At 38.6% G+C, this 144,179-nt stretch overlaps 2 protein-coding genes across 4 annotated transcripts in view; both read right to left on the reverse strand.

Annotated features, from left to right (window-relative positions):
- Positions 1-7,259, reverse strand: part of GRIA2 (glutamate ionotropic receptor AMPA type subunit 2) — a gene marked incomplete at both ends in the record, with an annotated part of 148,541 nt that extends 141,282 nt beyond the window's left edge. For both annotated transcript variants that reach the window (XM_082632123.1, XM_082632124.1), the window contains 2 exons: positions 6,474-6,614; positions 7,172-7,259. In XM_082632123.1, coding sequence (XP_082488249.1) covers positions 6,474-6,614; positions 7,172-7,259 — 229 coding nt within the window. The remainder of the gene's footprint in view (positions 1-6,473; positions 6,615-7,171) is intronic.
- A 32,240-nt stretch (positions 7,260-39,499) lies between these two features.
- Positions 39,500-115,095, reverse strand: GLRB (glycine receptor beta). Of its 2 annotated transcripts, XM_082608842.1 has the most exons (10): positions 115,009-115,095; positions 112,758-112,908; positions 85,045-85,151; positions 83,256-83,323; positions 68,975-69,204; positions 68,785-68,867; positions 67,062-67,202; positions 61,996-62,148; positions 52,326-52,618; positions 39,500-41,957 (listed from the first exon to the last, which is right to left on the reverse strand). In XM_082608842.1, the coding sequence occupies exons 2-10, from the start codon at positions 112,877-112,879 to the stop codon at positions 41,661-41,663; spliced, it is 1,494 nt and encodes a 497-aa protein (XP_082464968.1). In that variant the 5' UTR covers positions 112,880-112,908; positions 115,009-115,095; the 3' UTR covers positions 39,500-41,660. The 2 variants fall into 2 exon arrangements, with proteins under 2 accessions (XP_082464968.1, XP_082464969.1); XM_082608843.1 differs by lacking the exons at positions 39,500-41,957; positions 52,326-52,618 and adding an exon at positions 59,911-60,292.
- Positions 115,096-144,179: the final 29,084 nt, after the last annotated feature.

Genomic DNA, 144,179 nt, shown 5'->3' on the forward strand with positions numbered 1-144,179 from the left:
ATAGATAAAAAATCGTGAAGGACACAAAGCCAGCAGTGGCATGACCCTGCCATTAAGAAAGGCATGTTTTCATTCTCCATGTTAATTTTTAAATGCTTTCATTCTATAAATTAACATTATCAAAAATGACAAAATACTTTAAACTGAATAGTAACCAAAAATAATAGGTATTAGACTACTAATGGACACCTCTGTAAGAATCACATTCATTTTTCTCCCAAATTAGTGAAACCTGCTTTGAGAAACCTTTTAGCTTGGGGAAATTTTTAAATCGTGGGTGATTCTGAGATTCGAAAAAAAATCGTGGGTAACCTTGAATTCAACAACTAATTTTCCTATTGTATTGATGAGGCATAGTTACTTAAGACGTTTGGCAATGAGTTATTCAGAACATTAGAGAAAACCTCAGAAAATTTGAATGAAAATTGCCGGAATAAAAGAGCTAGGATTTTAATCATGTCTGGGGAATCTTCAGTGGAATTCAGTTAAAGAAGAAAAATATAATTTACTCAGTGGCCACTAACATCCCAATAAAATGTTTAAATCTAATACAAGATTTTAGCTCTGTGGAGTATATCCTCTGCTTACCTAAAAAAAAAAAAATCTATTTCAATTTAAGTTTATTTCCTGTAATAGCATCTGCTCTGCAGATTAAGCACTTTCAGTAACTTTTTTTAAAAGGGAGGAGAACAGAGGAAGAGGAGGTAAAACACCCCACGCTCTTTGAAAAGTCAACCATACGGCAACACCTGATGGAATAACCAGGAAACAACTGGTCCTCTACAGCCTTCCTTAACATTGTCAGTGCTCCAGAACGTCTGAAAGTGTGAGTGTTTTTGAAAGAGATTCCGAGAGAATCTGGGCTCTGGCATGAATCATCATTTTATGGTCCTAATGTCAAGGTGCAATGACCCCATCACTTTAAAGGCTTGACATGAAAGGGAAACCTCTTGAGTCAGCAGGTTGAAGTCTGCAAGACCTCAAAAAGGAATAGCACAGAAATAAATTCCTGTTACTATGAAGCTTCTATAGTTTCATACAGTAATTTTTATTTAAATACTCAGTTTCTCACATCCTAAATAGAATATTTCAACCTAAGCCATTCTTTGATTTCTGTTTGATATAATGTCTTTTCTTGAAATTCTCTTGTGATATACATGGAGTATGAAAGCTTAACTACAAAAAAATCTAATGATAAATTATTATTCTCACATATTAAGAGCTACTTCATTCTTTGTAATTTCCAATTGCTTATAATCGAAGACTTACATCCCAGGTTGTAAGGTAGTGTGTTCTGGTACATTTGTCCCCAGTTTTCTTCACACCACAAATTCTCATAATTGCTTAAGAGCATCCAAGTTGAGTCTGTTTTTATGAAATTTTTGCATACATTAAAGTGGGTAACTCCAGGCTCTCGTAGTTACCTCGACAAAATGACAAAACATGATAGCCCAGCCAATCTATAATTGCTCACAATCTATAATTATAATATAACTATACAAACACACACACACAAATTCATGCAAAGTGTAATAAAGGTTTAGCAAGCACCAATTTATGTGATGAACACAGATACAAAATCTCAATAATTCATGACTAAAATTCAGTGATAAGAAATATACCTTAAAGTAATATCTGAAGGACCTACTGGATAGTACAGGGAACTCAACTCAATATTTTGTAGTAATCAATAAAGGAAAATTATATATATATATATATATATATATATATATATATATATATATATATCTGAATCGCTTTGCTGTACACCTGAAACTAACACCACATTGTAAATCAACTCTATTCTCATAAAATAAGTAAATAAATAAGATCTGAAGAGTCAAGGTTAAAAAGCCTTGATTCTTTCTTCAAGGAAAAAGTATACTTTTAGAATTCTCTCTTGTCCAAGAGCATTTATAATCAATGATGTTCCTGAATTTCTTTCCAAATCAAATTCACAAGAAGATTGAAGATAATCTATTTTAAAAATAAAATCGAAGGCACTCTTTTTAAAAGGAATTCGGAGTTATTTTTCAAACACATCATTTTAAGTGAGTTTTTCCAAAATAGATGCCATTTACACATATTTCTTCCATCTCTGTAAATGAATGGATTTACGTTGCTTCAAAAGGCAGTGTGCACAGCAGTTTTACAAAAGAACAGTATTTCTCCAATATCTCCATCTGCTGGCTTAGAGGAAAAGTAGATTTTTTCTGCTGTTTCTTGAAATTTAATATTTTTTATAATTTATTGTTATGAAATTGAAATATGAAACTATTAAATTATTTTTAAATAGCTTAATAGCTATTTGTCAAAGTCTTCCAGTAAAAAATAGGAAAGATTTTGAAGAGGACATTTACTATTTAATATTTTTAATTCCAAAGCCCTATATGATCAAATACTCATGTTCATAGCCCTTTTAGACAGTTTTATTTTGTTTAAAATAAAACAAATTTACTAAAACAAAGTTTTAGTAAATAGTACATTAAACTTTATTAAAACTTTTTAGAATGTAAACATATGTAGTATTCGCCTAAAACCTGCTGTTGATTTTGTTAACCTATACACAATATGTGGTGTATACACATGTACCAATATCACATTTATTATTTTCACAGAAATGTTGAGTTACTGTAATAAATTGCTTTTGTAGAAAAACTACTAGAATATCTCCACATCCTCAGACTAAACTTCTTAGACAAGACCCAGCAGACAGTGCACAGGAAAGGCCTCCAGGCCAATAAGTATTTGAAAACTATTTGAAAGAGCATTGAGGGGAAAGGTTAGGAAAAAATGAATTACTATAGCATTCATTTATTCTCTGACATCTAGAAGACACTCAGCAAATACTGAAGCGGGCGGGGCAGGGAAAGGAAGGAAGGAAAGAATTCTTGAGGCCCATTACTGATTCAACTGTTGAATGTCAGATGCTAATTTATTTATTTTTCTGATTTCATGGATTTTCTCATATTGAAGTCTTATGTTTGAGCAACCTTCAGGGAAAAAAAAAAACTCACCTTAGTAGGCTCTCTAGCTAATCAGAAAGAAGGAGGAAAGGAAGTGGGGAGGGAGGGGAAAATAAAAGGAGAAAGTAAGAAATTGGAAATCTGTCTTTATTTCCTCAGGTACCCATGGAAACAAATGGGAACAAGTAGGTCCTTCCATTATTCCCACTGTGACTGTGAAAGAGGGAGTGGGAGGGAGTTCAGAGCCTGCACAGTCACTTACCCAGTTCAGAATATAATGACTTCATTTCATTTGCATAACTTTAACCCATTCCATGGATCCTGATGGACCCTGAAAGCCCCATAGGCCTCAGCAGTTCCAAAGAAGTCCCTCCATCTCAGGAATACAACTAAGTGAGCAGACTAATATCTTTTCTATTTTGAAATTATATTATTAAGGTTTACAACTCTGCTTTCTTAATATATTAAATTTATATGTTACATTTAGGGTTAAATTTACCCTATGGGATTTTTATGGTTTAATTCTGAGGAAGGACAAGCTACTTTATGAACACTGATTGATGATACACATTTTAATAGTGGAGTTAAGAAGCAGAGAATTCCTTAGATATCTGGACGAAATGGAAGAAAGTCGGTTGGGTTTCTATCAACATATTTGACACTGCTGCTTCCACTTCATATAGGAAAGAATCATGGATTCCCCCGACTGAGAAGACAAGGAAACAAAGGCTAAGGAGAAAAAGCCTTGAGCATGATTTAAGGGATCAAGACTCATCTTAATAAATTTGATATTAGAGATCTCCATTCATTTCTTGACTGCTAACTTTGTGAGTGTAGTTTATACAAGCATCTCTCTCTCTCTCTCTCTGAAAAGAGGTAAACTAATTTTACATTTTCTATTGCTCTTGGGAAAAAACAAAGGATACAAACACTCCATTTCATTTTGCAAACTCTAGATTGTAAAATTGCCAAAGGAATGAAGAAATTGAGTGCCTGGTCGATGAGTTAATGTCAACTCCAGAAAATTCTATTCAATGAGTCTCTCTTCTGTACCAGGGCCTCAGCTAGTTCTGCTCAGCAATCAGTAAGACTACTTATAACACGGGAGTTGCAGAGACCATGGCTCTGAATTCCCGTGTCGGAAACTTGAAAATGCATTCAGTTCCTCACCATCATTTGTTTTAGTGTCCTAGAATAATCCATGGAGGAGAAAATTGGGGACATGGAGACATGTAACTTTTTATTTCAGTTCCATTTTATAAGGAAAAAAATCTGTGCAAAATGAAGATCTGATTTTCCCATTTTCTCAGAATTATGGTAAAGCAAATTAAATTGTGTTTTTTTAAATGAAATCTATCTCTTATTTCATGGATGTACTCATTCTGTGGAAATGTATGGATTTATATATGTGTTTAATATATGTACAGTTTCTGCCTGCATATCTTATTTCAATAAAATTTATATTAAATAAATCTATCCAAAAATATTGAGACTGAGGACCTAAACTAGTCACCTAACCTTACCTAACCATTACTTTTTAGTCTTTACAAAGGCCCAGCACAGTCATTCAGCATTTGGAATGAAGACATATTCATTGCTTTCAGGGGACCTATCTCCTGTGCTCTCAGCCAGACCCTGGCATGATTTTCACCAATGAGTGAACTTCTCTGTCATTGACCATATTCAAATTCTTTTCACCTTGTTTTAAAAATCTAGATCCTTCCAATAATCATAGTCTTGCCTTAGGTTCATTACTTTCCACAGCATTTTCACACTAGTATACAATTACATACAGTCAGATACTTAGAACAATTGTGTGTCAAACTCACAATTCAGGAAAAAAAAAACGGAAATCTGATATCAAATAAAATGAATAATCAAAATCTGATAGGTAAACAGGTCAAGCATAAAAGCCTTCAAAACTTAAACTACAGCCGGTTTCTTTGTATACATACATATATATATATATATTTTTTCCAAGATATATATTATTATATTCTTCTATGGAGTTTTTCTTTTAACTGCAAATCCACTTAAGCCTCTCTCTCTCTCTTTCCCTCTCTCCCTCTTTCTCTCTCTCTCTCTCTCTCTCTCTCCTCTCCACCATGCCCAGTTCCTTTTCTCACTTAGAACCAACATGTGAAGAAAACACACAACACTGAAATCTTCTTAAACAGCTTTTCATAAACAGTTGACTTCTAAGCATCTAACAGGACCATGATGACGACCCCTGCTCTGTGGTCAAAGACAGTGGTTTCGTTCCTTCATTCATTCGGTGGACGGGAGCTTCAAACCGAGTGGATGCTCTTTCTGACACTACAGTCAAGCTAACCAAACCCATGGGCTCTATGATTAAGGCTTATCACGGAGCAGCGGGACGGCCACCAGCTGCCTGTCTACCACGGGGACTCCGCGGTCAGGCTTCCTCTGCGGTCATGTTCCGCTGGCTCCTTTGCAAGTAGCCAGAGTGGGAGAGAAGCCATCTGCAAGTCCCCCCGCGAGACTGTCAACTGTGCAATAAACACTGAGAACGTCAAGTCCGAAAAGAGTCCCCGCAACCCAGCCGGCAGGAAAGGATGCCAGCCGCTGGCAGAGGGCAGGGAGTCCGGGGGCGGCCGCGTCTGGACGCGGGCCCGCCGGCCTTCCCACGGAACCGCGCGGGGACTTAATTGCTTGGGTCCCAGCACTCTGAGGCCTGGATGGAGCTCCGCGGCCAGTCCCCGGGCACCGCGCGCCGCGCCGGGACTAGCGGGAAGGCTGCGAAGACTAAAATGGCTGGTCGGCGGCTTCTCCAGCTTCCGAACTCGGCGCATCCCGCCGCTTTTGGGTCCTTCTCCTCCCGCTGCCTCGGCGGGAGCCCCGCGACCTGCGAACCAGCGCCCCGGCCGGCGAGGGCCCGCGGCGCCCCGGGCACGCTCGCCGCTGCGCTCGGGCCGCAGCTACCGGGGCCGCGATCCCCGGCCTGCGTCAGCCGCGCCGCGCCCCTCGTGGGGCCTCGGGTGCCGAGCGCACTGCGGGACCGCTGTGACAACGTGTCCCGTCTCGGGGGAGCATACAGGTCACGGGGTCCGCACGGGGACCCCGAGGGAGGCCTGCGGATTTCAACCCGGGGCCGTGGAGTCTACCCAGCAGCCCGACGGCGCGCCCCGGGGCACCGCGTGCTCGCGGGGCGCAGGGGTGAAGGGCTCGCCTTGAAGACTCCAGCTACACCGGGAGCCCCGCACCCAAGGGCGCCCCCTCACCTCCGACACCCATCCCACCCGAGCCCCAGGGCGTACACTCTCCGCCGCCTTTCGCTGGCTCTTCACCGCCCCCAGGCCCCAGCCAGCGGGCGTCCCCGCGATCGCCGACACCTTCCCCCGACGCTGCCACACGCACGCGCGCGTGCAGTCACTGCGCCCCGACACTGACACGCAGGAACACACACACACACACACACACACACACACACTCCAGCCCGCTCTCCGCGTGCGGCCCCCCGAAAGGGCATAAATATTCCTTACTCACAAGCATTGGTGACTGCGAAGCTGTTGGCTACCTCCAAATTGTCGATGTGGGGTGTCAGTCTGAACTCCGAAGTGGAGAACTGAACCATCCCTACCCGAAATGCACTGTATTCCTGATCGGCGCCCCTGGGAAACAGTCCCCCTGCAAAGAACAAACACCAAGCGGGAGGACAGTGTCAGCGCCCGGCGAAAAGCAGGGGAGCCCGCTAGCGCCCGACTGCCCCGGAGCCCCTCGTTCACACTAGCAGGCCGAATAAACACATCCACGGACCCGGGAGCCGGTGTGTGTGTGCGTGTGCGTGTGCGGGAGGGGGCGGCAGCATCCTAGGCCGAGGGTCAAGGCACAGGGGGGCCCCGAGGGCAGGTGGGTGGCCAGAAATGTCCTCCCTTCCTAGTGATCACAAGCTGTGCATTCAGAACCCCTAGAGAACCTGAACAAACCGGAAGATGCTGTGACGGCAGAAGGAATAAAAATCTGGGGGTCATTAATGCGAAGCCCTTTCCCTCTCTTGTATCAGAGGCATAGTCTTCTGCCTTTGCCTCATCTTAAGAAAAACATATATATTCCAGGCAGTTTAAATCTGGAATGCAGTCAAGGTATGACATAAGTCTACATGACATGAATTAATTTGTCCACCGTGAACAAAGATTACCACCAAATTATGCACAATTCAAAAGCAGAGCACAAAGGGTACCTACCTATCTGTATGCTGTTAGAAGAGACACCAAAAATCAGTCCCCACAAAACAGGAGAAAGGAGGACAGATATATGCATAATCTTTTGCATTTCCAAGAAAAGTAGAGCATCCACAAAATACCCTTCTTTTTTTTCCCCCTTTTCCTCCTCTTCCTTCTTCGGCCGCTCTCCTCGGCAAATTAGATCCTCTGCATTTTGAGACAGCAATGTAGCACCGAGCTGCTAGAAACCCGACGTGGTGGCAGAGGAATCCCTATTTCCCAGGTCCTGCGGGTGGCTGCCGCCCTGCGCCCGGTCCCCCTCGCGAAGTCCGGAGACTGGCTGGATGCAGCTTCCAGCAGGCTGCCGCTGTGGTCCCAGCGACTCGGCACACTCAGCACCCTCCCATGCACTCACACACTCACCCTCGCGCGCTTCTCCCTCTCCCCGCTCTCACACGCGCGCGCGCGCACACACACACGCACACACGCGCGCACACACACACACACACGCACGCACACGAGTCCCAGAGACGGGCCCGGCGCGCGTGCGCGAGTCGCGGCGGGCGGGCGGCCGGGGCGCCCCTCCCCCCGCGCGCCCCGCGCGCCCCGGCGTCGCGCGCGCGGAGCTGGGAGCGCGGCTCGGAGCCGGGGCGCCGCGGACCCCGGGAGAGACCTCGGGTCTCGCGAGCTGTCGCGCCCACCGGCGCTCGCCTTTCAGCACCGCGGACAGCGCCCCCGTTCCCGCCTGCGCGGCGCGGCGCTACCTTTGTGCCGCCGCGGCAGCTGCGGCGCCGGGAGCTGCTTCAGCCCGGACCGGACGCAGGAAAGCCCGTTTCCGGCTGCCGTGCGAAGCCGAGTGGCTCCGTGCTGCTGGCGGTGAAGCGTTCTCTCACCAGGCCCTGCTGCCGTACGATACAAGCAATTCTAATTTTTATCTTCCAGAGCCGGTAAAACCCACCTAGCAATAGAGAAACGCTGCCCACCACCGCACCTGATCCACCAGGAAAGCAAGCGAGCAAACAAAACACCCATGAGGAGGGGTTCCAAAACTGTCAACTTTAGCTAAATGGGAGGTAGCCAGGATCCAAGGAAAATCCCGAGGTCTATCTTTAAAGGCCAAAGCCGCACAGGAGAAGATCAAGACTGAACCTTTGAAATACTTTGCATGGAAATCCCATCTTTACACTGTGCCCAGCCTGCTGCGTGCGGGTCCCTCTCGCAGCTTTCACTGCAGACTTCACCCCCGCTTCCCCCCGCCCCCCCCCCCGTCGTAGAGGCATGTGTAGTCTCGGCTCCGTAGAAGTCTGTCTTTACACAGCTTGAAAGCAGAAGACTCCGTTTCAAGGAAAGCTTCGTAGGATAAAGAAATTAAAAGATGAAGCAAGTCTTGAAAGGCCGCTGAGCTGCACACCCTTTCCCAGAGACTGAGTTAGAAACCGGCTGCTCCATCGCGTTTTGGTCGTGAGTTTTGAAAATATCACCGCCCAAAGAACGTAAACTAAGCTCTCACCCCTTTGAACCCGCGAACTCGAGACCACTGGAGAAGAAGGATGAGGCTAGGGATTAGAAGTTCGTGGGGAGGAGGATGGTGGGCAGGATGGAAGCCTGGACTTCCCCGTGGGAACTTACGGGCCTCACACTGCCTGCCAAACTGATGCCTGGGACCTGCTGTGGCAGAAATTCCTCACTCCATCTATGGCTTTTGCGGTTTAAACAAAGAAATCAAGGACGACTGAGTACAAGTGACTGTTTCCAGAAGGCAGGAGATCGGAGCCCACTATACGGAAGGCGTAGCCTGGTAATATGTCAGAACGCCAAGAGTTAGTCTATCGTGCTGCTTTCCTGGGCACTCGTCCCATTAGTATCATTCGTACAGCCTCCTTGTTGACTGTAGGGTCTCATACTTGACCCTTAACCACTTTGGGCCTCAATTTTTTTTAAAAAAATGAGAAAGATGAGCAAAGCGGCCTCTATGTCTCTCTAATCCTGTAATCCTGATTTCAAATCATGGTCTTTCCCTGTTTTTGATTTTCGGCATGTTTTCCTAAGCCAGGAGGTAAAAATATCCATAATCAGTTACTAAGTTTTTTATACTACAGGTAAAAATACCTCCCAGTTTTATCACCAAGAATTTATTTTAGTCCATTAATAAACACTTCTCTGCATATAACAGGTATTGTGAGTCAAAAATGCATTTAGCCTTTTAAAAAATTAAAAAAGAATAAAAATGGTAAGGAAGACAAATAAATATATATCCAAGTTTACAATATAAACAATAATGAAATACATCTTATCTATTCAACCACCAGTTGTGATGTAAGGCACCAAAATGATTTGAATTATTCTCTAAAAGATTTTTAATGCATAAAAGAATGAATAACAGCTCAGGGCAAAATAAAAAATACTTTTTTCAGCCATATTTTTTCTTCATTCAATTTTTTTCCACAAGAAAAACTTCAACTTCATGCCAAGTAACTAGGAATGAAAGAAGAGAGAGAGAGAGAGAGAAAGTTAAATGTGGAGAATTGGTCATGGTTGAAGTATGGGTCAATGTAAATTAATTTTTTTTAGTTGAAGTATGGGTCAATGTAAATTAATTTTTTTTAAAGAGGGCTTTTTAAAAACTATTTTCATCTTAATCTATTTTAAAGTGAGGGAAAAAGATGGACTCAAAATTGACTGAATTACATTCTATAAAAACAATATAAAATAAGAATTTGCTGAATCATAGAAGCACCTTTCCTAGTAAATAATATGTAATAACTCAAGGCAAGTATTACTGTTTAATGACCAATTATAATTCATGTATAAAATGGAAATAATTTTAGTAGGCATGACTTGTAATTCAACTGTTTTTCTGTAAATGTGTCTTTCACAAGGCATGTACCTTTTGCATCATATATAGATACATCTCCTGCAGTATTAGCATCACTGTACTTATATTATCATTCATGGAACTTTTTCAAATTTACTATAACATTTATTACATAACATATTTCAGGCATAGAATACTGTCAATATCAATGTGATAAATTTAAATTGGCTGAAAGAAGTGGTTATGCAAATAAATGAAAAATACTGCAGTTTATTTTTAATACTTAGAAACTCTGTTTCAAGAAAATACCTCAAATTGATCAGTAATAAAATCAAATTTGAAAATTTCAAAACTACCAGGACTGCAATTGAATAGAAAAGTGTGCTTAAAGAAACAGTTTGCTATCTTCTGCCCTCTGCTGTTCAATTTTGGTAATTATCTAAAATGTAAGCGTTTCTGAAGCAAGGGTAAAATTACAGTAAAAATGAAAGGAACAGGGCTTCTCTGGTGGCGCAGTGGTTAAGAGTCCGCCTGCCGATGCAGAAGACACAGGTTCATTCCCCGGTCCGCGAGGATCCCACATGCTGTGGAGCGGCTGGGCCCGTGAGCCATGGCCGCTGAACCTGCGCGTCCGGAGCCTGTACTCTCCAACGGGAGAGTCCACAGCAGTGAAAGACCCGCGTACCGCACAAAAAAAAGAAAAAAAAAAAAAATCCTGCTTTCATTTCATACTGATAAACATACAATCTTTCCTCTTATTTGAAGAGGGACCAGGCCGTTACCTTGAACACGGCCCTACTGAATAGTTTCCCGTTTCAGTCTCTTTAAAGTGGGACAAGAATTTAAGAATATCTGTGGAGAAATCTTAACACTAAATCTCTTTCCATTTTTAGGGTTTTTCTAATATTATATGATAGTCTCACTCACGCCTAACCAGAATAAAATTTTGTACCTATTTGCATGACTGACCCTTTCCAGAACATTCAACAGAGTTTTCAACAATTCTCCTTTCACGTGTTATCAATTTAGAAGGCATTTTAACTAAATTATGTAATCACAATATCAAATTCAACTGTCATAAAATGTTTTCTTTTTTTTTTTAATACATTTGGCTTTCCAGTCAATGGATGACAGCAGAAATTAGAAGGGCAAGCTGCTAGCCAAAAGCATTCAGCAGGCCTCTCCTGTGGTTCTCATATCATGTAAGAGGGGACAAAAAGGAGAAGAAAAGAAACAAATAAATAGCTTAAACCATAGCCACAACCATTTTCCAATCTGCAGATGGTTACAAGATTTAAATATGTAATCGCAGTCACCTTCTTCAAGCCCTGGCTCCATTTCCACATTATTTTGTCAGCACTTCAGCTAGACGGAAGGCTTTCCTTGGTGTATGGGATCCAAACCTTCATTCCTGCAGGATCTGAGTCCCTTGTGGTCTTTTCTTTCGGGGATTTCTAGAGTTGTCTCTTGCATGAATACCGGACAAGAGAATACAAGAAGCACTGCAGTGGGTTGTTAATCACTTCTCCTCCATTGCATGTCCATTTCCTCTCCCCGGGCTCGGGTCACACCATTTCTACTTCACAATGGTATGTTGCTGTGCATGTACAATCTCGTGGTTCAGTGGATCACATAATGTCACTTCTTTAGGATGGGAATAGTGGGTTGTAGAATCATGTCAAATCCTCTGGACAGAAGCCCAGGCCCAGTGCCCAGTGGAAAGTCAGAAGCTACTTTTGAAATGGAAAGTAGTTGCCAGCAGCAGGGAGCAAGGTTTTACTTCAAACCCTAGGCATCTGTGCTGTGATTCCCTTATTAGAGTTTGCCACAGTCTATGTCAGCAGCCGTCTGCCCCAGACACTTCAAATACCACTGGGTCTATTAGGTCTCAAGACTCAAGTGTCAGCCTGCTCTTCAGCCTGAAACTGCTGTTGTAGTTTATGTCTTTGGGTCCAACTGGCAGCCTCATATGTGAGTACCAATAAATGTGACAGGGCAGCAAGCCCAAAGGTGGTGCACATTGCCTGCAGAATGCAAACAGATCTACCAGACTTTGTTTCTTTCTGTGTGATAGGTGCTGAAAGGTACAGCCAGCCTCAGATCAATGATGCTTAAAAAACTTTACCTGTGAGGCAGACCCTCTTACTTCTGAGGGGTTTATCTCTCACACTCAGTCACACATATTTTTGCAAGGCATCTAAATGACTTACTATTGATACTTCTGGCTCATCAGTTCCAATTTACATGGTGTCATCAATATAATGTACCCAGTTTAGTGTGTTCTGCTATAGAGGTCATCACATCCAGAGTAGTTTCAGCACCTCTTTTGAGGATATGGTGGGATAAAACTCTTACTATTGGCCTAAAGACAATGAGAGATGTTGGCGTGAGAAAGCATTGGCTTCATCTTGGGAAGCAACTGTTCCATGCATGGACATTAAAATACATGTATATATTGTCATATATATTTATATATTAGATATTTTATATGAATATACATTTTAATATATACTTATATGTTAAATATGTATTTAAAATATATATATTTGCACATAGGGGATGGCTCCCTTGCAGAGTTAAAAGGTTTGCTTCTGCTTGGGGAGAAATGGGAATTCTGGGCAGTTTGGAATTTCTAGGCTTCCAGCCTCAACCAAGTCTGTACAAATGTCATTACTGGATGCATCTGTATTCCCCACTTTGTCTGCCAGTACCACTATATAAGGGACCTATGCTAGAGCATTCAATGTGCAGTGCACACTGTTTACTTAGGTTTCCCCAAGCCATAAATTCCCCACTGCTACATGAGAGGAGGAACTCATTCAAACATCAAGGAGTCTTTCTGGTTCTCCACACATACTCTTAATTGTACACTCATAGATTTTAATTTCTCAAGTCCTCTGTGTTTGTCCTCTGAGTCCTGAAAAAGAAGCTGAAATGCTCCAATATTTCAAGCCACTACTATTGTCCTAGCCACAAAATGCCACAGCTACCCAATTTCCCTCCAGGTCCCCTTCGTCCCTGGCCACCATCAGTGACAATGCTGGGAATCACGATGTCACCATCGGCCAGAAGTTACCCAAGTCCCGCCATCCCCCACTTTGTAAAGAGCACATCCCCTGCTCCACAAATGTCTGAGCAACTTAATCCTCGAATTCCATTGTGATGTTCTGTTCCCTAGGGCTCTCTGCAACACAGATTACTCTCTATCTGGGTCCCAGCATAAAACAGATGACTTCTGCTAACAGAATGTCCCAAGGGTGTTTTACTTACAAAGTGTGTCTAAGTGAAGGAAACCACAAAATTTAGTAAATAATACAGGGTAGTAGCCGCAGAGCTGTTGACATCTTTCAGCAGAGGGAGATGAAGGAGGAAACAGGTAACCTGAACCCCAAAGGACAGTCATGAGGAGAAGGCCATCTTGAAAGATGCAGTGATCTTTGGCTGAAGGACACAAATCACCTAAGGTGACCTATCAGAAGGAAGCCAAAAGAAGAAGTATCTTAAGCTTACTCTGCTTTATTCCTCTAGTCACGTGACCAAGCTCCCTGTTGGCTGAGGTCAACAGAAAGTCAGAGTGAAGAAAGCCATTAATGCAGGATGAAGAAGGAAAGAGAGTGAATTTGAAGAAGAAATGGAAATATATCCAGCACACATGAACCATTATTTCTTAAACTTAATCAAGATTCAGATGAGTGATAGAAAATGAGATAAGCTGCGAGGCAGACACACCAAGAGTCGAGCTTCGTAATAGCTCTCTATGCGGAGGACGTTGTTTCCCATTTTCAGTGGGTGGCGAGTAGGCGGCTTGGTTGTTTATTCAGTTTTCCAGAGTCCCTAGAGGAAAGGCAGGGAAGGGACAGACAGTATAATGCCTGCCTGACGTGGGTTCAGATACACTTAGAGAGAGAAGAAGGTGATGAAGGAAACGATTCCACAAGAGTGTCTAGGAGCCAGTGTCTCACCTTAGCGCCATTTTGTATTAGCCCTTCCCTGGGTCTGCTTGGATCGTGATATGACTATGTCAGAAGGAAGAGCCAGGGAGTTCTATGCAAGTTTGGCAGCTTGAGGTCTTTGTCACCGTAGGAACACCTCATAAAACACATGGATGTTCTCACTTAGGGCACTAACATCAGAGGTGGGGAGGGTACTTCATAAAGTGGCTTCGTACGCAGGAGGGATTGATGAGAGGCCAGAGCCGGAGACCCTGGTAGGACTTTGTGAGCACACGTGAGGCAGCTCCAGAGACTTCCTCGGTTGGGGGAGGAATTTCTTGGGGCTAACTACTGCATTTTGCAGAAGACAAGAGCCAGTGAAATTCTGAACATTATGTTACAACTACCCAATTCACAGCCTGAGGAGACCTGGGGAAATACAGTTTACACTGCTGAGAACAGTTTTTAAAGGGTTGTTTCCCTTGCTACCTTTCCAATGTGACCAAACTAGAAATTAGTCTGATCTTCTGAAATTAATTTCTTAGATGTAACTTTATTAATAGGTGTACAATCCTAGCTGAGTATTTAGACATGAATTTGCTATTATTTTCAACACTGACTAATAAGAAGTGTAAAAACAAATACCTTCTGGTAGCTTTTCTTTTTTCTGGAATATAACATACATAATCTATGCAAAGCTTTTTAAATGGGGCAGTTATCCTAAGGAGTTCTAATTCAAATAATATTAAAGAATGAATAGTCTAAATTTAGAAAACTATCACATAGAGAGTAATAAGAGGATATAGTACCTGGATGGGATTGTGCAAATGCCCATGTATGATTATCAGGTTGACTTAAATTCTTTATATATTCAAAGTTTTATTTTTATTGTTCAGTTAGCTTTTAATACATTCAACAAATATTTATTGGTCATGTAAATGCTGAGTACTAGAGAAATTGAGGGTTTTTAAAAAATTTTATTTATTTATTTATTTATCTTTGGCTGCGTTGGGTCTTTGTTTCTGTGTGCGGGCTTTCTCTAGTTGCGGCGAGCGGCAGCTACTCTTCGTTGCAGTGTACGGGCTTCTCATTGCAATGGCTTCTCTTGTTGCAGAGCACGGGTTCTAGGCATGTGAGCTTCAGTAGTTTAGATACGTGGGCTCAGTAGTTGTGGCTCACGGGCTCTAGAGCACAGGCTCAGTAGTTGTAGCTCATGGGTTTATTTGCTCCACGGCACGTGGGACTTTCCTGGACCAGGGCTCAAACCCGTGTCCCCTGCATTGGCAGGCGGATTCTTAACCACTGCGCCACCAGGGAAGTCCCAAGAAATTGAGGTTAATGTGATAGTTTTTGCCTTCAGAAAGCACACATTCTAGTGAGAGAGAGAGACTCCTGCATTGAGGAGATAAGGTATTATGGAAAAAAGGGGAGGCAGGATTCTCATGACAGATTTTTAGATTCCTCATATAAGTGACATCTCTCTGTTTTTCCACAGAGACCAGTGAAAGTGGATCTACAGCTAAGGAAAGGCAGAGACAGCTAGATTACACTTATTTTTTTTTTAAAGGAGGAGAATTGAATTTCCAGAAGACACCCAATATAAGTGGCCCGGAAAACAGACGCGAAGAAACACAGCACAGCAGGAATCAGGATCCTACAAAGGAAATGGTCAGAAATTCATGGGAAAAAGGACATAAAATACTTACTAAAAAATGAAGATCTAATATTCCAAGTTAGCTTGTCTTGCTAGGCTCTAACCCTCTTCCTTACCCTAACATTCCATGCAACCTTGCTGTGGGGAAAAGTTCCACTTCTGCATCAGCAGAGAGCAGAGCAAAGTTACTGCAAGGATTTTGGATATTCAGAGGAATATCTACAGCCCTGTCACATATTTTAGAAAAAAATATTTTTTCAAAGGGGAAAAAATTTAAATAACTATTGGAGACTGAAGGCTACAGAAAATTTTAATCAATTTTAATATGGCAGTACTTAAGTTCTTATTATACCTGAATAGGGTGGGAGGGAATAAAAGTTTCCTTTTCTAAAAAGAGTAATTTGGTTGCTAACTACATGAAGTTTTATGCAAATATCAACAACAAAAATTCGGTTCCAACTGCCTTAAAAATAAGCTAAATATATGAATTCATAGAACTATAATCCCAGAGTTACAGTAGGATTTGATTGACCCAATCACTCTGATTTTCTTTCAATCAGTTTTAGTCTAAGATTAAGATGAAGTCTCCTCTCTCTCTCTCTCTTTTGTTTTTTAGATTCCTCATATAAGTGACATCATATAATATTTGTCTTTCTCATTCTGAATTACTTCACTTTGTTTAATAATCTCTAAATCCACCCATGTTGCTGCAAATGACATTATTTCATTATTTTTTATGGCTCAGTAATATTCCATTTTATGTATGTACCATATCTTCTTTATCAACTGATCTGTTGATGGACATTTTAGTTGCTTCCATGTCTTAGTTATTATAAATAGTGCTTCTATGAACATTGGGGTGCATGTACATTTTCCAATTAGAGTTTTCTCCAGATATATTCCCCGGAGTGGAATTGCAGGATCATATGGGAATTCTATTTTTAGTTTTCTGAGGAAAATCCATACTGTTCTCCATAGTGGCTGTATCAATTTACATTCCCACCAACAGGACAAGAGGGTTCCCTTTTCTCCACACCCTCTCCAGCATTTACTGTTTGTAGATTTTTTGATGATGGCTATTCTGACCAGAGTGTGAACTTATTTACAAAACAGAAATAGATCCATCAACATAGAAAACAAACTTATGATTACCAAAGGGGAAAGGCGGGGCGGGGCTTGGGGGAGGGATAAATAAGGAGCTTGGGATTAACATACACACACTACTATACATAAAATAGACAACCAACAAGGACCTACTGTATAGCACAGAGAAGTATACTCAATATTTTGTAATAAGCTATAAGGGAAGATAATCTGAAAAATAACCATATATATATATATATATATAGGCTTCCCTGGTGGCGCAGTGGTTGAGAGTCCGCCTGCCGATGCAGGGGACAAGGGTTCATGCCCCGGTCCGGGAAGATCCCACATGCCGCGGAGCGGCTGGGCCCGTGAGCCATGGCCGCTGGGCCTGCGCGACCGGAGCTTGTGCTCCGCAACGGGAGAGTCCACAACAGTGAGAGGCCCGCGTATTGCAAAAAAAAAAAAAGACTCTTTCAGTAATTGAAATTCACTCAAAAAAAAACTTTGATATATATATATATATATATATATATATATATATATATATATATATATATATATGTCACTTTCCTTTACACCAGAAACTAACACAACATTGTATATCAACTATACTTCAGTTAAGAAAAAAAAAATGAATTATTCTCATGGAGATAGCAACTGGTGTTTCCAGCTGGAAAGAAAGCAGTTTCCTTGCCGCTTTCCAACAAGACATACTAAGATTTGAGGTTTATCCTAACCAGCCTGCCGAGGTCACATTCCAGCTTTAACCCAATGTCTGTGTCTGGAAGGAAGAAATAACGGAGGTTGGATTTGGGACCCACCATTACAACCAGGAGTTAGTGGATCTGTGGGTGCCATTACCAGTGAGAAGGAGGGAGAAAGGAGAGCTGAACACAGAGACCAGCCTGTCCACCAGAGAGCATAAATATGGGAGAATAAGGGTAATTCTAATCAAGGAGAAATTTTATGACTTTATACAGAAACATGCTTTCTCTCATCTTAGAAACATTTACACTGATTCAATCACTTAAGTAGAATGTGCTATGACTATAGCCTTCTGTTCACTTCAAAGGCTATTCCTTCAACATTGTATAAATTCCAGTAACACTATAAACTCCTTTGAAACAGCATCATTTGCTACCACATGTACAGCTTGAGAAAAGTTCAAGGCCGTGAAAGTGCTTTGAGGCACAAATTAACCCTCAACTGCCCTGAATGCCCTCTCTGTTCCCAGCAGTTTTATAACATCATAAATATTTATGTGTCTGATACCACCACTGAGTTCCATAAAAGAATTTCTAGCCCACAAATATACTAGTTCAGACTCCTTTTGGCAACACTAATTAGGTATTTTATGTGACTGTGCTAAAACACATCGTAATTGGATAGCTATGTTTAAAAATTAAAATACAAAATTTTATACTGTCATAACAGAAAGACAGAGTTTTGTTTTTGTTGTCGGTTGTTTTTTGTTTGTTTGCTTGCTTCCCCTCACCCGGCATTAAAACAGAGCCATGTCTAACTGGTTTAGTACCAATGATAGATTTTTGCTGCTCTATATCATGTATGGATGAACACATTAAATTTGCAACCAAAAAATGTTTTTCAGATGGTGACATTAAACCAAAAATTCCAGTTTGAGTACACTTCATTTCACCTATGGATCAAAGCTACTCACTGAAATAAGGAAACCAACCACCTGAAGTTTTGAAAGTTAATTGTAAATTTGCACAATCTGTCTAGTTCATTATTAATTTTGGAAAAGTACTTCTGCCAGGTTAGACACAAAAGCCTCATTCAGATGTGCCATTAACCTTCCTTTTCACTGGAAGGCATCGCAGAGCGGATGCTAATGACAAGAAGTCTTTTGTTCTCATCTTAAAAAAGAATCCTAAAGAATGAGAACTATTTTCTTTCTCTCACCGCTAACCCCCTTTGAAATATGTTGCTCGGCTTTGAGTCCTAGAGGCAGATGGACGCCCTTACCCTAGGGTCAGGTTTAATGGGTTTTGGATTAAATTGTTATACACTGAAGGGTGGAAAATTAAGGATGAAAATGTCTAAACCGCTAGACAATTTCTCTGACATGAAGGATAGAGATGGGTGTTTTGTTTGCTTTGGACTTGATTATTTTTCATGAGAGTTGTGGGGAATGCGGTTCTTCAGAAGACATGGAAAAATATGGAAGAACTTGAGAGCTGATAGAAGCCCAAACGGGGTGGCATGTGGACACTTGGAGAGATGAAGAACCCTAAGCACCACCGCCTTGGTGTTGAGCAAACATTCTGCGCTGAGGCTTGTGCAGAAAGATAGAGCTGCTCACACAATGTGAAAGATCCCAGGACTCAGAAAATGGCTTGATGCCCTGGAGACTGGAATTCTTTCTTCCATTTTCCAGACATTGCTAAGTTCTCCAGTTTATTATGTGAAAGGGAAGGTCCCTCAAAATATGACAAAATTGAATTTCTTACCAGCTGGCGAAGCTAGGGCATAGACTCAGTTTTAATTTAATTTATCATAATAAGGGTACCGTGGACCTTCCTTATACTGTCCTTACAACTGTGAATGGAAGTCTTACCTTCTGTCTGTTGTTCTAGCTTTGGTCAGTGCTACAGTCCAACTGACACAAACCATCAAAATTTTCCTTCAGTTGCCATTTCCAAATATTAAAAGAATTTCCACCATTTGACCCAGCAATCCCACTACTGGGCATATACCCTGAGAAAACCATAATTCAAAAAGAAGCATGTACCACAATGTTCACTGCAGCTCTACTCACAGTAGCCAGCACATGGAACCAACTTAAGTGTCCATCAACAGATGGACAGACAGGTAAAGAAGATGCGGCACATATATACGATTGACTATTACTCAGCCATAAAAAGAAACGAAATTGAGTTATTTATAGTGAGGTGGATGGACCTAGAGACTGCCATACAGAGTGAAGTAAAACAAATACCGTATGCTAACACATATATATGGAGTCTTAAAAAAAAAAAAAAAGGTTCTGAAGAACCTAGGGGCAGGACAGGAATAAAGACTCAAACGTAGAGAATGTACTTGAGGACATGGGTAGGGGGAAGGGTAAGCTGGGACGAAGTGAGGGAGTGGCATGGACATATATACCCTACCAAATGTAGAATAGATAGCTAATGGGAAGCAGCCGCATAGCACAGGGAGGTCAGCTCGGTGCTTTGTGACCACCTAGAGGGGTGGGATAGGGAGGGTGGGAGGGAGACGCAAGAGGGAGGAGATATAGGGATATATGTATATGTATAGCTGATTCACTTTGTTAGAAAGCAGAAACTAACACACCATTGTAAAGCAATTATATTCCAATAAAGATGTTAAAAAAAATTAAAGAATTTCCGTCTTCAAATCTTACACAGAGGACCTAGAAGGAATTGCTTAGCTGAAACGCTTCCATAAACATTAGAGCCCACTTTCTGCTCACGAAGCCACGTCAGTGTCCACAGCATCCTCTGAAGGAGTCTCAGCCATGATCTTTCCACATAAAGTCACATCAGAGCTGAAGGATGGACCCTAAAAAGGTCTGCAAGTATGATCTGCAATAGCACTTGTCAAATTCCTCAATAAATATGAGTGACCAGGAGATCAATACAGTAAGTCCCCTACATGCAAACGAGTTCAGTTCCAAGAACACCTTTGTTAAGTACAATTTGTTCCTAAGTCCAACCAAGTTAGCCTAGGTACCCAACTAATACAATCAGCTATATAGTACTGTACTGTAATAGGTTTATAATACTTTTCACACAACTACTACATAAAAAATAAACACAGAAAATGAAGGAAACATTTTTAGTCTTACAGTACAACACCTTGAAAAGTACAGTAGTACAGCACAACAGCTGGCCTCCAGGGGCTGACATCGAGGGAACAGGCAGGAAGAGTTACTGACTGGAGGAGGGAGAGGAGGTGGGGGATGTAGAGCTGAAGGATCGTCAGCTATAGGAGATGGAGGGCAAGCTGCAATTTCACTCATGCTTGACGCTGATGGAACTCACGTTCCCATCTTTGAAAGTTTGCAAGTTGAAGGTTCATATGTAGGGGACTTCTTGTATAGGACAAGGAAAAAGAGCTTGACAATGAATGAAGCTTCTGGACTAAGGTGCCAAGCACATGCCTCCCTGCCCAGAGCTCAAAGTCTTCCCCTTCGGGGTGGGGATGGTGCCCTCTAAGGCCCAAGGCTGAAAGTGGGAGGGTATAAAGACACTGAGCTAGGAAAACCAAGCTAAGGATGGAACTGCAGCCTGGAAACGGTGGCTGGGTGGATGAGCCTGTGGCCTCATTGCCTTTGAAGACATCATCACTGGGAGAGATGTTACATGTGAATGAGACACAGGGATGATTTTCATGAGGGTTGTAAATTAAATCTGCCTTTGGCCAAGTTTAAATTGGTCATGATGAATGGGAACTGTGGAATCCCCTGAGCTCTCCTCAGTAGTAAACGTTAAGCAAGATAAAAATCCAGAAGGGCAATGAAGGATCACTGCTCTGATTAAGGAACCAGTTAAAGGGTTATTCTGTTTGTCACAAATCCTGTCCAGCCAGTATGTCAGGCAGGAAAAAAAGGTGAACAGTAGCCGATTAAGGGTTAAATGTGGTGAATCCTCTGATTCATTCAGTTTACTTGATATGTAAAGCAAGATCATCCCTCTCATTCAGGACACCTGTTGGCTCCTAATCACAAGGTCAACAGAAAGAAATCTAAATTTTTTAGGGGGGAATTTTTTAAAAAAATTTTATTGAAATATAGTTGATTTACAACATCATGTAAGTTTAAGGTGTAGAGCACAGCAACTCAGTTTTATATATACATATATATATATATATATATATATATATATATATATATATATAGTCTTTTCAGATGATTTTCTCTTAAAGGTTATTACAAAATATTGAACATAGCTCCCCATGTTGTATAATAGGTCCTTGTTGGTTATCTGTTTTAAGGAAATCTGAATTTGAATTGGGCTCTGAGCTGAAAGGAACACTGAAGGGTTACAGAGTGCTGTCCCCCGCTGAGCCCTGAGGACTGAGCTGCTCACATTACCTTGGAATTATCTGCAGCCCAAACAGACACAGACTAGACCTTTTGGCAAAATGTGAATCAGGCTCCCTAGATGAGGCCTCTCAGGTTTTGGATCGGAGAACTTCCTAAAACTGCCGTTCATTCTCACCTGCTTGAAAGGAAAGTGTTGACTTGTTGCTGGATGTTAATCCAAACTCCCCCCACAGCAGACAGGGTTCAAAAATCTAAGGCCAGAAATATCGATGACCACCGAGGTGACGTCATAGAAGCATCCTCACAGGGAGAGAGGCACACAGCAAAGTCCTCTCATAAAATAGAAGTGGGATTAGCAGATGCACACTATTATATATAGAATGGATACTCAACAAGGTCCTACTGTAGAGCACAGGGAACTCTACTCAATATTTTGTAATAACCTATAAGGGAAAAGAATCTGAAAAAGAATGTGTGTATATATATATATATATATATATATATATATATATATATACATATATATATATATAAAACTGAATCACTTTGCTGTACAGCAGAAATTAACACAACATTGTGAATCAACTACACTTCAATAAAATTAACCTCTGCACACCAGTGGATTGCCTCAAGTTACATTTGTAAACTTTTACTTTTAAATACATTTTTATTTACAGAAGAGTAACAAGGGAAATACAGAGTTCCCTATACCTCCCCCCTAGCTTTCTCTCATGTTGACATAGAAAATAAACTCAGTATATGTATCAAAGCTAAAATAGCAACATTAGCACAGTATTGTAACTGAATTACAGACTTCATTCTCTTTCCCCAAATTTTTCATTAATGTCCTTTTCCTGTTCCAAGATCTCGCTCAGGATACCACACTGCCTTTAGTTCTCATGTCTTTCCAGTTCCCCCCAAACCATGAGAGTTTCCTTGTTTTTTCATGACTTTGACACTTTCGAAGAAGACTGTCAAGTCTGTGGAGGAATGTCCCTCAATCTGACTTTCTCTAATGTTTTATTATGATTAAGCCAGCGTTCAAGTTAGATTTTAAAATAACACATATGACATAGGCAATTCATAAGGGACATGCCTAAGGCAAAGCAACACCAAAAAGATGGAAAAAATCAACAAAGAGAAAGTTACATGACAATTAACATCAGGCAAAATAAAATGTAGAATTAAAGTAGAAAGGTGTGAAATGGGACTAACCAGCACCATTCATACAAACAAATGAAGTAATTCATCAGAAAGTGCCGGTCTTGCATTCAAATGTGTGCAAATTATATATATATATATGTGTGTGTGTATAATATATATAAAGAGAAATATTCATAAAGCCTCAAAATATAGAGAGCCAAATCTAATAGAATTATGAAAAGAAAAGGACAAATTTCAAGCATTTTTCTCATAGATTATGTTCAGAAATCACATCTAGTAAAATAAGATATCAGTAATAAAATAGTAGCCAAAAAAATAGCTATCCCTAATGACAGCCAAACATCCATGAATTTGGATTCTAGAAGTCACACTCTTAAATAGTTTCAGGTTACAGAATAAATTAAAAATAAACTTAAAAACATTTATAACTCTACTTCAATAAAAATGCATATAAAAATTTGTGGCATCCATCAGTACTTAAAGAGGAATTTATAGCTTTAAATGCATTTGGAGAATATGAATGGTTGGAAAAACATGGACTAAGCATTTGAATCAAGAAGTTTAGGAAAGAACACAAAAATAAATCCAAAGAAAATAGAAGAAAGGCAACACTGAAGAGGAGAAATGAATGAAGTAGAATGCACACATATTAAATCAGAGTTGATCAATAAAAAAATAAACTGATTCTTTGATAAGACTAACAAAATTGAAAACCTCTTTAAGTGTGATTAAGAAAAGGGAAATCTCAAGAGCAGCTAAGCCTATGCACCACAACTACTGAGCCTGCAAGCCACAACTACTGAAGCCCTCACATCTAGAGCCCGTGCTCTGCCGCAAGAGAAGCCTCCACAATGAGAAGCCAGCGCACCGCAATGAAGAGTAGCCCCTGCTCTGCGCAACTAGAGAAAGCCCGCACGCAGCAATGAAGACCCAACGCAGCCAAAAATTAATTAATTAATTAAAAAGAAAGTGGTATGGATTATAACAGAGAGTTTAGATGTCCCATGACATTATTTCATGGATAATTGTCAATAATTTAAAAACCATATACAATTGATAATTTCCTAGAGAGAAATAAGTTATCGAAATTCATCTAAGAAGGAAAAAGTCTGCATAGAACATTATGTACTTTTTTTTAATGTGCTCAGAATAATAAATGTCCCTAAATCTACCCTCAGTAACAGAAGGATGGATCTGTTTTATAGGAGTTTTAGAAAACTCAAAGAACCATTAACTCCAGGCTTACTTAATTTCTTCCAGAGTCCAGAAAGAAGTAGGAAGATACACAACTCATTTTATGAGACAAATGTAACCCTGATGCTAAACAGAATATGGATGACATAAGAACATGCTATTATTGGCCAATCTCACTTATAAATACAGATATAACAATTTACATAACTCAAAAAACTATACTAAAACTAAAAGGAATGTGCTAAAATTAATACATCACAGGCAAAATCAGTTTATCCCAGGAATTATTTCAAGTTAGAAAATCTTTTAACACAGTAACTATGTTACAGTTTATAGGAGAAAAACAATATCACATCAATAGCTGCAAATTGAGACAATGAGTTTCTTCAGAATTTTTGCTTGGCAAAATTTCTGCATGTTAAATTCTGATTACACCACTTGTTGAATGGAGGATGGGAAATGAGTTCTTTCTTACAATCTTGGCAGGAGTGTAAATTGATACTGTTACTGTAGAAAAATTTTGCATTATCAATTAATTTTTAATTGCACAGGGGTTCCATCTGTAGTTATCTACTATACAGAGTCAGTCTCTCATAAATACTAGAATATATACACAAGGACATTTATTTCAGCATTGCTTGAAATAATGAAAATTTTGAAACAATATAAATATTTTTATTAAATAAAATATGACACATGCATATGATGAAATAATGTGGATATCTATGTGAATAGCTCTCAAAAAACCTAATGTGAATGACACACATAGCATTAATGTAAATTTTAAAACACTAATATTTGTACACTTTTTTCTTTAAAATATTATTAATTTTTTTGGGAAAGTACAAACAAACTGATAATCATGGTTGCCTCAAGGTATAACTTCAGAGGACCAAGATAAAGACTTGGAGGTGATGACAATTTCCAGTTTATCTTTAAGGCTTAATTTTTTTTTTTTAAAGACAAAGTTATATATTACTTAATAGATAAAAAGAATAAAATTTCAATCAAATAATGAGAAAGTTAAAGTGATTTAATTCTCAGTGTTGGAATATAGGTAATTATTATATTTCCTTCACCATTTTTCTGGCTTTTATCGACTCCCGTCCCTGTCTCTTTCCTCTCTCTCTCTCTCTCAATCTGTCTCTCTCGTAGATACACACACACACACACACACACACACACACACACTTAAAAGCATAATATAGGAAGATAGCTCAAGCTCAGAAGAAAAGAGTTTTACATAGTACAATGTTGTGAATGTTTGTTACCCCCCAAATTCATATGTTGAAATGTTGACACCCTGATCCCAATGGGACGGTATTTGGAAATGGAGGTTTGGGGAGGTCATTAGATCATGAGGGTGGGGCCCTCCTGAATGGGATTTGTGCTTTTATACCCGAGAGTGAGCTGGCCAGCTCTTTTCCTGCCTGCGAGGATGCCACCAGAAGACCTCTCTCTGTAAACCAGGAAGAGGCCCTCACCAAGGACCCAACCACACTGGCACCCTGATCTTGGACAACCAGCCTCCAGAACTGTGAGCAATAAACGTCTGCCATTTAAGCCACCCAGTCTGTGGCAATTTGTTAAAGCAGCTCAGGCCAGCTAAGACACATAGGTAGAGAAATAATCTGGGAGCATAATTAGAGAGCAAGAAAAATGCTAATTCGAGTCCCACATCCCTAGAGGGTGAGGGAAAATAACCAGAGGCCAATTGAAACATACACGGTTTGAGATCTAGTTCACGGTTTGATATCAAAATTAAACAGTTCTCTGGAGCATTCTGATTATGCGCAGGTGAAGCAGGAAAAGGAATAAAACACATAAAGTTTCAGGATGCTAAGGTTTTGTTTATAAGGATGGAGACTCCAGAAGTCACAGAAGGAACGAGAGGATGGCCGCTCCTGGGGAAGGAAGAGTGACAAGACCAGAGTAGCTGAGGTGTAGGCTGTGATCAGGCCGGCAGTTCTCAGGTACTAAGATGGTACATCCCCACGAGATGGGGTATTCTGCACACGCCAGTGGGCCCTGGAGGACAGGTGTGACCTGGCGTGTGTGAAAGCTGTTAGATTCAGCCTAAACTACGTGTGAATCCAACAGAACGAGACCAAGTGAGCAGGGATGCACCTGGGTGTTTGTCCTTCCAGGACCATTTGGCAAGTAGAAAAGAGGAGCTGTTCTCCATGTCTAGAATGATGGAGTGGGAGAGGGGATGTGCGTTTTCTGAGGGGGGGCAGAACTGACCTGGCCTATATACAAGAATGGGAGTGGTTTTCAATGAATTGCTTATAAATAAATAAATGGAACAATCTGCTGAGGCTAAGATTTTTTCTGTGCGCCGTCTGGTTCATATGAATTAGCACACACTTATTTGACCCTTAAATAGGCATTCCCTCCAGAGCTCCTAGTGTAACCTTCCTGTGAAACTGTTCCAGATATACATAAAATAGGTTACCCTGCAGGACTTCCAAAAGGGCAAAAATGTAGTATGACTTAGTTGCAGATAAAACACCAATTAATGTTACATACTATATGTATCCATATATACATGTACATATATGTATATATGTATACAAATATGACCTGTATTTAACTAAACCTATTCACACACACATACATACACACATTCATATACATATACACACATATATATAAACATATATATATATACATATACATATATATGTACTTTTTAAAATCCAATATCTTCCCAGTATTCTACTTAGGTTTTAAGTGTTTAACCATGTTTCTTCAATAAATGGCTAATTATTGTTACTATAGTATAAAATATATTGCCTTAAGGACAGTTAAATATGGTTTTTCCTTTAATTAAAAAATTTTATTGGCATACAGTTGATTTAAAACGTTGTGTTAGATTCAGGTGTACAGCAAAGTGAATCAGTTATACATATACATATATCCAATCTTTTTTAGATTCTATTCCAATATAGGCCATTACAGGGTACTGAGTAGAGTTCCCTGTGCTATACAGTAGGTCTTTATTAGTTATTTTTTTTATTAGTATTTGCTTTATAACAAAGTGAATCAATTATACATATACATCTGTTCCCATATCCCTTTCCTCTTGTGTCTCCCTCCCTCCCACCCTCTCTATCCCACCCCTCCAGGTGGTCACAAAGCACCGAGCTGATCTCCCTGTGCAATGCAGCTGCTTCCCACTAGCTATCTACCTTATGTTTGGTAGTGTATATATGTCCATGACTCTCTCTTGCTTCATCACAGTTTACCCTTCCCCCTCCCCATATCCTCAAGTCCATTCTCAAGTAGGTCTGTGTCTTTATTCCTGTTTTACCCCTAGGTTCTTCATGACATTTGTTTTTTTAAATTCCATATATATGTGTTATACAGTATTTGTCTTTCTCTTTCTGACTTACTTCACTCTGTATGACAGACTCTAGGTCTATCCACCTCATTACAAATAGCTCAATTTCGTTTCTTTTAATGGCTGAGTAATATTCCATTGTATATATGTGCCACATCTTCTTTATCCATTCATCCGATGATGGACACTTAGGTTGTTTCCATCTCTGGGCTATTGTGAATAGAGCTGCAATGAACATTTTGGTACATGACTCTTTGAATTATGGTTTTCTCAGGGTATATGCCCAGTAGTGGGATTGCTGGGTCATATGGTAGTTCTATTTGTAGTTTTTTAAGGAACCTCCATACTGTTCTCCATAGTGGCTGTACCAATTCACATTCCCACCAGCAGTGCAAGAGTGTTCCCTTTTCTCCACACCCTCTCCAGCATTTATTGTTTCTAGATTTTTTGATGATGGCGATTCTGACTGGTGTGAGATGATATCTCATTGTAGTTTTGATTTGCATTTCTCTAATGATTAGTGATGTTGAGCATTCTTTCATGTGTTTGTTGGCAGTCTGTATGTCTTCTTTGGAAAAATGTCTATTTAGGTCTTCTGCCCATTTTTGGATTGGGTTGTTTGTTTTTTTGCTATTGAGCTGCATGAGCTGCTTATAAATTTTGGATATTAATCCTTGGTCAGTTGCTTCATTTGCAAATATTTTATCCCATTCAGAGGGTTTTTTTTGGTCTTGTTTATGGTTTCCTTTGCTGTGCAAAAGCTTTGAAGTTTCATTAGGTCCCATTTGTTTATTTTTGTTTTTATTTACATTTCTCTAGGAGGTGGGTCCAAAAGGATCTTGCTGTGATTTATGTCATAGAGTGTTCTGCCTATGATTTCCTCTAAGAGTTTGACAGTTTTTGGCCTTACATTTAGGTCTTTAATCAAGTTTGAGCTTATTTTTGTGTATGGTGTTAGGAAGTGATCTAATCTCATACTTTTACATGTCCCTGTCCAGTTTTCCAGCACCACTTATTGAAGAGGCTGTCCTTTCTCCACTGTACATTCCTGCCTCCTTTATCAAAGATAAGGTGACCATATGTGCGTGGTTTTATCTCTGGGCTTTCTATCCTGTTCCATTGATCTATTTTTCTGTTTTTGTGCCAGTACCATACTGTCTTGATTACTGTAGCTTTTTTTTTTTTTTTTTTTTTTAGTCTGAAGTCAGGGAGCCTGATTCCTCCAGCTCCGTTTTTCTTTCTCAAGATTGCTTTGGCTATTCGGGGTCTTTTGTGTTTCCATACAAATTGTGAAAATTTTTGTTCTAGCTCTGTAAAAAATGCCAGTGGTAGTTTGATAGGGATTGCATTGAATCTGTAGATTGCTTTGGGTAGTAGAGTCATTTTCACAATATTGATTCTTCCAATCCAGGAACATGGTATATCTCTCCATCTATTTGTATCATTTTTCATTTCTTTCATCAGTGTCTTATAATTTTCTGCATACAGGTCTTTTGCCTCCTTAGGTAGGTTTATTCCTAGATATTTTATTCTTTTTGTTGCAATGGTAAATGGGAGTGTTTCCTTGATTTCACTTTCAGATTTTTCATCATTAGTGTATAGGAATGCCAGAGATTTCTGTGCATTAATTTTGTATCCTGCTACTTTACCAAATTCATTGATTAGCTCTAGTAGTTTTCTGGTAGCATCTTTAGGATTCTCTATGTATAGTATCATGTCATCTGCAAACAGTGACAGCTTTACTTCTTCTTTTCCAATTTGGATTCCTTTTATTTCCTTTTCTTCTCTGATTGCTGTGGCTAAAACTTCCAAATCTATGTTGAATAAGAGTGGTGAGAGTGGGCAGCCTTTTCTTGTTCCTGATTTTAGTGGAAATGGTTTCAGTTTTTCACCATTGGGGACGATGTTTGCTGTGGCTTTGTCGTATATGGCCTTTATTATGTTGAGGAAAGTTCCCTCTATGCCTACTTTCTGAAGGGTTTTTAACATAAATGGGTGTTGAATTTTGTCTGAAGCTTTCTCTGCATCTATTGAGAAGATCATATGGTTTTTCTCCTTCAGTTTGTTAATATGGTGTATCACGTTGATTGATTTGCGTATATTGAAGAATCCCTGCATTCCTGGAATAAACCCCACTTGATCATGGTGTATGATCCTTTTAATGTGCTGTTGGATTCTGTTTGCTAGTATTTTGTTGAGGATTTTTGCATCTATGTTCATCAGTGATATTGGCCTGTAGTTTTCTTCCTTTGTGACATCCTTGCCTAGTTTTGGTATCAAGGTGATGGTGGTCTCGTAGAAAGAGTTTGGGAGTGCTCCTCCCTCTGCTATATTTTGGAAGAGTTTGAGAAGGATAGGTGTTAGCTCTTCTCTAAATGTTTGATAGAATTCTTCTGTGAAGCCATCTGGTCCTGGGCTTTTGTTTGTTGGAAGATTTTTAATCACAGTTTCAATTTCAGTGCTTGTAATTGGTTTATCCATATTTTCCATTTCTTCCTGATTCAGTCTTGGCAGGTTGTGCATTTCTAAGAATTTATCCATTTCTTCCAGGTTGTCCATTTTATTGGCATAGAGTTGCTTGTAGTCATCTCTGATGATATTTTGTATTTCTGAAGTGTCAGTTGTTACTTCTCCTTTTTCATTTCTAATTCTATTGATTTGAGTCTTCTCCCTTTTATTCTTAATGAGCCTGGCTAATGGTTTATCAATTTTGTTTATCTTCTCAAAGAACCAGCTTTTAGTTTTATTGATCTTTGTTATCGTTTCCTTCATTTCTTTTTCATTTATTTCTGATCAGATCTTTATGATTTCTTTCCTTCTGTTAACTTTGGGTTTTTTTTGTTCTTCTTTCTCTAATTGCTTTAGGTGCAGGGTCAGGTTGTTTACTCGAGATGTTTCCTGTTTCTTAAGGTGGGATTGTATTGCTATAAACGTCCCCCTTAGAACTGCTTTTGCTGCATCCCATAGGTTTTGGGTCGTCATGTCTCCATTGTCATTTGTTTCTAGGTATTTTTTAAATTCCTCTTTTATTTCTTCAGTGATCACTTTGTTACTAAGTAGTGTATTGTTAAGCCTCCATGTGTTTGTATTTTTTACAGATCTTTTCCTGTAATTGATATCTAGTCTCATAGCATTGTGGTCAGAAAAGATACTTGATACAATTTCAATTTTGTTAAATTTACCAAGGCTTGATTTGTGACCCAAGATATGATCTATCCTGGAGAATGTTCCATGAACACTTGAGAAAAATGTATATTCTGTTGTTTTTGGATGGAATGTCCTATAAATATCAATTAAGTCCATCTTGTTTAATGTATCACTTAAAGCTTGTGTTTCCTTATTCATTTTCATTTTGGATGACCTGTCCATTGGCGAAAGTGGGGTGTTGAAGTCCCCTACTATGAGTGTGTTACTGTCGATTTCCCCTTTTATGGCTGTTAGTATTTGCCTTATGTATTGAGGTGCTCCTGTGTTGGCTGCATAACTGTTTACAATTGTTATATGTTCTTCTTGGATCGGTCCCTTGATTATTATGTAGTGTCCTTCTTTGTCTCTTCTAATAGTCTTTATTTTAAAGTCTATTTTGTCTGATACGAGAATTGCTACTGCAGCTTTCTTTTGATTTCCATTTGCATGGAATATCTTTTTCCATCCCCATACTTTCAACCTTTATGTGTCTCTAGATCTGAAGTGGGTCTCTTGTAGACAACATATATATGGGTCTTGTTTTTGTATCCATTCTGCTAATCTGTGTCTTTTGGTGGGAGCATTTAGTCCATTTACAATTAAGGTAATTATTGATATGTATGTTCCTATTCCCATTTTCTTAATTGTTTTGGGTTTGTTATTGTAGGTCTTTTACTTCTGTTGTGTTTCTTGCCTAGAGAAGTTCCTTTAGCACTTGTTGTAAAGCTGGTTTGGTGGTGCTGAACTCTTTCAGCTTTTGCTTGTCTGTAAAGGTTTTAATTTCTCCATCAAATCTGAATGAGATCCTTGCTGGGTAGAGTAATCTTGGTTGCAGATTTTTCTCCTTCATCACTTTGAATATGTCCTGCCACTCCCTTCTGGCTTGTAGCGTTTCAGCTGAAAGATCAGCTGTTAACCTGATGGGGATTCCCTTGCGTGTTATTTGTTGTTTTTCCCTTGCTGCTTTTAATATGTTTTCTTTGTGTTTAATTTTTGACAGTTTGATTAATATGTGTCTTGGCGTATTTCTCCTTGGATTTATTCTGTAGGGGACTCTCTGTGCCTCCTGGACTTGATTAACTATTTCCTTTCCCATATTAGGGAAGTTTTCAACTATAATCTCTTCAAATATTTTCTCAGTCCCTTTCTTTTTCTCTTCTTCTTCTGGAAGCCCTATAATTCGAATGTTGGTGCATTTAATGTTGTCCCAGGGGTCTCTGAGACTGTCCTCAGTTCTTTTCATTCTTTTTTCTTTATTCTGCTCTGCAGCAGTTATTTCCACTATTTTATGTTCCACCTCACTTATCCATTCTTCTGCCTCAGTTATTCTGCTATTGATCCCATGTAGAGTATTTTTCATTTCATTTATTGTGTTTTGAATCATTGCTTGATTCATCTTTAGTTCTTCTAGGTCCTTGTTAACTGTTTCTTGCATTTTGTTTATTCTATTTCCAAGATTTTGGATCATCTTTACTATCATTATTCTGAATTCTTTTTCAGGTAGACTGCCTATTTCCTCTTCATTTGTTAGGTCTGGTGGGTTTTTATCTTGCTCCTTCACCTGCTGTGTGTTTTTCTGTCTTCTCATTTTGCTTATCTTACTGTGTTTGGGGTCTACTTTCTGCAGGCTGCAGGTTCGTAGTTCCCGTTGTTTTTGGTGTCTGTCCCCAGTGGCTAATGTTGTTTCAGTGGGTTGTGTAGGCTTCCTGTCGGAGTGGACTCGTGCCTGTGTTCTGGTGGATGAGGGTCGATCTTGTCTTTCTGGTGGACAGGTCCACGTCTGGTGGTGTGTTTTGGGGTGTCTGTGGCCTTATTATGTTTTTAGGCAGCCTCTCTGCTAATGGGTGGGGTTGTGTTCCTGTCTTGCTAGTTGTTTGGCATAGGGTGTCCAGCACTGTAGCTTGCTGGTCGTTGAGTGAAGCTGGGTGCTGGTGTTGAGATGGAGATCTCTGGGAGATTTTCGCCGTTTGATATTATGTGGAGCTGGGAGGTCTCTTGTGGACCAGTGTCCTGAAGTTGGCTCTCCCCCCTCAGAGGCACAGCACTGACTCCTGGTTGTAGCACCAAGAGCCTTTCAGCCACCTGGCTCAGAATAAAAGGGAGAAAAAGTAGAAAGAAAGAATTAGTAGAAGTAGAAAGAAAGAAAGTAAGAAAGAAAGAAAGAAAGAAAGAAAGAAAGAAGGAAAGAAACAAAGAAAGGAGGGGGGGAGGGAGGAAGGAGGGAAGATAGGAGAAAGAGAAAGAGAAGATAAGTAAAATAGAATAAAGTATGATAAAATATAATAGCGTTATTAAAATAAAAAAATAATAATTAAAAAAAAACCGGACGCATAGAACCCTGGGACAAATGGTGGAAGCAAAGCTATGCAGAAAAAATCTCACACAGAAGCATACATATACACATTCACAAAAAGAGGAAAAGGGGAAGAAATCGTAAATCTTGTTCTCAAAGTCTACCTCCTCAGAATAAAAGGGAGAAAAAGTAGAAAGAAAGAATTAGTAGAAGTAGAAAGAAAGAAAGTAAGAAAGAAAGAAAGAAAGAAAGAAAGAAAGAAAGAAGGAAAGAAACAAAGAAAGGAGGGGGGGATTCGTTGTCTATTCAGGTATTCCACAGATGCAGGATACATCAGGTTGACTGTGGAGCTTTAATCCACTGCTCCTGAGGCTGCTGGGAGAGATTTCCCTTTCTCTTCTTTATTCTCACAGCTCCCGGGTTTCAGCTTTGTCTTTGGCCCCGCCTCTGCGTGTAGGTCGCCAGAGGGCGTCTGTTCTTCGCTCAGACAGGACGGGTTTAAAGGAGCAGCTGATTCGGGGGCTCTGGCTCACTCAGGCCGGGGGGAGGGAGGGGTACGGATGCGGGGCGAGCCTGCGGCGGCAGAGGGCGGCGTGACATTGCACCAGCCCGAGGCGCGCCGTGGACTCTCCCGTGGAAGCTGTCCCTGGGTCCCGGGACCCCGGCAGTGACGGGCTGCACAGGCTCCCGGGAGGGGAGGTGTGGAGAGTGACCTGCGCTTGCACCCAGGCCTCTTGGCGCGGCAGCAACAGCCCCAGTGTCCCATGCCCGTCTCTGGAGTTCCTTTAAGCAGCGCTCTGAATCCCCTCTCCTCGCGCACCAGGAAACCAAGAGGGAAGAAAAAGTCTCTTGCCTCTTCAGCAGCTCCAGACTTTTCCCCGGACTCCCTCCCGGCCAGCCGTGGTGCACTAACCCCTTCAGGCTGTTTTCACTCCGCCAACCCCAGTCCTCTCCCTGCGCTCCGACTGAAACCTGATACCCGAGCCTCAGCTCCCAGACCCGCCCGCCCCGGCTGCCGAGCAGACAAGCCTCTCGGGCTGGTGAGTGTCGGTCGGCACCGATCCTCTGTGCAGGAATCTCTCCGCTTTGCTCTCCGCACCCCTGTTGCTGCGCTCTCCTCCGTGGCTCCGAAGCTTCCCCCCTCCGCCACCCGCAGACTCCTCCCGCGAAGGGGCTTCTAGTGTGTGGAAACCTTTCCTCCTTCACGGCTCCCTCCCACTGGTGCAGGTCCCGTCCCTATCCTTTTGTCTCTGTTTTTTCTTTTTTCTTTTGCCCTACCCAGGTACGTGGGGAGTTTCTTGCCTTTTGGGAGGTCTGAGGTCTTCTGCCAGCGTTCAGTAGGTTTCTGTAGGAGTTGTTCCACGTGTAGATGAATTTCTGGTGTATCTGTGGGGAGGAAGGTGATCTCCGCTTCTTACTCTTCTTCCGTCTTCCCCCAGGCTAAATATGGTTTTTATTACTTAGAGGTTGACTTCATACATTTTTAGTATGAATTCAGAATGCAATACATTTCCATTTATACAGAATTGGGTTAATTGGATATTTTGATTAATTGAGATTAACCTTTGTGTTCAAGTGGTTGGATTACCAATCTTCAGAGAATGAGAATACAACTATATATATATATATATATATATATATATATATATATATATATTTTTTTTTTTTTTTTTTTTTTTTTTTTTCGGTACACGGGCCTCTCACTGCTGTGGCCTCTCCCGTTGCGGAGCACAGGCTCCGGACGCGCAGGCCCAGTGACCATGGCTCACGGGCCCAGCCGCTACACGGCATGTGGGATCCTCCCGGACCAGGGCACGAACCCGTGTCCCCTGCATCGGCAGGCGGACTGTCAACCACTGCGCCACCAGGGAAGCCCCATTACCGTGTTTCATAATTGGAGAAACTGAGGCTCAGGATGTTAAAAATAATTTGCCAAGATTTACCGTAGTAAATGGGACTCTAGCCTAGACTATGTGTTTGAAAAACCTTGCTTGTAACGACTATAAAAGATAGATTTACATGTTGTAATCTGTAATTCTTAGATTATTTTTACTCCCTCTTCAGAAATAGGGTAATTAAGAAAAACGTTCTTTGACAAGGTTTGCAGGGTTGTGAAAAGCAAACCCAGAACTATAACTATAACCAATCTATAACTATAATGTATTCTTATTTCTTCCATCCCAAGTCTTTCTACCCTCTCCTGTTCTCTCTGTGTCTACATACTGGATTGGCTTCTGACTTAGCATAGCTCCTGGGATTATTTCTGTAGGATATGCCTTAGGAAATTTCACACTTTTATTTGGACATTTAAAATTTGAAAGCTTCCAAGATGTCAGTGGACTGATTGGAAACTCTAGAGATTTTTGAATGAAAGGGATTTTGAGTATACAAATGAATAAACCAGAGAAGGACAGTTGTGTTTAGAAAGAGGCTTTATAATAGTCCAAGGCAGAATTTATTAGGTATTCCCTCTAATGAGTTCCATAAAATATTCTCTCAGTTAATAAGTGAAAAATCATCTTTGTAGCTGAGAAGCCTGCAGATTCTGACTCAGATTTATTAAAAATGCTGAAGCTTGTTAGTATGTCAGCAGATATGATGCTATCGTGTGCCAAATTCTTGTCCTCTGCAGGTTTCTAAAAGCTTTATGGCACGAGGTCGTGGTCCTTGAAGAATAGCAGCCAGAGTGTTTACTATTGCTAAATGCTGTGTTCCTCCTGCTACGTTGCCAGCTCCAAGAAACACTTAAAAGAACATCCCTTGAGAACAGACAGTAAACTCATCTGAGCTTTTCAGAAGCTAAAATCCTTTGCCTCTTCATCTAGTTTACCATCTCACAAAATAGGGTTTCTCTTGTCAGCAGTGGCTTAGGGGCAAGGCAATGCTAATTGACTAATAAAATCCCTATTTGATGTGGTAATTGACTGCATTCTTGCTAAATCACGGAGCCCAGGAGGTGACTCCTGGTCATCTCACTGTGCATAATATTAATTGAACTGCCATTGCCTTGGGCTGCAAACTGAGATTTACTGAAAATTCTTTCAAGTTATAGGACCAAGTTCAGATGCGAGTTTTAGTTAAGAAACAAACACCAGGTAAGTGCCTTCCATCATCAGCTTTGGAAAATCTGCTTTCCTCTTCATTATTTCCTCAGCAATGTTAACTAGGAAATAAAATTCAAATAGCACTTTAACTTTTTTTATGGCAATGTTTCTCCACTTTACAATTCATAATTTTTCTTTTCATTAATGTCTAGCTTCAAAATTCTACGATCTATAGTAAAATTGCCTTTATTTAACTACAGTAAAGTATACTTTACTTAATTTTCTTTAAGACAAGTCTTTTCCTTTCAAATCACTGATTTTCTTCCTTCCCTTATGCTTTTTAATAACATGCATTATGTATTCTGATTTGCATTATAGAGATTTGTATAATTAGCATACTTTCCTTCTCACACTATTTAAGAGAGCTTCCACTCTTAAATGTTTTCTTCATCTTCACGGTTTTGGGCTAACACAAGACCCTCAAAATATCAAGTCCCCAATAAGCATTTACTGATTTACATTTTTGTTGTTGTTATTTAGTATTCTACTCTGAGAGGATTTAGAAAGACCTGTTTTGGGGGTGATACATGAGATTTGGAAACTGTAAAAATACTTATGAGAGTGAAAATGCACTTAATGTTTGGAGTACAGAAATTCCAACTGGAACAGAATTCACGAGTTTTCTAATTGTTCTTGCTGGTTAAGGACAAAATTTTATAATACATATGTAGGGCTTCCCTGGTATCGCAGTGGTTAAGAATCCTCCTGCCAATGCAGGGGACATGGGTTCGAGTCCTGGTCCGGGAAGATCCCACATGCCGCGGAGCAACTAAGCCTGTGCACCACAGCTACTGAGCCTGCACTCTAGAGCCCATGAGCCACACTACTGAGCCCACGAGCCACAACTACTGAAGCCCACACGCCTAGAGCCTGTGCTCCGCAACGAAGAGTAGCCCCTGCTCGCTGCAACTAGAGAAAGCCTGTGCACAGCAACAATGACCCAACACAGCCAAAAATAAATAAATTAAATAAATAAATTTTAAAAAAACTATGTATATGTGTGTGTATGTATGTGGAGAAAATGCAAAATGTATTAAAATACAAAATATCAAGTTTATGCATATGTGTATATAAACACCCTAAGATTATAACCACCCTTGAATATGGCATCCATATTACCCTTTCATATCAATCATAAGAAAGTCGGTAAAGCATATTTACTCCATTGATGTTTCCAACGCTTCAAAAGAACTGGACCCTAACCTCTTAAAAAGTTACGACCAGCTTCATAAAAAAAAGGTTGGGGGGAATTAGTGAATGCTAGATTATTGATAGGTTGTGTGAACATATGCACTTCATTTGAAAATATAATTGGAGTAAATCTGCTTTTCTAAAACAAGATAATAAAATTTTAACAAGAAATCCTTATTAAAGGTTATAAAAAAGATTTCAAACTATTTCTCATCTTAGGTATGGTACTTTAAATTTTTATATCCAGCTATTTATGTAAACTGAAATTTTCCATGATATGGATGATGATAAATTGAATGGTTTTTAAGGCAGCTTAATTTGAACACTGCATATGCAATGGGAAATATTTTTAATTGTATTATTCAGTAGAGATGAAACTGTATAACTGACACACGCTTAATGTTGAATAAAATCATATCAGTTAAAATGAGTATGGGAAGACAAACCATCCAAGACTGACCCACTTAAGAGAAATAATGAGACGTAAAATTAAATAAACACTAACCTAAAAGGAAAGGTACCTTGCTGAATTTAGCAATCCTGTCACTGCTAAGTGTGATAAGCAAAGGTTAGCTTCAGTTTGCTTGGAGTTTGAGATGTGAGCAATGTGAGAAACAGCTACAAGATAAGTTAAACTTGAACAAGGAGAATTTTATATGTCAGAGAGAGGATTGTTCTACTTAGTTCATTGGGCAATACAAAGCTCTAAATACATTTGAGCAGAATGCTGTGATCTCAGCTTTATTTTAAAGAAGTCAGTGTCATGACAAGTAAATAAAGAATGTGATACTGGATTACATCCTGAACCAAAACAAACAAACAAACAAAAAGGTGGGACAACTGGCAAATCTGAATAAGGTCTCTAGATTATAGTAATTTATCAATGTCAGTTTCTTGATGTGGGTACCTGGTACTACTGTGGTTATGAAAGGATGTTCCTTGTTTAGGAAACATACATTGAAGTGTGTAAATACAAAGGGTCATCATCATCTCTGCAACTGTATTTTAAATGTTTCAGAAAAAAAGTGTCTCAGTGGGAGAGGGAAAATAAACCTAGTGTGATGAAGTACTAACCTTTGGGGCACTGGCATGAATGGTGTACAGGAATTCTTTGTAATATTTTTGCATGTTTTTCTGGAAGTCTGAAACAAGGTCAAAAAATTTTTAAAAAAGAAAAGTAATACGTACACTACATACTACAGGTTAAGAGATGACCAGGCTGTGAGAGTCTGCACACAGCATCTTGACAATCTAAAGGTGTTTTGGAAGGACTTTTTTTTTTTTAATAGTGTTTATTTTTACTTGTTGACAGTTTGCTTTATTTATTTATTAATTTATGGCTGTGTTGGGTCTTTGTTTCTGTGCGAGGGCTTTCTCTAGTTGTGGCAAGCGGGGGCCACTCTTCATTGCGGTGTGCGGGCCTCTCACTATCGTGGCCTCTCTTGTTGTGGAGCACAGGCTCCAGACATGCAGGCTCAGTAATTGTGGCTCACGGGCCCAGTTGCTCTGCGGCATGTGGGATCTTCCCAGACCAGGGCTCGAACCCGTTTCCCCTGCATTGGCAGGCAGATTCTCAACCACTGCGTCACCAGGGAAGCCCTGGAAGGACTTTTGAAAGACATTACCAGAATTTAAAATGTAGACATCTTTCAACTCAGCGACTCCACGTCTGGCATCCACTTCATGGAAATATACGCATGTGTGCACAAAAATATTTAGTGCAATGCTATTTTGTATTAGAAAAGAAAAACAATCAAAATTCATGTTTAAAAAGAAGCTAAATTCAGGCACATTCATGCTATAGAATAATAGGAGTCAAAAGATTTATCAGCATCCAATATATCCTCACATAGAAAGAGCTCCAAAATATAGTAGATGAAAAATAAGTAAATTGAAAAACCATACATATGGTAAAATCCCATTTACGTTAAATCTCATTAAGTTATCTTTTATATTTAAAAGGTAGATAGAGGTTGTAGATGCTTAGAGGTCACTGTGGTGACCTCTGGGAAAAGAGAAAGGTTTGAAGATAGAAGGTTATGACAACGTTAAGGGCTTACTTATTTTAGACACACCTGTTTTTCTAATACGTCAATATATTCACGTATTACTTATGCCATTACAAAATAAACATCACAAAGTAAGTTTGTAGACTGCTGTAATTGTCTGATGCATGGGAAAGGGAAACTGAATTAGGTGGTGTCCGCAGAAATGGAGAAGCAGTGGTTGGTGTAAGGGGGGAAATTTTAGGACTTGGAACTTGACAGGTATACCATGTGACAAAGGAAGGCAGATGGCCCACGGGGGACTGGAATAGTGATGGCTTTACTGGAAACAGAAAATAAGAGAAGTGGCTGATTTGTAAGGAGAAGACCTTTTTTATTTTGGAAACATGGAATTTGCGATACTGACATCCAGGTAAATATACTGCAAGTTTCCTAGAAAGACATAATATTTAAAGTACACAGATCAGAACTTCCCTGGGGTTAAGTGACTAAATTCTCAAGATAACAATAGAAAGCAACTGTTAGTGGACACCGATTGTACTTCCTTATGATCATTGTGTAATGTTCCATTTGTAGTTATATATACACACTTAATCCTGCAATAGCTATTTATATATATTTGGGTATTAAAATGGATCTTAAGAGGCTACAATATTATATTACAGAAAGGAATTCATTCACATTATTTTCAAGAAATAAATTCTTATAGAATGAGAACTGTCTTCCATTTCATACATTTCCCACTTTAAACTCTATATCTAAATCAAACTCCCTAAAATGAATGAAATTTGCAAGAATGAAGAACAGAGATCACAAGCAAATATAATTATTATAACTACAAATTTAAATGGTCTAAGAATTATTCAAGACGCTTTTTCCTCTCAGAGTTTGAGATGTTATTATCCAGGTCCTAGAAGGATGTTGAAGTCCACCAATAGGGTGACTTGTGGCATTTTTAAAATGATTCAGATGACTATGCTTTTGCAACTAGAGGGTGCTGAAGGACCACAGAGGACTAGATATATCTCATCTTTTAAAGATTTAGTAATCAGTGATTCTTTTACAAATTAAAGTCTTCAATAAAATAACATTCAATTATAGATGGCAATTTGCATAAACAATATGTAAACACATTTTATTATTGAATTGACAATCCAAACCCTCAGCTGCTGCAAACTCTCCAAATAATGTAAATATACTTATTTGCTCTCATGTTTATGTTACATGGATCACTGATAGTCCTAGTATCAGCTATGGAGAAATAAAAAGGTACATTGGCTCTGATATTACTAGGAAATACAAGTCTTATAGACCAGAAAGTACCTATTTGCAAGTTGGAATAAGACCAAAGCAAGTAAATCCAAGTAGCCTGGACTTTTAGCAAGAAAGAAAATACAAATGGAGGTGAGACCTAACTAAATAATCATTGACTTAACCTTTAAATGTCTTGCAACAAAATCAAACACTATTCAAATAAGAAAAAAAGAAATTCAGGAAAATAATTTAATTTTACTTTAAAATATGTGAGCATTTTAATAAAATAAAGAAGTTAAAATCCTCTAATTATGTATTTTTCTTCCCAACTCAAGTTACTTCTAGTAACAAGGTATTTTCCTCTTGGTTTCTTACAAATAGTATGAAATCACATATTCATTACTATATTCCAATTTAAAATATTTATGACTCTTTTTAAGGCACAATGATTTTGTATACTCTGTATCAACAAAATAAAATCCATGAAAATATATCTAGGTTTTAAAGTGGACTAAATAGAATTTCTTTTATCAGAAATATTTAATCAATATATCTACTTTTATTTTTATTTTATGAGAAACCAGAATTCAGCACGAATTTAGTAAATCTAGATTTCCCTTTGTTTCAAAAATGCTTACTGGGTTTTATTATCTGGCATTTGACAACACAGGCACACTTTAAAATGAGCTGCTTTTACAAATTAGGAATTTGTTTGAACTTTATTTCTCCACAGAGCTCATGTAGTTAGAGTTGATATACTTCTACTTATAAAGTTATACCATATGTAATATACTTTTGCTTTATCTATGATAATACCATCTAAAATTGTACAAGAATAAGATGCCTTTCTCTGAAAGTTACAAGGAAAGGGATTTGAAACACTACATACATTGCGATGATGACATAACAGGGTGCAGAGTGCACCCCATTTTATTATCAGAATTATTGGAATATTTTGCAATTTACACTAACTGGAGAGAAATGTTCAGATTCTATTTTACATAGTATGCTTATCCTTCATTTATTCCTAAAGGAATTATGTTTGCTTTACATAAATACATCATGATTAGAGCACAGACGTAACAAGATCATGCTGCCATTCCACATGATGAAGGTGCCATATTTGTATTACACTCCAATGGCATCCAAAATGCAATATATTGCTATGAAAATGCAAAGAATGTTCACAGATTCGCATTAATGAACGAGGTTGTTCACAATGCAATGGGACTTGACTTTATACAAATGGAAAAGGTTTATCATAAATATATAGACCAGTAGATAACGTTGAAGAATAAGAAGCAGAAAGGAAACAACGCTCTTGCATAAAGATCGATCCTCTTCGCTGCCGTCGGAATAACGGGTTTGGCAGGAGGCGGCTTCTTGTTGTTCTTGGCCTGGGATTTCCCAAGTCCGTTGTTGACCTCAATGGGTTTTCCATAGCAGTCATAATTGGACAATTCAAAATCTCTCGGTAAGCTTCCCACGATGCTGAAGTCGTTAGATCTCAGATCAGACTTGGATGTACAAACCTTTTTGCATCTGGTCTCTCCAACCTGAGAATAAAAATTAAAGACAGGATATTTAGAATTTGTCTATTTATAAAACGTCTTCAAAAAGATATTTTAAAAATCTGATGGTTTATTCAGTTGACTATTATGTCTTTTTGTCAAACAGAAATAATAGTCAACTGATTAAACCACGGAATTACCTGAACATATAGGGCTCTAAAATGTTGCCTATATAACAAGGCTTATGTCATGGAATAAACTTTTGTTAGGTGATTTTATGTTAAGGGATCAAGGCGCAAATCATCATTTATCTTAGGTGCTCCCAGGCTTGTGAGAGTTATCAGTTGAAAGACTGACCAATAAATGAAAATCCAACATTTAACCATGACACAGATCATATTAGCAGAGCATACAGAATGCAAACGTCTTCTGGTACCTCTGACCTTTGATTTCCCCAGGGATCTTATTTCCAAATTGGGTTGTTTATAAAAGGCTGAGGCATTTATCCCTGCAATGAGACAGACTGTGTCTCCAAATCACACTCACAAGTAAGAACTAAAAATGGTCACAATGATCATGAACCAAAGATTGACCAACGAAAGGCATTCCTCACTGGTTGCCTGAAGATGAATTAGCCAGAGAACCCAAACTCAGAAAATCCAAAGAAACTGTGAATATTTCAGCCAGATCATATGCTGCAGAGACTCTTCAGTTGATCATCTCTGAATTATTAAATTTGACTCAATTCCCTACAATATACAAAATAATTATTTCACACTGAACTCTCTCTGGCCGTCAGAAAAGCTCTTGGAAAAGACAGGGGTATAGGGCTGACCAGTGGCTTAAGGAAAGGCCACAGAAGGGGGAGTCCATGATTTCACTGCTTAATCTTCCACTGTTCTTATTCCTGACCTTTGTGATTCACCTTGGAAATCTTCACTAAAATATTTACTGTTTTACCAAAAAAGTAAACCATGTCATTGTACACTATCAGTACACTCTAGTTTTTGCCTTAGTTAGGATAATACATTGACTAATTATGTGGATTCTATTCACATTTACTAGATTATGCCTGGGTAAAAATGATGCTTAATGTAAGATGTAATACAAATCATTCCCCAGCAGCCCTTCAGGTACCAGGACGGTATCCTTTACCCGAACAAACACTGAGGCATATTTTCTGGCAAAAGCCACATGGCAGTGCTCAGAGGTGGATAGCGAAGATAACCAATATACACTGAGTGAAAAAAACAAATGAAAATGTGTTACCACATCCTCTGGCTTTATACATTTAGGTTGTTTCCTTTTTTTTTTTTTTCAATTTTGAACAAGTGCTGGTAATGTTATTTTTTTAAGCTGATCTATGAATGTTGGCTTTATTATTATATCTTTATACCACATAGATACTTGTACAATCCTGGTGGGTAAGAACTTTTGAAAAAGATGTTTATGTAAATATAATTGTACAAAATTACACAAGAAAATGTTGATAAGTAGGAATGGGGATTGAGGCACTAGAATTTCATCCTTTCTGAATGTTTTATAGGTTAAAAAAATGTGAATCACCAACATATTAAAATATTTAGAAAGTGTCAATTTAGTTCCGTCCTGGTTTGATGGGACTTGGAGCTAAAGGAGGCCAGCCAGAAGAAAGAGGATTACCGTTCCCCATTTTTTAATGTACAATCCCAGCTTCCCCATGGTGAGAACCCAGTAGACCTTAAAGAGGAATTATATCCTGATGGAGCCACCATTGGTCCAGGCTCTGGTCCACATCAATTTAACACAGTGTCTAGGAAAATGTCTGGCAAAAAATAGGGACTGATCAATGGAATGAGACAGAACAAATCTAGCAATGGGAATCTAAGTTATTTAAATGTGACTTTGGGAAATCGTTCATGTATATATTATATATATGTATATATATATATCACAAATTATGAAAACGTATATTTAAAATTTACTTCCAGGCCTTTTATTTAAATTCCCCAATTTGAAATCTTAAAAGGCCACTTTCAGCAAGCAGTCTGTCACCTAAGCTCTGTCTCCACAGACACACACACACATGTTCACACTCACATACCCTCCTGGTAAGTGTCCCAGACAGAAGACCGCATTTGAAGCTCTGGTTTTCCAGGACTGTTTGACGAATGGGTAAGTCTCAGTGTGTGTCAGCGAACTTGTGTAAAGACTCAATCACAAACTTGATTGGAAGAGAAGTTGGGAATAGCCTCTCCATATCAAACCTTTGTACTATTCTCAGACTCTCAGAGCAGCCTGCAAACTCTGGGACTCTGTGGGTGTCCCAGGCTCTTTCTCACTTTAGAATCCTCTGCTCCAAGAGCACTAACTGTGCTTTAGAATCACGTATCAAAACAAAGGAGGACTCTGGCTTCTGACAGCAACTCAGGAAGCATGATTCCTACCAGTTCTTTTTACTTTTGCACAAAGAAGGTCATACATATTTACTACAGAAATACATTTACTCTGAACCGTATTTTATTCATGGCTTTAGGGGTAGTTTCAGTATCTATAAGTAACTGTACAAGTAGCCCAATTTATATGATATTATAATCTAAGTCATACATATTAACACTTCAAATTTTCTAGTGTTTTGTTTACATAAACAAATTCTTAGATTCTGCCAGGAACTTTAATCATTATAGAATTGTACCTACACAGCTCATTCAAAATGTAGACATAGAATGTTACATTTATTCCCAGAGATTGTTTAAATATAGGAAATACTTAAGGGAAGAATAATTACTTCAATGTTGAAGTGATAACAGGAAAAAGCACTCCAAAAACTTCAGTTTGGTTACACTAAATGCTTAATCATTTAGTTTATTGAACACTCTTCTATAAACGTATTTGCAGATTCTTATATCTGAAATGAGAGGTGTGTGTGTGTGTGTGTGTGTGTGTGTGTGTGTGTGTTGGTGAAGAGTACGTCTACAGCAGAAGTAATTTTTAATGACGTGTCAGAGCTGAATAAGCAATAAAATTAGGTTCCCTACTGAGAAGGCCTCTAGTTGCTTAAACAGCTCATAATTCATTACCTCATTTGCTGGTCTCTTCTTCTGCTCATCAGAGACTTTACACAAACACAACTTTCTTTAGCTAATACTCTCCACACATCATTATCAAATCAAACATGTACAAGAGAGTACAAAGAGTTTACAATATAAATACTATTTTAAACAATTATAATATCACAGGCAGAGGGATTAAATGAGCTACTTATAAGTAAGACAGTAACCCCACTCAACACATTCTTAAAAGTGATCTTGGTTCTACAAATCTCCAATTTGTACTTTCCTCATTTTTCCTCATATGAATATGTGTCTCATTTACTTTCATCATATAAACTTGTCACTTCTGAAAATTACTGGTAGCAAAAATGAGGTACTACCATAATGAGGCTGTCAAGGATAAAAAATGATGAAGATAAGAACTTCCAAAGGCTTCAAACTGTAGCCTCTCAGATTTTCTTTGTGGTCCTTTCCAGCGTGAATCTGCACACAGGTAAAAGCAAATCACCAGAGGTAATATTTCTGGGCCAGAAGACTTAGGTGTGATTTCACGGTGGTAAAGGTATCCTCTAAAGATGATAAAAATATGCTCAGAAGGGAATAATCTCTATATATTTTACCAAATTTAAATCAATCCTTATTTTAAAAAACATATTACCATAAAGAAACAACAATCTCATTCATGCTGCATGAACCGCAACTCTGGCTCACCTGTAAGATACTAAGTGTTGAAAATAGGGTGATATTAACAACAACGTAGGACCTCAACTGTTTTTATTGAATAAAAATAGAAATATATGAGTGAAGAAACAAATTAGTAAACAAAATATTAGCAATGTTGGAGGAAGTACCAGATTTGGAGAAGGGAGAAATCGAGAGAATTATGTATGTATGACGGCAAATTTATGTCTGCAGGCAGAATCATGAAAACCTCACACTCAAAGGTACATTAAATTACCCTTCAACTTTCTTACACTTTTTAAAATCTTTCCTTTTGTTAGCAGCACAACATAATTTTAAAATTCAGCATCAAAATTTTTCTACAATTCAAATTTCACTGTGCTTCCATTAATTATTATTGTTATTCTGTTTAAAAATAAGTGGCATATACCCTGATTGAAATTACCTAGTGAAAATCTGCATTTTGAAAAGCAAAATACACTGGAACTAGTGTATTTTGAAACCAAAACTATAAATATATTTTACATTAGCAAAATCAATAAATTAAATAGGGAACAATTTTTAAATTTTCTTTTTCATATTTTTTCATGCATAAATGTGTAACCTTCTGAATTTATCAACCTTACAAATTTGCTATAAGTTGGATGTGTCTATTAAAGCTGTTATTTTTGGACTCATTCTCATTTTGAAGCCTGTCTCAGGCTTTGCACTTTAGAAATTTCATTTTGTAAGAAATAAAAGTAACTTAAATTTATTTCTGGAGATGAAAATCTCTGGTCAACTTTTAAACTCTAAAACATTATTCTATGACATTTGTAGCAAAATGTCCTAGTAGTTTCAGAATCCAGGCATATATGCTTATGCTAAAAACATAGAGATTAAAAACATAGAATTTTTGAAATATGTTGAACTTTTATTCATTGGGTAATTATTTTAAAGCTTGAAAGCCAAATTTAAGATAATTCAGTCTAATATCCTGGATCCTACTTATCTTTTATATCTATGTTCATAAGTCATCCTGGTATGTTCCCTAGTACTCTGAAAATCTGAATCTGAAGAGTCTCCTTCCATCAGGACCCCTTTTCATGGAATTGAGAACTAAAATGTTGCTGCCATATATCAGTTAACAAAGGATGTTGCAGCCATTGAGCCATCACATTACAGCCACCCTGATGGTGAGCCCTGAGGGAACTCAGGAAGGGGAAGGAAACAAGGAATGTCCACCATCTAGCAGTCATCAGACTGCAGCCCCACCAATGATGCACCCCAAGGAGACTCAGGATGAGAAAGCACAGGACACAAGCCCAGGTAGCTGAGGTGCACATCAAAGGAATGATTTCAGTGAGCCCAGACTCTTGCATCTTCCCATACATAGAAAAACGCTAAACTCATTAACTTGAGATAGCTTTTTTTTTTAAGTAACAGTAATCTTTTATTCCAACTACCTGGTCTTTGTTGCAAAAATTCCTCTATATACTGGCTCCCCCCTCGCCTCATCAGAGCAGCTCTCTCATGGTTACCCGAGATGCTGCCTCCCGGGCTTGATGTCCTGAGAATGTCCCCCAAATAAAACATAATTCTCAACTTTTAGGTTGTGCATTTTTCCAGTCGACAGAATATATTAAGGTTCTGGGATCATGTGGTGTTCTATGTCCCTGGTGCTTTCTGTAGCTCGCCAGGCTCCAGGACACCCCAGATGATGGGGCTGATTGTGACACTACTAGAAATCAGGCACCTACTCTGCAGCACAGATTTGTTTTCAGTCTCCAGGTCTCTTAACCAGGGGGAAGGGGATCAGTGGGCTGGAAACACGAGTAAGGGGGGAAATGACGGAGAGATGTAAATGGAGGGGTTGACAGTTAGAGCCAAAAAGTCAAAGAGTGAACATCACCCTGGGATGTAAGTCTCAGGTATTTCTCCTTCCATTCCTGGCCTGGAGAAACAAGTGTATGTTTTAGAAGGAAAACCCAAGCTTCTCACAAAGATGTACCATTTCTTTGATATGCTGGGGCTTGCTTTTGATCAGTTCTTACCTCTTCCAGGTACTATTTGGTGGCTTTGATGGGAACAGAGAAGAAAATAAAATACTGGGAAAGAGGATCATGATCTTTTTAAAGGGTGTGTTCCTGGGGCAGGAGGGCAGTAAATCTGAACTGGCCCAACAGGTAGAATGGTTGCATCATTAACAGAAGTGTTAAGAGCAGTCCAATGATACGTCTCTACTTAATCATTACATGCAGGAGGCAGGGTGCACATACAAGGAGGATGCTGAGGGGCCTTGAAAGAACATGGGGCCCTTCTGCTCCCAGGAAGATAAACAAGGCACATCTTGGACTCAGAAAAAACAAGCACAAGGCTGTGCAAGGTGGAGAAAAGGAAGCAGGTCAGCTGAAGACCTTCAGGGCCGAGGAAGGGCACAGTGGTAAGTTCTTGCATTTCCTTCTGGCTTCAGATGTCCCAGCTTTGGAACTGAAAATGCCAAGGGGTGCAGACAAAAATAGCCCCAATAACAGCCCTCTTCTTCTAGACAAAGGACCAAGGAAGGGGTAACTTGGCAAGACAGAAACTTTCAGACAGAAATCTCTCTACTGCAGCCCAGCATCACAGGAACAACTGTGGCCACACCCCAGGCCAAGGACTGGGCAGGGAGCTGCATATCTGCCTTCCAGATGCTGTAACATGTGCCCAGCTATCCCTGAAGTTAACTGGAGGAGGCCAAACAGGGAGCTGGCCTTCCATCCCTGGGGACAAGTCACAAGGCCCCGCTCCCAGGGGAGCTGTGGGTGTTGGTAGGGACCGTGCAGGCAGGACTGCCACCCCATCCAGCAGCAAGCTCCAAGCTGCTCCCCATCTCCAGGCGTACTGAGGCACCCCATGTCAGGCAGGCCACATAGGGACCAAGGATGCCTGATGCCACCAGGCAGGAATGGGAGCTCCCACCTCACTGTGTGAGGGGCCTGGACTTCATGTCCACCTGGCAGCAAGGAAGGAGCAGCCTTCCTTCTCCTGGACAAACAGCCAGAGAAGGCAGCAAAAACAGAAAGTTTAGACAAGATGCAGTATGTCATCACGTAATATGAACTGTCTAGGTGGCAACAGAAAAATCACTCATGGTACAAAGAACTGGGGAAGATCTCAGAATACTATCAATAGAGACCAACACCAAGATGAAATGTGTTAGAATTATCCAAGAAAAGTTTTAAAGCAGCACGGCAAAATCAGCAATTATGAACATGCTTGGAGTAAATGAGAAATGGAAAGCCTGAGAAAAGGAGTACAAAATCCCAGCAGAGAGACAGAGAGAAGGAAGGACGGAAGGAAGGAAGGAAGGAAGGGAGGATGGGAAGAAGGGAGGGAGGGAGGGAAGGAGGAAGAAAGGAAGGAGGGAAGGAAGGAGAGAAGAAAGAAGAGAGGGAGGGAGGAAGGAAGGAAGGAAGGGAGGGAGGGAGGGAGGGAGGAAGGGAGGGAAAAAGGAAGGGAGGGAGGGAGGAAGGAAGGAAGGAAGGAAAGAAGGAAGGAGGGAAGGAAGGGAGAGAGGGAGGAAGAAAGGAAGGAAGGAAGGAGGGAAGGAAGGAGGGAAGGGAGGAAGGGAGGGAAAGAAAAAATAAAGTAAAAAAAGAGAAACCAAATGAAAATTTTATAACTGAAAAATGCATTTAATCAAAACATTAATCTCCATGGATAGGCTCAACAGGAAGAGGAGGGGTGAGGAAAGAAACCTGTGAACTAAAGGTGTAACAGGAGAAATTACCCGACCTGAACAACAGAGAACTTACTAGAAAAATGAGCAGAGCCTCGGTGGTGACGTGTGGGCCTGTAACAGAGAATCTAACATCTGTGTCATCACAGTCCTAGAAGGATGGAGGAAAGGTGCTCAAAGAAATAACAGCTGAAAACTTCTTCCATTTGGCAAGAAGCATAAGCCTGCATTTTTTTTTAACAACCTGAACAAATCCCAAACTGGATGAACCCTAAAAAATCCACTCCAAAATACATAATTAAACTTCTGAACATTAAAGGAAAAAAAAAAAAAAGAAAGAAAGAAAAATAAAATCTTGAAAGCAGCCAGAGAAAAATGACATTTTACCTAAAGGAGAAAAACAGTGTGAATGAAGCAGAGTTCTTCTCAGAAGCCACAGAGGCCAGAAGGAATGGGCACAATACTTTTTAGGTGCCAAAAGAAAAGAACTTTCAACCGAGGATCCTATTCCCAGTGAAAACATCCTTTGGGAATGAAGGGAAACCAAGACATTCCCAGGTGAAGGACAACCAGGAGGATCTGTTACCAGCAGAGCTACCCAAAATAATGGACAAAGGCAATTCTCTAAAAGGAAACAAACAATAAAAGATAGAACCTTGGAATATCAGAATGGAAGAAAGATCAAAGTAAACAAAAATAGGCACAAATACAATAAACTTTCCTTGTCTCGGAGTTTTCCAAATTATGTTTGACAGTGAAGCAAAAAATGTAACATTTTCTAATTAGGTTCTAAGAAGTATTTACAATAATTTTGTCATGTGAAGAGGAAAGCAAAAGGTGTTAAAGGCAGGTAGCATTTCTACACATCGCACAAAGTGGCAACAGAGTGACATCAGGAGACTGTGATAAAGTCGTGTGTATATAATGGGACACCTGGAGCAGCCTCCAAGCAAGAGAGTGACATTCTTACAAACAATACAGAAAACTCAAAATGTCATTCTAGAAGCTGTTCAAGCAGTCCACATGGAAGAAGGAGAAAGAAGAAAGAGATTAAAAATAGAACAAATAGGACACAAAATATACACCCTGAGAAAACCATAATTCAAAAAGACACATGCATCCAATGTTCATTGCAGCACTATTTACAATAGCCATGTCATGGAAGCAACCTAAGTGACCATCAACAGATGAATGGACAAAGAAGATGTGGCACATATATACAATGGAATTTTACTCAGCCATAAGAAGGAACGAAATTGGGTCATTTGTAGAGACGTGGATGGACCCAGAGTCTGTCATACAGAGTGAAGTAAGTCAGAAAGAGAAAAACAAATATTAATGCCTATATGTGGAATCTAGAAAAATGGTAGAGATGAACCTATTTGCAGGGCAGGAATAAAGATGCAGATGTAGAGGATGGGCATGTGGACATGGGGGGTGGGGGATGAATTGGGAGATTGAGATGGACATATACACACTACCACGTGTAAAACAGATAGCTAGTGGGAACCTGCTGTAGAGCACAGCAAGCTCAGCTCAGTGCTCTGTGATGACCTAGATGGGTGGGACAGGGGTGGAGAGGGGAGGCCCAAAAGGGAGGGGATATACATATACATACAGCTGATTCACTTCATTGTACAGCAGAAACTAACACAACATTGTAAATCAACTATACCCCAATAAAAAATAATAATAAAATTTAAAAAATAAATAAAAATAAAGTAGACTGAAGCCCTAAATATATCAATAAGTTCACTAAATTTAAATGATCTAAATATACAAATTAAAACATGAGAATGAGAGATAAGATTAAATTCCATCAACCAATGATATGTTGCCTACAAGAAACTCACTTCACATGGAATGATATAGACACGTTACATGGAAAAGGATGGAAAGAGATATGCCAAAGACATGATTTCTTTAAGGCCATGATAGCTTTGCATTAATGGATATTTTATACATATCCTTCATGAAGAGGATTAGTGTATAAAGAGCTCTAGGGCTGGAGGAACCTCCTTACAAGGTAGCAACAAAGTATTTGCAGGGAGTCTTGGCTGTGGGCTCAGAAAATGAGATGAATGACTCAAAAGAATAAAAAAACAAAGACCTGCAGATAGCACCACGTAAGAACAGTTTGCTTGCCTTTGTCTCTAAAAATGTGTCTAACGTTCTAGGAGTTGGTAGGAGTGGCAGTCAGCAAATGGACATGGTCTGGGGCCAGATGTAGGCAAGGTTTCCAAGGCTGTAAGATGATCTGGACCTGTTAGTCTCTTGTGGAACTTACCATGCTACGTTCAGTGGAAATGGTCCCCTGGCCTAGGGTCTTCTCAACTAGAAGTCATCAAGTACAGGCATGCTGGGGTGAGTGGACAACTGTCCTTAATCCATGACGTGGTCTGTGGCTCCAGGATTTATCAGTACCTGAATCTAGAGGCATGGTCCGCTATTCTTAGACCCATCACCAAGTGACAAGGCAAGGTTATGGGTTTTAACTGTTCAGTTCTTCTCTAGCTACTCACTCTGTGCTGGACAAATCCCAAACCATGGGCATAGTTTCCCTATGAGCCAGGCACCCAATAAAGAAGTAGCCTGCCTGACATGAGCATTGTGAAGCTCTCCAAATTGATGGGGAATGGGTGGGAGATTGAATCAAGAATGTGGGCCCCATAAGCCTTCAACCCCCCAGCCATTCATGATGGTTTGTCAAATGAGAAAGAGTAGGAAGGTCTGTCATTTGGTCAAGGCTTCCACATTCAATGGTGACCATCAAAGCAAAGGAACTGAAGCATCCTTAATTTCCACGGAAAGTTCTCCAGTAATTTAATAAAGTGTCGATTTTTTTCTCAGTTAGTATTGGACCTAAGTGTTTTCTATTCTTTTCCAAAAGCTAGGTTGTGCTTAGTCCCTTTGCATCTGTGAGAGAAAAACGAGTGAGAACCAATTCTACCAAACCTTTAAACCTGCAGAATGCACTTTGCTGGCCGACGTCATCCTTACCTGTAAAGTGCTGATGTGAACAGGTGTGCCCGTGCCATTCACAGTGTTTTTCTTAGCTGCACTCCCCCCCTTCCCATCTGCTTGCTCAGCCTTGGCAATCCTGGCTTTTTCTGCTTCAACTCTCTTGGGGTTGTTGAGCATCACCTGGACGACCGCGTACTCCACCAGGGACGCAAAGCCGAAGAGCAGACACGCGATGAGCCACACATCCAAAGCCTTCACGTAGGACACCTTGGGAAGTTCTGCAGCCAGGGTTGTGCACTCAGAGGCCAAGCTGAGCACTGAGAAGATTCCTGCAGGACAGAAACAGGAATTCAAGTTGCTTCTTACTCCCGTGAAATGTTCTACAATCACTGCTCTTTGATGAAATCCCCCTCCAATAACTTTCAATGCCCCTCAGGTCCCCTTAAAACCCAAAGAGTAGAAGAAATGCCACGTACTTGCTTCTTATGTAAGAATTATTGAATATGGGTGGTATGTGTGTAAACACTTAACATTTAAAAAAATAAATTTTTATTTTTTATTACCCTAATAATGAAAGATGTACTTGGTTCTCTTTGCTCTTGCGTTGGGAATACGGGAAACACTATATTAGTATCAATAATCATTTAAAACATTGAAAAATATATATTCCACCAGTTGCATCATTTCAGAGGCTCCTGAAAGGTGTGGAGTTTTGGGGATTTTTTTTTTTAATATTGAAGAACTAAGAGACTCTCTCCTAGAAAGAAAAGCTTTTAGTAAAATATAACTTCTGCAGACTGAAACAATATTACATATATATATATATATATATATATATATATATATATATATATATATATATATATATATATATTACTATTATATTGTAATTATCCTCTATCCTGAAGAAAACTAATTAACAGGACTATGTTTTAAAAGTTAATATAGGTTTTAACATTTTCTAACCTGGAAGTGAAAAGTAACATAAAAATCCAAGATCTTTTCAAACATTGCCCTAAACTCAGTTAATTATACCTATGGGCATTAATTTAGCAAATCATCTTCGCAAGTTATTTTTTTATTCTTATTCAAATGTTATGTCAACTTATCAATCAAAAACAAGCCTTGAAGTAGCATATATTGACACCATTCTCTGTGTTTCCATAGCATTTCATGCTCATCGATAACACAGAATGTATCAAATTGTAGTAAATTTAGTAGTATACCTGAATCTTTATCCTGATATATTAGCAGCTTTATGAATGAAATGGAGAATAGTGCCAGATTATAGAAGGCCTTCAAAGTCCTAGAGCAGATCTTTTATCATATTTGGTAGAGAAATGACATTATCAAGAGAATATTTCAATAACATCACTCTTCTAGGGATAAAAAAAATAAACTGAGAAAGAAAACTATAGGAGATGCAGAAACAAAGAATAAGAAAATGAAGGATAGGATGGATGTGAAAGGATTTTGGAGAAAACATTTTTTAAATCTTGATTACTGTTTAAAGGAAGAAGGAAAAGATTGAGACAAACTTCTAAACAGAATGACTGGGAAAATACCCATGAAATATAGGAAGAGGAGAATATAGAAAAGATGTGACTTTGGAAGGAAAACACCGAGTTAGGCCAGATAAAGGCCGAGAAACAAAGAACTGGTGACCACGACTCAGCACAGGGCACCCAGGAACTTCTTGAAGGACAGATTGGCCAGTATCGTTCAGGGGAGGTTGTGGTGGAAAGGGAGGGGACTCCGGAGAGGCTCAGGCATCAGAAAAAGAGGGTCAAAGGAGCAGAGAAAGATTCGGAATAATAGGATATTAATGGTCATTTGGGAGATATTTATAATCCCAGGCATTAAGTTAAAAACCATGGTGACCAATTCCAATAAGATCTGTATCATTTCGAAGATGTAAGAATGGAAACGGAGATCAGTTGAGAAGGAAGAGAATGTGGACCTCACTGTGTGACTTGTCTTCAGAAAATCATATTAAAATAGGAAACATCCACTTGCTTTTTTATCCTAAAATAAGAAATCTGAGCAAATATTTCTCTGGACAAATATTTCAGCCTTATCTTAACATGGCCTTCAGATGAGATTACTTCATTGTTTAAATAATTCATAGTGAAATGCTGCCTGAATTTTACTACATTATGAACCAATAAAAGAAATGTGAAACCCATCATTCATAAAAATGGGGATATTTATAATTTCAATATTGTGTATATTATCCCCATTTAATGGAACACCTCTCTAATAAATTCCAGGACTTCTTGGTATAATCTTTCTATAACGTGTTTAAAACATATAGTCCTTATTTGTCATTTGTTACTTTCTCTCCCTAATGCAAAAACAAACCAAGTCTAGATTTCAAATCAGGGCATATGTCATAAAATTGATATCAACTCTGATAAATAGGCGTGGGGTCTACATCTACTAAAAGTTATGGCTAACAAATAATATAAATCAAAGTACTAATAAATTAGCTACATAAAAATGTTAACCTGAATAAAAACTTCTATAAAGAATTCAGGGTGAAGATAAAGTTGTTCAGCTCATCAATATGCAGAAAGAACTTTATAGTGATAAAATCCTTATTTAAGAGACCACTGTTGATAGTGAACTCCCATTGACTATGGGATGTCCAGAGATTTATCTCAGAGGAAACATCTGAAAAATAATTCTTTAATAGCATACACTCTAGCAATCTATTGCCTAAAAGAGGAATACCAAAACCTAGAAGACTGAAAAAGGAAAGCAAGAAAAAGGGTGAAAAAAGAAAAGGAAAAGAAAGGGGAGGTAGAGATAGTATTTTTTTTTGTATTTATTTATTTATTTTTCTTTTTCTTTTGGCTGTGTTGGGTCTTCATTGCAGCACGCAGGTTTCTCTCTAGTTGTGGCATGCAGCTTTTCTCTTTCTAGTTGTCTCATGCAGGATCTAGAGCATGTAGGCTCTGTAGTTTGTGGCACGCAAGCTCAGTAGTTGTGGGGTGTGGGCTTAGTTGCCCCGCCACACATGGGATCTCAGTTCCCCAACTAGGGATCAAACCCACCTCCCCTGCATTGCAAGGCAGATTCTTTACCACTGGACCACCAGGGAAGTCCCGGTAGTACTTTTTATTAACAACAAATAGAACCAATAGAGCAAGTCAAGGAGAAATTGTGCACAACAGCTACTGTCTAAACCTGAAATCATCTTTATCCCATACTGAGACAAACTACACTATGCACCAAATTCTTATGTGGAGTTGTGATTAATAACATGAAAATTCATTTAGAAATACTGCTAAATTATTACATCAGCATGTTATTGTTGCACATCATTCTAATCAAAGGATACTAAAAGGAAAACTACAATTACTACAATGTGGGAATCCAGAAATAATCTCTGACATTTTTGAAAGAGATCCTTATAATTAAAAAGATCTTGAACCACTGTTCCAGATGATAAGAAAAGACTATAATAAGGAAGAAAGGTACTGTGTGTGACCTGCTAGAGGTCTGAATTGTGACCTGAATTATTCATCTTTTTACATTTATAATTAAAAAGTATTTGTTTAAAAAAAATCCTTTTCAGCAGCAACTAAAGCATTTCATGTACCAGGAAAAGAATGTGTTACAGTAAAGTTTATGTAGGGTAAAAAGTATAAGATGTTACCTCCACAGTTACTTTTATACTTAAAGAAAGAGCTGAAGACAAATTCTACCTAAAATCCACAGAGGAAGCTTTGATACTTGTTACCAATGGAGAAAGTAAATCAAAAAGAGATAGGAAGAAAAATAAAACTGGAACACAAGACTGATTTTTTTTTTAAAAAAGTAAAATGAGTCTAGAGTAAATGATATATGTTCTTCTCCTAAATTTTAGAAAATAAAAATTATGGGCCATAGAAGGAAAAGATTGGCAAATTGATTTCATAATCTTTTGGAACAATGTAGGGGGAAAAAAAGTAGAAAAAGGAAAGATACACTGGGTCAAAATAGCCATATTGACAGAATATCCTGATATTTAATCTGTCAGTAATATTATTTCTTTTTAGATAAAATTATATATATATATGTGTGGGTCTAATAACAGAGCTTCAAAATACCTGAAGCATAATTCCATAATTAGAGTTGGAGATTTTAACAACTTTCTCATCAATAACTATAATAACTAGACAAAAAACATAAAAGATTTTAACAGTACTATCAACCAACTTGACTCCACTCATATTTACAGAATTCTATACCCAAGAGTGACAAATATACAGTGCAAGTGACATGGGATGTTTGCCAGGAGACATATGCTGGGCTGGACCATTAACAAAGTCTCAATAAACATAAAAGGATTGAAATCATAGAGTATGTTCCCTGACAAAATTAAAAACAAATCATATTTGAGTACTTATGAAAACGCTAAATATTTGGAATCCAAACTACACATATCTAAAGAATCCATGGGCCAAAGAAGAAATCACAAGGGAAATTAGAGAATATTTTTTTAATGAAGGAAGATGAAAATACAGTATACCAAAATTTGTGCACTGCAGCTAAAGCAGGACTTACAAGGGAAATTTGTAACTTTAAATATCCATGTTAGAAAAGAAGAAAGGTCTAAATTCGGCTGAGTTTCCACTTCAATCATCAAAAAGAGATCAAATAAAATCCAAACTGAGTAAAAAGAAATAATAAAGATAAGAGCCAAAATCAATGAAAAAGAAAAATAAACATAGAAATGAATGAAATGAACGCTGATGTTTTGAAAATACCAAGAAAAGGGATAAGTCTTTATCTAGAGTGGTCAAAAAAAAAAAAAAAGAATTCACAATTTAACAATTTCAGGAGTACGTAGGAATGAGTACATCACTACAGCTAAACATTAAAAGGAAAAACTAATATTATGAACATGTTTGTGCTAATAATTTTACCTACTCATCTAATAGCTAGGAATCAATTGGTAAAATTTGCCAAAATAAAGGAAAAAAACCATATAAACCTTTAAATATACTCAGAGAAAGCATTTAAGCATTTGGCAAAAGTCAACAGTCATGGTAAAAACCATCTGCCAACTAGGAAGAGAAGGGAACCTCTTCAACCTGATTAAGAGATTTGTAATAACTAGAGTCACTATTACACTCAACAGTGAATACTTCAACTATTTCTACCCAGAATCAGGAATAAGCATCTCTCACAATTGTATTCAACATTGTACCAAGGTCCAAGGCACTATAAGAAGTAAAAAAAAAAAAAAAAAGTATTTGGGGAGTGTATGACACAGGAGTATGTGAATCAGCAAAATGGTATCATTATTTTGATAAACATTATGCTAATATTTTAGAAAAGTTAAACATACTTTTCCCATAAAATGCAGAAATCACATTTCTAGGTGTTTGCCCAAGAGTAATGAAAATGTATGCACACACAGAGCCTTGTATGCAATTATTCGTCACATCATGTATAATACCCTAAAACTGGAAACAACCCAATCCCCAACAACTGGTTAATGGGGAAACACATGGTGGTATATCCATACTATGAAACGCTACTCAGTAATAAGATAGAACCAAACATTAACACACACAACAACACATATAAATCTCAAAAACCTAACTATGTCCCTAGTTTTCTTTTAATGAGTCAACATGTTGACTGATCCCACTTTCAATTTACCATCACTGACCTCCAGAGGCCCGTGATCCTACCAGGCAATCAGGGTGTACCTCCCCAGTTCCTTCACCAGTCTCTCTCCCTTCAGAACCACAGCGCTTTTCCCTATCACCCTTGCAACTCATGACCTGGCTTCCCATTTCACTAAGAAAACAAAATCAGAGGCTAGCCCCCATGACCACATGACCGCATCTCACTGTGTGCCCATCAGCTCTACCTTCTCTCCTGACACTACAGACCAGCAGTCAGTCAACCTGATGCACCAGGCACATCTGACCCACCGCCTATTTTTATAAATCCAGTTTTACTGGGACATATCCACACCTATTCAACTATTATTGTCTAAGGCTCCTTTAGTGCTATGACAGAGGATTTCGGGGTTTCAACAGAAACCTCAAATGTTTGCTATTCAGTCTGTCGCTGAAGGAGTTTGCTGACCCTGCGGACAAATCCACTGTGTTCTAGCGAAGGCCAATCCCTCGTTTCCTACCTCCCATCCCCTCTCACTGCTCCTGCACTTCTACCATCTCTCATTTTTTCCTTCACTACTGGTTGTTTTCCACCAAAAATAAACGTGTGTGGATTGTGCCCTTTAGAAAAACAAAGCCAAGAAACCTCTCAGCTCCCACCCCCCTGGCTATTTCCCCACCCTCCCCTCCTGTGGGCAGCTAACGACCTCCAACAGGCCGTTTACATCGAGGGCTCTAGGTCCCCCTCTTGTGTTCTCCTGAGTCACTCCGACCAGGCTTCCCTCTTCTCCTCACTCCATGGAGACTGTCTCTGTTCTGGATCCCAGTGACCCCCTAGGCTGCTAAAGCCAAGGGCAATCTTTAGCCCTAAACTTGACCTACAAGCAGCTGGCTGGTCACTCTCCTCACCTGGACAAACCTTCTCCACTTGGCAGGATTCTAGGAAACCACATCACGTAGATTGTTCCTCATCTTCTCAATCCCAAGGCGTTAGCCCTGAGATTCTTCTACCTACACTCCACTCATCACCTTAAATACCATCTACACCCTGACAAACCTTAAATTCTGACCTCCGGTCCTGATTTCTCCAAGACACCCCAGACTTGTACATCCACCTGTCTACCTGCTATCTCCACCTAACAGACATCTCAAACTCAGTGCATCCGGAACCAACCTCCTGGTCCTCCAACCTTTTCAAACCTACCTGACCTGCAGCTCTGCTCAACTCCATTTATGCCAATTTCATCTCTTCAGTTTCTAAGCCAAAAACACCTTGAGGTCAGCCTTGATTCTGCTTTCTTAAATCCCACATGCAAGACATCTGCAAATCTTTCTCTACCACATCCTTCATCTAATATGTACAAGCACCTGCACTACTGCCCTGGCTCACACCATGCTTATTTCAGGACTCCTACCTGCTTTGCTTGCTTCTACCTTTGCCCCCTGACAGTCTATTCTAAACAAAACAGTAACGATAAGCACTGAATTCCTTAAGAAATATTCCATAACCCACCCCTCGCCCTTGTTATTTTTCTGATCTCACCCACTAATCTCCCTTTCTCTCACTGGACTCCTTAGTGTTCCCAGAATACCCCAGACACGCTTCTGTCTCAGGGGATGCTGCCCTGATGGCTCTCCAGGTACCCTTTCCTAACCTATCCTATCTTTCCCCGAATACCCCAGGCATGCTTCTGTCTCAGGGATGCTGCCCTGATGGCTTTCCAGGTACCCTTTCCTAACCTAATCTATCCTATCCTATCTTATCCACAGTGGTCCATTCCTTCCCCTCCTTCTTGCCTCTGTCCAACATCACTTTCTCATCAAGACAATTCCTGACAAGCAGCCTGCCTCCCTCAACTTCCCATCCCTCTATCACCATCTTATATATTATAGGTTGTACTTATTTGGTGTCTGTTTCTTCCCAAGAGAGTATAAACTCACTGAGGCCGAGTTTTGCTTATTTTTTAAATCTATTTTATTAACTATTTATTCGCTATTTACTTTTTAACCATATCCCCATCTTTTTGCATAGTGCCTAGCCCATAGTCAGCCCACAACAGATATTTGTTGAATGAATCCGAATGTGTCAAAGTGCTTTGAAAAGTGTAAAGCAATCTGTAAAGGAGGCATATGATGAACTCTTGAATGGGTGTTACGTTCATTTTTTTCAAGCCTCCAAAAACCCCTGGAGTACTTTTCCATCCATACTTTGACATGTCCACAGAGTATGTTCACAGAGGCTGGATGTGATGGGAAGTTGTCACAGCTGGTAGGCACAGAGCTGGAATTCAAACCTGGTTTGACTTTTAACCATTAACTGGTTTCCAAACAACAGGTCTGCTGGACGCTAAGTGACAGCTCATGGATTTTATATCAGAAGTCCTGCAAGAGACGGGGATTTACAGAGAATGTCCTTTGAGAATATGTCAGGGATAAGGTTGTCTCCAGAGCATCCTTGGAAGGCTGAAATTTCTATTTATATCAGTGCATGAGAATAAGATACCTGTAATAAACCAAAAAAAATTTAGCAATTTGAGGGAAATGCGTGATATTTTTGACAAGTGTAAAAATTTAAATCTAGTTTTGGGGGTGCTTTATTCCCAGTACAATACACTACATAGTTAATTTTTCTTCCCTAAAGGATTACTCTATGAACTATCATTGCTTCATTACAGATACACAACCTTTAGGATGAAATTTCTCACATTTTTTGCTTATTAAGATATAGATTTGGTCTTTGTGGTTTTAGTTTGATGTAAATCACCAAATTTCTTATTTGGATAAAACTGTCATCTTCATTGACACTTTCCTGGTTTCCTACTCTTTAAAATCTGTATTTTGTTTAATTCCCCCAGTAAGTCAGGAGGGAGATTTATGCAAGGCCTTTTTGACAACAGAAAAAATTAAATGCTGCAACTAATCAGTCACCAAGAGGTCAGGTATTTCACAGACTTACTGATACAAGTTCCAGGTGATATTAAGAAAACACACACACACACATTAATGACAAGTTTTAAAACACTCCAAGCAATCAAAATTTGTTGTTACAATGTCCTTATTCTGAAGTTTATTCACTTTACCCATAAGAAAGGCTCTCAAACTTCCCTGGTGGCGCAGTGGTTAAGAATCTGACTGACAATGCAGGGGACACGGGTTCGAGCCCTGGTCCGGGAAGATCCCACTTGCCGCGGAGCAACTAAGCCCGTGTGCCACAACTACTGAGCCTGCGCTCTAGAGCCCATGAGCCACAACTACTGAGCCCACGAGCCACAACTACTGAAGCGTGTGTGCCTAGAGCCCATGTTCTGCAACAAGAGAAGCCACTGCAATCAGAAACCCATGCACCGCAACGAAGAGTAGCCCCCGCTCGCCGTGACCAGAGAAAGCCCGTGCACAGCAACGAAGACCCAATGCAGCCATAAATAAATGAATTAATTTTTTAAAAAAGAAAGGCTCTTGATTATTTCCCCAACTCAAGACTATTTAAGCCCTATAGAGACATAATTTTCAAGTCTGGCTATTGGTGTTTCTATGTCACAGAGCATTAAACATCACAAACTGGAGATCATGGCCTAACCAACCCTTCCCCTCTCTAGCCTCTCTTGGTGGTACAGCACACAATAACTAGTGTTTAGGAAAATTATGCAAAGTCATGTTTAAAAAGGTAAATTCTATTACATATTCCCTGATGAACAGTATGAGACAGTATATGATTTAGAAAGACTTCTATCCAAATAGTCATTTGTTTTTAAGCTTGGCACCACTGGGGATTTTAGCCTTCCGTTATCCGTGAAAATCTCTTATTAATAATTATTTCACGAGACTCAAAGTAGGATGGATTAACTGCTTAAAATACCCCAAGGACACAAAAAGAGAAAACTCAGTCTAATTATAGAATGCATAAACATGGAGAAAATCTAGTTCAATGTCAAGGACTGAAGGAAGTCTGAAAAAAAAAAAAGTTGCCATCAATTCCAAAACTCACTGTCTCAAAATCATTTGGTATAATTTCAAAATTATGCAGTCATTTCTATAAAGATGCAGCACACTCCCGACCCCCCGAGAGAGAGGTTGGAACACCTTACCCAGGGGCACTCTGGCAGCACTGGCATCGGGGTTGATCCAGAAGGAAAGCCAGGACAGAACCACAATCAGCAGGGTTGGGGCATAGACGCCCATCATGTAGAAGCCCACCTGCCTCCTCAGGGTGAAGATGACCTCCACGCACGTGTAGTAACCTGCCAGCGACAGACACAGGCAAGAGTGATACTCCTGCCACATCCAACCGCAAAATCACATCGTGCCCGTAAATTACAGGTCGCTTCTGCTTGAGGCAATTTCACAAAGTGAACTCCATGTAAAGAGGACGGGGGCTGGTTCTGTAAATATATATCATTTATGTGATCTAAGAGGACGGCATGATGAGACCTGTTTCACCTAACCTCTTGCAACTTCATTATGAGATTGACAAAAAGACACCATGTGCTGCTCTGGGATGGCCAGTCTCGGCTTTTATGTTCCGAGATTTTGCAGTGACTTAAACTTCCCATTATCTTTGGGTACTCTGGGAGCAAAAGATCTAAAGAAGTCACTGGGAGCATCAAATCAAAGCAGAGCAAGTCTATAAAGAAACATTCCTGGATTACACGTTGTCAGTATAATTTTCAGCCATGTGGACCACTTCTTATCTGGAAGGGATGACCATCTACAAGAGATCATATGCACATTTACGCATGAAATGTGAAGACAGTCTTGAAGGTAAACACTAGCAAGGGTAAGAAGTGAGCTTTCCCAGTCTATGCAGGTAAAAGTTTGTAAAGGGCAAACATCTGACATCCCTCCCAAGTCTCCCCTGGTTCCACTCCAGGCCCTCAAATGTTCTGGAATCGAGGGAAAGGGCTTCACTTTCACAGGCTGAGACTAAAGCAGACATTGCCCTTACACATCATTCTAGGGCTGCCATGATATCAACTAGTCTCTCAAATTAATCACAAATTATGGGCAGCCTCATAATAGCCTTTGCTGACTGGAGAAAGAAAATAAGTGACACAAATATCCTCCCAGCACTGGCATACAAGAGACGTTTCCAGATGTTTGAGATGATTTTTTTAAATGTTCAATTTAGATAAAAATGTCATTTCCCATTCAACAAAAGGAAGGTTATGCATGAATTCCAAAACGTTAAAATATCTTCAGTTGTGTTCAGCTTAAACTGTACGTAATTATTTTAAAATGTTGAGACAAACGAATGGACAGTGCATAAATAAAATAATTATGGGGAAAAAGACAATATTACTTTTGTACTGTGTTTTAGTTTAAAAAGTTGTATTTATCTAGCTTTCCTAGTTGGGAAGAAGGTATATATTTCTGATGCTAGAATAATCTTCATATTTATTCATTAATAGTATCTAGAGCAGTAATTGCACACAAATAGGGTCTTTAAAAGAATGGCTATTCTCATCCCTTTATCAAATAGCTTAGATTAGAAATCTATCCTTTTCCCAATAATTTCCCAATAATCATCGATACCTCAGAGGGATTAGAAAGATGTTAGGGCTAATCTGTAACACAAATGAAGAGTTGATTTGAACTGAAGTAAATTCTAATTATGCCCAATGTTTCCATATTATATCAAAAAAAGACAAGCAATGCAGAGTGTTTGTCTTTTTTTAATTTTAAGTTCATTAAAACTAGGCAATTCACTTAAATGGTGCACAGGTTCTAAAATCATGTGAAAGGCAAAACGATGGAAAATCCCACTCCCTTTTCAGTGTCTACCTCTTATCTCAACTTCCTGCCTGGACAAATGAGAACATATGCTTCCAACTAACAACCATGCGCAAAACTTCCAAACTATAATCTTTCATAATCCCATTCGCTGCAATTAAGGAGGCCCACAGCGTTTCCTACACGCGGTTCTGCAGTACCTTGCTTTCTAAGAGCATCACTCCCTCAAGGTAACTTTACATTCACCTAGTGCCTGTGAAATGGGGAAGAACAAATAAGTGCTTATTATGTATATTTATGAGTCTAGGTTGTCACAGGATTATAACAATTTTCTATAAAGTTGCTCATTTTCCAATGCACTTGCGCATCCCATCCACCACATTTAGATGACAGCCTAGTAACCGAGTGCTTCATCTGAAGCCACCGCCCGGGGAGTTTCCCAAGACGTGGATGCATTTAGCAGTAAAATATATGCTTGGATATCATAGTGATTTGCTCCATAAACTTTTATGAGAAACATTTCTTGACCTTTTTTGATTTCCTGGTACTGTTACATTTATGAGGGGCAGGTGGGCAGCTAATGGATATAAATGCTCATTGGCAAATTCAATTTACTTTCTATTTCCTGTGAGCTTTTATTTGATTATTATTCACTCAGGCTTCCAATTTAAAGATTTTTCTATACATGTGTACCCATATATTTCTCCACCTGTGTAATTTCTACTATTATAAATAAAACCCTAACTTTTAATAAAGTTAAAGCCAAATCACCATTTTGGATAATTTTATACAAATTAAAGAAAATATTGGCCATCATTTTATATGTTGCTTTCTGTATCTTTTCCAGTATTCTACACCGTTAAGCATTCCATATATTTTGGATGTTCTATTTTCCTACATACATTTGTAAGTATTATCCAAACATTAAAATGTTTTTTTATATCCATATACTGATTCATATAAATACTGACAAAGCATGTTTACTGAAATATAGTGCCAATTATTATTATGTTAGCCATGAGTTTTTTGTTATTTTCTGTATCTAATGAGATATAAATGACTTATTTATGATAACTCAAAAAATACCACACACACACACAAATCTATGAAAGATTTACTTATGGTAAATCTTGAGTATATCCCCAAATACTCTCTACCACAGCACACCCTCTTATTTCCTTCTTAGGACTAAAATAATTATATTTACTTTATTTGCTTGCCATGTAAGAATATGGATCTGTAAAACAGCAGGGATCTGTCCTTTATTCACTGTTGAGTCCCCAAGTAGAGGCTTCTTTTTTGTTAAGATTGTTTTGATGTGGACCATTTTTAAAGTCTTTATTGAATTTGTTACAATATTGCTTCTGTTTTATGTTTTGTCCTTTTGGCCACAAGGCATGTGGGATCTTAGCTCCAAGACCAGGGATTGAACCTGCACCCCCTGCACTGGAAGGCGAAATCTTAACCACTGGACCTCCAGGGAAGTCCCAAGACATTTTAAGTTCAGGGCTTAAAGGTGAAAAACTGAATAACCCCATGATTTTCAATACTATTACATGATTTTATACTACATAAAATTAGAAATAAAATTACTGGTTTTATTTTTCATCTCTAGATGAAGTTTAAAACTTCAGTAAACTCTATTTCAAGTTTATCAAACAATTTAGAGACTATTCATTTTGAAATGTTAATCATATAATCTGGATGTGGGTAACTATTTTCCAAATATAATAGCACTCACTGAACTCATAGTATTGTTGTGAGGATTAAATGATAGAATTCCTGCAAAGTGCTTAAAGCAATGCCTGACAGATAGCAAGAACTCAAAAAGCCATCTATTAAGTGTTTCTATACATCAATCCTCCAAAAAACTTCTCTTGGCTTTCAAGTTTATTTTTCCATTACGAGGTGAGAAATCCCTCAAAACTGTAGTCAGTCTCAATTTGCATGAGTCATAGAGAGGAGAATGACTGTGCCCAGGTTACAGCTGACACTGATTTGCCCTTGACATTCAGGAAGTCATTGACCCTGCATCTCAGTTATTTTACGTGTTCAACAAAAGAGCTGGCTCAGCATTAGCCGAAAGATCACTTCCACATCTGAAAATCAAGGTATCTACGATTTCTTCACTGAATATTTTGATGGTCAAATTTTTAAGAGCTCTGTTTTTCCATTAAAAAATTTGATAATTCTTTCAGCAGTGTATTTGCTTATTTTGTCTCTTGTCCTAAAATACTATAATCTCTACAAGAAAAGGGACTATTTATATATAAATGTTATATAATCTGTTAATTTATTTGAAGGTCAATGACAACAGATGCTTAAACTAACGTTATCTCTAAGTTGGCCCGTGTTGTATTTATTATTACAACAATGTAGATATGCAACTATTCACTGTATCTTTTATTCTAATCAACAGGTATGTTTTAAATCATATTTTGTCCTTGATAATGTCACGATGCAACATTTTAGCTCAAACATCTCATCTCTGTAAATTTTCCACAATTACACTACACATTTTTATTTTTGCAAAGTCAATATAAATGTTGCAATAAAATTACACTTTAATTACATCTATTCCTGAATACCTTTGTCATGATGTACTTCCTGATACAGAATTAGAATTTTGTGGTAATTTATGTTAGACTGATTATTAGTATGAATGTATTGGTCAAAAGTCAATCACCTTTTTATTTATATTGCTGAGAAAAATAGCACTATATTTAATACCTAGAGCCTTCAATAACCTATAACCTCCAGAGGAGACTCAAAGGTTGAATACTAATCATATTATGAAAGTATTGATCAGTGAGTACTGTATTTCCATTTCTGTAAAGCTTGATGTGATTTAATGCATGAGGTTAATTTGTTGAGCTTTCATAATTGGCTGTTCCATAACCTAGATCAAGAATATTATATGGCTAATTTTTACTCATGTCCAATTATTTCATGTGTTTACTGTTTCTTGCACAGCATAAAGATTAAATTTTTTGAAAATTAAGAAAATGGGTCAACCAACATTGAAAAACTGCCCCAAAGACAGCAGACGAATATATATGGGTTACATTGTTTATATCCATAACGTTTGGCCCTAATATGAATCTTGTCAGAGCAGAATTTCTAGGCAACATCTAAGAAAACCACTGCCTGGAGAGTTCATATAAAATAAAATGTTGAAAACCTCTTGTTATCTGGAATTACATAAAGAAAAGCAAAACTATCTAGTGATAAAATAAATTTTAACTTTAGTGGATGTAATTTTATGAAAGATTTAAATATATCAACATACAGATATAATGTTTATAAATAAATACTGAATTCATTTTTAACTAGTTTTCTCTGTTCTGTCCCTAGCATATTTTAATATTGAAACAAATCTTTGAAATAAGACTTAGTTTTGTTTAATTTAAAGAATAGTACTTACCAGTGCCTTTATAATATTTTGTACAATTTCCATATTCAATATCTTCCTTTTTAATATCAAATTGAGGCAAGGCAATTTTTTCTAATTGAACAGGATCCCCTGACTGCCAGATAAATCTTAAGTCATCAGTTGTGTAACCAACTATAAACAAAAGTAAATAAAATATTAGTTTGAAATATAATTATTAACGCTTCTTTAACATTTTAACATCCAGATATTAAACAGAGAAATGGTAAAACAATAGGCCCTTTTATGAAACTTTTGTTAGAAATGTAAAGAGGTAAAATCTATGGCCACTAATAAAAATATTAGCACAAAAGTTACAGATAATTGGCTTAAAGAAAGAACAAGCTTAAATAATCAGCATGTGGCAGATGGTAAAAATCCTCGGGTGTCATGAACAGTAGTACATCTGTCCATGTCAGAATTCTGAACTGTCATCAATGAAAAAGTAGCAAATAAGTGATACTAGCTTTCTGAATGTATACAATTACAATCATGCAATATGCTACCTGGAGATTATTAAAGAAACTTAAGCACCAAAATGGGTTTTTTTGAAGAATTCACTACCAACTTCCTTAGAGGAGTTGCATGGTCACAGGAGAGCAATAAAACAGCCCCTCAAATGGGCATCACTCCATCACTAGAGCCTTCTGGAACCCACATTGTGGGTTTAGGTAACCTGGCTAAAATTCAAGGCCCCATGGGTTTACAGCATGTTGTAGCCTACCATTCAACTCTTATTTACATGCCTATATTTTTTAAAGCTATACTTTAGTGTATCTAGTAATAGAATAGAATGTATATACACATTTGGAATTATTTATAAAAATGCATATTGACACACAGGCACACGTATATACAATACACACACAGATGTGTACATACATACACTTACATCTGCAAAATCTCACATTACAGTTAGAAAGTCAAAACTACTGTTCAAATTTAGGATCCAGCTTCAGTAAATTAAACAACAACAACAAGTAACCACTAAGTAACTTTAAAGCATGTCATCAAGCAAGCACATACATTTTATAAGGTGATTCTTTGTAGGAATAGGTCACAGTATATGGGTATTCAGGCTGAAGCTTCCTTCTATTAGTGTTAATTTTTCAAGTTTTATTTCCTACTTTGATTTTCACATGACAAGCTTCATAGCAAATTAATTAATAAATATATTTTAGAGATAATCATTTCAATGACTACACCTGGTACCTCTTTTAGAAACTGAAAAATATATGATTCTAGAAACATAGAAAATCTAAAATCCAATTTTGTAAAAAATAAATTTTGTATAGATCCATAGAAAATGAATGCTTAGTAGGATTTAGATAATATTTTTCAATGTTTTCCAAATTTTCTGTTCTGAAAAATGTGGTTCTAACATTAGAAAAGCTATTAGGACATCATTTTCTCCTTTACCTTACCTATATTACTAACTCAAATGAAGGTGATGATTGGAATAAGTTAGAAGGGTGCACATCTACACCTACGACAACTCAACTGAAATCAACTGGTAACAAAAGAATTCATCTATCTTAGTATACAAATTAATATAGTAAAAGGAAAACTATAATTTCCCTAAATAACTTATTCTAACGTCTATTTGTAATCAAAAGCATTAGTTTCACCGTTATTATCTAAGATATTAGTAGCATGTATTGCCTAGAAATTTTAAGCATTTTTATCCCTATGGTGACTTAGGGTCTCATTTACATACAGCTCTCAAGTTGCATCTTGCAACGTTGTGTATCCATGGGAAACAAGGTCAAGTCCAAAGGGCACGAAAGAGTAATAGATAGCCTGAAAGCAGAAACAGACGTCTTAGAAGATGTTTAACACATGTTTCTGTGATATACTGATTTTTAAAGGAAAATATGAATCTACAAATATTAGAGAGAAAAGAGTACCTCATGCTGACGAGGACATCTCCATCCCGAAAAATAAAGAGGAGGATATTTTCCTGGGTTACATCATGAAAATTGGCACTTTTTTCATTTGCAAAAAATAAATCAGGTTTCCACAGACACTTGTACATCGTAGGGTCCACCGTCAGGGCATCAGAGCCCCGGAAATCACTAGGCAGCTTCAGTCTGGGGTCGTTCCACTTCTGTCTCAGGAAGATGTTGACTCTATAATCCTGGGAAAATTACGTGTGTGTGTGTGTGTTTACTGCCATTTTTAGGAATGCATTCAGCACCAGAATAAAAAGGGTTCAATCATTAGCAGCACAAATACGTTTGCTCTTCCAACATCAACAAGGATCACAACAGCTTGGTATAAAAAGCCCCTCGTGTGTTTCTAAGACTCTCTACAGACATCCTCTTAGCGCTTGCGAGTTCAAACGTCGTCATAGAACTTTACCAATAATTGCTTTACTGTAATACAAACACCAATTATACCAGGGGGTTAGTTGGTATTGTCAAAAAAGCACAGGAACTGCTAAATAGTGCCATTATTCTTCCCCCAAAAGTAGGATACATTTTGATTAAAAATAGATAAGAAGCCAAGAGAAAATATTTCACTTGTATTTTACTAAGTAGTAAAATACAAAAATAATTTATATGTATATAAAGCTACAAGGGAAGGATTGGGAGTTTGGGGTGAGCAGATGGAAGCTGTTTATCCATAGGATGGATAAACACCAAGGTCCTACTGTAGAGCACAGGGAACTACATTCAGTATCCTGTGATAAACCATCATGGAAAAGAATTTTAAAAAGAGTGTGTATATAAGTATAACTAAATCACTTTGCTGTACAGCAGAAACTAACACAACATTGTATATCAACTGTACATCAATAAAAATAAAATAAAAATAGAACTACATATATGTATAAAACACATACTTTATATATATACTTGAGGAAGAAAAGGAAAAAATTTTCTTTGCCTACTCATACATGTAAATGATTACACAGTGGTAGTCAAATAACATTTGGATTTTGCCAAACAGATGAGAGTACATGAAAAATTTGTAAATGTTATATTCAACTACAGTAGGAAAAGATTTTGAAATCCACTAAATAGCTGATTATTTTACTTCAGTTTTTTGCCTATCTCCAAAGTTTTAATTGTAAAACTTTGTAAAAGTTGGATTATATCAAGACATGTATATTCTAAGAATATATGAACCTAGAAACATTGTTTAATACCTTAATACATTTTATGTTTGCCAGTGAAATGAGATTCTGGCACACATTGGGTTACTGGGGTATATACAGTCAAAAGCAGCATTGTGGCATTATGCTCAGGTTTTTTAATTTTAATTTTATATACTGAACTCAGAATATGCACCAAAGTGCTCAAGGCATAAATGACATTGGGCTTCAGCATCCTTATTTTCAACCATTCAAAATTCACAAAATACTATCTAGCCATGGCCTTTTGACATGATCAAAATGAATCAGATCATAAACTTCAAATCAAAATCCAAATATTTAAACAGGAAGAGATGATAGATTATCTTTCTTTAAATAATAAGACCTAACATATTTATATGAAACATAAATGCACACATTTTATTTATGTATAAAATATAAAGCATAAGCAATGCGCAGTGACTCTAGGAAAATTTGAGGAATTCACTTTCTCTCTCCTATGATGTTCAGATTCTATAATAGTAATCAGAGGAGGGTAAGGCACATATTGATAATAAATATTTACTGAACTACAGACAATGAAGTAAGATTTAACCTACCTACATCTAACAGCTAAACTTGATGTATATAAAAACTGCAACACATATAACACAACATTGTAAATCAACTATACTTCAATTAAATACATGTTTAATAAATAAACTTCAACACATAATATAAATTGATTGTTAAAAATCATACACAGATTGTCTTGAAGTGCAAAAGTCAAATAAATTAAGAATTATGTAAGCTGACACTGAACATATCTGTACCACTGGCAGGGAAAACAAAAATAACATTTTCCTAATCAAATGAACATGGAATCAAGGAGGACGTGAAGGAGGCCTAGGACCCTGGAAGATGAAGACCTGCACTACATAGCTCCATTAACTTTTTGTCAAATATACACATATCTTACGATTCATAATGGGACTTAAGTGGTTACCTCATATCTGATTGTGACAGCTAAAGAAATTAGCTCAAGACATGTCCAGGACATAGGCCTATCAACTGGTAAGCCTTCCAGTAGCCACAATGCTGCTTCCTGACCAAAATTTTTCTCATCCCAGAAAAACATGCATGGCCCCCAACTTAAGAAGAAATGCACCATAGATCTGATCATTTTCAAATAAAATTCCTATTATGCTAGCTTTGCTAAAGCACATGGTTGATATACACTTGCCTTTACTTTGAGCACATAACAGTATCCAATTCCAAATTATTTGCTAAAAAGCTTTCCTGTCATGATCAGCCAAAATGACTGGTATTCTAAAAGTATATACAGTAAAAGCTATTTTATTAACCTCTTATTTTCTTATCCAGGTAAACCATCAAATACTACATCTTTAAGCTGTGGTATTTGAAATATGCATTCACGGTATTATGATAAAATACTGTGTCCTAAGGGTCAGATGAGGTTGCTGATGTATCTTTTATAAGCTTATTATTAAAGCTATGGTCCCTTATTTTGGTCAATAACCATGACATGAAAATACTGAAGATGAACTTTTCTTTAATTTTTCATTTGCTTATCCAAATATAACTATAATATCTTTGTATAGGTATTTACTACATGCTAGGCATATTTGGCCTAAGTGCCTTACAAAAATATGACTATTTTTGAAAGTTTATACTATGAAAATGGTCTCTTGATGCTCGTAAATTCTTCCTTTACTGGGAAGTACAAGGTAAGCTTATTGTCCTGTTTGCTTTCTGTCTGGAAGCTAGGAAACTGAAAGCTAAACCCTATAGCTAATTGAATTAATGTATAGCTCACATCCTGGTATGACTATCATTGTATGGCTCCTGCACATTTAGTACTATTTCAATTACTTCATTGTATTTCTGTTATTATTATATACTGTAAATCCTCTCCAGAAATAGGGGGCTGGATAAAAAAAAAATAAATAACAGTTGAGTTACTGCCATATACTGACAAGACTCTTTCAGTATTATTTGGGCACAACTCCCAAGCAACTTTACCAGTGTGGCTTCTAAAATCTGGATGCTTTGTTTTAGCCTAATATTAGGTTTTATTACTTTAAAGAGGGTGAGAAATATGTATAGAGATAGAAATATTAAGATCTCATTGGTATTCTTTATCTAGACCCAAGCAACTACATTTTGCTTCTTAGTAAATAATTTCTAAAGACATTATATCAGTATTTTTTTTAATATCAGAAAGATATCTGACAGGAATTAAAGCAACGCTAAACTTTAACTTCAGCATATTTTGCATAATTATAAAAGAAGCCATCTTACAATGTTTGGGATGGAACTTCAGGAAGTAAGCCGGCATTCTGTCGAGCTCCCCTCAAAATCTCCACACATGCACACATTCTTTTGGGAGCACTGTTCTACTTCCCACCTATTTCCAAAATGGAATGGTTAACTCATCTAAAACTGTATCACAAATTATTTTTCTTTTAAAATTTTTATAGCAATTGCAATAGTGTTTTTCCATGTGAAGTCCATTTTTCTAAATTCTTCTTGAAGTCTAATCAATGTTTCCACACCATCCCAGAATATATTCATGTCATTTATCATTTATTAAGTTCAAAGCATTTTAATCAGCTGAAAGCTGATGAAAGCCCTAGATAGTATCAGAGACCTTGACAAAATAAACTGTCTGTGGGAAAAATTACAAAATTACAAATGATACAAGAATGTTTTAATCTACAGTCAATCCTCTTTTTATTCTATATGTCTGAGACAGGCTGGGACCTGGGACCTGGGACCTTTGCTGCAGGGCTTGCACCTGGACACACGTTTCCTGCAGCCATAAAGAAATTATAAGGGACTAAAAATAACTGACAACAGCAAATGGAAATGAGGGTGTGGAGCAGTAGGAACTCTCACTGCTGCTGGGAATCAAAATATTACAGCTACTTTGGGAGACAGTTTGTCAGTTTCTTACAAAACTAAACGTACTCTTATCATATTGCACTCCTTGGTATGTACTCAAGAAAAGTAGAAAACTATGTCTACACAAAAACCTGCAAATGGGTATTTATTGTAGCTTTAGTTATAACTTTCAGAACTTGGAAGCAACCAAGATGTCCTCCAGTGGGTGATGGATTGGTAAACTGTGCTCCATCAGACAGTGGAATACTATTTGACACTAAAAAGAAATGAGCCATCAAGCCATGAAAAGACATAAAGGAACCTTAAATGCGTATGACTAAGTGAAAGAAGCCAATCTGAAAGGGCTGCTTTCTGTATGATTCCAACTATAATGGCATTCTGGAAAAGGCAAAACTAAGGAGACAGTAAAAAGATCAGTGGTTGCCAGGGATTAGGGGGAGAGAAGAATGAACAGGCAGAAGACAGTGGTTTTCCAGGGCAGTGAAATTCTTCTGTTTGATACCATAATGGTGGATACATGTCATCATATGTTTGTCAAAGCCCATCAAATGGACAATGTCAAGAGCAAACCCTAATCTAAACTCTGGATTTTAGGTGATGATGTGTCCATGTAGAGTCATTGATTGCAACCAAAGGACCACTTTGGTGGAGTAAATCCATAGTGGAGGAGACTCTGCACGTCCATGGGTAAGGGGTTTACAGGAACTCTCTACGCTTTCTACTCATTTTTGCTGCAAACCTAAAACTATCCTAAAAAATAAAGTCTACTTCAGAAAAGGAAATGCAAAAAATTCTGTAAACAAAAGGGAAGGGAATAAATAAAAAGTTAGCCAAAATTTGGAGACAGGCAAAAAGATGGCCCTTTCAATATCACACTAAATGCTATCTAACAAGCCCACCTAAGGGTTGTATGAGTCTCTAGGAAAATGTAACTTTGTTTGACTAGCCATTTTCTATGGATTAGGGCCTAGACTCTGTACAATGATGTGATTTCAAGAAGATTGCTAAATTACAAATGATTTCTGTCAGGTAGGAAAGACATTCTCAAAGGTATGCCTTTATTGCCCTGTGGAACATTAACAAGTATATCTAATTTAACAATCTAATTGCAGCATTCTTTCTCTCCAGTCTCCTGAATTCTCCACTGAATAAGCTTTACTATCTGTCTGGTTACCTCATTAATGAGTTAAATAAAACACTGCCATGTCCTTACAATATTCACGTTTTTAAATTTTAAAAAATTGTGCTTTGTTCTCAAAACATTAAATATAGAATTACCATATGATCCAGCAATTCCCCTCCTAGGTACATGTCCAAAAGAATTAAAAGCAAGAGACTACAACTGATATTTGTACAACCTTTTTTATAGCAGCATTATTCACAATAATCAAAAGGTGGAAACAATCCAAGTGCCCATCAACTGATGAATGGAGAGACAAGTGTGGTATATACATATACACACTGTGGAATATTATTCAGCCATAAAAAGGAATGACATTCTGGTACATATTACAACATGAATGAACCTTGAAAACACTACTCAAAAAAATCAAGACTAAGAAAGAGTTTGTCCAATATTACTACCTGGAGAAGGAATGCAGGGGAAAAAATAACCCTGGGGAGGGTAAGCATTTAAAGGGATGGCTTTCTCAGAAGTCTGAGAAACAGAAGAAAGCCCTGAGAATGTGCTTTCACCAAAGCAGAGTCAAAAGCTTTAAGATGGTCAACAGCAATAAATGCCATCAAAGGTCAAGTACAATCAAACTGAATACTTTCAGCAAATGAGGGAGACACTGATGATTTCAGCAAAACACTGTGGCATATAAAAGCAAGATGACAGAGAATTAGGACGTTAACAACGTTTCCTATCTATAAGATGAAGGTAATAATGATACACCCACAACACAGGGTTTTTGTCAGGAATAAATGAGAAAACATATGTAAAGTACACAAAGTTCAGCTGGCTATATTAAGCACTAAGCAAGTATCGATATTTTGCCTCATTATTGATAGTATATATCCTTAATGTTGTTATTCTTTTATAATGTTGGTAATAGTGGTGAATAGGCTTTTTGCCTCAAAAAAAAAAAAAAAACCAAGCCTATACCGTAATTCATTGGGTTTGCTCTGTACTGTGATCGACCTACAATTATTCTAAATGGTAATCCATTTCTAGGTCACAAATCTTGAAACTGCTTTGAGCATCTCCTGAAATGAACTCTTCTTGCTTTCAGCTGCACTGATATAAGCTCAGTATACCATATGCTTTGAGTCTCTACTGTAATCCTTTTTCAAATTTTACTTGTGAGTAGAACTCCAGAGTTGTATTACAATGAGCATCACTGAAAAACTGGAAATCAGTTAGTTCATTGTATCATTCTTGGTCAGTACGTCTTATTGTCTCATTAGGAATGTGCTTCCAAGATGCTTTTCTATTAGTTATGTAGCTACATAGTATTATATTCAATACAAGTTGCAGTACGCTGATGCATCTTTTAAGAGTGTTTAAAAATTTCACAATTTAAATTAATAGCTTTGGCTTAACATTCATTAAAAGATAAAAGATTATTAATTAGTATGCTTTGGTTCATGCTTTATGGACATTTCTAAATAATTGCTACTTATTGGCATTTCAAAGGCTCTGTATTTAGATCACTAACTTAGAAACCTATTTATTTTCATTTTCATTTATTCAATCACTATACTTATAGCTCTATCATTTATTTTGCAATAAACAACTTCCCATCAGAAACAGACCTCTTTTATCACTGGGAAATTACTTAATTGTTTTGAAAGAACTTTGTGACAAATACTATCATTATTCATTCCAAATAGCACACTAATAGTCATGATCTGGAAAATGGATGTTCTCCAAGATTTTCAGTACCAATTAACACCCAAATTACACTACTTATTCAAGGCAATAAAACATTTCACAAGAAGACATTAGAAATGGTTAGTTTCATTAATGATATTTTAATATTAAGAACTGTTCATCTATATTTTGTGTTGTTGTTAGGATACCTCTTCTGGTTACTTGTAATTTTTACCTAATTCTCACATACGTGATGTTTCCTCATTTGATTTCTTTACATTACGATAAAAAAAATGGTGTTCAAGGAAATAAAGAAAATCAACTGTCATAGCATCTGGCAGCATCATAATTAAAGTTCTGTCAACAGAGCTGTTATAAAGCCTGGTGTGAAAGGGATTTAAATTTAGTCATTAGTGAGGTTAGAAGTTTCATGTAAGAACTGCAAGCTAACAAAATGTCAGTAAAAATTCTTAGGTTATGTTTTATCTATTTTTCTCAATATGTCATTTTTAAGAGTTCTTAGTTAAATACTGTTTAATAACACCTTATGAATATTTAAATTTTTCTAGACCTATGTTAACATTCCACTTTTATTAGGGGTGCCTGCTAGGTGATACAATGCAACCACCCTAAACTATAAACTACATGAGTTGCAGTGTGCTGGACTGGATATTTAGCAAGTGCCCAATATATTTCTGTTAAATACAGAAGTGAAGAAATAATTTCTATGACACTTTGACAGGTTAGGATATTTGGCTAGCACCGTTTACACCATTAATTTAATTTTTCTGTACCAGCTGATAATGACAATTTTGGAAGGAGAAAATAAAACTGGGACATTTCTTATCCTTCCTTCTTGTCTAAGACAGTTGACCCTTGTACAGCGCAGGGTTAGTAGTGCTGACCCGCCATTCAGTCAAAAGTCCGTGTGTAACTTTATTGTGTGCCCTTCTGTATCTATGGATTCAACCAGCTGCTGTAGATCGTGTAATACTGTAGTACGTATATAGTACTATAGTGACAAAAATCTGTATAAAGTGGACCCATGCAGTTCAAAAACGTGTTGTTCAAGGGTCAGCTGTACAGTCCTCTTACTTATGATGTCTGATCACCAGTGCTTCTGAATAATATAGCTAGGAGAAATAGGATAGAGAGTAACTTAGTAAACTAAGACAAGTTGTAAGGAAAGAAATTTAAAGTTACATATAGAAGAAAATATATAAAATAAAATTGTTTTAAGACAACAAAGAGGGCCTCCCTGGTGGCGCAGTGGTTGAGAGTCCGCCTGCCGATGCAGGGGATACGGGTTCGTGCCCCGGTCTGGGAGGATCCCATATGCCGCGGAGCGGCTGGGCCCGTGAGCCATGGCCGCTGGGCCTGCGCATCCGGAGCCTGTGCTCCGCAACGGGAGAGGCCACAACAGTGAGAGGCCCGCATACCGCAAAAAGGAAAAAAAAAAAAAAAAAAAAAAAAAAAAAAAAAAAAAGACAACAAAGATAAGTAATTGCCAAGAACTAGAATTAAGCTCTTTTAGCTGATCCCAAATATGATTTTCTTCTTGAAAAAGTCATTCAGCACAAAAGCATAGAAAGCTTGGCAGGATCATGAATCGTAGTGCGACAGTAATTCAATATAATTACAAAGCATGTCTACACCAAAGAAAATGGATTGTATAATCAGGCTTTTATTTCCATGAAAGAGTTCTTATGTACTTCTGATGAGGTAAAATGTCTGTGTACAGATCGTTACAATAAACCTAACACCTAATTTTCCCCACAAGTGCAACAGTTCACATTTTCAATTCTAAAAACCAACTGATGTAAGTCAAAGGTAGGAACTGAATGGAAAAATCAACAAATATTTTCAGTATAACCATAGAGCAGATGTCACCTCACCTCTAACAAACCATTCTTCTGTTTTGAAGGTCTTATTTCAGTAGTCACCAGCAGTAGCGTATAAACTGATACAATAAGTGACTGCTGTACCAAATTCAAATGAGGATGATTACATTTATTTGATGATTTGGGTAATGCTGCTATTAAATCAGTAAATATAACTTACAGCATTAATAACGATGTCTTACAGAAATGGAAGGTAGCAGAATGCCAATGAACACACAGACATAAGAAATAGGAACCATAAAGCTAAAAAAAGAGATTATGAAACAAGCTGAAGGAGCATATAACCATGGAGGTTAGAAGGGCTTAAGGAGAATTAATATGGCTGTGACATTGTTTCTTCCACTACACAGTTATAGTTTGTGAACAAATGTGAGATTGATTTTAGTTTAGCGAGTTAGCCTCTGAATTATGTCCATGCCACTCTCTCACTTCGTCCCAGATTACCCTTATACACTACCAAATGTAAAACAGATAGCTAGTGGGAAGCAGCCACATAGCACAGGGAGATCAGCTCGGTGCTTTGTGACCATCTAGAGGGGTGGGATAGGGAGGGTGGGAGGGAGACGCAAGAGGGAGGAGATATGGGGATATATGTATATGTATAGCTGATTCACTTTGTTATACAGCAGAAACTAACACACCATTGTAAAGCAATTATACTCCAAGAAAGGTGTTAAAAAAATAGCCTCTGAATTAGAAGACAAATAAGCAGGAAGGAATGTTTTCCAAACAAAATTGGCTAAAATGTCCTTACAGCAGTGTTAATGTGCATCACCTTGATGGCTTCTTTGTTTGGTAATGAACTTTATACAATGGAGGAAACGGCTGCCCTCCTGCTTCAGAAGTTGCCCCACCTCTGTCTACAGTTCCTCCTGCTACGCCCCCCCCAAGCTCTGTGTTCTACATATGTTTTCTAGAGTAAGCAACTGCCAGTTAAAGTAGAAAGATCTGAGCTGCAGAGGAAAGCTCTGGGCAACACTGAAGCTTCCAAATTTTAGGACTTCCTTTATTTCAGCAGATCTTTATAGGTGAATTTTCCAGAGGGCCATTCATAAACAAAACCACAACTGTACAGTGAAGCTACTAACAAACATAAATGCTTCATTTTCTTTAGCATTTTCTTTAGGATGAGATTCTATCCTGATAGTACGTTAATTTGCAAATGCATGACAACCAAACAGTGAACCATTCCTAAGAGTTACTATGCCAGGCAAAATACTGTTGCTTTATTTCTGTAGTTTTTTCACTCTTTTTAGGGTGTAACACATCAAGTACACAACAGATTCCAGCACAAGCCTGTCTGATATCACAACTTACACACTATTCATCATACTGTTTCTATGAACATATATCTTATATTAAGACAAATCTAAGGCTCTCTGCTTTTCCAACCTCTTTTTCTGGAGGCATCTTTTTGTTTGCTTTCTTTTGTTTTTAAGAAATATGCTATCTGGCTATTATCAAAAAGCCAAGAGATCTAACACAACATTGTAAATCAACTATACTTCAATAAATTTTTTTAAAGACAAGAGATAAATTCTGGTTAGAATGTAGAGAAAGGGGAACAATTGTACACTATTAGTGGGAATGCAAACTGGTACATCTATTATGGAAAACAGTATGGAGAGTCCTCAGGAAATTAAAAATAAAACTACCATATGATCCAGCAATCCCACCTCTGGGCCTATACCCAAAGGAAATAAGATATCTAGAAGCAATGCTTGTATTTCCATGTTCACTGCAGCATTATTTACAATAGCCAAGGCATGGAAACAACCTAAGTGCCCATCAATGGATGAATGAATGAGGAAAATGTGGTATATAAATACATATATAGTGGAATATTATTAACCTTAAAAAAGAAGGAAATACTGTCATTTACAACAATATGGATGAACCTGGAGAGCATTATGCTATGTAAAATAAGCCAGACAGAGAAGGACAATTACTCCATGGTATCACTTATATGTCGAATCTTAAAAAAAAGTTGAATTCATAGAATCAGAGAGTAGGAGAGTGATTGCCAGGAATTTGGGGGTATGGGAAATAGGGAGAGGTTGATAAAACTTATAAACTTTAGGTTGTAAGATGAATAAGGTCTGAGGATCTAATGTGTAACATGGTGACTGTAGTTGATAACACAATTGTGTAATTGACATTTGCTAAGGGAATAGAACTGATATGTTCTCATCAAAAAAAAAAAAAGAGATAAACGTGGATATGCTAATTAACTTGATGGGCAAAATCCTTTCACAATTTAGAGGCATATCAAATCATCACATACACTTTAAATTTCTTACAGTTTCATCTGCCAATTATACCTCAATGAAGCTGAAAAAAATAAATAAGCCCACCCTGGGTGACTGGAAGGAAAAACAAAGAAATAACTGCTCTCCACACGTGGACCCCCTTAGTTACCTTGCTGAGTCATCACTATTATATCTGACTGGTGTCTGTAACAAGTAATGAAGAGCAAGCTTGTCTTAGATAACGTTTTTTTCCCTTAGAAGACATCTTAATGTTATCTCTATATCAGGAATAGCTTGTACCTTTCCTAACTATTAAGCAACAAGGTATTAGGGCATCTGTTTTTGGAAAGACTGAGCAAATCTATAAGTTATGACAGCCTTAAAATACACATCTATAAAACTCTGTCTTATAGGTATGCATGAAATAAACACTGCAAAAGCAAAAAATAATACTTATGATAAAATGGAACATTTATGTCTGTTTGATGAGTATGGTTCCAATTCTGAACCTTTAGGCTGTATCTTCACAACACAAAGGGAAAGGCAGGTTATTTCATCGAAAGAAACAGTAAATATAAATAATTTGGTTCCTCTGCATAAAGGTCTCTAAAACTGACAAAAATAACCCTCTACTATTATAACATTATTTGCTCATTATTTTTTTAACCCAATAAATGTTCAACATGAATCTGTTGTTTAAATTTGCTTGCCAACTTTTTTATGGCTACGTGGACACACTTTTTGCTAGGCAAATAGCAGAATGTATTTGTTCATTTATTTAACCAGTATTAGTTAATAATATGACATTATTTATGTGTTCACTAACTGAGGGCCTATTGTCTCCTCACTTTACAGGAAATGAAGAAGTTGAATACATTTTTCCTGACTTAAGGAGTTAATAGTCTATCAGAGAACAAAAGGAAAAGACACAAAAATAGCTGCATTACAGTCAAGAAGCGATCTGGTTTAACAAACAAACATGATAGAACTGAAAGACCTGGACGGAAAAGGGGGCACAGAGTGAGTGGGAGTAGCTCAGAGAAAGAGGTCCTGATTACAGACGAGAGATGGAGGTTCGAGGCAAGTAGCGGAGACAAAGACGCTGCTGAAAATTGGTGGGATCTGGTCCCAGCAACGGGTACTTTGGGCTCACTACTGTGAAGAGTGGGCAGGAGGACAAGAGATTATGTGAGAAATTATTCAGTACTTTGTTATAATCCTCAAATAACCTGTAAGAAAGTTCTTACTCCTTTTCTGTCCCTTTACCCCACGTGTTTTCAGCTTGATACAATTAAGTAACTACTGATGGGACCTAGAGAAGTGTAGCATCTGATATATGAGAGGCATTCAATGTTCATTAAAGAACAGATACATTAATGGTACTGCCTGAGTTGGGACACATATGTAGCCTTCATGCAAATGAGAAAAAAAAATCCCTGCATTAGTTGTCCTAAAATGCAAGACAGAGTTGGGAATGTTTCTCACAGGCTGAAACACCTCGGTGGTGGTGGTTCGGGATTAGCATAATGGTGCCATGAAAGATAAAACGGGGTACGGGGAACAGTATAGAGACCAAATAGATCCCCTGCAAGTTTCACCTTGAGAAAATGAAATTTTTCACTCTTGTTAAGTGAAGTGCTTAGATAAACTAGTCATATTTTCAAATGATGAGGGCTACCCTTGTCTCCTGAGTGATATACGGTTGTCTGTCCTTTATTTCAGAGCTGTCTTCTAGTGATTAGACATACAGCCATTTAGGTGAACTAAAGTCATTGCAAGTGAATTTTGGACTTGATTTCGAAATCTTAATTTTCCAAAATATCTACACACTCTCTAAAAAAAATCAAGTACTCAGGGCTAAAGACATGGTTCTATAAAAAATAAATAACATTCTCCTCACAATTAATATATTATATTATATTAATGAATATAAAAATAGGTGTCATAATTTAAATGCAATATACAATTGCTTTTGTAACACACTATGCTGCTCCTAGGAATAGAGGAAAACATATTTAAAATCATTCTTTCTCTGGTTTGAGATATTCCCTGAAAAAGTCTACTGTATTCTAACCATTGCTATTAGGCTTTTAATCCAAACCTTATATTATTCCTTAAGAAAAATATAAGTATCTCAAGAAAAAAGATACCAAAAAAAAAAAAAACTCATTAAGCTTTCTTTCTCCCACCTAAGTATCATTTCAGCATGTGGTTTTTCAAAAAGGGTACAAATCTAGGGCCTCCCTGGTGGCGCAGTGGTTGAGAGTCCGCCTGCCGATGCAGGGGATACGGGTTCGTGCCCCGGTCTGGGAGGATCCCATATGCCGCGGAGCGGCTGGGCCCGTGAGCCATGGCCGCTGGGCCTGCGCGTCCGGAGCCTGTGCTCCGCAACGGGAGAGGCCACAACAGTGAGAGGCCCGCATACCGCAAAAAAAAAAAAAAAAAAAAAAAAAAAAGGGTACAAATCTAATATGTTAAAACATTAATAAGCAAGTGGACTATACCGAATGTCTTCTAAAAGCTGAGGAGTAACTGCATCACACATGGCTCAGGGCATCTACTAATCACCCTCCACAGACATCTTTGTCCCTAATGCCCAACTCACCCTGGATGGCAGCCCCACCTCAAGCCTCCCTTCTCTGTTCCTTTCGCTCTTTTCTGTCCCTTCTTTCTCTTCCTGGCCCTCTCCTTGCCCTTTCTTTGTGTCGCATAATCTTTTCAGGGAGCTCCGCTGCTCTAGTTTAGGAAAATCAAATTTGCTTTTTACAATTCTCTGCTCCACACATCACAAAATTAGCACAAGAGAAAAAACAAAGATTCTTCTCAGGAAATTGGAAGGAAAAAAAAAAAAAACTATGAACACTTAAATACTTTTGAATGCTTCTACACATAAGCGTATTAGGAAAAAAATGTCGCTCCAGAATATTAATTGCATAAATCCTTTTCCCAGGTGGTATCCAATTAGTCGTTCAGAGTGAGTACTTTAATTCTCTCAGGTCTGTAAGTTTCAATGCAATATAAAGACTAAATTTGAATTGCAAAATTACAAAGCCATTGAAATTACTGATTCAACAAAACCCTGAAATTTGAATATTTTATACTAGGAGAGAGCTTGCATTTTTTTCCCTGAGAGTTACTCCTTATTCTTCAGTTATAATTTCTTCCACTATCCTCCAGTTAAAATCTTCTCAATTAAAAATATTAAATTGGTTGTAATCTTACCATTGTTGTCTCTTGAATAGATCCAAAACTGTTGATAAAAATGTTGACAACTACATCAACAGGAATGCCTGTCAATAAAAATTAAGGACATATTTAGTAGCTGTAAAAAACGTGGTCAGGATCTTCATTTTTTACGGTTTATGCATTTGATTTTTCTGTTTTTTCCAATCCGTATGGATGTGAAATTATAAACCTATGGTTTCAGGATACAATGTTCACAGTTGCTATTGACTTATTTTTCTAAATAGGGATCAACACACAAGTAAATAATGAGTTACATTGTACTTTATAGCGTTATTTATTCAGAAATATTTCTCTCTTAAATTGTAGAAATTCTGGGAAAATACATTTACCTTAATTTTTTTTAATTGGGCTGATGAGTTTACTTTAAGAGATTGTAAATTATTCTTTAAAAAACATCATTTTTAAAATATGTTTTTTGCATTTTATAATCATTTTAAATTGTTACATTAAATGGTAATGCAGAATTCAATTACAATTGCCATATTTTGATCTTTAATTCATGAAAATGAAAAGTTAATCAGACATATAACAGAATCATTATTAAGATTTTTGCCTGACCTGCTGGAAAATAATTTTAAAGTTCATGCAGTGAGAACTAAAGTATAATGTTGCCAATTTCTTTCTGTTTCTTTCTTTTTTTTTTTTTCTCATTGTGAACTGCTGCTTGGGCTAACAAAGGGAAAATGTGAATTAGGCCTTTTAGCCACATAACCTCTGACTGATGAAAAACAGGTGTTGAATCAATACAGGGTAGACATGTGACAACCCAGAGTACAGTGCTGCTGAAAGTAACTGCAAGTTCTGGTAATGAACAAAAACCCTGTTTTTATAATAGAGTCGTATAACTTCACTTGACTAGAAGCAGCTGCAAACTTTTCTTTCTTTCTTTCCTTCTTACTTTCCTTCTTTCTTTCTTTTTCTTTCCTTCCTTCCTTCCTTCCTTCTTTCTTTCTTTCTTTTTTCCATAAGGGAAAAATAATCAAGCCTTATAATGTTAATCCAATCTACATTAATACCTGTCCTTAACCAGCAACAAAGATGACAGTTTTCCAGATATATGTTCATATAACTTTTCCTAACTCATCAAGAGGAAGCAAGAAAGGAAGACAGAGAGGAAGAAAGAAAGGAAGGAAGGAAGGAAGGGAGGGAGGGAGGCAAGCTGTACCATCTTCCCACAACTTTTAGCTCAAGTACAGTTTTGGTTCTTGAAAGGAATGATAGGAGATAATGTTTTGTCGAAGAAAACATAGTCATTTTATTCCCAAAGTTAACATGCTTTTAAAAACCATATGACCATTTTTTTTCAGCTAAAGAGTAGAGGGATTTTTTTTGATTAATGTAAAAACCTAATAAAGAGTTAAAAAAATAATTTAAATGTCTATCAGAGTGTCCTCTATCCTCAAATGAGTATATGGCCATTGTCCTACAAAGTAGAACTTTGGTGTCTGAATGAAAGTCAGAGCCTAAATTTTACATTATTAAGGTTAAGAATACAAAGTACTTAGAAAACCAATCAGATCGGTTAGCCTATTAATTCACAACATATCTTTTTTTTTTAAACTGGGAACTATATAAGCTTATTAGAACTAATGCTTTGCTTTAAACATTTTTGGCATTAAATTGCTCTGACTTAAGCACATTACATGACAGTTAGATGTCAATTTAAAATATACTGTTTTGAATAAAACAAATAAATGATTTTATACAGCTAAAATTAGTTTTTAAACTGCAAAGAATGGAGATATTGGGGTGGAGGGGGACCAACCTTTGAAATTTGGTCTTATCCTGGGATCATAACTGACCAATAGCCTATTCAAGATATTGCTAGTGGAGTTGGCCGGTTCTCGGGCAAGGTCCTCGGCTGACTGCTGCCTATATGAGAAAAAGCAAAACAAAGCCCTGGTAAGTATTTAGAATAGCAAGCAACAGGAATGTGTGATGTTCATTGGAGAAAAGACTTCGCTTTTTGAGATAAATTTGTAGCATGGCTTTTCCAAATAGAGGTGAAAAGTAGTAGACTTATCAGAATCGCAAAAAGTATTTGTCATAAAAAATAAAAACAACCACAAAAGTATTTTAGCATTTAATTTTACCAAATGCATGAAACACTGCCTTAAATACTTCATGTTACTTTCTTTAAATAAAATTAAGTCGACCTCTCACTTGTCCTGAAGCAACATGCAATCAAAATCTAGACAAGCACAAAAGAATGGCAGACAAGGAAACAAGAGCAAAAAATAGTTTTTGAATAATATATATAATATTAACCTTCCACCTAAGCAAAGGAGTATGTGAATACAACAGGATGATATGGCCAGAGAGGGTCCAAGAATTCATAAAACAATCATGCTGACCCATAAAATGATATTGTCCAAGAAACACACAAGGAATGCTCTCCGTGGAGTAAAATACATCAGGGATTGGTAAAATCAGTTCCTCAAATATCAGACCAATTAAATAGGGAAAATATAGAGCTCTGAGATACAGCTGCCTTTTTCTTTTATATGTACATATTTGCTGTCAACTATCAAAAAGAGAAAAACTGCCATTTTTTCTATTTTATTCAACTTTGAACAATGAATCTTGACTAAATTGGTAGTTGTTTGGGAGCACATAAACACTTCCTTGGAAGCCAATGGAAACTGTTGTTCTTTACTGTTTGTTTGGATTCATTTACCACCAGTAAAGTCTTATCATATAATCATTTTCCCAGTCCAAAAATAATATCCATGAAAATCACAGGGAAGATTAAAACTACATTTGTTGCATCCAGCATTGTCTATTCTGTACTGATATGGTAAAAGTGTCAATTTCATAAATGACATTATAGGAAGCAAAAAATGTCATGTGCTTGGCTTTGTTTTAAAATCCCAGCTCTGACCTATCAGGTAATTCTTTTCTGTGTTAATTATCATACAATGTGCTGATAAGATACAACCACTACAGGTGAAATATGACATATTGAGAAGCGTATGAAAAAATCTAAAACTACTATGAGTTGATACAGACAACATTTTCAAGTAGCTCTCAGAAAGAATCCAAAACATTGGAGAAAAAAATGAAAACCAATTAGTTAAACCTCCCAAAGGTGCAGGAGATTAAGTAGATTTGTTTCCCACGACCATATCGGCTCCCATATCCTAGCTGCAGGATTTGGGGACCAGTAATGAGATTTTTCCATTTCATTCTCCAGGATTTGGGGACCAGTAATGAGATTTTCCCATTCATTCATTTTCCATTTCATTCTCAAGAGAATGAGGTTATGTGGAAAAATTAGATATTAAGATGTAAATTAATGTCCAAACCCATCTACAAGTTTTCTCATTCAAGGGAAGAAAACGGAATTGATGGATTACAAACTACACTTGAATTGGATCAATCAAGGACTGCTATTATTATGTCTCGATATAAAATCCTTCACAAGTACATTTCTTCTAAGCAATAGAATGAACCAGACAACACAGACAATTAAATTTTTTTTTTCTTTTTTGGCCACACCACAGGGCATGCAGGATCTTAATTCTCCAACCAGGGATGGAACCTGGGCCCTCTGCTGTGGAAGTGTAGACTCCTAACCAGTGGCCGCCAGGGAAGTTCCACAATAATTTTTGTGGTAGAGACATCTCCAGCCTGATTTTTTCTCCAGCTGTGAAGAGAGGCATAATTTGCCACCCCATAATATTTCTTCAGCATAAAAGTTATTTTGAGCTAAAGGCACTTGAAAAACAGCAGGTGCAGGGAGAGGATTTCTCTAAATTCTTCTTATCTGCATGAAGAGAGATCCTCCAGAAGGAAGTCACTTGTCTTAAGTCCCCAAAATTAATAAATGTGTATGCCTTTTATCCTGTTAGCATGACTGCTGTCGGACTATTTCATAGACCCAGCTATTGAGGATAGAGAGAGGAAAAAAAAAAACAAAACGGCAAACCTTTCCTCCCCTACATCTGTAAGCTGTGTCACCCAAACTCATTGGCTAGCCTAACTCACTACCAGATTTTATCCTTCCTACAGAATCAGTCAGCCCCCATTCATGGACTATCATAACTCCTCCGCATTGTATGAATCCAAAGACAACCTATCCTTTAATACTGCCCTTCTAAAATCCTGCCCCAATCATCCTGGCTTACTGTAAGAAACACAAACTGATAAATTTACTGTTTGGCAATTATTTTGTAGCTTTTTTTTCATATCTGTGTGTATATTACCAACCAGATGGAATGTACCGAGTGATTCCTGAGGGAATCGTGGCTTCTATGGTTTTGTAATTCCCTACACTTGTACAGCATTGAATACATGTTGCCCCAGGCAATCTCCCACGTGCCTGCTCTTCTAGGTTGGTTTCAGCCTCAGGATGCCCGTGGGAGCTATAGTGGTAGCAGCTTCACTCAACATTTCCAGATGAAGAGCATTTGCTCCTGAGATGTCTTCTTAGGAAAAAGGACTCATTTCCCTCAGAAGCTTTCCAGCATTAGCCATTCCTGAACCAACTGTTAGCAAAGAGGAAGAAGCCATCATGATTGTCTCAGATCAATAATCTGATAGAGAACAGGTACTGGATAATCAACCACCATGTCCATTACATGATTGCACCTCATCATCACAAAGACTCACTTGGTTACAGAGGAGAGACATGAACCACACAGAGAATGGTTTTTCAGCAGAGAAAGAGAAAAACCAGATGGGTAGAGTCAGCAGTAGGTGATTAAATGGAGCCATAGTGTACATGGTATATGGAAACCAGGTCACAGCAAGGTTCAGAGATTTTCTAAAGTGGTAGAGTCAAGAGTGAAACCTGGTAACCCCCATTCCTAGTCGTCATTTCAACAGCCTGCCATAATGGAAGTGAAATATTATTTATCTTCTTATTACCACCCATCCATGCATTGCTTTAGGTGATAAGATAGATAGGTAGATAGATATTACATTAGTCTTACCAATTTTTAAAATCACTAGTCCTGGAAAATCTGAAGTTGCCATTTCTACAACTTGCCAGGGTCACTCTTCCCTCTAGCCATCTCCAAATGCTTAGATTTCTCTCTACAATTAAATTTAAAAACTTATTTGCCAGTAACAGCAAAAGTGCAGTGTTGGTTGACAAAAATCTCTTGAAATTAAAACAAAGGAGTATATCAAATATGTTATAGCTCTTTTTCTTTATTCTCATTTGTGTCAATACATATTTTCATGTCTGTGCTGCAGGTAACCTGATATGAGTCTTTAATCAACACTTCACCTTTCTTTATATTAGAAATTCAAAGACATTTTAAATTTTAAGTGAAATCTTACATAATTTGTATTCACATGGATGAATTCAGGGATTTTTTCCTACCTAAATAAAAAGATAGAAATCATTCTTTTTCAGCTTGGTCAATCCTGAAATAACATTAAAGTCATCTCCACACATTAAAATATATTTGAAAAGCCTAGATAGCTACATTGCTTTCTTCAAGAGAGCTGAAACAATTTGCATATAGCACATTTTCCTGTGTTTGCACTTTACTATACATAACCTTATAATTTGGAAAGTGGCTAGTATTTATACAAAATAACCAGGAATAAGAAGAGTTAAATTATTTTAATTAGGTTCCATGCTCAATGTCTATTTCATTATTAGAGATTTCACATTCTGAATCTCAGTCCCATATTTTATCCATCTGATGAGGCCATTGTGTTTTCTTTCAATAAATCTATCAACGACTATGATATTATTACACAACAGGATTGATTTCATGGAAATATGATGTTAATTTAAGACAATAACTGAGTCCACTCAGGCAAAGTCATCAAATGACTAGAGAAAATAATGTATTTTATATCAAAAGCCTTTTTACAGCCTGCCCTCTTTTGTTCACTCACCTAAACTTGAACTGATGTCATGACTAATATGCTAAAGAATGGACCAGGCTGTATAGCTGGATGATGTAATGTTTTCCAGCACTAAAGGAAAAATCCAGAAATGTCTTTCCAAAGAGGGAAGCTCAGTTTTCCATTAACTGCAGAATGTACTTATTTTCCATGACCCTTTAGCGACCACACAGCACTGCTGCATTTCAAAGCTGGTGTGCGCGAGCATATTGGCTTCACATCCTCCCTTAACCCAGGAATCTGAGTCAAAGGACCGTTTTGTTTTTCCAGTTATAAATTCAGCAACCAAGGTCACAGGTCTTCTCAGACCTGAGTGTGGCAGGGCACTAGCCAGGTCATCTCAAGGAGGGCTCTGCAGAGCTTTCGGCTGGATGTGAACTAAAGCAAGCACCGGGGAGGAAGGAAAGAGCAAGGCGTGCAAGATGTGTACGTTGTATTATTTCTCCTCTTTACTCTAGGGCAGTGATTCTTTACCTCGTTTTTAGCATTACAGACAACGCTGAGAATATGATGAAAGGTATGTTCTTCCCTTAGAAAATGGCCGCAAAGTTTGCAATGCTGAGGGTTCCCGGATGTGCCCCACAGGTTAAAAAACCCTCCTTCGTGGAAACAAATGCTGTTATCCTCACCTAAAGTGAGATAAGGAAAGTTTTTTTTTTTTTTTAAAGCTGATGGGACTTTGTCAAAAAGACACAGGAGCAAACTGAAAGAGCTCCCTACGGCCAAATCTAGGATGACTTGAGCAATGAAATAAAATTGTACTGGCTTATAATCCAAAGTATAAAATAAAAATGCATGACTCCATAAAGATGTAAATAAAGTGGTTGATTGAGTAAATAACTAAATGGTAGAGCACAGACAAATCTACCATGCAGAATTCCAAATAACTGGCATAGATCCTCTGCTCTCAAATTGCTGGAGCATCACACCCCCCAGCTTGGTGTGAGCTGTGCACAGCGACACCTTTCCAAAGAGCATGGGATGGAAAGGGGGAAAAACAGGAAGTTCTCAGGGGGAGAAACCTGACAAATGCGACCTCACCCAGGTGATTAACCTAAACCTCTTAACCAGGTGATAAGTCATGTTGATTCTGTGTACCTTTAATATAATGTGATGGGACTGTCATTTCTAAACGAGTGTTCTTCCTCCCCAAAACACATCACTTCAATCTAGTCCTGACAAAAACATCAGACAAATCCCAGTGGAGGGACATTCTACACACTACCTGACCAGGATTCCTCAAAGATTCCATGGCCACAAAAAACAAAGTCTGAGAAACTGTCATAGCCAAAAGGAGCCTAAGGAGGTGTGAGGACTAGATGCAATTTGTATCCTGACTGGGGTCCTAGAGCAGAAAAAGGACATTAGGTAAACACTAAGCAATCTAAATATAGACTATAGTTAATAACAATATACCACTGGTGGTTCTTTTTTTAAACATCTTTATTGGAGTATAATTGTTTTACAATGGTGTGTTAGTTTCTGCTTTATAATAAAGTGCATCAGCTATACTTATACAAATGTCCCCATATCCCCTCCCTCTTGCGTCTCCCTCCAACCCTCCCTATTCCACCCCTCTAGGTGGTCACAAAGCACCAAGCTGATCTCCCTGTGCTATGTGGCTGCTTCCCACTAGCTATCTATTTTACGTTTGGTAGTGTATATATGTCCATGCCACTCTCTCACTTCGTCCCAGCTTACCCTTCCCCCTCCCCATGTCCTCAAGTCCATTCTCTACGTCTGCATCTTTATTCCTGTCCTGCCCCTAGGTTCTTCAGAACCTTTTTTTTTTTTTTTTTTTTTAGATTCCATATATATGTGTTAGCATACGGTATTTGTTTTTCTCTTTCTGACTTACTTCACTCTGTATGACAGACTAGGTCCATCCACCTCACTACAAACAACTCAATTTTGTTTCTTTTTATGGCTGAATCTTGAGTTGTAAAAAATGTGCTAAACTAATGTAAGATGTTAATAATAGGGGAAACTAGATGCAGGATATTGGGAACTCCATATTATTTTGACAATTTTTCTATAAATTTAAAACTGTTCTAATTTTTTAAAATTAATTAATTTATTTTTTGCTGTGTTGGGTCTTCGTTGCTGTGCGCGGGCTTTCTCTAGTTGCGGCAAGCTGGGGCTACTCTTCTCTGTGGTGCACGGGCTTCTCATTGTGGTGGCTTCTCTTGTTGTGGAGCATGGGATCTAGGTGTGTGGGCTCAGTAGCTGTGGCTCACGGGCTCTAGAGCGCAGGCTCAGTAGTTGTGGCGCACGGGATTAGTTGCTCCATGGCATGTGGGATCTTTCTGGACCAGGAATCAAACCCATGTCCCCTGCATTGACAGGTGGATTCTTAACCACTGTGCCATCAGGGAAGTCCCTATTCTAATTGTTTTAAAATTTTCATTTGAGGAACAAAAAAGAAGAGGGGAGAAAAATAATAATAATAATAAACACCTCACCAAAGATGAGCAAGATAGCAAATAACATATGAAAAGATGCTCCACATCATGTATCACCAAGGAACTACAAATTAAAACAACAGTGAGGTACCACTACACACCGATTAGAGTGGCCAAAATCCAGAACACTGACAACACCAAATGCTGAAAGGATGTGGAGCAACAGACGCTCGTATTCATTGCTGGTGAGAATGCAAAATGGTGCAGCCACTTTGGAAGACATTTTGGTGGGTTTTTATAAAATGAAACATACTCGTACTATATGATCCAGTAATAGCACTCCTTGGTATATACCCAAAGGTGATGAAAACTTATGTCCACACAAAAACCCGCACACAAGGCTTACAGCAGCTTTATTCATAACTGCCGAAACTGGAAGCTACCAACACGTCCTTCAGTAGGTGAATGGATAAATAAACTGGGGAACATCCAGACAGTGGAACGTTATTCAGTACTAAAAAGAAATGAACTGTCATGTCATGAAAATAAAAGGAGGAAACTGAAATGCATATTTCTAAGAAGCCAATCTGAAAAGGCTGTATAGTTCCAACTATATAACTTTCTGGAAAAGGCAAAACTAGAGACAGTACAAACACCAGCAGTTGCCCAGGGGTTGGAAGTTTGGAGGAGAGATGAGTGGGCAAAGCACAGAGGATTTTTAGGGCAGTGAAAATACTCAGTATGACACAATAATGATGGATACATGTCATTGTGCATTTGCCGAAATCCACAGAATGCTCACCACCAAGAGTGAATCCTCATGGAAACTACAGACCTTGAGTGATCACGATGTAGATTCACCAATGGTAACAAATGTACCATCTGGTGGGGATGTTGATAATGAGGGAGACTAGGCCATTGTAGGGGCAGAGGGTACATGGGAAATCTCTGTACCATACTCTCTATTGTGCTGTGAACCTAAAAATTCTCTGAAAAAGTAAAGTTAAGAGAAAGAACAAGAAAGAAGCTAAAAGATTCAAGAGAGGCAATCACACTTTCTTATTCCCAAATCCACAGCCATAACTGGAGGTAAACTCTCTATACAGTCAGGTAAAACTGACATTTTGATCATACGTGAAGGCTGGGGCTTATGAAAAACCACTGCTACAAGTCTGTACATATCCCCTTACTAAGAGGTTAGTTCCCACTTTTATCTACATGGAAGAATTTTTAATTAGACAATCAGATAGACATACAAAGACAGAAAAACACTTCCTAGATTCAGGTAATAAATTAGGTCAGTAGTTATTTAAGAATCCAGATAATTGTGGGGTTATTGTAGAGTACTTTTATTTGTTTTGTATTCGCCTTACTATAGTATAATTTATTATCACCTCTCTTAACAGCTTCGGTATTTATTTTCCATTCGGTTTTCCCAAATTGTGAACGGAAGGTTTATGAATACAGTGAGTGATACCGTTGACTGACTAGTTGACTTTAATTAGTTTTATATTATTTGAAAAGAATGTGTTTATGAGTGTATGTGTATATGTGCAGCAAAGTCTGTTGTGTTATAATTGTCCAAGAATTATAATTACAAACAGTGTTCCTCAACAACTGTTTTATTTATCACTCCAGTTGGGCTTAAGGAACTGTTAAATCCCATGGAAACATTTGACAAACTTGTCTGTCTTCAATTACACAATTACATTACTCATGGCTTATAGAAAAAATATATATATTTTTCATGAAGTAGAAACATCTATTTAGAGATGCTATATATTGGACACTAGCAATTTCCAAAACTCATCAAAGTCTGTGGTCCTTTTGATACAAGCCTCATGGCACAAGGAATTAAACTTAAACCTCAACCCAAACAAAATGTTTACTGGGCAATTATTTTCCATACTACACAGAAATGGTATTCCATGCAGCCCAGCAAATCAGAATCCATAGTATTGCAATCATACCTCTGACTCTGAGACAAATTACAACTGGAACAGGACTTAGGACTTGTCTTCCGTCAGTTTTCCACATGTGGCATAAGTGTAAAATACTTCCCTTCTGGCCTAAGAGACGTGGTAATAAGATAAGCTCCACAGCCACATAATAAAGTTAAGTACGGGTATCACTGAAGACACTCTTACCTTAAGAGTGGACACTGTTCTAGTGCCAGACAGACTGTGAGATTGCCACGTGACACTGGCAAATCACTTACCCTCTCTGAGCCTCCGTGTACTCACCTTTAAATGAAGGTCTAAATGAGGTGAACTCTCAGATCCGTGCAGGTGACAAACCAGATCCCCCTGTGATGGATCCTGGGGTGCTGCTTCCCCCCAGATCTCCCAGCACAACTGAGGCTGCCAGAAATGTGGCTGCTTAAGGCTCTGAGCTCAGTCTCTTTGGAAACAGCCTTCAGCTGAAGGCAACCCATGTCTGAAGACTCTCTGTGAGGACACCAAGCCCCAAGTCCCTCTCTACTAACTGAGGCCACTCTAAAGGACATCCCAGCCTCAAGCTCCTGGGGCATCAACTGAAGCCTCAGTTGCAACTTCCTCGTTCCTGTGTTTGAATCTGCCTTTCTCAGCCCCAAGAGGTCTTGTTCCCAAAACAATATCATTCTGCAGGTCAATCTCCATCTCAGAGTCTGTCCCTGAGAAAACTCAACTTAGGACATTAAACAATAAGATCCCTTAAAGAACAACAAAAGCTTCACCAGTCACGCAACGACAATATGCTGTATTTCTCTTCTACTTCAGTCATATAAGGTTTCATTTAAGAAAACTCTTGGCATTCACAACACGCCATGCACAGTGCATGTGCTAGTTAGGTATTCAAGAGTCAAACACACATATGGATGATCCTGACATAAAGGTGGTATTTAAAGCTGCAGGTTCTGATGAATGTGTCCAGTGATTCTCAGCTTCAATTGTGCACTGAGCCCTGTGGAGGAGCTCTGCAAACTACAGATGCGAAGTCGCACGCCCCACCTCCAGATTGAATTAGTGCGGGATGAGACCCAGGCATCAGGACTTAAAACCTCCTTGGATGATTTTAATAATTAGACAAATCACTAGTTAGAAAAAAAAAAGTTTACAGTGACAAAAGGACATGGAATTGAAACACCAGGAGCCCCAACATTTAATGAGCAGATGTAGGAAGATAAGCCGACAATTAAGGCAAAGGATAAGCTGCCCAAGAAGAAGGAGGTGTGGGCAAAGAACGTTGCCTCCATATCAGTAAACAAAGGATGCTGCAGCCATCAAGCCATCACATGACAGCCGCCCCTCGTGATGCCCCCTGAGGGGACTCAGGATGAGAAAACACAGGACGCTGGCCCCCGGCAGCGGCAGCTGAGGTGCACGTCAAAGGAAGGGTTTCAGGGAGCCCAGACTCTTGCATCTTCCCATACATAGAAAAGTGCTAAATTCATTAACTTGAGATGTCTGGCTTTCCTTAATTAATGGTAATCTTTTGATGTTCCGATTACTTGGTCTTTGTTGCAAAAACTCCTCTGTGTCCTGGCTCTCCCCTTACCTCTTTGGAACAGTCCCTCCAAGCTATTCTGAGAGGCTGCATCCTGGGCTTAAGTCCTCAGTTTTGTCTGCCAAGTAAAGCGTAATTCTCAACTTTTAGGTTGTGCATTTTTTTCTGTCAACAGAGAAAACCCACAAGTGTGGTGTCAACAGAACTCCAGGAAAAAAAAAAAATTTGATGGAAGGGTTGGTTCACAGGACGAAAGCTGCTGAGAGGTTAATAAGTTGGTTCACAAGACCAAAGCTGCTGAGAGGAATAATAAGACTCTTCACAGGATTGAACAAAAGGGAGAGCTGCTTTCCAGCTGAGGGAGAGACAGAAGCCACACTGGATGGAATGATAAGATGTAGGGTGGGAGATGGAATGAAGAATTTGATTGGAGGGACTTCAGGACATGGAACAGGAAATCCTGGACTCTCCTCCCACCGTGGATACATCATCTCAACAGCAAGGCACGGATCCATCCCCTCTGTGAGAAATCCAGAAACTAACTGACAGGCTTCTCCACCCAACCAGTCTCAATGACCCCAGTAGGAAAAGGGGAGACACTGTATCCCCACAATCCCCATCCCCCAGGCACCGCCCACCACAACACAAACCAGAGAGAACAGGGAAAGAGTGGAACCAGCATCCCAGCTCACTGGGGTGCCACCCCAGGGATGGGCTTCTAGCTCACCTGCGTCCAGACAGTGATGGGGCCTGTGGATACCAGTCCCGTGGGGACCACAGAGATCCAAGCCGGGGCTGGAACCAGGGGCACTGGCCATGGCTCCTCCCGCCACCTTAGTGCACAGTGTTGAGCTCTAAACCCCAGCACCGGGGTCTTCCCTGGTGGCGCAGTGGTTGAGAATCCGCCTGCCAATTCAAGGGACACGGGTTCGAGCCCTGGTCCAGGAAGATCCCACATGCTGCGGAGCAACTAAACCCATGCACCACAACTGCTGAGCCTGTGCTCTAGAGCCTGAAAGCCACAACTACTGAGCCCACATGCCACAACTACTGAAGCCCATGCACCTAGAGCCCATGCTCTGCAACAAGAGAAGCCACCGCAGTGAGAAGCCCACACACCCCAACAAAGAGTAGCCCTCACTCGCCGCAACTAGAGAAAGCCCACATGCAGCAACAAAGACCCAACACAGCCAATAAGAAATACATAAAAATAAATAAATTTATTAAAACAATAAAAAATAAAACTCTATCCCAGCTCGTTCCCACATCTGCAGCCCAGGGTCCCTGCCACACTCTGCACAATAGACACTGTGTGGAAACAACCTAATGTCTATTGACAGATGAATGGATTTTTAAAAGCAGTCCATGCATACACACAATGGAATATTACTCGGCCCTAAAAAAGGAAATCCTGCCATATGCAACAACACAGATGGGCCTGGAGGACAGGATGCTAAGTGAGGTAAGCCAGTTTCAGAAGCACAAATACTGCAGGATTCCACTTATATGAGGAACCTAAAATAGTCACACTCATAGAGACAAAGGAAAAAATGGGGGTTGGTGAGAGTGAGGAGGCAACTGGAGTTGGTCATCAACAGGTGTAAAATTTCACTTAAGTAAGATGAGTATGTTCTGGAAATCTACTGTACAACGTTGTACCTAAAGTCAACCACACTGTATTGGACACAAAATCTGTGAAAAGGAGTAGATCTCATGCTAAGTGTTCTCGCCACAATGAAAATATTTTAAATTAAAAAAAAAACCAACAACAATATCCAGTGACAACTCGCCCCCAAAGAAAATCCACACTGTATTTATACATAACAAAATATTGTGACTGAGTTATTACTCAATTTAAGATAGAAAAAAAATCAGTCACATTACTAGTTTGCTTTTGTTTTTTTTTAAACCAAATGGCTGATTATTTGAACTATTTCCCTAGGTAATATTTGAAAACCAAGTTTAACGTCCTGGTTTTCTTCTAAGGAAAATCTGGCCCATGAAGAGATAAAAAAGTGAATACTAGCAGGACAAAATATCACTGGGTGTAGTTCCTAAATACTTGGACTTCAAAAGTTAATAAAATAAAGCTACTCTTTGTTACCACCCCCAAAAGAAGAGTTGGACTATACTGACTCCAGAAAAGGAGAAAAACTGACTAGAAACAAGTGTGGGTTTCAGAAACTTGTGGGAATTTTTCTTTACATTAGTCTGTGTTGTAAAATCTGAGTATGTGATAAAAGATGCAGTTGAGTGGAAAAACTTGGAAATATTAATTCCCATTTCAGATTCCCTCCCCCCCCCAAAAAAAAACCCCAGAGTCAATGAAATCTAAGTCATGGGAGACATAATTAGTCCTGCATGGAGGTGGGGAGTGCCTTCTCTGAAAGGGGAAAGGTGGGGAATACAGGCAGGATCATATGCCTGGTGGGAAAACAGTCAGACAGATGTCCTGTCCTCCTTGAAAGTTTCACTCTAACAATCAAAAACACTCAGAGAAAAATTCTCTTGTTTACCTGCCAAGAATTAAGCTATCACAGAGCACCCAGAAGATAAAAAATGAAATATACTGAATTGCATTTTAAAACAATTCCGAACCTTAAAGGTAACCAAAAATACATCAATGTGACTGATTTTGAAACTTACGTTTTAAAGGTGTTATGATACAGTATCCAATACTGTTGCCAAATGATTCACTAATCATGACTAATATCAATTACGGCCTATCCTTGTCTATATTTGTTAACACCTTTGGGGGAAAATGTTCTGTGAGTGTAAATTTTTCAAGAGTTGAATCTATTTCTCCCTCACAGAACCCATACTTAAATAGAACTACCATTCTTCATATTCTGCACGGGTAGCATTCAACACATATTGAGTTAGCCAACTGCAGCCAGGCACCTTCCTCAGCCTCGGAAAAGTGCGCACAAAACAACATGCAAAAACACCTGCCCTCCTGGAGTTCAACCCTGGACTCGTGGAGTGATTGCCGCCGGACAGGAATCCAAAAGCCCCCAGTTCCCAGTCCTGAAAGAGCACTGTTCAGTGCTAAGGTTTGCATCTGATGCAGTTTCAAATACCCATGATCCAGCCACATTTAGGAAAGGGTGGTTATCACAACTTGATGATAAATATCTCCATTCCCAGTTCATTTGCTTTGCCTATTTTCCCACATACGTTGCTCTGTTTACCTTTTTATTTCACGTTCATCTAAAAATTAGAAACAAAATAGAGTCCATATCATGTTAGGGACCATCCCAAGCTTTTGTATCTACTTGTGTGAAGATGGATATGCTGATTCTAAACTTCACAGGGAAATGCTATGAGCCCAGGACGGCCAAGGTGACACAGAAGGAGAACCAAGCAGGAGATGTGAGGCTTTTCACTCCCTTGATGGGGGGTGTGTCACTGCACAAGGTGAGCAGTCCTGGACCAGAGGGACAGAAAAGAGAAGTGATAACAGACCTACAGTAAATGTTCACTTTCCAGTTAGCAAAGTAAGGAGAGCCTTTTGCATAAATGTGCTGACACCACTGGATGTGCCTGTCTCATCATACACAAACAATGAGCTGAAGTGGGCTACAGAGCTAAATGTGAAACATGAAACAGTGACAGCCTCTAGGAAAATAAGCAAAACAGACTACTTCGTGACCTGCATCAGAGAAAGATTTCTTAAATAAAACACAAAAGCATTAATAAAAATTAATAAATCAGACTTCATTAAAAATAAGCACTTTAAATTAGGAGTTTGGAATTAACAGATATATACTACTGTATACAAAACAGATAACCAACAAGGACCTACTGTATAGCAAAGGGAACTCTACTCAGTACTCTGTAATGATCTATATGGAAAAAGAATCTAACAGTGGATACATGTACATGTATAACTGAATCACTCTGGTGTACCCCTGAAAGTAATGCAACATTGTAAATCAACTATACTTCAAAAGAAAAGAATAAGCACTTCAGTTCATCAAGAGACACTGTTAAGACATGAAAATTTATAACAAAGATGGGAGAACTGACTGTAGTACAGTCATCCAGCCATATCTGCAACCAGGATTCAACCAACCTCAGGTGGAAAACCTGCGAGGAGAAAAAATTTCCAGAAAGTTCCAAAAAGCCAAACTTGAGTCTGCAGTGTGCTGGCAACTATTTACATAGCGTTTACATGGCATGAGGCACTGCAAGCACCCTAGAGATGATTCTTTGCACTGTACATCGTTGTTATATATACTTTTTCTGTATGGTTTATGATGATTTTGAGATTGTCACCATATCATTCTGAGCCTTCCTAAACCATATATTAAAGGCAAGATCCCCTTCTCATCTAAAAAAAAAGAAATATGTAGCCCTTGACATGAGAGGCACCATTAGTGACAGCATCCTGGCTCTGAAAGCCATGCCCCCTGAGTCTGAATTCTGCTTTACTAGCGGTGTGGTCCTGGACACCTAACCCCTCAATTAGCTGTCTTGTAAACCGTGCTGATAATCCTGGAAAATCACTCTTTTTCATAAAAGGCATGTTTTCAGAATCAAATTAGGTGATTTAAGTAAGAGCTTACAACACACCTAATACTTGGTGTTATACATCAATCAGTGCACGGTACCCTATCTTGAGTCATTGGCAAAGGAACAGAAACTGGTTACAATTAAGAAGACCCCGTAGGGCTTCCCTTGTGGTGCAGTGGGTAAGAATCCATCTGCCAATGCAGGGGACACGGGTTCGAGCCCTGGTCCGGGAAGATCCCACGTGCCGTGGAGCAACTAAGCCCGTGAGCCACAACTACTGAGCCTGCGTGCCACAACTACTGAAGCCCATGTGCCTAGAGCCGGAGCTCCGCAACAAGAGAAGCCACCACAGTGAGAAGCCCGCTCACCGCAACAAAGAGTAGACCCCCCTCGCTGCAACTAGAGAAAGCCCGCGCAGAGCAACAAAGACCCAATGCAGTCAAACATAAATACATAAAAATAAACAAAGTAAAAAAAAAAAAAAAAAAGACCCCTAGTCAGAAAAAAGCTGATCCAAATCTGTTGAAGTTTTCAGTATGTGATTTGATTCACAAATATGTAGAATATCCTGATTTCTTACACATACACATAACGTAAATTCATGTATCTTCTTTTCCAAATCAACACTCTAATCCTACCGCTCCCTCGAAATTTATAGCACCGAGCTAGTAAAAGGGAGTGTTTTCCTTGCTACTACAAACAAAACTCAAAAACAAGATATTCAGGTTTTCCCTGATGGCACAGTGGTTGAGAGTCCGCCTGCCGATGCATGGGATACGGGTTCGTGCCCCAGTCCGGGAGGATCCCACATGCCGCGGAGCGGCTGGGCCCATGAGCCATGGCCGCTGAGCCTGCGCTTCCGGAGCCTGTGCTCTGCAACGGGAGAGGCCACAACAGTGAGAGGCCCGTGTACCACAAAAAAAAAAAAAAAAAAAAAAAAAGATTAAATAGATAAATAAATAAATACATAAAAGATGTTAAAGATGGTGTTCCCATGTAATGTTCTTAAAGAAGCAGTACAAAATATTAAATTCATTAAATTTGCAATTTAAATCCATATTATTTTAATATTCTGCATGAAAAAAATGGGAAGTATCCAGACAGCACTTCTGCTGCACAGAAAACTAAACTATGACAATTGTTCCAAAGAACAGCACTTGGATGACTGTTTGACTTGCTAGTGAACAAGAGACTTTTCATGCAACACTGTTTTCATGGAAGACCATGGAAAACCTATGGTGATTCAGACTTGGATATTTGGCAAAAAAGTCTTCACAAGTGAAAGAAGAAAGCCCATAAGTTCAAGAAAAACTAATGGGAGTATTTGCTGCCAGTAATAAAATACGAGTTTTCAAACAACTGGAATTTTAGAAAACTTAATATTCACCACCATGAACTTGACAATTTCCTGATACTAACAGACTTTCCAGTGAGATCGAAAGCAATAGTAAATGGATGTGATTATTTGATACTGTATAATGAAACCTGTCAACATTTGGAAGATCTGAAAAACCCAGCAAACCAATATTTTCCAAATGATCAATGCGTGTTATAAATTCATGTTTGGGCAGAAAAAAAAAAGCCATTCAAAATGAAAGACCAGAAAATTTTAATACAGCAGAGATCAAAATGTTCACTGATCTGATTTCAGATTTTATATCACAACTAACTTTTAAGGAACTATCACTTGTCAAATTTTGGCATGGCATTAAAAAGGACTATTCATAATTACGGAAAGGCTATTGAAATACTCTTCCCTTTTTCAATTATATGTCAGCATGAGGTCATATTTTCTTCACCTACTTCAACCAAAACAATATATCACAACAAACGGAATCCAGAAGCAGATATGAGAATTCAGCTGTCTTCCATTTTGCCAGCCACTGAACAGATAGGAACATTGTAAGACAATGCCACTTTTCTCACTATTTTTTTTATTTTTGAAAATATAGTTAATTTTCATAAAACTAAGTTATTCATGTTAATCTGCAATGAGTATATTTTAGGTAATTTAATAAATATTTTTTTAAATTTCGGTTTCAATTTATAAAAAGGCAACATCAATAGATAACTCCCACATAAACTAAAGCTCACTGTGTCCTTAAACATGCTTCAGATTGTAAAGAGGTCCTAAGACCAAAGTTTGAGAGCCACTGTTATAGAGGATGAACTACAGAGGACAGGATGGAATTCAGGAGTCTGGGGTAGTCCCTGCAACAACAGATTCAAGGTGAAATGATTAGAACCCAACAAGGACCACACCCGTTGAGATGCGGAGAAATAGCCAGATGCAAGTGTCCTTTCTGAGCAAGAATCAACAGAATGAGTAACTGATGAGATGATCCAGGCGAGCGTCCAGGACAGAATTGAAGATGTTTCAGCTGTTTCTCATGAAAGGTTGGGTGTGGAGCTGAGGAAGGCTGATGGCAGAGCTGGTTTGATATATTAACTTTGAGGTCCAGTAGGAAGTTACAAATAATGACCTGGAACTCACAAGAGTAGTTACACCTGGAGATAAGGATATGTGTGTAACCACAGACACAGGTAGAAATTACTCAGGGGAAGAGCGATAAGTAAGAAGATAAAAGGACCAAGATGAACATCTAGCAACATCCAGGATATGAATATGTGGCAAAACCCACTATTTCTGGACAGACAAAAAAGAATAGCTGGGAAGGTGTCTAATCAGGGGTAGCAGGAGAGGCAGACGCAAAGCTGGAAGGCAAATCAGGGCAGAGGGGTTGGGGGTAAGAGATCACTTCAGGATGCAGAAGACAATCATTTGTCCTTGTCAAGTAATGTAAGGACTCCAAAGAAATTTTTCAGATTTGCTTAAAAGGAATAAAATAAATATCTTCATCAAAAAACAGAATGGTGGCAGGAGTCAATACTAATAGGAGAACTAAGTGGTTCTACTGTTTCCTTTGTTACAACAATAATGTCTGGCTTTTGCAATTCAAAGAAATCCAAGTAAAGAAAAGGAAAAAATTGTGAATTAGAGCTGAAATTGTGGGCTGTCAGTTTCAGAAATGTGACAATGAACACAGAGGAAAAAACAAAGTTGATGAAATAGGAATACAAAAACTATGCATTTGGGACTTCCCTGGTGGTCCAGCAATTAAGACTCCATGTTTCCAATGCTGGGGATGCGGGTTCAATCCCTGGTTGGGGAACTAAGATCCCACATGCCATGCAGTGCAGCCAAACAAACAAACAAACGAAAATCTATGCATTTTTTCAGGTTGGCGACACTTCAGCATAGTTTTAAGCCCTTAGAAAAAGGAGCCAAAGAAGAGAAGACGACGAAGCATGGGCAAGAAGAGTGATGATGGGGGGCGTCTCAGAAGGGGGTGGGGGATGGAATCCTGGACTGAGAAAAGGACATCCCTCTTCCTCCCGGTCAGGAGCCAAGGAGAAGAGAAAGGATGATGCCACAGGCAGCTCTGGAGGGAAGATGGAGTGGTGAGTGAGCTCGAGTCTAGCAACTTCTATTTTTTTTCTTTAAAGTAGAAGTTCGTATTGTAGGTGAAGACTGAAAGGGGTATTGATCAAGGACTGAAACCATTATTAGGGAAAGAGAAACATGGAGCCACTAAGGGCTAGTGAAGAATTGAGGCACCACAATGAAGACCCAGCCAAGGCTACATCAACACACAAAATAAACCAATGAAGATTCCAAACAACATTTGTAGAATGAAACTGAAAACATTATAGATATTCCGGTCAAATACATATGGAATTCCTGGGAGATATTAAAGGGTGTTGCAATACGACCTTTGGATTATCTCAGCAGCCACGTCCATGGTGTAACTGAGAGCTGAACACAGATGCAAAGAAGGCTATGAGTCCACTCACTAAATGTAGGTCTTTTCTATTAGGTTACTCTTGGGAGTGGAGTCCTAAACTCCCCCGAATCATCAAGAATTCCTCCTACTGTTTTCTCACAGGAGGACTAATAAAGATCAGATGTTTCACATTCTCCAAAAAAGTCTATTAGTGATTGAATCATTTTTTTCTGTTATTCCAATCAGAGCTCTTAGAAAGGTAATTTTCTATTTACATCATCTCTCAGAGGAGCTATTTGTATGTACATAAATTGGAATAATTTGCTTCTTGAATTCTAAGTGTAAATTTCCATGTTGAGGACAAAGGAACTCATTTATGACATGCTCTCTGCTCTCTGGAAGACCTCAGTGATGTGCTTTTTTCAGGTAGTAGCTCAAGAAGAATACAGGAGACTTCGGCAAAGATACTGTATCCTTTACTGCATTACAGAAATCATTCACCTCCAAAAGAAAACAAAAGACAAACACAGGACACCTTTTTGTAAGTCAAATTCCTCAGTTTGTGAAAAATTAAAGAGTTAAGAATGGGTACAATTCACCTTGCACACATGTGATTCTTCTACTTGGGAGGATGATTACATACCTACATTTTGATAAGTCAACTCTGCAATTAGACCCCTTAGTAATTAACTTGCTTAAGAAACAGAATTTTGTGTATTCTCTTTCCATTGGTTAGGCTTGTCTAGTTCTAAATCAGAAAATGAAAAATCTTGACAAAAACAGGAATAGTTAGCCCTGAATATAAAGGTAGCAAAACAATCATAAATAAAACTTGACTGCATCATAATAGAGTTGGAGTGAATGAATGAAATTAGGAAACTACTGAGATGAAACTTTTCACCATAAGAATGAGAAAATTGAGACCCAAATAAATTAAATGACTTATTGAAAGTTATGAAGCCCATCAGCAAGGTCCTAATTGAGATACAGCAGTGGGTTTTCTCCCAAATTACAAGGTTTTATCCATTTAGATTAAGCAGACATGCAAAGGGAATTTTAAACAATGCATGTTTCAAGGTGATCTCTAAACATGGTCCCAGTGAGCCACTGACCCATCAAAAGATTAATTTATGATTTTTCTATTTGATCAGTCACCCATTTGATTCCATTTGATTTAGTAAGTATAAACGTAGCTGAAATGCAAAGAACATTGAAGTAGGCAGAATATGAAACTATATATATATATGAAAGTGTGTATCTTTATGAAAGTGTGTGTGTTTATATATATTCTTCCTACTTCAAAATTCCTTGAACCAGACCTTAATTTATGCCTACTAAATGAAAGTGTATATACTGTAATGAAAGTGGAGAGTCAGAGCCATCTCATCTCAAGTATTTATAATTTGGCTGAAGAGTTAACACAATATATACATTTCAACTAAAAAATAAAAGATATCATAGGAAGAATATTACTACTAAATCTAATCAAGTGTCAAAACATACAGGATGCACAAAAAGGATTCTAAGAGGTCAAGAAGAGGGAGTTTAATTTTAGCTCTAATCATAAGCTCATGAAACCTTGGTGAAAAGAACTTTTAAATTTGGCAACTTCCCAGTTCATCACTCTGGTGACAAAGAACCTCCCAAGGAAATCCTTGGATAGTTATATCGTTGGATAGTTATATCCTACCCTTTCAAATGGAAATGTCTTCCTCTATGTTTCTCTCTTTGATCTTGGTTCTATAACTTGAGGTCTAAATATGAATTCTAGTTCATATTATATGAAAACTCCTCAAAATGGGGGATTACTCATCTACTCTTAAAGAAAATAACCCACGGTAAACCTATCAAACCACAGACTTTCATGTTCCTGCAAACGCTGATCATGATTCTCTGAACAAACTCCCACGTAAATCCAATCCTCACAAACGAATGCAACTAGAATTCAACACAATGTTCCAGGTATGATATACCCACCACGAAATTAACCTTTTTTTTCTCTGCAAACACTGTATTTCTATCAAGGTCCAAGACCTCAATGCATTAACAGCCATAGCATGCTAATAATTTGCACTAATCTTACTTTCAATGAACACTTCTAATTGTTTAAAAGGTTTCATCAGGCAAGGTAATGACTGAGATGAGCCCTGAAGGACTGCGTAGATTAGGTAGGAGGTTGTCGCTCTATAACCATAAGCATGTCTAAGCATAAGCAGTGGCAGGTTGGCACAAGGACAGATCAGCCTTTCTAAGATGAAAGAGTAGTTTCGCACAAAGTTCCACATGTAAATCAGAGAGACCTTTGAAAGTCAGAGTGAACAGTCTGCCCTGGATCCTTGAGGGAATAAGAAGACATTGTGGGTCTGGAACATAAGATTAACAAGATGAAAATGGAAACGGCATGTAAGATGAACAATAATGAGCGGGGAAGAAAATACGGCAAGTAATTAGGAAACTATTGTAACAGACTATGTTGAAAATGACAGTAAGAGGAGATGCAATGAACAGGACAGATACAGGAGATCGTTTTAAGAGAAAACAGGTTCCATTTAAGTTTCATGCCCGAATAACTAAAATAATGAGGATTCTGATTTAAAGACCTAGGAAATTATTTGGAAAGGGAAGATCATTAATTCAATTGACTGCAAAATAATATCATGCCATTAAATCAGAATTGTTCGTTAGGTAGTAAGAAATACATAACTGCCCATCAATGAAAAATTTGATCTACCTTTGTTATAGTAATAATAATACAGGCAGTTTTCAATTATACCATTGTACAGATTCTCCATATCCATTTCCAATCAGCCTTTCATTCTGGGGCCAATGTATTTATCTTGAACATTTCCATTAGGAAGTAAGAAAATGGAACTAAACTGAAATCAATCCATTCTATTAATGAATAACAGGTAATAAAATCAGAATAGGAAGAAAATGGCTAACATTATACTTAACCCAACCCTTCTTACTACACAGAACTGATGTCCACAAATACTACCATTAAATGGTATCTCTCTGAAGGAGACAAAAAAAACTCATATTGGTATCAAACACATTTATACACACACACAACTTTTTTAGGTTGTGAACAAACTAATAAAAATTAATCATATTGTTTCTCATTACACACACAGAACCATAAATCTTCATGTCATGATTTTAAAGCTAGAGTACCAACAGTTTGGAGGAAAGATCATTAGGATGAAGTAAAGCTATGCAAACATGACCGAACAGTCATATAAATAATAGCAGCCCTCATCAAGTATCAATTAAGGGCTTCTTATGATGCTTCTTCACACCTAAGATACAAGTCTGGGCCCAAAATGGGAGAAAGATTTCAAATGTAACTTGTAAGCAAATTAGTTACACTTACGGTGAGCTATCAGATGCCTGAAATTCAAACAGTCCTCAACAAATGGTAGAAAGTTCCCTAACTCAGCGATGACAAAAATGTCAGTATGTGTCAAGAGGTTACAGTCGGGCCAAATTCGGTATTAAAAAGTGTTATTGTGTCTGCTATGAGTACAAATAGAAATGACAAATAATGCTTTGGTTTTGGTTCAAATAATTCTGTTTTGTTTTGTTTTCATTCATTCAATCAAGAATTCTGAAAGTATATTTTAGAATGTTCTGGTTTCATATACAATAGACATATAAATACAAATCCATAAACTTATGTCCTCTTCTTATCAGTTATGGCAGGCATTGATCAGATAATTAATATTCATCATCCCTCAATCATTATTTCTTGAGATTAACAGTAGCTTGACATATTATTCCGATTGGTTTAGGTCAGAAAAAAGATGGTCTGAGTTTGAAAGATATTCAAAAAACCTGATTACTCGTGAAGTTTCAAGAAGAAATGCTACCACTGCAAGTTTTTAAATCCTTACTATTACACCTAGATATACTTATTTCATATGGTAGAGCTCTCCATGACAATGCACCAAAAATAGCAGCCAAGTTATTTAAATCTGGAAGGAGATTAAAATTTTAAAAGGTGATTCTTTCTATATCATTCTGCAATTGGATAATCATAAGACCGTCATCACATACAATATATTAGAATCAAAGACTCTTAAAAATCTCACAAATTGAAATGTCCTTAAACACCACTGTCTGGCCAAACTACCTACCTAAAGCTCAAACTTTCTATAAAATATGCCTTCAACTAATTATCCCTGGTGGCGGAGTGCTTGGGGTTGCTGTGAGCTCTACTGCCTCTGTTCCCAGGCAATTATATCTGGCAGAATGTTATTAGAAAGTTCTTGCTAATTTGGAGCCAAAAATATCCCTTCTCATGGTTCTACTCATTAGTGCTGGTTGTAAGTATTGGTGCCAAGCAGCAAAGTCTACTTTGTCATCTAAATCACAAGTTTTCACAAAATTGAAGATAACTGTCAAATCCCTCAGTTCCTTCAGCACCTCCTAATGTGACATTATTTTAATTACCTCAAATATTCTTTTTTTTTTTTTTTTGCGGTACGCGGGCCTCTCACTGTTGTGGCCTCTCCCGTTGTGGAGCACAGGCTCTGGACGCACAGGCTCAGTGGCCATGGCTCACGGGCCCAGCCGCTCTGTGGCATGTGGGATCTTCCCGGACCAGGGCACGAACCCATGTCTCCTGCATCGGCAGGCGGACGCCCAACCACTGCGCCACCAGGGAAGCCCCTACCTCAGTTATTCTTATTTGTCTCCCCTGAAGGTATTGACCAGCACAGTGCAGAAATCTCTATAAGTCTTGCTTTAAATAATATAATTCTTTTAAGGCTAATAATATGCTTAACACAGAACTGGTAAAATAAGAACACTAATTTCTTTCTTAAGTAACTATATATATAGTTATATTTAGCTGGGATGGAAAGATAGTGTACAGAGTTACTCATCTGCTTCAGGTTATATATTATATATCATATTACATTATATCATATTATACTATACTATAGTATATTATTATTCATTTGTATTATGGTTACAACACTATTTAATATTTTTCCACGTGTGTTCAGCCACACTGCTTTCCCCATCCTATACTTGCACACATGATTTCTGAACCAAAGTGCAGTTTATACTTCAATCTCGTTAGATTCAGCCCATCGCTTTGGACTTCCAAGGTCATATCAGATCCTAATTCTGTCTCACATACCCACCATATGTTTCAGTATCACATTACTCTCCATCTGGATGTTTCCTCTGTATAGTTTATTTTGGTCATTGATACAATGTTTATCACGAGAAGGCCAAACTTTCACCAGGAAGCATCATCCAGGCTGAAGACTCTCTACCAATAACCTAGACATTAACTACCTTCTTCTCCTTATATTGAGACTATATGTCTAAATACTGTCCAGAGAGATCATATAAATTATTTTCAAGTACTGTAACAAAATCCAGATACAGTGACTTGTAAGGGTCAACGATCTTGAGTTTGTATTCCCTCTTTAAACAAATGTTTATTGCATGTACATTTTGTACCAGGCACGATGTTGATCTTTGGTGACTAAGTCAATAAGACACAGCCCTCACGGAGTTTACAATCTAGTAGGGGAAGCAGACAATTACAGCTGATGTCACCACATCGTTTTATAAGCAGGATAGGCAATTAGGGCACCAGGAAGGCACAGAGTGTGATTGTCTAAATCAGACTGTCAGGATTAGGAAAGGTTTCCCAAAGGACACAACGAAGTTTGAGTGTGAGGTCATTATGAGACAGTCAGATTCAAGTGTTGGATGTACGGATGTGGTGCTCTTCAGAGAGATCTGGGCTGGGCACACAGATACAGGAGTCGACAGCGAACACGTGGTATTTATAGTTGTGGATTTTCATAAGACCACTGAGGCAGGGGTTAACTCATGGAAGAAGGAAACCTCTGGCATTTTGGGAAAGGGAAGAACACTTCGGAGGTGTGAAAGAGCAAGCGTGTATGAGACTTGAGTAAGGGCGTGGCCGGGATGCAAAGACACAGCCGGGGGAGTCAGAGGCCAGTGCAGCAAGAGTTTTGTGTGCTGAGCCAAGAAATCAGAACCTTTTCCAAAAGGTTATAGAGTCCCTCAGGGGGCTCTAAGCGCTGGCGTGGCTTGAGTACACTGAGCAAAATACATTCTAGGGTCAGGGTGGGGTAGGAACTGGTGGAGGAAGACAAGAAGAGGGAGACCAATAAAGAGCTCACCAGAAAGGCTGCGGGAAGAAGTGACAGCAGTGCCATGATGGGGATGGAAGTGAGGGACACACTCCCAAGATGGCGCAGACTCTGAACGTGGAAGTCTTGGCAACGACTGGACTTGAGAAGCTAAGGTAGATAGAGGGGGTCTTAGGTAACCCCTAGGATCTGAGTTTGGATGGCAAAGGATGCAAATGGAAACACTGTATTAGGAGACGTGGGGAGGATTTCTGTACTCGGGTTTTATCATTTTGAATTGAGTTTTAAGATCAAGATGGGATAACCAGGTAGAAATGGTGGATGTATGGGTACGTTCTTCAGAGAGGCTGGGCTGCATACAGCACCTTAGGCATTAATAGTGCATAGATGGAGGTACAGCCAGAGATTTGGACAAAATCACTGAGGCAGAATGTGTAGGAAATCAGAAGACCAATAAATTCAGGTCAATGTCAAATGCAAGCTTTAAAATAAAAAGCTAAACAGTGTCCAAGGACTTAATCTAAAACATAGCTTTTAATTTAAAGTTTATTGTGTATTTATTAATAGACACTAAATTTCTAAAATTTTTGAACTCAAATTTATCAGGTAGTTTGTCAACCTGGTACTGCTGCTCCAGTTACACACCAAAAAACAATGAATTATAGCATAAATTTATCATTTTTGATCTTCTCAAAACAATTAAAGGTTAAAAAAAAAATAAAGAGCCAGGGAGAGAGTATCATACGATTCAAGCTCCACATCAACCTAGAATACGAAGGGTCCTAAGTCCTTTCTACATTTAGAACCAGTTTTCCTCTTATTTCCAATCTTTGGGAAGAAATGTTACAAGAATAAAAAGGGAAGTTTCTGCTCCTGTTTACTACACGTGCACAACACGTCAACTGCATATATCCGTTTGACACCATTGCTCTTCAACTCTATTCAAAAAAAAAATTAAAGAAATCAGAACATCACTGGGCAAAATTTCACCATATTGAGGAGTATATGGAAGCCTGTACATAACTTCCGGGTTTTGTGATCTCAAATATTCCTCTTAATCAAGATGTTTTACGCTTAATCAGCTTACACAAGATGGACAAACTGGACCATCCGCTGAGGAACAAATAATTTGCATATTCTTTCTCAGCCCATTATTGTAACTGAGATTCCCAACCTGGATATTCAAAGAAATTTAATACAATGGATCCAACAATAGCCAGAGAAAACCTTAGTCTTCAGAAGTTCAGTGACCATGGAATCAAAAATCTTAGTAAAATGCTCAAACAAAAAATATACAAATGTAATTCTCCAAAGTACATCTACTTTTTAATAAGCTGGGTTTGGGGCAGCATCACCAGGGCTACTGGTAATAAAGCTTTATTCAGTCTCATAATTGCAAGAAAGTAAGTAATATAATCAAAATTTGAAAACTGTGGTAGAAAATTTCAGAGATAAAACTTTATTTTCTCAACATACCTAAAACACTGTGATACGGGCTCACCACGTGTATGTTGGGCCTTCCACTTGGAGGTTTCCATATGCACCAAAGAGAACCTTCATTGTTTCACTCTTTATCTATCAAATTTAACGTTAAAAATCTGTCCTAACCAGAGACAGCCTGAGCATATACAGTCAGTTTACATATAAGGCAACAGCGCAGTTCTGGGAAGAAATAGGATGCCCTCTAAAAGACTCTTGTAAGGTACACGGCAGCCGTAAGGCTTGCAGTTGCCATATTCAGAGCTGTGATTCATGACATTTGACAGGATACCGGGGTGGGGGTGGGGGCGGGAAGTAGGGCTGGGACGAGGGAGAGAGACTCATCTGCTTCCACAGAGAGTGGAACCCGACTGACCACAGATGGCTTGACTCCACACATAGGATCAGTGTGCCTTCAAGACAAATACAAGAGTTCACATCAATATGCCAAGATTTATCGAACAAAACGTTAAAATGAAGGATATCCAAAATATGACAAGGTGTCCTTATCCTTGGACAGAGTAAGGCCTGACCACGTCCAGTTCCCGAAAATGCTAGTCCCCTGGTTGCAGCTCAAACACTCTTATCTGTGAAGATGAGTCACACTCAGTAGGGCGGATGGGGCCATCCTGTCACACCTGGAAGCCTGGCCCTGACGTCAGGCTGTGTAGACTGGAAGAAGCAGGACTATTAACGCTGAAAACTAGGAGGTATTTCTTAACAGGGAGCTTTATGTACTACGGGGCTTTATGTGGGTCACCATACTGTCCCCAGACCTTCCGTCTCACATATTCATACAGACGTCCATTCCGAAACACCAACTCTAATATGCTTTCTTTACAAAATTTACTTCCCAGAAGGTACCTTAATCATTCTTATGGAACATCTATGAAACTATAATAATCAATATTTAAGTAATGATGATGCTGGAATAATGTTACCTGAGATCAATATAGCACTTAGGAAATCTTAATGTAAAAATAACCAGTACCAGCAAATTAATTCTTACTCCACATTACTGCATATGTTGTAACATTATTACTTAAAAGCACATATTCTGTGAAGGTTATTGATTTATATGCTGTTCAATTGTTCTAACTATTGGATATTATTTACTGTTATTCACCAGTAATAGTAACACTTTATTTTTTTTTTAATGGAGTCCAAACCATAAAATTTTGTTGCTGTTTTTTTCTGGGTGGGGAGGGAGTGGGAATTGAATTTAGATTTTGTTTTTACAGGTAACTTCAAACTTAATGACATATTTTTTGAGAAATATACTCATTTCCTAAGATAAATCTTTTACCCCCAAAAAACCCATTGAAATGGAAAATGGATCTACCATGTAATTCTTCTCCTGCCGTGCCTTAATATGAATTAAATAGACCTTAAAATCATAGTCTAGCAATCTGACTTTTTAAATGAATATTCAATTTCAGTAGTATTTTTTTTTTAAGTCAACCTTTTGAACTGGTATTTGCTCAAAGCAGGGAATCTCAGTAACCAACGAAAGTTGCACATTCAGAGTAAGAAAGAAATAGTAACTTTTTTCTACTTTTATAAAAGATGTATGAAAATTACAGAAGCCCAGGGCATGAACAAAACTTTATAAAACTTTACCTTTATCATACTGAGAATTAGCTTTCCCATTGTAAAGCCTTCTACACTCTGTCACTTTCTACCTATGAAACAAATGGGTGCAACTCTGATAGGGAAATTTCTGTTGACGTGTGTTTCAATAAACCTCTTTGATAAAAAATGCAATAATATTTCTCCGTATAAGAATATAAGACATGAAGAACATACGATGGGCATAGGTACTGGTTCTTTTTCCCCTTCCCTTTCTTTGAAGACTTCTCTTTAGAACAGGCTTCTTCAACACACAAGGAAATTAAAATAAAAAAGGCCACCGCCAATACAAACTTCATCTTGAAAAGTTAAATTTCAGGAGATCGATCTACAAGAAAGAACAAGAAAATGTTTACATTTATGAGGCAAACGGTAACTACACGACTCTTTAAGGAGTACGACCATTACTACCCAATGGACAAGGGTGTCTTGTACATCAAGTTCTCATTGCCCGTGGCAAACATCTGTCTTGCATACAGGTGCAAACATTAAGATTTTATCATATATTGGGGTTTCCCTGTTGGCGCAGTGGTTGAGAATCTGCCTGCCAATGCAGGGGACACGGGTTCGAGCCCTGGTCTGGGAAGATCCCACATGCCACGGAGCAACTAGGCCCATGAGCCACAACTACTGAGCCTGCTCATCTGGAGCCTGTGCTCCGCAACAAGAGAGGTCGCGATAGTGAGAGGCCCGCGCACCGCAATGAAGAGTGGCCCCCGCTGGCCGCAACTAGAGAAAGCCCTCGCACAGAAACAAAGACACAACACAGCCAAAAATATAAATAAATAAATAAATAAATATTTTATCATATTTTAAGCTTATTAAATATATTCAGTATAATTTTCTATTCTTTCTCTTCTGAAGAAAAAACTCTGTAAGTTCCATCTTTGAAGTCCACTTTTAGACTTTTAAAATCATATCATGTGTGTTTTCATGTATAATCATGTATAGTGTCTGTGATTTGTTTTACTTGCATAAATGCTATTTGGCTTTAAAAAAAGTTCTCATTGCTCAAACCTACGTGGTTATACTTTACTATACATTTTGTGATGGTTTCATAGTAAACGTTAGTTTAAATAATGGTTCATAGAAAATAAGACCCCTATGAGGAATACAAGGTAAGTATGAAAAAATTTCTACTGTATAGTTTCACAAAATTGTAAACTGGCATTGAATTGCACAGTATATCAATATACGCTTAGAAAGATACATGGAAAGATGTTTACACGGTTAAGATGGTTACTTCGTGCTAGGTCATTTAAATCAATGTTTTGTTTTTTAAATTTCCTCTGTTCTTTGACTTTCGCATGTATATTTTTTCAAAAACAATAAAACTGTTCTCGAAGAAAAGATAATTCTAAGTATTAAAGGACTGATAGAGAAAAAAGAAAAAAATATTATCAAAGAGTTTCACTGTCTAAATTCATTGTTTTTATTTATGTACTTTAAATTCACAAGTTACCTTTTATCCAAAAAAGGTGCTCATTGGTTTAAGTTAGCTTTTGGCTTTCCTACTCACATGATACTGACATTTATCATTCAGATGATGATTTCTGACTCCAGAAATTCTAGGTAACATTGTATGAAATAAAATAGCAAAAATAGTCAGCCTCCTCCAAATAAATACTCTTCTTAGCTGTATTTTAATAACATTTTCCATGCTCCAGGAGAACTACATTCTTGCCTATCTGATGCATTAAAAAAAAAAAAAAAAACTTTAAGCATCTCCTAAACCCTGTAGTATTTAGACCTCTTCTGCATCTTTAATTCCCAAACCATAAACAGTGTCTCCTTCACTGTTTCCTGCAGAGGAAGAGAGAGGTCTACTCCTCAGCATTCACGGAAGTCCCAGCTCCCCCCTCATAATTTGGCTTCTCTTGTGTCACGTTTTTCATCTCTCTTCCTCCCAGGAAGTCTGATCTCACATTTCTCCTTCGCAGCCCTAAGCAAGCAGGAGGAGACGCCTCCCTGGTCCTCTCTCCCGAAGACGACGGAGGGGCTCACCAGGCCCACAGCTGCCCGCGGTCACCTCGCAGCACAGGACTCCCTGCCCCGCACCCCAGCCAGCGGCGGCATCCGGCCCCGACACCTGTGCCCACGGCCGCAGGGACTGCGCCCGCCTTCCCTGCCGGCGCCAGGAAGCCCGAGGCCGTCCTGGAGGTCTGAAGGGCGGAGAGAGAGATGCCACCCCGTCCCTCTGCGTCCACCCACACCTCCCGAAGGGGGCAGCGGCAGGGGCTGACGGGCCCCGCAGACCAAACACCGCCGACGGCACCCCTGCTGCCAAGCTCACCCCCACCGCGGACTCGCGGGAGGCGCTCCCGCCTCCGCCTCCCGCCGCCGCGGCCCCCCGCGCCCCGGGCCGGCCTCGCCGCAGGGGTGCTCATCCCGGACCCCCGCGCCGCCCCTCCCTCCGGAGCCGACCTACCCTGGCGCCCCGCCCGCAGCCCCGGAGGACGCGCGCTCGGGCAGGACGCGCCGGTGCGGGGGGAGCGGCTGCGTACCGTCCCCGCGTCCCCGAGATGGGCTGACGCGCCTGCTCCGGCCGCCGAGCCTGCGCCGTGTGGTCCGCGCCTGTGCGGTCGGGGCGCTGTGCGGCCGCGGAACGGAGCGGCGACGGCGTTGGGGACGGAGATGGGCACGGCGTTGGGGACGGAGTTGGGGACGGAGATGGGGAGGGCGTTGGGGAAGGAGATGGGGACGGAGATGGGAACGGAGATGGGGACGGAGATGGGGACGGAATTGATGGGGACGGAGATGGGAAACGAGTTGGGGACGGAGATGGGGACGGAGTTGTGGACGGAGGTGGGGACGGAGTTGGGGACGGAGATGGGGACGGAGATGGGAACGGAGTTGGGGCCGGGGCCGGGGAGGTCAGGGGTGTCCCGGCCGCGCGAACGCCTCCTCCCCACGTCTAGCGGGAGAATGTGGTCCCCACCAGGGGCTGGAGACGATGCGGGCAGGGGTGGTGAGGGCAGGGTTGGATCAGAAGGAAAACCCTTTCAAGGAACTGGAATCGTTTAGGGTCTATTTTTGACCATTAGTTTGAAAAAAAACCAAAAAACCCAACCAAACAAACAACAACAACAAAAAAAACAATAGACTAACAAATGACCTTCTTGGACCAAAGCGGATAGCATACACTTTCTGTGACTTCATCGTTTGCCTAGTCTCCTGGCATCTAACTTCATCTCGGAGTCTTATTTCCAATTTCTCAAAGCCTGACATTTTAAGCGCACTTAAATTGAGCAGAATCACTAAAACCATATAAACATGGACACAAGTTGTTTTCATACCTTGGCTATTGTAAATAATGCTGCTATGAACATTGGGGTGCATGTATCTTTTTGAATTTTCTTGAGATAAATACTTAAAAGTGGAATTTCTGAGTCATATGGTAGTTCTATTTTTAAATTTTTGAGGAACCTCCATACTGTTTTCCATAGTGGCTGCACTAATTTGCATTCCCACCAAGTGTAGGAGGGTTCCCTTTTCTACACATTCTTGCCAACACTTGTTACTTCTTGTCTTTTTTGAAGATAGCCGTTCTGACAGGTGAGGTGATAGTTAATTGTGGTTTTGATTTTCATTTCCCTGATGATGAGTGATGTTGAGTGTCTATTCATGTGTCTGATGGCCATCTGTATGTCTTCTTTGGAAAAATGCCTATTTAGGTCTTCTGCCCATTTTTTGATTGGGTTGTTTGTTTGTTTTCATATTGAGTTGTATGAATTCATCATATATTTTGGATATTAACTCCTTATTGGACATATCATTTGCAAATATCTTCTTCCTTTCGGTAGGTTCCCTTTTCGTTTTGTTGATGGTTTCCTTTGCTGTGCAAAAGCGTTTCAGTTTGTGTCCCATTTGTTTATTTTTGCTTTTGTTGCTTTTGCTAGCGGAGTCAGATCCAAAAAATATTGCTAAGACCAATGTCAAAGAGCATAGTGCCTAAGTTTTCTCCTCAGAATTCTATGGTTTCAGGGCTTACATTTTAAGTCTTTAATCCATTTTCAGTTTATTTTTGTATCTGGTGTGGGAAAATGATCTCGTTTCATTCTTTTATGTGTAGCTGTCCAGTTTTCCCAGCACCACTTATCAAAGAGGCTGTCTTTTCCCCATTGTGTATTCTTGCATCCTTTGTCGTATTAATTGATCATGTACATGTGGGCTTATTTCTAGGCTCTCTATTTTATTCCATTGATCTATGTGTCTGTTTTTGTGCTACCACCATACTGTTTTGATTACTATAACTGTGTAATATCATTTCAAATATGGGAGTGTGGTACTTCCAGCTTTGTCCTTTTTTCTCAAGATTGCTTTGGCTATTTGGGATCTTTTGTGATTCCATACAAATTTTAGGACTATAAAGTTCTGTGAAAAATGCCATGGGTACTTTGGTAGGGGTGGCATTGATTCTGTAGATTGCTTTGGGTAGAAAATATATTTTAACAATATTAATTCTTCTAATATATGAATACTGTGTATCTTTTTATTTATTAGTATTGTCTTCAATTACTTTTATCAGTGTCTTACAGTTTTCAGAGTACAGATCTTCCACTTTCTTGGTTAAGGAAAACATTCCTAGGTATTTTATTCTTTTTGATAGATTGTAAATGGGATTGTTTTCTCAATTTCTCTTTCTGATATTTCATTATTACTGTATAGAAATGGAACGGATTTCTGTATACTGATTTTTTATCCTGCAAATTTCTGAATTCATTAATTAGTTTTAATAGTTTTGTGGTGGGGTCTTTTGGGTTTTCTCTATATGGTGCCATGTCATCTACAAATAGTGACAGCTTTACTTCTTCCTTTACAACTTGGATGCCTTTCATTTCTTCTTCTTGTCTGATTGCTGCACTAGGATTTTCAATACTTTGTTAAATAGAAGTGGCAAGAGTGGGAATTCTCGTCTTGTTCCTGATCTTAGAGGAAAAGCTTTGATCATTTTGTCATTGAGAATGAGGTTAGCTGTGGGTTTGTCATAAATGGCCTTTATTATGTTTAGATATGTTTCCTCTGTACCAAATTTCTTGAGAGTTTTTATCACAAATGGATTTTTAATTTTGTCAAATGCTTTTTTCGCATCCATTGAGATGATCATGTGTCTTTTATTCTTTGTCTTGTTAATGTGATGTATCATATTGAATGATTTGTGGATATTGAACTATCCTTGCATCCCTAGAATAAATCCCACCTTATCATGATGTATGATCCTTTTGATGTATGGTTGAATTTGGTTTGATAATATTTTGTTGAAGATTTCTGCATCTATGTTCATCAGGGACATTGGTCTGCAGTTTTCTTTTTTTGTAGTATATTTTCCTGGTTTTGGTTTCAGTATAATTTTGGCCTCTAAGAATATGTTAGGAAGTGTTCCTTCCTCTTCACTTTTTTGGAACAGTTTGAGATGGATAGGTTTTAACTCTTCTTTCAACATTTGGTAGAATTCCCCTGTGAAGCTATCTTTTTTTGTTGTTTGGAGTTTTTTGATAACTTATTTAATTTTACTACGAGTAACTGGTCTGATCAGATTTTCTCTTCCTTCCTGATTCTGCCTTGAAACACTGTATGTTTTTAAGAATTCCCATTTCTTCTAGGTTGTTCAATTTATTGGCATATAACTGTTCATAGTATTCCCCTATGATTGTTTGTATTTCTGTGATATCAGTTGTAACCTCTCTTTCATTTCTAATTTTATTTACTGGGTCCTCTTTGTTTCTTGATAAATCTGGCTAAAGGTTTATTAATTTTGTTTATCTTTTCAAAAAAGCAGGTCTTAATTTCATCGATCTTTTCTACTGGTTTTTATTTTTGGTCTCTATTTCATGTATTTCTGCTCTGACTGAAAGTTATTTTAATACACTTATTATCTATGAAACACCAGAGGCTCAGAAAAGGAATTTATTTCTCCAGGATAATAGAGTTGAAGGGGAAGACATAGGAGTACTTCACCTTTAATGTCATATTAGAACATTAAAACTCCAGTTTTAGTTGCACATGAGTTAAAGCAGCTTATTTTTTAGACATAGACTTGGCTTGTACAGAATTCTGGCTACAGTTTAGGAAGTTGAAGTAAAAGAGGCTGTTCTGGTAGTAGATCCAGAATTTTACTTCCAATGGCAGGTTGGTCCTAAAGATTAATGAAGATGTGAATTGTTTTTCACTTAATTTTTCTTTCTGTTCCATATAATAGCAATAAAAATAACTATTTTCATTGATTGAGGGTGTACTATTTTCCAGGTGCTTCATAAATTTATTATCTCCTCTCCACCTTTATGAAGGCAATACTCTTCTTATTACCATTCATAGATAAAGATCCAAAGGCATTATATAACTTTTCCCAAGTTTGTTAATAACATTCCTAATAAATGATTGAGACAGCTATGCACCTAAGTATGTCTGATTTTGGAAGCTGGGCGCTAAAAGTATTTTTGTGTGGCTGTAAATTTTATATTTAATAATAGCTAATGACATCCAAAATAAAATTTATATACAGTCAAAACACATTAACTGTGATGTAATTTTGAGAAAATAAAAGTAGAAATATGAGTAAGAAACTCCTGTTTATGAATTTGAGTATTATATTCTGTCTCATCCAATTGAGGAAACAGTTCTGAACTATCAAAGGCCATTGTAACTTCTATTAATCCACCACAGCCCTTACCCCATAGAGAGGACCTATCTGTGCTTGGAAGTGTATGGATATCGAGATTTTAATGTTTTGCCAGAATATTCACTATAAAAGCCGTGACATTATATGATACAGTTTTTAGATAAATTAGATATACTGTATGTCCTAAGTCCTTAGTAAAAAAAGAGGAAGAATTACTCACCTCTTTGTTAATGACATGATACTATTACCATACTTTAAGAATATGCCTTTGGAAAAAGCAAGTGAACTTAATGATTATTTAGTGTTATTGTTACCAAACTAAACTTGGGTCCACTTGCCCGTGTGCAGAAAAGCCAAACTCCTGACACTGGGTTTTGGTGAAGGAAAATACAGCGTTTATTGAAGGGCAAAAGCAAGGAGAATGGGCATCTCATGCTCAAAAGACTTGAACTCCCTGATGGCTTGCAGGGAAGGGTTTTAAAGGACGTGTGAGGGAGGGGCTGCAGGGTGCATGATTAGCTCATGCACGATTCTCAGGTTGGCTGGCATCAAGGTGAGGTTTCAAGCATCAACAACCTTCTGATTTCAAATAGTCTAGGGTCTACGTTCTTACAGTCAGCAGTTTTCATCTGGTGGGTCTGCTTCCTATAAAAACAACCTAGGACTGTGTGTTGGACCTTTATCTGCATCTTTAAAGGAACTGGGAGTTCAGTGATTCTGCTATGTCGCTGGTTTATAGTCTAAATTGTTACCAGTTTCCAAGCCCAACAGCTAACCTTTGTTTCTACATCTTCATATTCCTAATCCTTAGCTCTTGACCCAGGCTTTTACTTCAAAAAAACAAGGACACAGGAGCTTGTACACAGTTTCATTATCAAGGCTAGTCCAATATCAACGATATCAAAATCACTGATTTTAACCAAAGCTCTTAACATCCAGATAGATATTATGAAGCAACTGTCATCCACAGATCAGTTTGTGTGAGTTATTTATTCTTTTTTTTGTTTGTTTTTTTAATAGGGGCAGAAAGTTGTATTGAAGCCATTTTTCTGACTAGAAGAGTTAGTGTAAATAAGGTTACGGTTAGAAAGACATAGAGCTGGAATTTAAACAGTGCAGCAATCCCCCATATAGCCATTGTAAAACAGTAATCAAAATTGAACATTTGCTTTATCTGTGTCTTTTTAAAGGTAGTTAAAGGCGTTGTCATGTTATTTCAATACTTGCTCCCATATGCACCTCTGGAAACCAGACACCTTCACACATTACCACAGTGTCATTTTCACACCTAACAAAATGAAGAATCCCTTAGTATCACCTAAATTCTGCCCATAATTAAATTTCCCCAGTTATTTTAAAATATATATATAAACATATTTTAACATAAACATATATTTTTTTTTCACATCATGCTTCTCTCTCTCTCGTGCCCTCTCTCACTCATTCCTGCCTTTTCTGTGTGTGTTGAGTCTTTCATTCTTCTGCTTTGCAGTTAGCATGTGATAAGTTAGCTCATTCCTACTGCTCGAAGCCAGATGCTTCTCTGAAGCAATGATGACAGTTCCTGGGGCAGAAGCAGATGGCCCACAAATCTTCCAGTGAAACAGAATCTCTGCCAAAAGTATTTTCAGTTTTTACCAAGTCCGAACAAAGTAATAGCAGCCTCTTTTGACCAGCTCTGAATGTGCCCACCAGCAGTGCTGCAAGTCTGGGAAGACGTCATATTCTCCTCCTCCATAAGGGAGTTCATGCCTTAAGTGTCCTGAACAAGAGCTGTCTTCTCCGGTAACCAGAGCAGATGTGTCACGTCAGTTTAAAAAGCAACCCAAAACCTATCTTTTAGAAATTTGTAAATAATGTCAATGTTCATTTATTTTTTGCTTATTACCTCTTTCTTTTAAGACCTAGGTAAACAATTAATATTAGAGAAATATTATCTATGGACAATATTAAGAATTTATTCCTCTTAAGTTTTCTAGTACCAAGCTACATCAACTGGAATTTCCAAAAATGCACATTGTATGGATTCTAAATCTGTGTCTTTGTTGCAAGTGTTTTCTATTTGCCATACCAGTAAACTCCGTTTACAATTTATGTCTATGATATGACAGATGATGACTAAGAACTGGCTTCCTATTTCAGCAATTTTTTTTAGAATTAGCAAGTGAATGTATAATGGTCATACAAATATTAAAGTAAGCTATAGAAATAAAACTGTGGTATGTATCAAATTATTATGGTTTTAAAATAAGATTTAAAATCAGCCTCACCAAGCAAATTAAGCTCATCATGTTATCATTAAGAACAACTTTAGCTTGCCGTGGATATTGTGTTTTGGCATGTCGAAGTTTATGGCTTTTTTTTATTGGTAGATTAGTTATGTCTTTGTATCTTCATGACCCATCTCTCAAAAGATCATTTGAAAAGCCCTGGATGCATGACTTTCTTCTCAGAATCATGTGTTCCCTCTTGGAGACAGGGATTAAAGCCACAGTCACCAAAATAATTTTTCCAAAGAAGGGTGGGGTGGGGGCAGAGACAATATTTTAATGATAAAAAGCAATATTGCTGGAATATTCTCTTCAGATTTTATGGTGAGTGGAGCTTCGTGGTGGTGTATATATTTTTAAAAAGATTTACTTTGGGGGCTTCCCTGGTGGTGCAGTGGTTAAGAATCTGCCTGCCAATGCCAGGGTTTTATCATTATGACAAAAGACTCATGTATGAGGTATTCATGGCTCCCTGAGCAGGGAGGGATGAACAGCCTGAGCGAAGGGAGAAGATTACCATCTCTCATTGAGATGACGTCTGAGTTGGGTTTTAGAGAATCAGTGTGCCAGATTGACCAAAGGGAATTCCTAACAAGTGGAAAGATGGGTGTGGAGACATAGATATACAATACATGGTGTGGACATTTTTCCACAGAGTTTTATTTTTCTGGAACATAAAGAATGTGTGATTCAGGGAAGAGAGAGAATGACAGGAAATGAAGCTGGAGGGCTTCATAGACCAGACAAGTAAGGGCCTCATTTACAATGATGCTTATTTTATAGGTTGAAATAAAGCTGGGAAGGGTCTTAAGAGAAGGGAATTATGTAATCAGATTTGTTTTGTAGAGTGATCCCTTGAACAGCCAACTGGAGACAGTGTTGGGACAGACAAGAAGCAAGGAGAACACTGAGGAAGTTGTCGGTAGGTAGCGTCTCAGGAAATAAATAGAGTCCAGAAAATAAGAGAGACATCGATGACACAGACTTGAGGATGCACGATGGACCATGGTAGGATGAGGGTAGCAGAACCAAGTGTGCCGATGGCCCAAAACAGGCATGACAGGGAAGTTATTCTTGGCTTGTGTGTTTGGTTTGCTTTATTTCATTTCAGTGGCTGACAGGACGATGACAACTGTGGTTGGGCAGCTTCAAGGAATAACTTTCTTATCGATATCCTGCACTACACTCCCTGATTGTCCTTCTGCTACACCTCCATGACAAAATTCCAATCCCGCGTGAAGCCCACGACCTGCTTTCTCCAAAACTGAGTAGACGGATTAATTACTTAACAGAACAGCTTTAATGACATTTATAGTAGACGGGCCCTTTATGTGCTCAGCAATCTTATTATGTTTGCTCTGGTTTCCATGGTTATTTCATACATTCTCCGCGGTCCTCGAACTTCCATCACCCGGCTCCCTACTCACTCTCAACAGGTGACAGAACAGAAGGGAGCATTCACTCGACGTTCATTCAACAAACCTACCCATGATGAGAACTTTGCTTTTCTCCTCCACTCAGCGAACAGAAAACGTTTCCTCTCCATCTCTCCTCCCGTCCACCACCAGCTGCATCACCTTGCTTCGACTCTCAGCATCTTTCATGTATTCAGGAGCTGTGACGCTGCCTTCCCCTCTCCCTTTCCCTTACCTCCAGCTGCTCCCTTCCTATCAACCCCAGCAGTAAACATAACACTTTCCAACATTTGAAAATAAGATTCTCCCGAAAGCTAAGTAACTGACAATAAACTTTGGTGTTAACTGAAAACAAAGTCGTGGGAAACAGCATCCCGCCTCTGCAACTCTCCATCTGCAATCGCGCTTGCTCTTTTTGTTAGACCTTTCTTATCTCTCCTCATGTGATCAGCTTTATTATGCATTGGAGAGACAACATTAGGACACCTGTGTATTGAAACGTCCTTGACCCAAGGTCAGTGCTGTATTAGTTTGCTGCAGCTGCCACAACAAAATTACAAAGACCGGGTGATGTAAACAACAGAAATGCATCTTCTCACAGTTCTGGGGCTGGAAGGCTAAGGCCAACGCTCCACCAGGGTTTCCTCTGAGGCGTCTCTGAGTGGCTTGCTGATGGCGACCCTCTTGCTTCCTGTCCACATGGTCATCCCTGTGTTGTACACATCCTTGGTGTCTCCTCTGCTTCTTATAAGAACACCAGTCCTATTGGATGAGGGCTGTTCCCTCGCAACCGCGTTTTACCTTAATCATCTCTTTGAAGACCTTATCTCCAAATATGGCTACATTTGGAGGTACCAGGGGTTGGAGCTACAACACATGCATTTGTGGGATGGGGGCGGGGCGGGCATAATCCAGCCACGGTAAGAACTCTAAGTAATTATAAAAGAGGAGAGCAGGGAAGACTCATAACTTTATTGACTGCTACGTATTAGGTTATTGATTTCTTCTCTTATTCTGGAGGTGGAGGGAACAATTTCAGACCTATCATAACACCTGGACTTTGGTCATAGCACCTGGAATGCATAGGAGAGATTCATGAGTGACAGGATTTTGACAATGCAGTTGATACAGAGAACTGATTAAATGTGGAGGATAGTGAAAAGCACTCAAAAACAACTCGCAGTTTTTGAACTTGGATGAGTAGGTGGCCATTGAGATATTTATAGAAAGATGGAACAGAAGAAGTGCAATTGTGGGAGGAAGGATGAAGTGTTTTATTTCAGGAGCACTGAGATTGAGACAGCAAGCCAGTACTTAGAAGAAAGTCAGGGAAACAGAGGTAATATCAGGCACAATACCAACCAATACACTGAGGGAAAATACAGAATAAGACATACAGCTGTGTCTGTGGGGACGCTTACACTTAGAGGAAGAATGATAGGGAAATTGTTAAAATTGATAAGGAAATGAAATTCATGGAAGTGAAGAAAGGAGAGCGTTTAAAAAAAAAAGAGAGAGAGAGAGAACTTCAGAGCCTAAGGCTGCAGTTTGCCATCTTCAAAGAGTAAGATGGAGCTCACGGGAAAATGGGGTCGGGGGTTTGGGAGGGAAGGTCAGGGACCCAGAACAAGCATGGATCAGCTACCTTACACCAGAAGCTTTATGAGCTGTATCTCTGACACTGAAAGCAGGTATCGGATTTCATTTGTTTCTGTGTTAGAGCCAGGTTTGAAATCTAGGTATTTTCATTTTCATACCCTGCTTCATATAAATGAGTCATAGTAAATTACCTATATGGAATGTTAAAATAAATACATTTGAAGTCAAAACACAGTATTGAACATAAAATAGAATTGGTAAGAATAAATGATAGATAGATAGATACATACTTAGATATAGATAGACTCTAAAAAACATTAGTAGAAGTTAATTTCTACTAAGTAGCTTTTTTGACATTTTTCTACCTCATATGTAGATCACCAAGTGCCAATAAGAGATCTCCATAAGCATTTTATGAAGTTCTCATTAGTCAAAATTGATAGTCCCAAGTGAAAACTATTTAAACCAAGACAAAATAACTAACTGTACTTTTGATAAAATTCTTCTGTCTTTCTTGTGTTCAATTTCTTTTATTTACTAATTCTAATTAATTCAACTCAGTTTCCTATGCTTTCTTTGTAGATTATTGAAACCTAGAATGTTGTTATTGAAAGTTCGTGAAGGTGGAAATAATAGATGCTTAGAACAATGACATCAGACAATACTTAGTTTTAGTAAGAAAATTACTCTAATTAAAGCTGAAGAAATACCATATAGCTCATTTTAATTCTATTTTTCTTTCAATAAAAACATGTTCTGGGTATTCACGATGGGTCAAACATTGTGGGAGCAACTGAATTATAAAATCTAGTAAGAAATGGTACTTACACTAAAGTGATCCAAAGTGAGGCAAACAGATATATTTATAAAACTATGTTATGTGTTGCCACTTAACACGATGGCTGGGTCATCATAGGGAAATGGAAAACGATGAAGCCAGAGAGGAGAGTATAACCAGATAATGAAGAACATTGAACAACATGCTTAAAAGTTTATTTTCATTTTATTCTGAAGACTTTGAGAGCCATTGAAGAACTTTAACTGGGAGATAAAAACGAACAGATTAACATTTAAGAAGTATGATTAACAAAAGAACATACTGATTTTGAATTGCTGTCAAACATTGAAGGGTGTCATTAAAATAGATTAAGCAAACAGTGTAATGAATTTGCACTGAGAATAAATCTTTTTCAAAGTAACGTATTGCGATTCCAAAATAACACAGCACCGTTACTTCAATTTTGTGCTATATTAATTACTTTTAGGTAATTTTATTAGAATAGAGGTAAAACTGATTCAAGAAGTTATTTATGGTATTTTTTAAAATGTTAATCTCTCCACTAACAAATTCTGTGCAAAATTGACTGTCAACCAATCTCTATCCGCGATTGATAACTGGCTCTATCCCAATGGTATGTGTTAAGTAATTTTGTACCTAAAACTTTTTTAATATAAAAATAGTACTGGCATAAAGGAAAATAATCTGAAAAAATATACATATATGTATATAATTGAATCACTTCGTACCTGAAACTAACATAATACTGTAAATCAACTCTACTTCTTAAAAAATAGAGTTGGCAAAAATAGTTGCTCTAACACAAATCAGTGTTACTCAAGGAAATTCCACCTGTGCTGCCATAACTGTAGCTGGGTTTGCTGAGCCTCTAGAAGCCTGATGCCCGAGCAGGCGCGGAATGCGAGTACGTGCACACAATGGATAGGCTTGCATTGGGAATACTTAAAGAGGAAGAAGAGAGACATTTATATCTCAGGCTGAATTCTGAGCACCTCTGGGGAATCTTTTCCACTAGATTTATGAATGAAAGTTTTTATCTTCCTAAGTACTGGAGACCTATATGACACAATAGGGTCAAAATTTCTAGCTATTTAATATAAATTTCTGTCCATGGATTTTGGAATACATCCAGATGAATAATACATTTGAATTTCATAAGAATAAAATATTTATTATCTTTTTTCTAGTCTAGAGTATAATGATATGCATTTAGGAAAACAAACATATAAAAACAGATCAATATGATACTTGAGATGTGAGTCTACGCCCCTTAGAAAATTATGGGGTAGTTATGTTTGTGTTTGTGTTTGAGTGTGTTTTACAAAGAAATATAGGAATTCCAGAAATGATTCTTCATTTATTGTCATTCAATTTTGGTTAGTATAATTCCAAGGGAAAATACGTGCAACTGATTGAGTTGTTTCCATTTGAAAACCAAGACAAAAGATGTGTCCTCCAGATGTCACACCAGGTACAGTGTTACTGATGGAATAGCTAAAAGCAAGACTCATGGAAGAACATATTTCAGATTTTGCAGTAGGTGGCATTTAGTGCAGTTCCACTGATTTCCTTATGAACATGTAAATGCTGCTTTTAGCAAATTCGTGGCTCCAAATGGGAATTGATCAGGAAGATGAGGGAAGCCAGGAAGGAGAAAATATGCCAAGATTTAGGGAGGTCAAAAGAAACTGGAATGTTGACACATGAGTAAAGCTCAGTAAATTTAATAATATTTCAATTGTTTTTGAGCAATGTATTTTATGATCTCCACATTGATAAGTAGGCCAAAATGTATTTCAAAAAATAGGCCTCTTCATTTTCACAATTTATCAGGATAATATTATTTTGTGAATAAATAAGGCAGTCTTGATTTGAGAATTTTCACTTGGCCAGATGCGAAATAAGAATTGAAGTGTTTTTCTAAACAAAGATATAGATATAGTTCTTTATTTCAGTTAATTGAAATGTGAGGATCTCTTTTACTTCTAAAGATGAAATATTAAACATTCTGCAGTCTTTGTCAGGCACACATTGCTGTATTTTAGCAGATCTCAATATAAAAGGGTTGCTTTGTTTAATTTTTTGTTATTCAAGAAGATGGAAAAAAGTTAATAACCAGCAAAAGAGTCTATAAAGATGGCTTCCTATGCTACTAATAAATCCTTCTTTAAAAAAAAAATACCTCTTGGGCTTCCCTGGTGGCGCAGTGGTTGAGAGTCCGCCTGCCGATGCAGGGGACACGGGTTCGTGCCCCGGTCTGGGAAGATCCCACATGCCGCGGAGCGGCTGGGCCCGTGAGCCATGGCCACTGGGCCTGCGCGTCCGGAGCCTGTGCTCCACAACGGGAGAGGCCACAACACTGAGAAGCCCGTGTACCACAAAAAAAAAAAAAAAAAAAAAAAACTTACCTCTTTAGTCATTTGAGTGTGTGTGTGTGTATTCTAAGAATTTGGGGCCAAGGGCTACAGCTTAGGGAGAAACAGGAGATCACCCTGTCTTGTAAAATGTGTTCTTTTCCAAGGGGCCCTGCAAGCAGCAGTGTCTGTCATGAGGCTGTGTAATCTGAAAGGAGAGCCTGCTGAGGACACTAGGGTGATGATGTCCTGGGCTGTGGCTTTCACAGAGGAATGCCCCTGACTTCTTTGTGATCATGGCTCAGGGAAAAGCATAAAGCTTTTATCCATCCAGTCCCCCTAAGGAGGACTGGCCAGGGGAATGGGAAGCCAGGAGAACAATGCCCCTCCCTGCTCCCTCCCTAAGAGCTGACAAACCTGGAGGAGTCCAAATAGGGCCACTCGACCTATGGTCAGCTTGCCAGGCCATGGGGTCCTCACCAAATGATGACAGGATTCATTTCTAACCTCTCACCACCTGGGTAAGACATTCCCCAGATATGAGGAAGGAAATAAAATTGAATCTTAAAATAATAGAAGAAGACACTTCAAAAAAATGGGCGAGAGCCAAAAAAGTTTTTTAAAAAGCAACAAAATGATTTTTGTATATTGAGGAAAGGAAATTAAAAATAGACTCCATTGACACTCCATTGACAGAGGAGTGGATAAAGAATATGTGGTACATATACACAACGGAGTATTACTCAGCCATAAAAAAAGAATGAAAAATGCCATTTGAGACAACATGGATGGACCTAGAGATTATCATACTAAGTGAAGTAAGTCAGACACAGAAAGACAAATATCATATGATATCACTTACATGTGGAATCTAAAAAAATGGTACTAATGAACCTATTTATAAAACAGAAATAGATTAACTGATACAGAAAACAAACATGCAGTTACCAGGGGAAGGGAGGGGAGGGATAAATTGGAGGATTGGGATTAACATATACACACTACTATATATAAAATAGATAACTAATAAGAACCTACTGTATAGCACAGGGAACTCTACTCAATACTCTGTAGTGGCCTATATGGGAAAAGTATCTTAAAAAGAGTGGATATATGTATATGTATAACTGATTCACTTTGCTGTACACCTGAAACTAACACAACATTGTAAATCAACTATACTCCGCTAAAAATTATTTTTTAAAAAAGGATTCTTAAAATAATACAAGAAGACACTTCAAAGAAAAGAGCAGAGAACACAATAATTAAAAAAAATTTAAACAGCAACAAAATAATTTTGTATATTAAAAAAATGTCAATAAAGAAAATTAAAAATGGCCTTCCCTGGTGGTACAGTGGTTAAGAATCCACCTGCCAATGCAGGGGATGTGGGTTCGAGCCCTGGTCCGGGAAGATCCCACATGCCGTGGAGCAACTAAGCCCGTGCACCACAACTACTGAGCCTGCTCTCTAGATCCCACGAGCCACAACTACTGAGCCTGCATGCCACAACTACTGAAGCCCACACGCCTAGAGCCTGCGCTCGCAACAAGAGAAGCCACCACAATGAGAAGCCCGTGCACCACAATGAAGAGTAACCCCCGCTCACCGCAACTAGAGAAAGCCCACACACAGCAACAAAGATCCAACACAGCCAAAAATAAATAACTAAATAAATACATAAAAACAATCATTAAAAAAGGAAAGAAAAGAAAATTAAAAATAGATTGCTGAAAGCAAATTAATTTGGGAAATTGAAGGTCAGAATACACACAACACAAAGAATGATTGTATGGCATTTATGGGTTGAATTGCCCTATTAAAAGACAAATACTAGGTTGGATTAGAAAACAAAATCCAGCTATGTGTCTTTCACAAGGAACAAGACAAAAAAAAAGTCACGTAGAAAGGCTAACAATAATGAAATGACTAAGGATGTATTAAACAAATAATAATCTAAAAATCAAATAAAATGAGCTATGACATGAAACGCATTAAATGAGGCCAAAAACAAGTATATTTATAATGATAAAGACTAGATAGGGAGTTCCAGAGAGCTGGGAAGAGCTTGGAAGTTGTTACTCCTAAACTTACAGCATGAAAAAGCTGAATAAACTGAAAATCAGTAATTTTTTTCTTAGACCTTTCGGAGAACTAAGTTCGTAGTGAAAGTCTCCATCTGGAGTAACAGGCAAATCTAGAGCCTCCTAGCTGAGATCTGCTTACCTGGAGCAGAAGCCCTTGGAGCTGTAAATGGATAGGAACCCGTAAAGGTGATTTTGACAAATTATCGAGGCAGAGTGAGGACTAGTGTTAAGAGTGAGATGCTCCTTGGGGCTGAGGTCCTAGCGAGCCTCACACTTCTTGGACTTTACCTTTAAGGACCTCCCCTGATTGTCACAGTGAAGACTGGAGAAAAGTTCCTTAGTGGCTGTGACAGGGGAAGGGAAGAGTGAGCTTTGTGATAAATGCCCAGAGACTTTGCTAACACAAAAACCTACTCCCCCGGGGAAAAGACTTCCTCATAGCCTGGTCCCTGTTTTCCTAAGAGGAGAAGGCATACAAGAAAACACACTTGTGAAGGTCACAGGCCAGAGATATAGGCCCCATGAAAGAGATTTAACTGGAAGTTTGTGGAATGCCCTCTGTCATCCATACCTTATTATAATAATAGTGGATTACAACTATTATACCTGTATACAAATAGACTCTCTGAGAAGTACTTAAGAAAGTCCAAAGTCAAGAAGGAAATAAAAAATAAGGACACAAGATGAGTCTGAAGCCTTGTCACTTAACAGCCACAACAAACAGTAAGAAAAGCCCAACTCCAAACCAGATTAGCACAAAACTACACTCTAAGGACCTATCACCTCACTTCTCATTATCCAGTAAAACATGCTCAGATTTCATGAAAAAATTACAAGGCACATCAAAAAGTAAGAAAAAAACTATCTGAAGAAACAACATGAGTGTCAGACCAGATCCAGATATGACAACAGGTATTGGCATTCTCAAACAGGGAATTTAAGATAACTGTGATTAGGGAATTCCCTGGCAGTCCGGTGGTTAGGACTTGGTGATTTCATTGCCATGGGCCTGGGTTCAATCCCTGGTCAAGGAACTAAGATCCCACAAGTTGTATGGCATGGCCAAAAATTAAATTAAATTAAATTAAAAAATAAAATAACCATGATTAACATGATAAGGGCTCTAATGGGGACGGCAGCAACAAGTAAGATCAAGTAGGTGATATAAACAGACAGATGGGAATTCTAAGAAAGAATCAAAGGAAGTGCTAGAAATCTAAAAGACTAACAGAAATGAGGAATGCCTTTGATGACCTCCGTCAGGAGACTGAACACAGCAAGGGAAGAAATAGCTTACTTAAAGAATGTTTGATAATCACAAATTTTCATGTCTCATAGGCTAGCCTTAAGGCATGTAGAGCAAAAATTTCTATTAATAAAAAGAGAAGTACACAATTCTACCATCATGGTGGGAGATTTTAATATACATCTTTCGGAAATTGTCAGATGAAGTGGACAAAAAAGGTAAAAGGTATAGAATTTTTTTGCTTTTTGCTTCTTCTATCTGCTTTGTTAACAAGATATATGATGCTCCTTGCCTCTGAGTAGGTCTGTGCTGCATGAAATATGAAGTAACTGGAATCGCCCTCAATTTTGTCCCCCTATTGTCCCTCCTCCCTCCCTCTTTCCCATCTCTGTCTGGATTGGGACCAGATGCTGAGGATAGAATTCGAATGAAACAATTAACATGATTGATCTAATATAGATAGAACTTTATAGTCAATAACAAAGGAAAAAATCACAAAGAAATGTTAACAACCCACAGATATTCTTACCCCAAACCCTAATTCTTTGCCCCTGCAGTAGTAGACATTGGCTATGTACAAGGCCACAATGAATAACTCAATTAATTTCTGGAAGAAGAATCTATACAGGTTTCATTTTCAAGCTACGATGCAATAAACTAGATATTGGCTACAAATGACTGAAAACATACACATACACGTAAAGCACTATGTTCCAAAATTTAAAATCCATTTCTAAATAAAACTTGAGTTAAAGAGGAATCAAAACAAATATATATATATATATATATATATATATGAACTTTAAAACTTAATCATGAATCTCCATATTTCAAAAATAATGGAGTTAGACCAAAGCAGTGCTAAGAGGAAACTTTATGACTATAAATGCATTCATTATAATTCAAGAATATTTTAAATAAATGAATTAAACATTCAGTCCAAGAAATTACAAAGAAGAACAAGGTTAATTTTCTTTTAAATATAGACAATAAAATCAAAAGTAAAAATTAATTAAAATAAACAACAAGTAAATTATGCCAATTAAGTATAATAATGTCTGGCCAAGTATTATTTTTATCAAAATAAAAGTTTGTAGCAACATATTGTTAGTAATGAGAAAACAGAAAGAAAAAATAAATTCAGTTGCAATAGATGATGACAGCCAAGTAGATAGATAAATGATAAAAATTGATTCAAGAAGACATAGAAAACACAAAAACACCAATATCCACAGACTATATTGAAAAGAATACTGGATTTTCTATTTCAGGGATTGACAAACGTTTTTCTGTAAAGAGCCAGATAACGAATACAGTACGTCCCCTACGTACAAACCTTCAAGTTGCGAACTTTCAAAGAGCGAACATGTGCTCACATGTCCAGTCACGTAAGTTAGTTCACATGTCTGGCGTACATTGTCCCATGCATGCATCCTCTACAAGTGGTTGTGCCTTTGTGTACTTTTCTGTACAGACTGTATAGAGTACAGTAGCACAGTATCTTTATTTCAAGATCAGGATGTCTGGAAGCAAGTGTAAAAGCAGCAGTGATGTAGCTGGTACTGCTAAGAAGTGCCAGGAATTGGAGGATGAGAGAAAGGATGAAGAGAGACAAGAGGAAGAAGTAACTGAAGAACTGAAGAGATTCACGATGCAGGAAATGGCAGGGGATTTTCTTTATTGAGGAGGCACTGTTAGTTTTTGAGGCACAGGACCTGAAGGTAGAACGGTACACGAAGGTCGCAGCATCTGTTCCGCATGCAATCCGGTGCTACCGTGTTATCTATGATGAGAAAAAAAGAGCTACTGCCCAGACATCACTGAATTGTTTTTTTCAAGAGGGTAGATAGAACTGAATCCAGCAAGGAACCAGAACCTGTGCCATCAACGTCAGGCATGAGTGAAATTGCAGCTGGCCCTCCGTCTCCTGTTGCTGACAATCCTTCAGCTCTACCATCTCCCACCTCCTCTCCCTCCTCCAGTCAGTAACTCTTCTCACCTGTTTACTCCATGCCAGCCCTGGATGCCAGCTGTTGTGCTGTACTGCTGTACTTTTCAAGGTGCTTTACTGGAAGATTAAAAATGTTTTCTTTATTTTGTGTTTGTTTTTTATGTATGAGTTGTGTGAAAAGTATTATAAACCTATTACAGTACAGTACTATGCAGCCAATAGTGTTAGTTGGGAATGTAGGCTAAATCTGTCGGACTTATGAACAAATTGGACTTATGAACGTGCTCTCGGAACAGAACTCATTCACGTGTAGGGGACTTACTGTATTTGAAACTTTGCCAGCAAGATTGTCTCTGTTACAAATACACAGTTCTGGAGATCTATAAAGATGTCAGCGTAAAGGGACATGGAGCTCACCTGCCCCCAGGAACACATCCAAAAAATCTACATGGGGAACAATTCTCATGGAAAACTAGATACTGGCAAAAGGACTCCTGTACAACCAAGGCTGAGGAAAGCTGCACAGGTAATCAGAATGGAAGGAAAGCAACCAGGTCAGGACCTGGGCCCCTGTGAGGGGACTCGGAGGAAAAGGGAGAACACACAGGTGGGCACTTGCCCCAGGGACTGAGTGGTGAGAGCCATAGATTGGGGGCCCCAGTCCTGGGACCCCCGGCGGGAAGGCAAGCCCCCCTTGCTGATTGGAGGGACACTGGGACCCACAGGAGGGCAGCAGGAAGCCTGAGGATGGCCTGTGCCGGCTTGTCCCAGGCCGGGCAGAGATAGGTCTGCTCTGTGGCTGCTAGGTTTCCCACACTGGCCTCGGCTCCAGCTGAGCAAACACTATGGTCCCAGGCACAGGGCGGTGCCGGGTCTGGGGCAGCCACAGGTGGGCAGAAGTCTTGACCATGGGACATCGAGGACCCACGATCCAGGGGCAGAGCCTGGGTGAGGCTGCGGTGCCATTGTGGGCGCTTGCCTTAGGGGCACATTAGAAGCCACCCAGTCCTGGGACAGGGGCCCCTCCACTTCAGCCCCACCCCCGACCAAGGTGGCCAGCACACCCTGGGGAAAGACATGAGTCACATCCATGTCAAGTCCCACCATAGGCACTGGACACACAGTCCCCTGTGTGATGGTTCCCTGGATCTTTGTGGATTCTATTTCCCACGCTTCAGACACATGGGTCTTATCAAGGTCTCCAAATCACTAACCACTTTGGCTCATCCAGTCCTGTTAGTATAATTGCATCACTATCATGGACCAATGTGATGCACTGTGGTGCATCCAGAGGGCACAGATCGCCTTGGACCACATTGTGACACAGTGTGCCCTGGGGCAGAACTCTAAATGTCTCTAAATGTCTTGCCTATTTCAAGTAAATGTGAACCTTTTTTTCTTTAATTGAAGTACAGTTGATTTACAGTGTTGTGTCAGTTTCAGCTGTACAGCACAGTGATTCAGGTATAGTTCCCTGTGCTATACAGTAGGTCCTTGCTTTTTACCTATCTTATATATAGTAGTGTGTATCTGTTAATCCCCAAATCCTAATTTATCCCTTGCCCCCTTTTCCCCTTTGGTAACCATAAATTTGTTTTCTATGTCTGTAAGTCTACTTTTGTTTTGTAAATAAGTTCATTTGTATCATTCTTCTAGATTCCACAAATAAGTGATATTATATGGTATTTGTCTTTCTTTGTCTGACTTGCTTCACTCTGTATGACAATCTCTAGGTCCATCCACGTTGATGCAAATGGCATTATTTCATTCATTTTTTATGGCTGAGTAATATTCCATCGTATATATACACCACATCTTCTTTATCCATTCATCTGTTGATGAAAAATTAGGTTGCTTCCATGTCTTGGCTATTGTAAATAGTGCTGTGAACATAGGGGTGCATGTATCATTTTGAATTAGAGTTTTCTCCAGATATACACCCAGTAGTGGGATTGCTGGATCACATGGTAATTCTATTTTTTGTTTCTTGAGGAACCTCCATACTGTTCTCCATAGTGGCTGTATCAATTTACATTCCCACCAACAGTGTAGGAGGGTTCCCTTTTCTCCACACTCTCTACAGTAATTATTGTTTGTAGACTTTTTGATGATTGTCATTCTGACCAGAGTGAGGTGATATATCATTGTAGTTTTGATTTGCATATGAACTGCTTATGATGCTCTTTGTTAGTAAGAATGGAAAATAACCAACTCATCAAATCAGTGGCCATATACCGTGCACCTGTTGTTATACTCTAGCAAAGACAATCACATCTGGCTCAGAAGCTGCAACTTGGATGACGCCTTGGTAGACTTTCCAGTAGTCTGCTGCGTCCTCCAGCCAGGCAGCAGACGAGCCAGCCCTGAAATCCTGTGTTAGCATCTGTTCCTTTGAACACTCCTGGCACCAGCTACTGCGATTTGGCTTCCCTATGAAGCATACTCTGAGATGAAGATGAGTTTGCCAGACATTTGTTAAAGAGTGCTCCTGGGACTCCACAAGTGTAGAAGAGACAGAAAGGAAACAGGATTGGACAGAAGGAGAAGCTGAGCTGTGATGACGTCCCAGTAAAAGACTCCCCGTATTCCACGGAGAGATCTGGAGCAGGGATGGCCTTTCAGAGTTGCCCTGAGTTGGGAAAGAGGGGCCTTGGCCGATCGGTCACTGCGTACAGGAGAACCCCAGAAGTAGCTGTGACCTTGAGCGGGCCAGTCTCCTTCAGCCAAAGCCATCACCATAAATGGCTGTCAGTCTGGAAGCATCTCCCAGCAGCTTTCTCAGCATCTTCATCATTCTCAGCTGCCGACAGAAGGAGCCCTTCATTTCCTAAGGGAAATACGGGCTGCTCATCAGAGCACCCACCCCTGTCAGGTGACGGTCTGCGGGGCCGCTTCTGGGCTTTCAACTTCTCTGTCTGCACAAATATCACATTGTTCTAATTACTGCAGCTTTATAATAGGTCTTGCTATTTGGAAGTGTCTAGCATTGTACTCCCAAGGATCATAAATTATGCCTCCATTTCTTTAGTCTTTCATCTTAAGAAGGATTTCAGTTTCTAGTGCAGAGGCTTTGAACCTCTTTTGATAGATTTATTCCTAGATACTTGATGTTTCTTGATGTGATTGTAATGGTATAATTTTTTCCATTTCATTTTTGTCATTTGTTGATGGAATGCAAACGATTTTTGTAGATTGAACACATATGCAGTCACTTTGCTAAATTCACTAATTAACTTTAAATGTTTGTAAACTCTTTATATTTTCTAAGCATACAATGGCTATGTCGGAATAATGATCATTTTATTTCTTCTTTTCCAATTGCTATATCTTTTTCCCTTGCCTTATTTTACTGCCTAAATCTCCAGTACAGTGTTGAATGACATGTTGATAGTAAACACCCTTGTCTCCTTCCTAATTTCAAGGACAATCTTTTCAGTATTTCACCATTTTGTAAGATGTTTTCACTAGGTTTTTATAGATATTCTTATAGATTACTTATAGATTAAGATATTTCCCCTTTATTTCTAGTATTCTCAGAGTTTTTAATCATGAGTAAGTGTTGAATATTGTCAAATGATTTTTCTCAACCTATCAAAATAACGTGATTTTTCTCCCCTCCACCATTTTTTCTTAGTGTGGTAAATTACACTGATGGTTTTTCAGTGATAAACTAACTTTGCATATGGAAGGATGATATGAGCATATATATAGACACATACATATACATATACTGAATTGGAATTGCTAACATTTTATTAAGGATGTTTGCATCTATGTTCACTATTGGTCTGTAATATTACTTTCTTGTAATTTCCTTGCCAGGGTTTGGAACCAATGATTGGATGCTATTATAAAAAACAAACAAATAAACAAACAAAAAAATACCCAAGGAATTATTCCCTTTTTTCCATGTCCTGGAAGAATTTATGTCTGGCTGGTATTTCTTATTTACATTTCTTCTTTAAAAGTTTGGAAAGATACACCAGTGAATCTTTCTGGGTCTGGGATTTTTACTATGAGGTTTTTAAATGACATATTCAACTTTAACTTCTAGACTATTAGAGAGTGAAATTTAAGCCCTAGTTATTGAGTGTATCTTACCTACCAAGCTATGTATCAAATGTATGTACTATACCATTGTGATAGAGGTTGATGATTCAACGGTAATCCTATGAGTCTAAAATGGAGCTTGTGTTGAAAATACAAAGGTGAGATGCATGGGCCTTCTTTTCTGGAATATACTCTAGAGGAGAGACCGGCTTTTGTCAAATATACAGCAATAAACATAAAATTTCAATTTTAATGAATTTAAATAGAGGCTCTGGGTGCCATGAGCGTTAATAACAAGAAGATTTGATCCCTAGGCATATTAGAAACAACTTTCGTAAAGAAATACTGTGTGGGCATAATTAAATGTTTTCAACTGATCTGTATTTATACCTGTTAATTATTCCTTTCCTCTTTAAAAACATTCTGTTGACAAGCTGCTCCCCCACATAGCTACTTCTCCAAGACGGGCTGCAGATGAGGTCATGCCCCTCATGAGTATCCATGCTGGGAGGAGACCCCAGCCCTCCTCTGTGGTCCGGAGGAAGCTCGGTTTCTCATCCTTCTCCTGCTGTCATTGCTTCTCCCCACCACAAGGCGTCGCTGTTGACAACTCATACTCCACAGTCACCTAGGGGATGAGTCCCGGCATCCCCAGAGGATTCTGCTCTGAGAATTCCTTGGAGCAAGCATCTCCCCTGCTTGGATGTGCATCATCCAGCTACTTGTGCTCACATCTCTAAGCCATCCTTGGCCATCCTCTAGGCTCAGGGAGCACAGTGTCCACATTTTTTCCGAAACTGTCTTTGCGTTTCTGAACCTGCCCCTTTGTAACTCTCAAAACCCAAAGGGCCCCATATGTCCCTTCTCACCAGTTCAGCCACCTACCTTTGTAAGGATTGTTAGATCAAATGTCCTGGGTCTAAGATCAGGCAAAACACAAGAGAAGCCTATGAAGCCCCTTTTTTAGACCAAGGAAGCTACTCTGTTTGTTCAGAAAAATAGAGGGATCTATTTTCAGATCTTAAGGGGGAGTTCTCCTCCCAGGGATTATTGAGGTAACTTTCTAACGCTTCTTTCACTAGATCAAAGAAGTGGAAAACCAAACACACACACACGTTTAACTTGGGTATATATACAGTTAAATGCTCTTTAATTAAACACATTTCTTTTGTTCTAGGAAACATTGGTGTGGAGAAAAAAAAAACAATGATTAGTTACAATCTGGTGAAGATACCTCATGTATCTGATTATAACAATCAGGCTGCCCCATGGGCTTCTCTTCTCTATTATAAGCAACAGAATTCTTCAAAACTTTCCTCAGGTTACTATTTTCTGTTCCTTTCTTCATTTTCCTCATTCCTTTCCCATCTTTTCCAGTTTGTCCACATCTCTTAGAAAGTATAGTGACACAAAGTAGCCACAGGATCCTAGTAAAGAGTTCATGAATGCATAATATAGCAGGAATATTGCTTCCAAATGCCCCATGAATTATTCCTTTTAATAAATTCCAGAATCCTCACAGCTTGGGTTCAGCATCCAGACTCCAGGTTTTTCTTTTATATTTTTGTCTAGTCAGTCCTTTCCATGTTTTTTTTCTACAAAATTTTATCCTGCTTTAGAAACCAACAGTTTTATTAATGTCACTTTGATTCTCATTTTCACATTTCAGAAAAATGGCAAGTTTTCCAAACGCAAAGTTATTTCACATCGCAACCCTTTTTTATATACGAGATTGATTATTCAATAGTTTCAATATACTGACCTTTAAAATAATTACTTTGTACTCTCCCCTGGCCTACAGCTTAACATCTATTTTTAAAAAGCACTGTTTAGACAATAACTCACAATGTCCTTCTGTTTCTGGCAAATTTAATTGAATTTTCTCCAATTTTAGCAATAATGCAACAATTTTCTACCAAACAGAGATCCATTTCTATTCAATAAAGTGCTGCTACTAAAGAAAATATTTTATCTTACTTTTTTATGCTAATGTATCTGGAAGCACATAGGTAGACAGGATAATTTCTCCATATTCTTTGTAGCACCATTATTTTAAGCAAGGTCATGTGTATACATTCTATAGCATATCATTACACTGTTCAGCAAATAACAAAATTCATTGTATTGTTCTTCTATGATTCATTGAATCAAATAACCCCCAACCCATGAATCTTGAAATGACATTAGAAATCATCAAATAAAACCCAAAATTAAGACTATGAGTTTCATCCCGTCTCTGGCAGTGATATCTTCATCATTACCCAACCTGCTGGTAAATCTACTAAGTGTTTTGCATACATTATTTCATTTAAACTTCGTGACAGTCTTACGATTATTATTCTCACTTTACAGATTGGGAAACTGAGGCCATGCTTGTCTTTGTGATTTTAGAGGCAGTGCTTTTAACCTCTACAGAGACATTCTCTGTACTGTTTTCAGAGTGATTTATTTAAATAAACAATTTCTGATTGTGACAACTTCCAAGCTTTTCATTTTTCTAGTGACCACCCCTTGCTTACAGAACCAAATCTAAATTTCCTAACATGGTATGCAAATATTGATAGATATGTTCCTGCCCATTTCTCCTGTCCCTTATCTTTCTTCACCTAAAACTTTGAAACCTCCCTATCCTACCATCCTGGATTCCTTGTAGTTTCCAGTATGCTGGCTTGTGTATCTGTGTCTTATGTTTCTTGTTCTACCTTGAATTTCCTTTTTCCTTCAACTTGTGACATAGACTTTTTCTTCATAATAAACTCCAGTGTTATCTGCAACAGAAAAACTTTGCTGACCCTTGAAGTCACTGACCACCTTGCCCATTTGCTTCTATATCATTCTATGCACACATTTACTGGAATGTTTTACCTTGTGTATCTATCCCCACTCTTACCAGACTGTAAGCTCTCTGAGAAAAGAATTTATGTGTTTAGTTCTGTTATCTTGGTTTATGGAACACAATAGACCAACACAGTTCATTAAATGGAAAAAAAACAAACAAACAAAACTATGAGGTTCAGGCAACTTAAGAGACGTGTCTAAAATCAATTAGTGATCAAAACTGAATTAGAAACAAGTTTTTCTGATGCAAAATCTAAGGTTCTTTCCTCTACATAACACCATCTTCTGAGTTTGCCATTTCAATAACATTTAATGAAAGGTAGAGTTAAATGTGAGTAATATTTAGAAAATTTCACTCTATGTGCCTAAATACCAAAGAATTGTAGCTATATAGCAGAAAAATCATATTATTAGTATTGATTAATTTGTTGTAAATATAATTTGTAATTACAGCTAAATGAACGTTGATAGGTGTTTTCAAAGAATGTAATAAGTAAACATTGTCAGTATTTGCCTGATCATTGTGCTGGGGTTTTTTACATTTATTTATTTTTATTTTTATCATTATTATTTTTTACTGAACTCTAGTTGATTTACAATGTTTTGGGTGTACAGCAAAGTGATTCAGTTATACATGTATATAACCCTTCTTTTTCAGATTCTTTTCCATTATAGCTTATTACAAGATATTGAATATAGTTCCCTGTGCTATAGAGTAGGATCTTGTTGGTTATCTATTTTATATATAGTAGTGTGTATATGTTCATCTAAAATTCCTAAATTGACTTCCGGGTAAGATGGCGGAAGAGTAAGACGCGGAGATCACCTTCCTCCCCACGGATACAACAGAAATACAGCTACACGTGGAACAACTCCTACAGAACACCTACTGAACGCTGGCAGAAGACCCCAGACCTCCCAAAAGGCAAGAAACTCCCCACATACCTGGGTAGGGCAAAGCGGAGAGATCCTCACACAGAGGATCGGTGCCGAGCGGCACTCACTAGCCCGAGAGGCTTGTCTGCTTGCCCGCCGGGGCGCGCAGCGCTGGAAGCTGAGGCTCGGGCTTCGGTCAGAGCGCAGGGAGAGGACTGGGGCTGGCGGCGAGAACTCAGCCTGAAGGGGGCTAATGTGCCACAGCTAGCCGGGAGGGAGTCCGGGAAAACTCTGGAGCTGCCGAAGAGGCAAGAGACTTTTTCTTCCCTCTTGGTTTCCTGGTGCACGAGGAGAGGGGATTAAGAGCGCTGCTTAAAGGGGCTCCACAGACGGGCGCGAGTCGCGACTGAAAGCGCGGAGCCCAGTGACAGGCGTGGGACGCTGGGGCTGCTGCTGCCGCCGCCAAGAAGCCTGTGTGCGAACGCAGGTCACTGCCCACACCGCCCTTCCGGGAGCCTGTGCGGCCCGCCACTGCCGGGGTCCCGGGATCCAGGGGCGGCTTCCCTGGGAGAACGCACGGCGCACCTCGGGCTGGTGCAACGTCACGCCGACCTCTGCCGCTGCAGGCTCGCCACGCACTCCGTGCCCCTCCCTCCCTCCCGGCCTGAGTGAGCCAGAGTCCCCGAAGAGGCTGCTCCTTTAACCCTGTCCTATCTGAGCGAAGAACAGACGCCCTCCGGCGACCTACACGCAGAGGCGGGGCCAAATCCAAAGCTGAGACCCAGGAGCTGTGAGAACAAAGAAGAGAAAGGGAAACCTCTCCCAGCAGCCTCAGAAGCAGCGGATTAAAGCTCCACAATCAACTTGATGTACCCTGCATCTGTGGAATACATGAATAGACAACACATCATCCCAAATTGAGGAGCCAGGAGTCAGTGCTGTGCCTCTGAGGTGGGAGAGCCAACTTCAGGACACTGGTCCACAAGAGACCTCCCAGCTCCACATAATATCAAACGGCGAAAATCTTCCAGAGATCTCCATCTCAACACCAGCACCCAGCTTCACTCAACGACCAGCAGGCTACAGTGCTGGACACCCTGAGCCAAACAACTAGCAAGACAGGAACACAACGCCACCCATTAGCAGAGAGGTGGCCTAAAATCATAAAAAGTCCACAGACACCCCAAAACACACCACCAGACGTGGACCTGCCCACCAGAAAGACAAGATCCAGCCTCATCCACCAGAACACAGGCACTAGTCCCCTCCACCAGGAAGCCTACACAACCCACTAAACCAACCTTAGCCACTGGGGACAGACACCAAAAACAACAGGAACTACGAACCTGCAGCCTGCAAAAAGGAGACCCCAAACACAGTAACATAAGCAAAATGAGAAGACAGAAAAACACACAGCAGGAGAAGGAGCAAGATAAAAACCCACCAGACCTAACAAATGAAGAGGTAATAGGCACTCTACCTGAAAAAGAATTCAGAATAATGATGGTAAAGATGATCCAAGATTCTATTTCCCAGATCCAAAATCTTGGAAATAGAATAGACAAAATGCAAGAAACAGTTAACAAGGACCTAGAAGAACTAAAGATGAATCAAGCATCGATTAAAAACACAATACATGAAATAAAAAATACTCTAGATGGGATCAATAGCAGAATAACTGAGGCAGAAGAACGGATAAGTGAGGTGGAAGATAAAATAGTGGAAATAACTGCTGCAGAGCAAAATAAAGAAAAAAGAATGAAAAGAACAGAGGACAGTCTCAGAGACCTCTGGGACAACATTAAACGCACCAACATTCGAATTATAGGGGTTCCAGAAGAAGAAGAGAAAAAGAAAGGGACTGAGAAAATATTTGAAGAGATTATAGTTGAAAACTTCCCTAATATGGGAAAGGAAATAGTTAATCAGGTCCAGGAGGCACAGAGAGTCCCATACAGAATAAATCCAAGGAGAAATACGCCAAGACACATATTAATCAAACTGTCAAAAATTAAACACAAAGAAATCATATTAAAAGCAGCAAGGCAAAAACAACAAATAACACACAAGGGAATCCCCATCAGGATAACAGCTGATCTCTCAGCAGAAACTCTACAAGCCAGGAGGGAGTGGCAGGACATACTTAAAGTGATGAAGGAGAAAAACCTGCAACCAAGATTACTCTACCCAGCAAGGATCTCATTCAGATTTGATGGAGAAATTAAAACGTTTACAGACAAGCAAAAGCTGAGAGAGTTCAGCACCACCAAACCAGCTTTACAACAAATGCTAAAGGAACTTCTCTAGGCAAGAAACACAACAGAAGGAATATACCTACAATAATGAACCCAAAACAATTAAGAAAATGGGAATAGGAACATACATATCGATAATTACCTTAAATGTAAATGGACTAAATGCTCCCACCAAAAGACACAGAGTGGCTGAATGGATACAAAAACAAGACCCATCTATATGCTGTCTACAAGAGACCCACTTCAGACCTAGAGACACATACAGACTGAAGGTGAGGGGATGGAAAAAGATATTCCATGCAAATGGAAACCAAAAGAAAGCTGGAGTAGCAATTCTCATATCAGACAAAATAGACTTTAAAATAAGGACTACTAGAAGAGACAAAGAAGGACACTACATAATGATCAAGGGATCGATCCAAGAAGAAGATATAACAATTGTAAATATTTATGCACCAAACATAGGAGCACCTCAATACATAAGGCAAATACTAACAGCCATAAAAGGAGAAATCGACAGTAACACACTCATAGTAGGGGACTTTAACACCCCACTTTCACCAATGGACAGATCATCCAAAATGAAAATAAATAAGGAAACACAAGCTTTAAATGATACATTAAACAAGATGGACTTAATTGATATTTATAGGACATTCCATCCAAAAACAACAGAATACACATTTTTCTCAAGTGCTCATGGAACATTCTCCAGGATAGATCATATCTTGGGTCACAAATCAAGCCTTGGTAAATTTAAGAAAATTGAAATTGTATCAAGTATCTTTTCCGACCACAATGCTATGAGACTAGATATCAATTACAGGAAAAGAGCTGTAAAAAATACAAACACATGGAGGCTAAACAATACACTACTTAATAACGAAGTGATCACTGAAGAAATCAAAGAGGAAATTAAAAAATACCTAGAAACAAATGACAATGGAGACACGACGACCCAAAACCTATGGGATGCAGCAAAAGCAGTTCTAAGAGGGAAGTTTATAGCAATACAATCCCACCTTAAGAAACAGGAAACATCTCGAATAAACAACCTAACCTTGCACCTAAAGCAATTAGAGAAAGAAGAACAAAAACATCCCAAAGTTAGCAGAAGGAAAGAAATCATAAAAATCAGATCAGAAATAAATGAAAAAGAAATGAAGGAAACGATAGCAAAGATCAATAAAACTAAAAGCTGGTTCTTTGAGAAGATAAACAAAATTGATAAACCATTAGC

This window comes from Mesoplodon mirus (assembly GCF_964341445.2).
Source record: "Mesoplodon mirus genome assembly, chromosome: 2".
NCBI lineage: Eukaryota > Metazoa > Chordata > Mammalia > Artiodactyla > Ziphiidae > Mesoplodon > Mesoplodon mirus.

Bases quoted from the DNA above. Each gene is read 5' to 3' on its own strand.
- GLRB (XM_082608842.1), bottom strand. From the start codon at position 112,879: ATGAAGTTTGTATTGGCGGTGGCCTTTTTTATTTTAATTTCCTTGTGT. The intron at 85,152-112,757 runs GTATGTTCTTCA...TTTCTCATATAG, and splicing joins AACCAGTACCTATGCCCATC to GCAGCAGTCAGCCGAGGACC. The intron at 41,958-52,325 runs GTAAGGATGACG...TTTTATTCTCAG, and splicing joins TTCACATCAGCACTTTACAG to GTTGGAGAGACCAGATGCAA.